Here is a 144,179-nt window from a genome sequence, read left to right as displayed (position 1 = left end):
ATGTCCACTCCCTTCAAATGATTTACCTGGTATCTTGTGTAGTACGGGAATAGAGGAAGTGGATTTACTTGCAGAAAGCAGTGGTGAACCAGTAATTTCCCATCTTTGTACCTGAACTTACTACTCGTATCCAAGCATGCTCGTAAGAACTGGACTTTGGAGTGAAAGTAAAAAATATTAGCTCAAATTTATTCCATTATTCCCTTCTATTCATCGTATATATCCTACATTATCATTAATCTTCTATGTAAATATGATTTTCATTGGTCCTTCTCTTCATGGACACAAAATGGTTCGGTGGAGTTTATTAACCGGATAGAAAAGGCAATTATTACTTTTTATTAGCCTTCTTCATTTGCACTGCTGCTTCCAGTCAAAACATGTGAGATTTATATTTGATTACGTTCCAGAGATGAGACAGTGTGGCAATGGCTTTTGTAACTAAAAAGTAAAAAATAAAAAAGATTCTCCACAGTAGTATCTTAGCTGCATTTGGCCCACTTGAGTCTTTTTTCCCAGTAAAATAATCTAAACGTCCTTAAAACAATGAAGAAACAAAATAGTTTGCGATATTAACCCTCCTATTTTCTTAGGGTCATTTTTGCCCCGGGACAGATAAAGAATACGTTGTAAATACAGCATAGTTATTGGTACTTTGGACTTTGTCAAGACCATCAAAACAAACAAAATAAAAAGGAAGGGTTATTTAATTTTGTAAATAATTGTTTAAGAGAAATATCAATTTAAATGCATTTTTCCTTCCATTGTCTTAACCAAGTGTGCCGCACAAGCCCTCAAAAGTGAAGCCAAAACGTCTCGATCACCCCCCGGTGACTGGTCCTAGTATAGGTCATAAACCCCGCCTCCCCATGTTATTCAACGGGATGTGAGACCAACTAAACAATTAAATTTAGTTAGTTATTTGATGCTATAAAAACGGTGCTGTGACATCATGATTGACAGCTGTGATTGACAGGTTCTCTGAGTGAAGTAGTCACTGAAGCACCAACTGACTTTTTTTCGGGATCTTCGGAGGTCTGAGGAGATTGAAGCTTTAAATGTAATATCTAAATTTCTAGAATTAATTATTTCACACCGTCATAAGTCAAAAGTGCAGAGGAGTGTCCTTGTGATTGATTCAGCGAGAGTGAGGGCGGGGCCTTGATTTCGCGGCTTTACTTCCTGCTCACTACTGCGCAGGTCTGGTCCAGAAATCGCAACTGCGCAGACTCAAGTCCCAAGATGTCAGCGCCACATCGGGACACTGGCGGCTTCAGTTCTCACCAATGGAAAAGAGCGAAGGGGCGTCGTCCATCTTTTTTTTACAGTCTATGGTCTTAACAGGTCAGTTTTGACCCGTATAGGAATAACCAGTTGTGACCTTTCACCTTTTGGACTTTAGGCTTTAAATCGTTTTTTGATGAATCTATGAATCCAATTTGACATAAAATATTTCACATTTTCTCAAATTTAGTCCAAACTGTTCTACATTATACATTTTGGGGGCCACAATAAAACTATTTTCGTTAAAGGGGGTCTTAAGTGCCGTTGTACACCAATCAGGAATTTATGCATTTTGGTTTTCAATACGGGTCAAAAATGACCCGAAGTACAAAAGGGAGGGTTAAGACTTGTTTTCAGTGAATATACTGTACCTTGAAGCCTCACTAAATAGTGTTAGATTTGTGCTTTAAACAAGAAAACAACAATTGTTCTGGTTTTAAAGATGTATGGATAATTATACTGGAAAACAAGACAACAATACTGATGTGTTGCAGTAATAATACTGCACTTCACACCTGCAGCATGTTGTTGGTAAAGTGCCACTGAATATTAATTCAGATTAAAAAAGCCGTTTTACACTGTCTGCATCATGTTCCTGGTTATTGTGCCTGTAACCATGTGATAGCTGTGCTGTGTTGTGCTCGGTCTCATTTAACGCGACAATTCAGCAACTTTTTACGGTTTGCTTTGTCAATCTAGGGATTGTAATGACAGCATATGGATGGCGATTGCAAAAAAACTGGATTACGAGTATATTCACATCGATTTTAGTTTTATTGAAGTGCTTTCTGAAGGTCTGTCTGTTGTTTATGTCTTTATGTATTTATATCTACTGCTATATCTCACCTTCTTTAGCTACATTACATGGCCAACATTGCGTGTCTACATACTTTTGGCCACGAAGTGTATCTTTCCAACGCACCTTTTTTGTGTGAACTATAGCACTTGTTGCAATAATTCAAGAACAACAGACTGATTTCAACCCTGTCACAGGGTGATTGTATGCCTTGGTGGTGATGTCTTTGGTCAGGGTCAACTTTGGGCCAATGCGAAAGCATTGTTGCGGCCCTTGAGTGAACCTACTATACAGTAGATGGTACCAGTGTTGGATCTTTCACATCAGATGGATTGATTTTGATGTAAAATGTTTCAGTATTCTCAGAGGACCCATGGAAGAATGTTACAAAAGATAATACAAAGTGGTGAGAAGTTGCTGAATGGTCCCTTCACTTCATGCAATGCTTGATATTGATTCAAAAGTCCAATACCACTCCATAAAAGGTTATATGATGGTAGATGATGTACGTTACACTGTGCAATGGGTTTCTTAATGTCGTAAACGCACGTCACCTTAGTGTGAAGCAGAATTACGGATGTGTTCTATCTAATTTGGGGTCATATACTGTAAAAGGAATGATTTTACGTTCTTGTTTGTAATTTCCCCCCAAATGATTATTTGTAAAACTTAAGTTCCATTTTGTACAGAACATTATAAATGTATACATTGTAAATAGAGTGGCCCTGCATTTGCAACAACAATCATTAAAGAAAAATAATGTCATTGAGAAATGTGGTTTGAATGGGAGAAAAGGAGGATGCCCATTACACATGTGGACTGTGTGCTTCTGATGTTCATAACATGACCACCAAGACGTTGTCCATCTGTCATAATAAAACCACAAAGTTCGTTAAATGTGTTTGTGTCATATGTTATCCTGAAGGTGTGATTCCTCATGCTCAAGTTAATGTTGTCATTTGGATTTAAATAAGCAGATACTTAAGAGCCTATGATTATAGTCATATCATAGGCAGTGATTGATATCTATCAGCTGGGAAACAACTTTTTTAACCCTAACTAATGCAGTGTGTAACTTCTCATTTCTTAAACAACCATGTCGGAAGACACACTGTATCCCGTGGTCGTGGAAAAGATTTACATTTATGCATTTGGCAGATGCTTTTATCCAAAGCGACTTACAGAGCCCTTATTACAGGGACAATCCCCCCGGAGCAACCTGGAGTTAAGTGCCTTGCTCAAGGACACAATGGTGGTGGCTGTGGGGATCAAACCAGCGACCTTCTGATTATCAGTTATGTGATTTAGCCCACTACACCACCAACAATCACATAGATGTTACTGTGTTTCAGAAGGGGCCAATTATTGTCTTGCATCTAGCAAAGAAAACAACTGGAGATTGCTGAAATCACTGGAACTGGGTTAAGAACTGTTCAACGCATTCTTAAAACCTGGAAGGATAGTGGTGAACCTTCAGCTTCGTGGAAGAAATGTAGTCAGAAAACAAATCTTGAATGATCGTGATGTGAGATCACTAAAATGCTTGAAGTCACATAAAAAAAAAACAACAAGTGCTAAATATTGACAGTAGACCCTGTTTTGTAGATGTAACATCCAATGTTAAGCTTACTGATACCAACGGCCGACTGTTGCAATAGATACCTCCACAGGTGGACGCAGTTATGGAGTGATGTGGACCGCCTATTTAATCATCTGGCACCAACAGTCATGCCACGGTCAAAATCACTGAGATCACATTTTTCACCATTCTGATGGTAGATGTGAACATTAACTAAAGCTCCTGACCCGTATCTGCATGTTTTTATGCATTGCACTGCTGCCACACGATTGATAGATTAGATAATCGCATAAATAAGTAGATGTTCAGGTGTTCCTATTAAAGTGCTCAGTGAGTGTACATAGCTTTAAAAGTAAGAAAAAAACATCAGAATATTTTTGGTTGTGATGTGGGTTGGTTTTGGGTTATGGGTTGACAAACACCACCATAATTAACATCTTGCTTATGTTATCTTCAATGACACGGTGACTGTATATACAGCTGAAGTGGCTATGATGCTGAGAGCTCTGTGTGCTCCCTCACTTGTAACTTGAAACTCTGAAGGGGAGGAGTTCACCAGTGCCACATGTCTGGCTATAAATCTGGGGTGACCCATCTTCAGTGTGAGCCGAAGGACTTGCTAGGTCAGAGGGATCCCTGAAGTGGACAAGCATGCCGGCCAAACCAGCCCCAATAAAGAAGTCGGCCAAGGCCGCCAAGAAGGAGGAACCTGCACCAGCGCCCGAGCCCGCACCTGAGCCAGCCCCTGCCGAAGCTGCACCCGTTGAGCCTGCTCCTGCTGAAGCTGCCCCAGTGGAGGCTGCCCCTGCTGAAGCTGCCCCTGCTGAAGCTGCCCCTTCCTGCTGAAGCCCCACCAGCGGTTGAGGCAGCGCCTCCTGCAGAAGGTACTGTCCGGTGTCATGCGTAATGAAGATATCCAAAACCCCAAACTTACCCACGACTCTTAAACCGATCATATTGCCAAACTGCAATTATAAATAGATACTGTTAATGGGCTAATTCATTTATATTTCACCCCACAACCAAACAGGCAACAGAAAGAAAAATATTTGCATAAATATAATGGGCTTAATTTATATATGTTTAAATATAATTTATCATCCTGTTCATTATAATTTTAATTTTTATTTAAATCAGCATAATTCATGAGGCTGCAACAGTTATTACCATGATGTAACTACCTTACAATTTTAATATATATATATATATGTATATTCACATTACAAGTAGCGAGAATACATTTTTGTTGCATTAACGAAACAAGAATTATGGGGTAAAAAAAAACAAAAAAATGGAAAAAAGTGTCCTAGAATTTGCTCCCTTTTTGTTGTTATAAATATAATTATTTCTTTTTGATTTTGGAGTGAAATATGGTCCGGACATTTTCTATTTTCCATGAGACTCTTATATGTTATTTGCACTAATAAATACATACAAACCTATAATATTAACACAGTTAATAGATGCATGCATGCAACAATAACCTTCTAATGCTTCAGAACTCAATGTGCATTTCTGCTGTAGCCAAGAACGCTCGGTACTTGATAAAAGCTACAGCTGATGTTTAAAAAAACACCAGTGAGCATTTACACCTGTTCACCTCTCCTCGCTTCAAAACTATATTGATTATAGCAGCTGTTCACACAGACCTACCCAATGCTTATTCTGCTACTTTTGCTTTATTTTAAGCATGCATTTGTTTTACTGGAAAACTTCAAAGCAACTATTTCATCATTTAATTTTATATTTAAAATACTTAGTTTTATATTTAAATATATATATATATATTTTTTTTAAAGTATATTAATTTTACATAAAATATCTTTATTTGAATATTTGACTTTAAAACCCTGTCGTAACATTATACTATCTGCTCTATGAGGACTCTAGCATATTTAGGTGCCTGCTGAGCTCTTAAAATGAGTGTTTACACAAGCTCAGTTGCTGCTTTGTTCATAAACCCAATTTCTCACTATAATCTATGCCGGTGTTCATACACGCGATAATCTGTTTATTTTACTCTCTAACAAAAGCAAAGTATCCAAATGCTTTTCAGCGCCAGTGCAATTATTATTTGACACCAGCCATATCCGCTGAGGCATTATAAGCCAGAGGAATTTAGAGCTTGTGGCTTCCTAAGCACTCCATTTACAGCCCCATAGAGCTTTAACACAATTTAACACAACTCCATTCAAAAGTAATAAAGATTTGCCCAGTCTTCCCCCATACGGAGGTACATTTATTTAACTAGGTCACATTATCTGTAACACAGCCATTAACACTATTCATGATACCTTAATGGGTCATACCAAAATTGGGTCTATATTTGGGTCTATAACTACTTGTGCCTTTACTGTTTTGTCTTTTAACTGTATTCTGTGCATGCAAAGCAAGCCTCTAACATTCTGACCTCTAACCTTTATAACATTGAAAAAATATCTTGAAAAAAGGAGCTGCTGTGGCCGATGCTTCGCCTGCTGCTGAAGCCCCCGTTGATGGTAATAACAGCCTCAAAACTAAGTTTTTCTTTCTTTATTTTTTTTACAAATTGTTCACGTCATATCGAAAATACTGTAATTAAATATGTACAATATGTAAAAGAAATAAAATGATATGCAGTTTCAGCGTTATGAGTTTTGCCATAACGCGAACGGCGTGCAGCAAACACAGAACATTCCTCTAATGTTAGCATATGTTTCACATCTTGTACTTTTTTGGGAACCAATTCCTAATGTTCTTGGAATGTTCTTTTTCATGTTTTATTTTTAATAACCATAAACTAACGTTTCCAGAATGTTCTAAAAAGCAAAACATTTCCGTGTTATCATCTAGTAATTACAGTTATTCCGGTATGACTTGAACGTAGCATTTATATTGCTTAGGCCACATCCACATTAAACTGTTTAGCCTTGAAAACTCAATTTTCAGCTTCATAATGTCATTGCAGTAATATAGAGAGTTTTCGAAAGTTGCCGTTTTCGGTGGAGGAAAATGCCATTTCAGTGTGGATGTAGTGAAATTAATGCTTTGTTTTTTTAAAATGCATTAATGTGGATGTGGCCTTAGTTTAATTAAAAGAATAGTTCCCCACAAAACACCTTTAAGCCATCCCAGATATGTATGACCCTTCAGCAGAACCGAAATTAAGATTTTTTTTAAGCATATTTCAGCTCTTTATGTCCATACAATGTAAGTGAATGGGTGCCATCAGGCTGCTAGCTGTTTGATGGGCCAAAAGGCATGGATATTTTGTACACAAACCTATCAATTTGCTTCATATGACTTATGAGATTATAATTAATTGACTGGAGTCATGTTGATAACTTTTATGCTGCCTAAATGACTTTTTGACCATCAAATAGCCAGCAGCCTGATGGCACCCATTCACTTACATTGTATGGACATACAGAACAGAAATGTGCTTATACAAATCTTCATTTCGGTTCTGCTGAAGAAGGAAAGACATGCACATCTGGGAAATCTTAAAGGTGAGTCAATCATGAAAGAATTTACATTTTTGGGTAAACTATTCCTTTAACCCACACTACAGTTAACTAAAACAACAGCAAATGCTTTTCCAGCATCTTGAGCAGTTTGCTCAGAGTTTTGGAAGCTAGGCTATGTTTTTATTATTTGTAACACTCTAACATTTAACATCAGCTGCCGCTGCCGCCTCTGCTGAGGAAGGCACTGCACCCGCTGAAGGACAAGCCCCCGCGGATGGTAAACAGCTACCGTAAATTAATTTGACACGCTGCATTTGCTGTCAAAAGACCTGCTGCTGCACATTAGTGAAAAAGGGACATTAAAGGCAACATGAAACAGCGTCTGTAGCCGATTTTATTTCCGTAGTAGTGCGACATATTCCTGAGTGAAACAGGACATTCAATGAGTACATATTTGGGGTTTTATTCATTAGAAATGTATTGGTAGCTGTTGGTGACATCAGCCAAAAAGGAAAGCCTTTTCAGAGGTGGAGGAAATTTTATGAAGAATTAAAGATTATGAAGACAAATAAATAATTTTGATGTTGGAATAATATTCACAGATGAATCTTGGACAATAAGACCAGGAATGTGCATTAAGAAAGTAAATAGGGTCATCTTTGGTTTCATGTTGACTTTAAAATGTATTTATGCAATATCTTATATAATATGCACTAATTTTGTAACGTTACTTGATTTGGAAATCACTTTGAGTTCATGTGTTTTGAGAATTCATCTTTTGGATTACACCCAAAATCTGACTTTAGCTATTCCATAATAAAGTATTTGAATATAATGCAAGTATAATTAGATGTAGATAGGCCAAACTAATGCCTACAGCTTTTATTAACGTTCGCCTGCCTATTTAACACCAGCTGCTGCTGAAGCTCCACCTGCTGAGGAAATCAAAGCTCCTACACCACCTCCACCTCCAGGTAAACCTCCGAGAAGAATCCGAACAGATTCGCCACAAATTTACCAGTAGATTATACCACTTTAACATTAGATGGAGTGCCTAAATTATACTTTGAAATACTAAATGGCTGTTTCTCCTCCAGAGCCCACTAGCGAGCCATTGGAGCTTGGTGTTGAAGATGTCAATGATACTTCAGTCACCATTGCATGGAGACCACCCGCCACCATTGGAACCTCTGGTCTGGATGGGTACACTGTGGAAATCTGCAAGGAAGGAAGTAAGTCGTATATTCCTCACGTAATAATGTCGTCAAGCAGGATTAATCTTACAGTGGCCTGGCAAGCGCTTAAAAAACCGCCACACAATTCTGTACCTTAAATTAAACACAGCGAATGTTCTTCAGCATTTTATTGGCCTGTTAAACCTATCAGTTGCACCTGTCCCCAACATGTCAAAGGCAATATTTACACCCCCACCTAAGTTGTATCCCAATATGGAGTGAGGCATTTCTAGAAGAGCCATGGAGAAGTCTGCTTGGTAAGAGTAGGGTTGTAGTGTTCAGTGCCAGTGGTAGACCCAATAGTCAAATCTGGTACGTTTATCTTGCTGATACAGCAATTAAATGTCTAAATGTATTATGAAAATGGGGCATATCCACTCTCACAAGTTTTTATATACACTACATTATTTCAGTATACAGTATTTGGCCATTTAAGTCACACAAAATGTCTGAATGCCATTGCTTTACATATCAACATATCAAACCAAGTGTCATTTCTTTTAGATACCTTTTAGCACAAGAACACTTTCCTGGCAAAACGAAAGAAGTTTTGTAAGGTACTCTCCTAGGACACCTGTGTGTGCTTAAGTGGAAATGGTAAATGGTCTGCACTTATATAGCGCCTTTTTAAGCCTTAATGGTATTCAAAGCGCTTCACACTGTGACTCATTCACCCACACATTCATACACCAATGGCAAAGGAGCTGCTATGTAAGGTGCTAGCCTGCCATTGGGAGCAACTTGGGGTTCAGTGTCTTGCCCAAGGACACTTTGGCATGTGGAGTCATGTGGGCCGGGATTCAAACCACCAACCCTGCGATTAGTGGCCGACCCGCTCTACCAACTGAGCCATAGCCACCCCATAAATCACCAAGAAACCAGTTTATTAAAAGTCACTGAGCAATAATGGCTCAAAAAAGCAAAGTAAATTCTGAGAAAAGCTCCAGCAGGATTTGTATGCAAGATGACCCTGCTTTCATCACACTAACGTGGGCATTCGTTTTTCCCCATCATAGCTGGTGACTGGAAAGCCGCTAACGAGGAGCTCACCATTTCCTGCCGTTACATCATTAAGAACCAGACCACCGGTGACCGCCTGAACATTAGGGTGGTGGCCATGAACCCTGGCGGCCGCAGCCCTCCCGCCACACTGCCTGACCCTGTCCTGGTCAGAGAGGTTGTGGGTAAGTTATGATTCTACTACTCAAAAACCACAGTTGGCCTCATAAAAACACATATCTGAGGGTGTTCTGAGTTCACCCCCCCAAACCCCACATAAAATAATCATTCTACTTAAAGAGTTTAATTTTGCTTGGCTGTAGCGCTCTTCGCACTACACTTCAAACGTCAAGCTTCTTCCAAATGGTTGTGTCTACAATGTTCAAGCGGTAAGCGGTAATCCTACAGTGGTTAGCACTTACTGTAATAACCAATGTCTACCTTTAAGCACATTAGGGTAGACTACTGGGGGAATGTCACCAGAGACAGTATAAGAAGTAGAAGACATTCCACTAATAATAATTAATGGGAGAAATCGTAATGCTCAATATGGCTGACGTAGGAATGGAAGTCTGGATTTTAAGCCTTTTTGATAGAGGCCTCATTATTTAATTTTTTAGAAAAATGTGCATCCGGGACGAGCCTGACAAATACAGGTTTTAGCTTAAGAAGCACAATTTATAATGCCTTTATCGTCAAATTTTATTGCTAATTTGACATGTTATTGGAGACGTAGATAGGAGCTGTAGGCTACTTGTAAGCCAGTTGTTTAGATAGATTTGGTTGCCATGGGGCATTGCCAAGTGGCTGTCTTGCCTTAAAGGGACTTCCATCATATTATGTCACTTCAAGTCACATAATTAATATTCATGAGACAAGCTGACAAGGTCCCCGGTTTGAAACATAGTTTTCCTTAGACAGATGGATTACTGTAAAAATTGCAATGTACAGTCACCCAACTTTTTCAAACATGTTGCAGCTCCTGTTGGGCCTCCTCTTGCATCTCAAGTATCCTGGACTTCAGAGCTATCTCGAGAGGTGAAAGTGGTACCACGTCTAGCCCACCTCTCATACTGTTCTACAGGGCCCCCTAATTAGTTCTGAGTGCATGCCAGTTGGGAAAAAATAAATCTACCTGACAAGGGTCAGGCTGAAGCTCGTAGAGGTATTGCCTTACAGACAAGCACAAATCTGGCAATGGTGTCAGACTGTATGCAACAAACACCATGTTCAGTCCAAAATGTAGAGTTATTGTGTAGCGGTATCATCTGTAAGAACCATTGTAATCACCAATATTTGGCTATTTTTGCTACAAAACTTTTGTCGTCCCATAGACTCAACTTGTTATGGCAGAGCGTCCTTGTAGTTACTATATGTTCTTCAAGTGTACCCAAGGTCTAAAGAAAGAAATCATAAACGTAGGATGGAAAGTCAAGTGGAATGGGAATGTAACTTGAATCCAATCTACGCAATAGGGGGGAGGGGGAATTTTGGCAGAAATCCAATTGAAGTTCTGGTCTTCTAGCTGCATTGCCTTTGCTGGTAGCCCAATGCATGTTGATGTGTTATTATTGCTTTTTCCAATATGAACAATCTCTGTTGCAGAACTGTGGAAAATAGTTGGAAAGTGCCTTCAATTAACAAGGATTATGTGGAGAGGGTTTTGCATGGCTTCAAAGCCATTGACAGCTTGCCGTCTGGACCAGTGCCAAACGTCTTCCTTTAAGAGCGATGGCGACAAGTGCAAATGGTTTGAGTGGGAGGATGGGATACATTCCCATGTGTTTTCACACTGCATGAGGGTTCAAGTGGCATCTAAGGTTACCCATAAGGCTTTTTAGCTCACTAGAGATGTTATTTATTTATCTAGATGCATGCTGTATGCTTTAAGATTTAGTGTCGCGTAATACACTTCTAAAAGACTTCAAACGGTTTCCAGAACTGGGTCAAGACTGCTTCTTGTTGACAAAATTGCAGACTCATCAACAGCAATCATCAAAGATATTGGTGCATTGACTGTGGTTCATTAGAAATTTCTCTTAATTTATGATTAATTGAATTTCTGAGATGCTGTCTTAAAAATATCAGATCTCGGAGATTACAAAAATCTATACGACAAGATTTTTTTTTTTTTATTATCATTTTACAATATAGCAAAAAACGTTAGAAAATGTGTTAATGTATATCGTTATATATGTTAATAATAAATAAATAATGTTTTTAATTAGTTATATTTTTGACCATGATTCTATTTTACAAATGAAAATATTAAATGTAAGTATTATTATATTAATTATTATATATATATATATATATATATATTTATATATTTATATATATTATATATATTTGATATTGCTAATATATAATACTCAATACAAAATATAAATATTACTCATGTATTTAAATATGTATTAAACATTTGTAATTTAATTAATTTATATGGTATATTTTATTCAAATAATTTCATAATTTTGGCAACAAGTTTCAAATATATTTTTGCAAGCTGATAATGTATTCTGTGTGATTTCTTATTTTGTGATAGAGGGCATAGTGTCACATATTATTCATACTTCAGCCATCTTAACTGTTGAATGTAACTGAAGCTCTCCATCATGAGTTATAAGGGGTAAGAGTGTAAAGGGACTGATCTATTTAAAGCTGTGATGAGTTCAACAGTGTCCCCATTAGCATTTATGCTAGGTCAAATAATATCATCTCTCTAGTGTGATGTTAATCTAATCATTAGAACAATGCACTGGCACTGGCTAAATGGCTTTAGCCTCCACTCTTCTACTGATTGTGTGAATGTGGAAGCTTTTGATATTATAGGCTTGCAGTAGACTCTTTAACCATCGCTAAGTTAAAACTGGGGCTGACCAATGTAGCTGAGGATGAAATTACAGTTAGCTTGCGCACAGCTGATCTTAAATGGAAAGCTGGGGTCGCATTTAAGTTAGCAAGCTAGTTGGTCTTAGCAATATTTGCAGTAAATGTGCATTTTGACTTTCAAACACTTCTTGAGATGCCAGGTAACATAAAATGTGCTTCATGTGGCAACATCTAAATTTACTGTAAAGTCAAAACATATTGAACATGACTGAATCAAGCTGACTACATTAAAAGGACATTTTCACTTATTACTCTTACAAAAAAAATATTTACTAGTGATTTAATGAATACGATCTTAATGTACACTTCATTTTCAAAGGATATACATCCACATTACTGTATGTTGTTGTTGTTGTTGTTTTTTCAGTCAGGACCACTTCCATCAAATGCATAACTTTTATTGACTTACTGTATAAACAGTATTGACTTACACCAACAAGTTGGTGTTGGCAGTATGCTTCTATTCTGGGAAAACTCCCCACCCATCCATGTTGCCATGCATGGACAGAGCAGGAAGAGCAGCGAATCAATGTCATCCATGCATCCATGCAATAGAGAGAATGAAAGAACCGTTCTAATATGTGTCTGAATTGTATTGGTGGACGTCATGAATCAGCTGCGCATCAACTGATTGGAAGCTTGACTAATGTGATGCTTGATGATTTTAGTTTTGTAAAATTGCCATTGTTTTTCCATTTACAGATCGCCCCAAAATACATCTGCCACGTTCCCTGAGGCAGCGCTATGTGAAAAATGTTGGCGAGAAGATCAACATTGTTGTTCCCTTCAGTGTACGTGATTCATCAGTTTAAAGTTCATTAAAATGCATGATGAAAAAAGATTTAAAGTTGCTAACCGCTTAACTCCTTAAATTACAGTGTGTAACTTCTGTGCCACTGGGGGTACCAAACAGAATTCTGTAGAGACATTTTATTTCATTAGAAACTATCCCGCTAGTTCATGGCAACTAAACATTGCTTTCTAAATTTACACTTTTGAATGGCCGACAGTGGAGAAGTATGTTTTTTTTTTTTTGCACACAGAATGGTGTAGATCTGACATCTACCAGCAGGGGTTAACTGCCCTTGCCAACCAGCCAAACTCTAAATCCCTGGGCCTTAAGCCCAAAGAATGGGCGTAGATTCCAGGGGGTATGGGGGGGTAAATTCTTCCCACTGTAACCACCCCCCAATGTTCAAACCAAAATCTATGCCCTTGGGCCAAAGTATACTTCGGTTTTCCACGTAATGCAAATTATGTCTTTAGCACAGAACCTGTGGACTGTCCACTTGCAGCTCAGTTTTTCTAGACATACGGGCAGTCCGTTTCTTTGTGCATTGCCTGGAACATGAGCCTGCCGTTGACTGTACTAATGAGTATCACAAAGCAGTCAGAGTGTCCATTTGTCAAACCAGTCCATATGGTCTCGCATTCAAAAAGAGTATAGTGCGAGATGTAATGGATGGCAGAAAAACAAAGTATGCCCAAAGTATACCCTTGCCTCAACCAATGCCATGAATTTGGACCCTTTGGACTCTGTCAACCCTTGCAATTCCATTTGGTGCAGAATTTACAGCTTTAACGGTTTGCTAATTAGTTGTAAAGGAAAACAATTATTTGTTTGTGGTTATTCTTTTTACAAGATGTTGTTTTGTTGTACATGTATTCATCCATTTTCAATTTATTTAAAAAAATGAGCTTGGTTCCTTTTTGCGTTATAGATACCAGTCTTATATTCTTACCTCTAGGGCAAACCACAACCGGTTGTCTCATGGACAAAGGACGGTCAGCCTGTTGACACTAAAAAGGTGAATATTCGCAACAGCGACAAGGACAGCATCTTCTTCATCCGTGCTTCTGAGAGAGCTGACTCCGGTGTATATGAGATGTGTGTTAAAGTTGATAGCTTTGAGGATAAAGCCCAGATTATTCTGCAGATTGTTGGTAAGTATTCTAAAAGATGATGTCAATGCAAGTTGTACATGTAATGAATCATGATTTATCTTGGTTTGGGAGGGTTTTCAACATTGGTCTTGTTGAACTGTTTACCAGAGTTGCCTGGACCTCCAGCCAGTGTCAAGATCATGGACACCTGGGGTTTCAATGTTGCTCTGGAATGGACTGAGCCGAAAGATAATGGAAACACAGCAATCACCGGATACACCATCCAGAAGGCTGACAAAAAGACAGGGGTACAAGCTCCTTGGTATTATCATGTTGTTGGACATGGACATGGTATTCTTTGAAGTACCATGGAGCACCATGATATCAAAGTACCGTATTGTTATTATCTGATTCCATCTCTTCCCACCACAGTAAGACCAAAAGAGCAAGATTTCATAATTTTTCGCTAGCCTATGCAATTGGGCTCTTCCTTCAAATTGCAGAGAGCACACAATGTGAAATGCCAGCCAGGCAACATTACAGAAAACGAGGATCTAATTGATATATTCTGTCATGTGTAGAGTTTACTGACCTCTGTTGCTCTCTCCTCAGGACTGGTTCACAGTACTGGAGCACTATCACAGAATGAATGCCACCATTTCAGACCTTATAATGGGCAACACCTACGTCTTCAGGGTCTTCACTGAGAACAAGTGTGGAATTAGTGAAGAGGCCACTGCCACAAAGACCTCAGCCACAATCCTGAAGACAGGTGAGTAGTTTTCTGAACTTTGGCACTAGAATATTTGATTATAAATAGAAGTGAACCATGCGAGACAGTTTGAGACTGATTCCGGAGAATTTTGCGAACATGCTGGTCTTGTGTGTTTGCCGCAGGTTCAGTTGCAATCGTTATGCATAACATATGTATCGCAAAGTCGTATTGTGATGTACTGTACTTCGGGATACTCAGTGCTAATGGTGCATCAAGCTACATCATTACTCGGCAAACAATTTCGACTTTGACTGTTTGCCACTGACTTTTTGAAGCGCAACTACCAGTTACTGGACAATTTGCATGGGCGCAATGACGAGTGAGACTTTGTGTATCCTCTGTAGATATAGTAAGTTGTGTAGTACAACCATAGACTGTAAAAAAAAGATGGACGACGCCCCTTCGCTCTTTTCCATTGGTGAGAACTGAAGCCGCCAGTGTCCCGATGTGGCGCTGACATCTTGAGACTTGAGTCTGCGCAGTTGCGATTTCTGGACCAGACCTGCGCAGTAGTGAACAGGAAGTAAAGCCGCGAAATCAAGGCCCCGCCCTCACTCTCGCTGAATCAATCACAAGGACACGCCTCTGCACTTTTGACTTTTGACTTACGACGGTGTGAAATAATTAATTATTGAAATTTAGATATTACATTTAAAGCTCCAATCTCCTCAGTCCTCCGAAGATCCCAAAAAAAGTCCGTTGGTGCTTCAGTGACTACTTCGCTCAGAGAACCTGTCAATCACAGCTGTCAATCATGATGTCACAGCACCGTTTTTATAGCATCAAATAACTAAAAACAAACTTATTTTGAAAACAAACACTTGAAATTACATCAACGTGATAGAAACGACAGTACATGACAGAAACTATCTTTGGAAAAAAGATATGTGAAGTGTAATTTAATTGTTTAGTTGGTCTCACGTCCCGTTGAATAACATGGGGAGGCGGGGTTTATGACCTATACTAGGACCAGTCACCGGGGGGCGATCGAGACGTTTTGGCTTCACTTTTGAGGGCTTGTGCGGCACACTTGAGTACAACAATGAGAGCTTATTACATACTTCACACTTTTCTTGAAATATCACCCTCCTGCAATGTTTTTGATGTACTGTAGAGGTCTAAACCATGCATGAAGCTTGCGCTGTTAAGCACTGTGCAGGTCATGTGAAAGGGACTATAGTCGAATGAGCCGGCATCCTATCTCGGTCATTTAGTTAAAGTAAGTCATACTGTGTTTTTTAATTAGCCAATGATGTTCCTGCTATTCTCAATGTACTGTGTGTTTGTGTTTAGGTATTGATTACAAGCCTCCAGATTTCAAGGAGCACGACTTCACCGAGGCGCCCAAATTCACCGCCCCCTTGGCAGACCGCAGCACTACTATCGGATATAATGCCAAGCTGCTTTGTGCCGTTAGGGGATTCCCAAAGGTACCGGATTCCTCCACATGCCATAAGCCAGGCTAGCATGGACAAGCAGTTCCATACTAGTCAAACTAAAATAAGCCCTTGGATATAAGAATAGACATGAAAACAGGTCATGTAACGTTAAAATACTCACTGTTTCAAAAGTATAGCCACAAGAGGTAAACATGATTTTAGTGTGATAAAATTGCTTGCTAACCTTTTCTGTATAAAGGTACGTGGAATTTTACAACTTCGTTACCATGATGACACAACACCGTAAACCCAATAATTGCGCAAAATTACTATTTAAAAATGTTATCCTTCTGCTCAATGGCTGCTCAATAGCTCTTTGTGGGGATCGAACCAGCAACCATTCAATTACACGTCCTGAGCTTGATTAAAACAGAATGGTGTAGACGCCATCTTTTTGTAATTAACATTTTTATTAAATCTTACAGCAATAAAGAAAAGAAAAAACATATATATATATATATATATATATTTTTTTTTTTATGCATTTGGCAGACGCTTTTATCCAAAGCGACTTACAGTGCACTTATTACAGGGACAATCCCCCCAGAGCAACCTGGAGTTAAGTGCCTTGCTCAAGGACACAATGGTGGTGGCTGTGGGGATCGAACTAGCGACCTGCTGATTACCAGTTTACCAGTTATGTGGTTTAGACCACTACACCACCACCACTCCATTTAAACCCCACAACCACCCCTTCCAATCTCCAACCCCGCCCCCAAACAAACATCCCCGTGGTCACACATGAGTAGATGGCGTAGACGCCATCCTATTCTCTGTTTTTAATTCCAACTCTCAAAATGAAACTTTTGGCCAAGTTACTTTACACACAATGGTTTCTCTGACTTAAATAACCATCCTTTTGAGCAGACCAGCCCCATTTAATCTGCTAATGTGTGAAATTATTATAAAGAAAGCACTGATAGGTATTTTGCATTGAAGATTATCAACACTTAATTTGTCATAGGGTGTTTGTCGGTTCAGGTGACGAAAGAAATGTAGGAATCTGACACTTACATAATTGCAGAGATAGTGGAACTCCTGGTGGGGTTTAAATAACTAGAGGAGGAACAGCATGAGCTAGATAAGTGAGATTCCTATATCACTATGACAAGATGGGCATTCAAACACTGTTATGTGGAGGCCATGACACTGGAAATGGAAGAGCGAGACTGAATAATGGAGATGAATGGCTCCAGTATCTTCATCCAAGTACACTTAAAAAATGTATTGAACTGTAGAAAGTTTAAACAAGTAATTTAATGCCTTACATTCATATTAAGTTGGTTTTTGGAGTGGTGATGGTGTAGTGGTCTAAACCACATAACTGGTAATCTGGTAATCAGAAGGCCGCTGGTTCGAACCCCACAGTCACCACCATTGTGTCCTTGAGCAAGGCACTTAACTCCAGGTTGCTCCGGGGGGATTGTCCCTGTAATAAGTGCACTGTAAGTCGCTTTGGATAAAAGCGTCTGCCAAATGCATAAATGTAAATGTTTCATTGAGCCAACATAATTTAGTTGGAGTACGTCAAATTAATGTACACAAATTTTACTGATTTGTTTTAAATACCAGTGAAACAACATTAAAGTTGCACTATGTAACTTTGTGCTCTCTAGCGACATCTGTGGTTGAAATGTAAAATTGCAAGCAATTTGCGGAAGAACACTTTACGTGAGTCGTGTTTCGCCACTTCTCTTCTGGCATCTCATCATGAAATCATGAATCTCATTCATTTACTTTGCTTGTGTGTGATCATGACTGGACTCATGTCTATGAAGCAAAAGTTGGCACACAAAGCTATATGTTCAGAAAAGTTGGTATTGGAAGAATTTTTGGAAGAGTTATATTGAATCTTTTGATTGCAGATTTTGGTGTCTGGCAAATCTGAGCCCAGTTTGAGACTCGGTTAAGATTTCTACTGAAACTCTTGAGGAGACACTTGCAAGTGAAAAATATGAGACGCAGGAGACTTAAGACTCCATTTGCTCTCGATTTAATGTCATTGGTGTCTCGTAGAAACAATCGATTTACTAAAGTAATATCATTACTTAAAAAGCTTTCCTATGGGTAGAATATCCTGAAAATGCCCTAAGACGTGTCTAACCTCTTTACAGCCCAAGATTCAGTGGATGAAGAATCAGATGATCATTGGTGATGACCCTAAGTTCAGGCAGATCAACAACCAGGGCATCTGCTCCCTAGAGATCCGTAAGCCAGGTAACTTCGACGGTGGCGTTTACACCTGCAAGGCCAAGAACGAGTACGGAGAGGCCTTGGTTAGCTGCAAACTGGAGGTGAAACGTAAGTCAGCACAACCTTAATATGAGCAGTGTCCCAAATGAAGCCACATACACTTACAATATATATACACTATGCATTCAGCCATGTAGTGTATATACTCACCGGCATAAAATCATGCAGATATGGGTCAGGAGCTTCAGTTAATGTTGACATCAACCATCAGAATGGGGAAAACAATGTGATCTCAGTCATTTACAGACTGTGGAATGATTGTTGGTGTCAGATGGGCTGGTTTGAGTATTTCTGTAACTGCTGATCTCCTGGGATTTTCACACACAACAGTCTCCAGAATGTAGAGAGAATGGTGCGAAAAACAACCAGTGAGCGGCAGTTCTGTCTGAGAAAACGACTTGTTGATGAGAGAGGTCAACGGAGAATGGCCAGATTAGACCAGTCTTGACCTCTGTCATTAACAAGCTGTTTTTGCCCACAGAACTGCCGCTCGCTGGATGTTTTTTGCTTTTCGCACCATTCTCTTGACACTCTAGAGCAGGGGTACTCAACTTTGGAAACCCATGGGGCCGGAAAGCAGGATCCTTTTAGACTTTAGGGCCACACTCCTTTTTAATTTTTTATTTATTAAAACATATTTGAATAACTTTTTTTATATAAGGTGAGCAGACTACGCTATATGCTATTTAATCATCATGGACACATGTAATTAGCACAAATAAAATAAAACATTACATTTAGATATATAGCAAATTATTGTAAAAGTGTGGTTCTTTTTTGAATCCCCTTTTCTCCCAATTTGGATTGCACAATTCCCACTACTTAGTAGGTCCTCGTGGTGGCACGGTTACTCATCTTAATCCGGGTGGCGGAGACTTCAAAGACCGTCAATCCGTGCATCTGATCACGTGACTCATTGTGCGTGACACCGCGGAGACTCACAGCATGTGGAGGCTCATGCTACTCTCCGCGATCCACGCACAACTTACCACGCACCCCATTGAGAGCGAGAGCCACTAATCACCAGCACGAGGAGGTTACCCCATGTGACTCTACCCTCCCTAGCAACTGGGCCAATTTGGTTGCTTAGGAGACCTGACTGGAGTCACTCAGCATACCCTGGATTCTAACTCGCGCCTGCAGGAGTGATAGTCAGCATCAATACTCGCTGAGCTACCCAGGCCCCAAAAGTGTGGTTCTTTAAAAAATTTAAAACTTTAATATACTATTATTATAATGATCATATATAGGCCAATATATATATATATATATATATATATATATATATATATATATATATATATATGTATGTATATGTTCTTTTCAAAGATTCACACTTTTACAAGTAGCCCTCATACTGCAGTTTCATGAGAATCAATCTTGAAATATTATCATACGTTACAAACGTTAAATATGTTTCACTGTAGACTGATCTAATGATTCTCTAATGATAGTCAGATCATCTGAGTGTGTTATAAACAGGCTTGTATGATTTGGATCATACCCATATACAGTTATCAAATTAAAAATCATGAATGTCTTGTCTTGTCAATGTAATCCATCCTGTCATGTTAATACAAATGCTTCAACTGATCTGGGTCATGTTATTATTTATCAAGTTACCGTATCACTCCGCAGGCGTCTTTTAGCACCTTACTGAGCTGGACAGATTTATTATTAGCATAAAAGTGATTAATTGCATTTTGAAAATCATCATATGTCAAACATAACAAGACTACTCTGTTGTCACTTAAAGGTTAACTTTTCTGTAAGGATTAAGGTGAATCTTAAAAACTGTCAAGAACATGTCCAGGGCCTGGGAAGGGTTGGGGTGGTGATTTTCTGGTGCCCTCCTAGGGTAAGACTGTGCCCCTCTAGGGAGTCGGTGCCCTATGCAGACTGTGTAGTATGCTTATAGGGAGAGGCGGTACTGTCCAGGTCATATTGCACTGAAAAATCAAAAAAATACAAAAACTTGTATGACTAAAATGATATTTATGACCAATTGAAGGACCGTTCCTTAAATAGGTTTTTTGTGCATTGTGAGATTATTTTAATGACAATTACTGTAATGCATAAAAACATTTACAGATTATTTAAAGTATTTATATACCATGGCAGTATTTGTTTTACTGCCTTTATGTTGTAAATGTCATTTAAATGTGTGCTTGTATTAAAGTAGTGTATAAAAAGGATGATTTTATTACTGTATTATGGAAAATTGTAAAATCACAAACAAACAAAACATCCAGATGCATTGCGGTAATGAAGGGAATTTGCCAAATTGTCATGAAAATAATGTCACAATGCAAAAAATCTTCGAATAGGCTTTATTTTCATCATGCAGAATATCATTTCTTATTTTTCTCTCAATTTTAGGGTGAAATTTGACCTCTGTAGTTTTTGTTGTCTTGCATCTACTGGACTTAAGTGCATTCTGGTTTTGTTTTCTCTTCACAGAGCCTGTGATTGCTGATGCCGACAAGAAATAAATTCACATTCATACAGGTCAGTTTCTATTTTTAGCCACATTCATGTACGACCTTTTGGTCAAGAATAATGTATTACAAAAATAACCAAAGATGAGGTCACACCAATTTCATAATATTCAAATAATACAGAGTGAGCATTTCTCATAATGCGAGATGGTCCCAAAAGCTATTTAGTTGTTCACCTATATCTGTCATCCCTTAAGCTTGACCTTACATGGGGGAAATTCGAAGAGTGCGGCCCCTGCTGCTGGAAGCGTCCGAGTGGCAATTCCTCATAAATTAATGCTCTGTTATGACTCTATACGTGTACCACTGGAGAAACAAAATGACGTCTCCCTGACTCATCTCCCATTAGACACTGATGAGTCACGTCTCCAGTAAAACTTGGCTATATATACTCTAAACGCATTAATGATCCTGTTGTGAGAGGAACTCAATGCAGACACATGAGTTCAATAGAGGGATTTTCTTTGTTGGATAAAAATCTATAGAATTTTTGTGTGATGCACAAAACCTGTCCAGGCCATATTTCCCTCTAGAAGTAGTATAAATACATTAAAATAACTGTTTATGTTTATTCTAATTATAAAAATATACATTTTGCATTGACAAAATAAAGCCTATTTTTAAGACCGCAAAGATTTTTGGCATTGTCACGTTACTTTCATGACAGTTAAGCACATTTTTTCCCCAAACAAGGCAAAAACGGAGTAATACGGAGATCCCATTATTATAATGCAAAAAAAAATAATTATAATGATGAAATACTTTTTCAATTGGTTTTAAACTCAATTTAATGCATGTCTGAACAAACAGATTGAATTGGGATTATTTCAAGCGTTATCTCATTAATGCAAGACAAAACCTTAACAAAACAAAAATATAAGGGGGTTAAGATGGGCAAGGAGGAGGCAAGAACCGGCTTGTCAATATAAATAATAATTTAATAAAAACTTAAATCAAAACACACAAACATAAACACACATGACGGACATGCCCGTAATTTTCTCTCTCTCGAACCGTCGTCACCGGCCCGCTTTATCCCTCGCGCGCCCCATCAGGCCAATTGGGGACCGGGCGTGTGACATTCTAGCCCGGCCCCGCCCCCCTCCGCTCCACAATCCTCCCAGCGTTACCTCAGGCCGGGATGCCACCGGCATGACCTACACCCCCCCCCCATCTTTCCCCTGGGGAGGGGCGTGCTTTGCGCCCCGTCAGGTCATCCCCACCTTCCTCGACCTGGGAGGAGAGAGGAGGGGAAAACAACAACAAAATTAACTAAATAGGCGAGGGAAAAGGCCAACACGGTGCGAAAGAGAGAGAGAGAGGAGAGAGAGAGAAAAAGCTCACTCACCGGTTCTCTGATGTACCGTCGCGTGGTCCTCGAACACTCCTCCACACTCTCCGGCGGACGACAGCCGCTCCTCTCCGGGCGAACCGGAGTCAAACCTCCGACCCCCAGCAGACAAGTACGCCCCTCCGCTTTTCTGGCGGCATGTGGGGACACTCCTCCGCCCCTGACAGTGCCCCTACCGCTCCAGGCGGTCGGCGAGTTGCTTCCCTCCTCCTCTCATGGACGGCGGTCTTCTCTCGACCCATCCATGTCTCTGGGGATGGCAGGGCACTCCTCCGCCCCCGGCAGCGGCTCCCTCGCTCCAGGCGGTCGAGGAATCCAGTCCCCACTCGCCCTGCGGGTGGCGGCCGTTCCCCGCATCTGGGCGGTCGGGCTACTCCGTCGCCCGGCAGATGGCAGCGGCGCTCCCCTGGGTGGACGGTAGTGTTGAGGACTCTGCGACCGGCATCCCTCCTCCTTCCCGGGTTAAGGCACCAATGTAAGGGAGTTAAGATGGACAAGGGGGAGGCGAGAACTGGCTTGTCAATATAAATAATAATTTAATAAAAACTTAAAACACACAAACATAAACACACATGACGGACATGCCCGTAATTCTCTCTCTCTCGAACCGTCGTCACCGGCCGCCTTTATCCCTCGTGCGCCCCATCAGGCCGATTGGGGACCGGGTGTGCGACATTGTAGCCCGGCCCCGCCCCCCTCCGCTCCACAATGAAAGTAAACCATTTTTATATCTTGTTAATATTTGTTGTTTTGCCGTAATTTTTTATAATGCCTGAGCACCGAAACCCAATTTAACATTTAAACGAACGTTTTGAGTTCAACGTGTTAACAACCGTTAACAAAATCTGTGACATGCTGTCAGTGACCAGGTAAAAAATGCATTTGACTCGTCTCTCAGTTTGTAAAAACAAGTAAAATTCTTGTTTATTGCAATGCACTTACAATAGAAGTATTCGCGAGCAAGAGAAGAAACTACAAGAAAAGTAGTCCCACACTTAAAGGACAATTTACAGCCCAAATAATCACATTATATTAGGGAGAATTCATATAAGCACTGCTGCAATCGATACTGGCAAATAAAAAAGCATTATATTACAATAGTTAAAAAATTACAGTAATAAGAATCAACAATAACAACAACAAAAAACCCAACAGACATAAAACGCCCGCACTCATTACAGTAACGTGCTTAATTGTCATAAAAAATAATACCACATTGCAAAAAACATATTTGTTCTATAAGAGGCTTCATTTTCATTATGCAAAATATTATTTACATTTATGTATTTTGTACTTTTGATGTTGGGGAGAATGTATTCAGAGTAGTAAATTGTGATGTCAGAGCAAAAGGTGATGCAGTAAAATCGGGCTAGTGTTGCTAAAGCTAACCCTGCAGTATATGAGTTTGTGTTGCTTGGATGTTCAAATTATTTCAGGCTGTTCTTACACCTGTTGCTTGTTTCTTCCTCTCTCCATGAACTCTAGTCCCAGATTAGAAACAGCAGAATGTGGAATTCCTCACTAAAGGTGAGAACTTGCACGCTTTGGAAGATTCTACTGTATTGTTTAATCTACATAATAGATTCTGCTTTCAAATCTGATTGGATGAGATACATACAAGTGTCAAGTTGCTACAAACCATTAAAAGATGTAAGAATGTCATGACTTTGCTTTTTCTTTTCCATTTGTAGGATTGTGAAGACGTCTTTTGCTGATGAAAAAAAAATCATGTACTGTACATATGAAATAAAAATATGTAAAAATAGACATTTTGGTTCTTTATCGTATTTAATAGCATATACTTGTTCCTGACTGTGTCCAATGTTGTAACTTAGATCATGTCCCAACCAAACCAACAGGACCATCCAGTGTGTGTTACATTAAACTAGAGCCTTTCACCCACGTTGTCTTTTGTCATTTCTTTATAATGCAAACGAATATTCCCAGTTCAATACGTGATAACCTCTGTTGACAACATCTGTGACATGCTGTCAATTACCAGATAAATAATACATTTGACCCTTGCCTCTGTTTGTAAAAACAAGCAAAACTCCTGTTTACTGTAATGCACTTACAATAGAAGTCAATGGGGCAAGAGTACAAACTGCTAGAAAAGTAGTCCCACACTTAAAAGAACTTACAAATTTGCAGCTCAAGTTACATCATTTTGTAAGGAACTATTAATATAATCACTTGAGATCCTTATTTTTGCTTTAAACCATCAGGAATGTCTTGCCCCATAGAATTAATGTAGATGTAGATGTCATTTTTGTTTTGTAATTGTTTGTAATGGATAGCATGCCACAGATGATGATTAGCTTGCACTGAACCCGGAACATTCCTTTAAGACAATTAAAAGGCCTGAGAGTTGAGTGTTGAGATCTTTTGAATATATGGTTCACCATTTTAGGATTCCCAGATCTCAGTTCTTTAGGTATTTACAGCTGAGCCACCTGCTCGGTACTATTTTTGGGGGTTGCATACACCCCCTTAAAGTGGCAGATACTCTGGGAGTGGTGATTACTGCTTTTGGAGAAGGTCATGAGGCATCAGTGTATTACTCTCTGCTAATTCAGAGTCTGGGTGACAGGGCTTCAACTTCTCTCCAGAGATTATGGGAGAAAGATTTAAATTTGGTATTTGAGGAGGGAGTGTGCACTAGGATTCTAGAAGTCTACATCTAGAGATGCAAGGGTGCATCTGATGCAATTTAAGATTTTGCATCGATGCTATTGGACCCCCTCTAGATTGTATAGGCTTGCTCTTTCAGGACACACCCACCTGCTGGCGATGCCAATCAGAAGATTTTGGTGATGTGTTAAGATCCAGGAATTTTAGTTGAGGGTCCAGAGCTTTGTGTTTGACGTAGTGGACACTCAATTTTCATTTTGCCCCAGACTGCATATTTTGGGTGATGGGGCGGTCCAGAATATAGGAGATAAATATATTATAAAAAGCTGGGTCCTAAATAGCGTGATGAATGGAAGACAGTTAATCGTTAAGGGGATGGAAGTCAACTGATGTGCCCTCATTTCGTGAGTGGTGCACCGAGTTGGTGAGATGACATCCAGATGGCTGGGTAATCTGGCAATGTATGGCAGGAAATGGGGCAGTTATTTGTCTCATTTGAAAGGCTCCTAATGAGGGGCAGTGGAGGAAGACAATTTTTAATTGATGTGTTTATTAGTGTGGTATTGGGGGGGAGGGGGTTATAAAGGGTTATAAGTTTATTCCATATGGATATTTCTGTATTTAAATCAGTTCTTGTCTTTGTTAGAATCAATAAAAGAAAATGTATATCAAAAAAGAATATTAAAGATCAAGTGACCCTGAAAAGTGTATTCATCAAATCCTTGCAGACTGAATAGGGTGACATATGGAAATTATTTCATACTCTGATGCAGACACCTTCTCATTCAGTGGAGAGCAGACGGCTTACTGAAGGTCTCACTCTCTCTCTCTCTCTCTCACGCACACACACACACACACAGCTGAGTGAGTGTGAGAGAGTGTATGTGTGTGTGTGTGTGAGAGAGAGAGAGAGTGTGTGTGTCAGAGTGTGTGTGATGAAGAATGAAGGCTATAAAATGCTTGAACTCAAGATTTCATACAAAGGTGTAACTACAGTCTTCAAAGACAAAGGACAACTGTCTCTAACAAGGACAGAAAGAGATGTGGAAGACCAGATGTACAACTAAACAAGAGGATAAGTACACCAGAGTCTCTATTTTGAGAAATAGATGCCTCACATGTCCTCCGCTGACAGCTTCATTGAATTCTACCCGCTAAACACCAGTTTCATGTACAACAGTAAAGAGAAGACTCAGGAGGACTTATGGGAAGAATTGCCAAGAAAAAGCCACTTTTGAAACAGAAAAACTAAAAGAAAATGTCGAGTGGGCAAAGAAACACAGACATTGGACAGCAGATAATTGGAAAAGAGTGTTACGGATCTTAACCGCATTGAGCTTTTGTGGGGTCAGTTAGACTGTACGGTGCATGAGAAGTGCCCGACAAGACAGTCACACCTATGGCAAGTGCTACAGGAAGTGTGGGGTGAAAGGTCACCTGAGTATCTGGACAAACTGACCACTAGAATAACAAGGATCTGCAAAGCTGTCATTGCTGCACATGGAGGATTTTTTGATGAGAACTCTTTGAAGTAGTTTATTTTTTCCAAATTGTAATAGTAATGCCCTGACTGTACATTGTGATCAGCTGAATGCCACTTTGGTGAATAAAAGTTCCAATTACTTTCCATAAGAGCATGTACATTATTCCAAACTTTTATATCTATATATATTAGTTAAGCCCTGAAACCACTGCTTCTAAAACAAAAATAACATTCAAACCCTCAATTCAGCCTATAATGCTACTCTTTAATATAATTAAATGATACATTTGATTTATAGACATTTTTATTTCCAAAGTTCTATTCTGTTTACATTAAAGGTCACCTTAAATATTCTGACCTTTAACATGCAAAACTTTGCAAATGCTAAAACAAGTTCCCCAAGCAATCCATCTATGGTATACTGTAATCTGATAACATATGCAGCATTCCAAACAAAGATGATTGATAGAGCAGGATGTATTGTATTGCGCTTATGGTGCTTGTCATTCTGGCTGCATCACCATTCCTATGAGATTTGATGACATAGAGAAGTATCCAGCCCTCAATTGAATCTGACAGCACAAAACTCAATGAGAAAATTCAACACAAATGAATGGGACATTTTGGTTTAAACAAAATCTGAAAAATAAGGTTGGGCATAGAAATGCATCAATTATTTGACTACAGACTACAAACAAGTTCTTTTCTCGGTTTTGTGTGCAGCTGTGTTGTGTACTGTTGTCACTATTGATGTGGAGGATCTGTTTTTAGATCCATCCATCCATTTTCAACCGCTTATCCGAAGTCGGGTCACAGGGGCAGCAGCTCCAGCTGGGGGCCCCAAACTTCCCTGTCCCGAGCCACATTAACCAGCTCTGATTTGGGTACCCCGAGGCATTCTCAGGCCAGTGTGGAGATGTAATCTCTCCACCTAGTCCTGGGTCTTCCCTGAGGCCTTCTCCCAGCTGGACGTGCCTGAAACACCTCCCTAGGGAGGCGGACAGGGACCATTCTTACCAGATGCCCAAACCACCTCAACTGGCTCCTTTCAACGCAAAGGAGCAGCGGCTCTACTCCGAGCTCCTCACGGATGACTGAGCTCCACTTGAACTCGCGATCTAGTTCTTTCAGTCATGACCCAGCCTTTATGACCATAGGTGAGGGTAGGAATGAAAACTGACCAGTTGATCGAGAGCTTTGCCTTCTGGCTCAGTTCTCTTTTCGTGACAACGGTGCGATAGAGCGAGTGCAATACCGCCCCCACTGCCCCTATTCTCCAGCCAACCTCCCATTGTTCCCTCACTCGTGAACAAGACCCCGAGGTACTTAAACTCCTTCACTTCGGGCAATACCTCCTTCCCTACCCGGAGTACGCACTCCATTGGTTTCCTGCTGAGAACCATGACCTCCGATTTAGAGGTGCTAATCCTCATCCCAGCCGCTTAATTTACATTTATGCATTTGGCAGACACTTTTATCCAAAGCGACTTACAGTGCACTTATTATAGGGACAATCCCCCCGGAGCAACCTGGAGTTAAGTGCCTTGCTCAAGGACACAATGGTGGTGGCCGTGGTGATAGAACCGGCGACATTCTGATTAACAGTTATGTGCTGTAGCCCACTACGCCACCACAACTCGACTGCCAAATGATCCAGTGAGAGCTGAAGGTCACGGACCGATAATGACATGACTGTTTTTAGATAAACAAAATTATTTTAGCTTGAACGCCCCAATGTTGAGAGGGCGCTGCGTGAAATGTTGCTCTCGTGCCCAATCATGAGCACAGTAGATCAATGCTCAGTGAATATTTCACTAAATAATACATTCGATTTTGGTTTGTTTCGCAACAAACCTTATCGTATACTTCCATAACAATCAAGAGTATCATGGAATAATTCTTAAATGCTCCAATAAGTTACTTTTGACCAAACAAACTTAAAGGGCTTATGGGTATTGCTCACAAACTCAGTTCTGTACTTAACTGGTTAGTATACTTAAAATCTTAATTTTATGGATTTTTAAGCCAAAGAACTTCAAGGAACTCATTATTATCCATTAACTTTATGTATCACTCTAAGTTCACCTTCTTATTAATATTTTGTGTTGAAGCTAAAAAATTTATAAATATGTACATTTTTGAGTAGAAGCTTTTCTACGCTTTGTTATGATTGATTAGCCAATGGATCGTTTTTTCATTTAAGTTTGGTGGATCTAGCTTGAAACCTCTAAGGTGTTTTACTTTTAGAAATGTAAATAGATTATTTGAATTAAGGACGTTGTAAAATCTTGCAACTTTACGCTAACACTCCATTATATTTTAATGTATATAAACTAAGATTTGGATCAATTTCTTAATGCATCTGATGCGCCATTGAGCTTGAGTTGTTCCAGCGAGATGCCAAGGTTAGGTCTGCAGACACAGAAACAGGATGACTTGGACGTCTGCCATATAGCCCGGAAGGCTGCTGCTGCCTCAATAATAATAAATCTAATCATGACTCAATCCTCTCTTTTGTGCCCCTATGACAGTTTGACATTCATAAAACCCCTGTGACATTGTATACGACTGCAGGATTATAAATGGTCAGTTACCAAAAGTCCTACGCTTTCTCTTTGTTTACCTTACATGAATACAAATGATAAAACAAAGTATCAAAACATGTTTAGACCTACTCTAGAGCATAGGGTTGGTTTAAACACTACAAGTTGTTTGAATGCATTGACACGCTATTTTGGCTCCATTGAGCAAATACTAGATATTACATTTGAACTGACACATTACATTTCTGCCAGTGCCTTTGTAACTAAGTATACTGTCTATTTTTCCAATTTCAACCAACTTGAAATCTGCCTGTTGAAAGAACTCAGGCATAGTGGCTTGGAGGCCTGACTTTATTTCATTGATTTTAGGTGCTGACGGATTGGACTCCTTCAAATCCATTTAATTAGTATTGAGGCACCAGGCTGCAAATGGAGATAGACTAAAGGGGGGTGGGGGACTGACATCTTTTAGCTGATTTGTTTCAATATAATACAACTACGATACGATACAGCACATACAGTAGATAGCCGCCTAGCCAGCACCTTCTAAAAGAAGGTTGCTGCATTGCTAGTAGGAACTGCTTGGGTTAATGTCGATTTTTGTGACAAATATACAAAACAGTTAATTATATAGTGTGAGCCTGAGAGTGAAAGATTTGGCTACTGTCAACTACTGGTATTATTAAGAGATTCTAGTTTGTGGACAAGATGCTCCGTTGGTGAGTGAGTTCAACAGTGCATCCCATCATTCTTTAATAATTTACATGGAGCATATTAAGTTACGTGCTGCTGGTGCACAGCGGGAAAGCATCTGAGCAGAACCGAAGCGTTATTGAACATATCTACTGCAATGAATACACTGCCATGTGTGCCTCTATATGATGCTCCAAACCCACCCCACACTCGATGGTGAGATGTAAATATCTCCAATTCGCGGATGAATCGTCTTGTTGAATCGGTTCTCTTTAATGATTTGGTCGAATCGATTTACAAAGCATTTGAAGTCGCTTGTAGTGACTGGGTGAACTTTTATTTGGAACTGCTGCTGTAATGTGAGAAGGAATCGCTCTTTTGAATCAATACTTTTTAACTATTCTGTCAAACCGATACGCAAAACACGTGTTAATCACGCGACTGTACAGTAGAACTTTGAGAGTAAAACTATGAGGTGGGTGATGTGTTCATAATGATAAACAATGCAACATTTGGCATATTTATTACCTTAAAAATAATAAAAAAATATCTGTATTTAACTATGACCAAAACATTTACTTAAGAGGATAAAAAATGAGCAATAAACATGGCTAACATGATAAATCAGTGAATGTGTACTAGTTAGTTGAAAGAAATTGTCCGAATGAATCAGACTTTCCAACGCCAGGCAGGGGAATGTACCACCATTTCTAGCACTGCATTCTTTCTTATCAAAGTAATGTTCGCAGAAAATATTTGCACAAATAAATTGTACCGTAAATTCACACAGGAAGCGTTCTTATGGTTAATGGTGTGTTCACGTCATGTCGGAAATACCATAATTACGAAATCCCGACTCGAAAATCGTTCACATCTTCGTAGAACAGTTGTGACGTCATGTAAAAAGAACCAATATGGCAGCGCATCAACAGTTGAAGGTAGGGAACACCATATATATATATATATATATATATATATATACATACATAGATCCCTCATTGGGTTGGTTCAGATACGTAAATTCTTAAGTTCTCATGGACACGTTCTACGTCATCATCCACTGCCGAAGTTTGATTCCAATAAAAAACGCAAGTGCAGAGAATGCAGGAAATTACCCGGATAAGTCATTGAAATCGAGGATGCATCGGATGGTGACTTGTGGGCAAGAACTCAATACATTATTTGCAGTTTGCTAAGGGGAAAAACATTTTGCCCAATGTTTGAGGAAAATCATACACTCTGAAAGTTGGCTGGAAAAGACAATAGACTGTTGCAGACCGTATCGGTCCATTTACATTCATGTGTTGACAGATGGCTCTTGACCTATCCAATATGGCGGACGTGCCGATGTATCGTGGTCTATAGAAACAGATGCTAATAAGGTATCTATGTATCGGTATCGATGGGAAACACAATCAACACATGTTTCTGTTTGGTATTACATTTTATTGTGCCATTAATGCCTGGAGTACTTTTTATTATTATTATGGTTTTGCAAGAACATATAGAGGTGAATTAAATGAATAAGTGTAATGATAAGCGATTTGCCGTTATAAAGGTTACAATAGAAATTATTAACTTACAAGGTCTGAGAGGACGTGAATAGCTCCGTGTATAATCTACTAGTTGACATCACATAATTACAGTAATTCAGTAATACAGTAAATATGCCGTGAAAACTTAACGCATGGCAACAGGGCTGTGTTTTTGCATTCAAAAGCAGATGGATGGTGCAAGATGGATTGGAGCCATGGTATACGATTCAACAGCCAAAGACGGATGTGACCGTTCACTCCGAAAGCGTTTTTTGCATCCGTCAGTGCTTTTTCAGTTGTTTTTAATGAACGTTTTTGACCATTGCAGCACATCTCACGCAGAAGCGCCATGTTTGTAGGCACAGCGTTAAGTTAAAAAAGGACTTAAAGGACATATAATAACGTGTCACGAGAACCTGCGTTCTGTTCTAATCGTTGGGCTATTTCTAGCTTTTTTTTTGTTTTGTTTGTTTGCACTATAACACATTAAGTCTGACTCTGAATGTCCCCTAGAACCCCCCCACCCCCACATCAAAATCCTCAGCGGCTCTAGCGCTTCTCCCGGCCGTTCATTGAATGGTCCATTACTGCACCTCTCTCGCTCTCTCTCGCCCCCACCCTCCCGCGGTCTTATCACTCCATCTCTTTTCCTCCTATTCATCCTGGGTGATTTTCAAAGCTCAGCATTCTCCTTAGAGAGGTTTTTAAAGCAAAATGGGTGGGATGGGTTTCCAGAGTGTACCATGAAAAAATACCACCCTCATCCAATTGGAAACGAGATGAGTTTTTATTGAGCAGTACATGAACCAATGACAGCCCAGTGCCGGCAAATACAGCAGTAGAGCACCACAGGCTGTGGAGCTGAGCAACGATTGCAGGGTGTGAGGCTGAGAAATGTGTGTGTGCGCATGAGAGCATCACTGCAGCTGTCCCGATCCAAGCTATCGTGTGTGTGCGTATATGTGTGTGAGTGTGGGGGTGCCTAGAAGACATCTGGGGATGTGTGTATGTGTTTGCCCGGGGTCTGATATTTCCAACAAAGCCAGAAGAGGATAAAAGCAAAGTCCTGATTATTGTCACTTAGCTTTTTCTTTTTTCTTAAGCTCTCCAAGTGCCCTGGGAAGTTTCGTTCTTCTGACCTCCCACCTTCTCCCCACCACCACCCTCCTCTTGGTGCAGTACATCTTTAGTGAGGATACGCACCATCCAGAGGTAAGTACAGTATCCCCTCTTTATGGTAAGGCATGTGAATTCTACTATGCATTTGAATATTTTAAAGCTTTTTTAACACAGATAAGAGTCTAAATGTAGTCTTTAAGTCTTTATAACAGAATTTCAGGGAAGAAACAGTGTTTGAATGCAGCATGGAGGAGAGATCTTTGTTCAGTGAGTGCAACTTTTACATGCAGGCGAGTGCTGCAGTATCACATTACATAATAGTGGCCAATGTGCGTAGAATACAACTTGAGTGTGTCATCATTTGTAACCGCACAATATGCATCTCATGAAACCTGAAGGATGCAGTTTAATACATCACTGCTGACTCTGTAGGTACGTGTTAAGATACAATTCAGTTGCATTTGTTTTTGTACTTTTATATTTTGTCATGTCAAGTTTCATGATTTATATTGCATATATCTGAATTGCAATGGCAACAAATTCTCATTAGGCAACAGCTAATGAATTATTGAAGTTCCAGAGTACTATTGCACAGACTATTATGGGTTGCTGTCCAGCAGAGAGCTTGTTATAGCCGTACAGCTGCTGATTCCGAGCATCTTTTTTGCTGATTGAGCTGTTCCGCCTACAACAGGCGCAGATTTACTTGTCCTGTCAGCTACCAAAGGGACTTCATCTTATAAATTTGATTAGCTTGATGTTTTTTTCGGTGAAGAAGCAGAACATATGGAGAAGCGAAGCATAAATACTCTCTTATTTCTTTGCTTTGACATAAAAAGGCACTAGTTAGCAGGAGAAATTAAAGAGATATTTCACCCAAAAATGAAAATTCAGCCATATGCACTATTTAAAAAATAGTGGTTCCAATAGGTTCTATGTACAAATTTGGTTTTATGTACCTTTTTATAGTCTAAATATTCTTTGTGCAATGGGAAGGTTCCATGAATGTCAATGCAAGTTATGCTCAGTGGACAGCATTTGAGGCATAATGTCGATTATCACCAAACTGTATTTCGACTCGTCCCTCCTTTACTTTACTGGTAAAGTGGAAGTCAATGGGGTCAATCCGTAAACGTTAAAATACTCACTGTTTTAAAAGCATAGCCACAAGATGTGAACAATATGCATGTTAACGTGATTTTATTGTGTTAAAATCACTTACTAACCTTTACTGTGTAAAGTTATATCCAGTTTTACAGCGTCATTGCCTTGATGACGTAACGGAGTAACCTCTTCAACCCTGAAACGAATGTAAAACGATGATTTTAACAACGTTACAGCTCAAATAACACAAGTTTTAACAGAAGAATCCATTTAAGTGCTTTTATACAATTATTAAGTCTTTTAAACCCTCTAAAAATTGTAAGTGACTCACTATAACCTCGATTTTGCTTTTTTTAAAGAAAAGGAGGGACGAGTCAAAATAATTTTTTGTGGTTATCAACATTATGCCACAAATGGGGCAGCTGTGGCTCAGGTGATAGAGCGGGTCGGCTGCCAATTGCAGGGTTGGTGGTTCGATTCCTGGCCACACTGACTCCACATGCCGAAGTGTCCATGGGCAAGACACTGAACCCCAAGTTGCTCCCAATGGCAGGCTAGCACCTTACATAGCAGCTCTGCCGCCATTGGTGTATGAATGTGTGTGTGAATGGGTGAATGGGACACAGTGAAGCGCTTTGGTAACCTCTAAGGTTAAAAAGAAGTGCTTTATAAGTGCAGACCATTTACCACAAATGAACACAAACCTCAATTGAACCCTGAATATTCCTTTAATGGCAAAAAAAGGCACAAGTGTTGAAAAGTTTCATTCTTGTGTGAATCATCCCTATGAACTGCACTGAGGTCAGTAATAAAAGTCAAGAACTGTGTGTTTTATTCTTGTTCTTCTTTGCCGCACAATTGCCAATGCAGTCTCGGAGCTCAAACACATCAGGCCTGATAACAGGAAAAGGCTGTTTAAGAGGCAATCGCATTGATTGCGGTGGAGACCAGGTGAATAGCGCGTTGTAAGTCAGATGGAAAATAGAAATGCAGACTGGGATAGATGACGGGGAGGTGTGCAGCAATTCAAGCTAAGTGCTTGGGTCAATCCTTGAGAGCTCCACATTATATATCGTATATATACATTCGATGCAGAGTAGACCTTGCTCTACTGTAAACAGAGGTGAGACAGAGGAGGCATCGCCGCATTGGACACATTCACACACACATACACACGCTTGTGTGAGTGTTATATGTGGAGATTGTGCAGTGGAGTGAAAACGTTCACCCTTCTAGTGATAAATCTTGTTCCTGTAGTGGCGTACAGGGGTTGGTAATGTTTGAAGAAGAACATTGTCCCTTTTTTATGTTTTACAGTAATGGATGGGCTTGGGTAATAATGACGTAGGATTTGGACTCAACGGACACATAATGCGCTGCTATTGTAAAGAACGTCTCTTTTGCAGTGGGGGCTGTGAGACTGGGAATATTTGGTAATCAGTATTGTCTTATTTTCTAGTAAAAATATCGAAATGTGACACATTTATTCGACACAGGTTTCCTCAAAACAAGACACAAGTTAAGCTCAATTGACAGTATTTGTAGCATAATGTTGATTACCACAAAAAATGATTTAGCCTCATCTGTTACATAGTTACTGTAAGGCATTTTCAATGGGAGTGAATGGCGTCAGCCCAAAAACATGTATACTCGCTTTCAAAACATTTCAAATGTATAGCCACAAAACGTAAACGTTATTCACGTTAACGTGATTTTAGTGGCATAAAAACACGTACTAATCTTATCAGTGTAAAGCTATATCCAATATCGCAACTTTGTTCAACTACTTTTGAAACTTTTGGATAGTTTTTGCTTCTTTTTTATATAAACAAAGGAACTGGTTGAAATGATGTTCTGTTGTAATCAACATTATACGTCAAAATCCTGTCAATTGAGCTTAACTTGTATTGAACCGTAAACATTCATTTAAGTTTAAGTTTATCCCAGTGGTAAATTACTAGGGATGCACGGATGTATCGGTTAAAATCATCGGCATATCGGTAATAAGCATGAAGATGGGCATATGAAAAACCGATGGTAAATTGATCATTAATTAGTAACAAACTTTGTAAAAACTCCAGAAGTAATAATAGCCACAATATCTAGAATGGCTGGCACTCCTCAGAACATGTCATAGTTCATTTTGTTTCTGTCTCGTTCTCACGTTAATGTTGAAAAACGTTAAACGGCACTAACCTTTAGGCAACATGATGAGGGAAACCATTCCAAACACTTTTGACTTTGACTTCTGAGATATCCATTAATTCTGCATAATTGATTGCAATATGGCTTTGTGTGATTACTAAACCTTAATAAGCTGCGTTTTAAACAAACTGCATAAGCAGAAGGGCAAAATGTTTTATGTTTTTCATATCAGTCATCATGCTATCATATTTAGCCATTTATTTGATCTTTTTTATTTGATCTTGTATGTATCCTTCACTGTGAACATTTTGGCCTGTCATGTGGTCAACAGGTCCAATGTTCAATGGAAACCTTTTCGTACATTTTAAGCATTAAAACAGTGATCTGATGTCAAAATATGGCAAAGGCGTAATTTTGGTTTGAAAGTTAGTAGCGACATATAGCAGGGATGGGGAGTAACGGAATACATGTAACGGGATTACATATTTAAAATACAAAATATAAGTAACTGTATTCTACTACAGTTACAATTAAAATCATTGGTAATTAGAATACAGTTACATTCTAAAAGTATTTTGATTACTGAAGAGATTACTTTGCATTTTATTGTCATTTGTTTCATTTAATATTTTGTCCTTTCAGATGGAAAACATTTATACATATAAATGATGCGAACCAAAGAGCATTTGAACAGCGTGAAACACTTTCTTATGATGTGTTACATTCATACGAGCACACAGAGAAGTACGTTTGAAGTAAGTTTGGAGTAGAAGAAATCGAGATGAACCTTGTGTAAATTGTTAGCTTTACGCTAAGCTAAAATGCTATTTCTAGCCATTTAACATGCACATGTTACCAGACACGATCATATTTATTTATCAAGAATATTCAAGTTAGATCATAATTTCTTTGTCTAGTAAGACCTTTGATATTAGGGCAAAAATCATATTCTTGGTAATAATTTTTGTATTGTTTTCCTGTAAAAATATCTAAAAATCCTTAAAACAAGATCAGTTTGATTAATCTTGTTTTAGAAACAACACTGCTTGAGATATTTTGGTTTTTCAGAGAATGTATATATAATACATCATGTATTGAAAAAATCTACCAGTGCTGAAGAAGTAATCCAAAGTATTTAGATTACATTACTGACCTTGAGTAATCTAACAGAAGACATTAAAAATTACATTTCACAGCATGTATTCTGTAATCTGTAGTGGAATACATTTCAAAAGTAATCCTCCCAACCCTGCAGATAACAAGGATCTTATTCAAAATGTTGGTATTGAGAAAATACGAGAAAGTCAGTCTATTAATATAGTCAAAATAACAGTATTACCTCATATAATGAGTATCATATCTTACAGTATTTCTCTGCCCCTCCATATTAAATAGCAGCCTTTCGTTTCAATAATTTCTAAAGAATAAGCAAATTAAGAACTGGCCACTGCACGGTTAGGAGGAAAAACGTGATGTGCGATAAAAACTTGCAATAACATGCAGCAATATGCGATACGATAAACCTAAGGTTAATGGGTCAAAATCAAATGTAATCTTTTGCAAGATTTAGCTCGTGAAAATATCAAAGCGGCATAAAGTGACATTCTGTAAAATGTATTAACAAAGTAGGCTTTAGGCTTAGCCCACAATTAACAAATTTTTTTTGTTTTATCACAAATGCCTTATTTTATTGACAAAACATTATTTTTGAATCCTGATGCCCTTCTCGAGTGTGCAAAATAAAAAATTTATTGGGAGTTATACCAGCGTCTTAAAGCTGCACTGTGTAACTTTGTGCTCTCTAGCGACATCTGTGATTGAATCTTAAAATTGCAAGAACACTTTACTTGAGTCGTGTTTCGGCACTGCTCTTCTGGCGAATTAATTTCATATTATGAGGTTTCCTGGACATCGCTTGTGTGTGATCATGACTGGAAGATATTCAGAGCCGCAGTGATAATGTGCTATTTCATGTTGATATAATTAGGTTATATGATTAAACATTTATCTATTAAATATTACTTGCTTTGATGAAGATAAACAACACTCGCATTCACATTTTAAATTTTACACTTAAAACGCTTTTACATAGAGAACATGGGACCCAATCACCTCAATCACTATCAGTATATTTTAATATTATTTTTGGAGTGTTTTATCTACTATTAATGTTTTTATTGTACTACACTTATCAATTTACAAGGTGATAGTTGTGATATGGCTGATACAAGTTCAATGGAAGACTTTATTATTGTTGTATTATATTGTACAGCCTCATTGATAATGCAAGTGAACCGTAATACTACACTAGTATGTCTAAGAAATGTCACAGGAACTTCCCCTGACAACATAGATACATCGCGATTGGTTAACGCGAGTAATGTTTGATTTATACAAGCATGACAAGCAATATAAGCTTCAACAACCCAACCAGAAAACATATCCAAGCATTAAAGCAGGTAAACAACTTTGCCATCCGGATTGTTCCGATACAGTCCTGTACTGTGTGACTGACTGAACTGTAGTTGCTTCCTTCATTTTAACGGCGACTCGCAAACTACAACAGTGCATTACCGCCATCTACTGTTAACATGGGAACGAGACAGCGGTTCTAATTTCCCGTGTTTATGGACATGACGTAATGACGCAAGGATGTACATCATAAACCAGCGATTTTGCGCCGATTCCGACCCGACAGCTAAAAATAAAAATTATTTTTACAGGCTTACCGTAGTGATTACGATACGGTAAGAACACTCTTTTGAACATTGATTGATTATGTACTCAAGACATAATGGCAATTTTTAAGGTGTCTTCCTTAAGAGGGCGCTTGCCGGCCGAAAAAGCAGAATCATTCATTGGAAGAGGTTGGACAATAATTTCCATATTAATAATTATACTAAGGACATTTAAAACACAGTATGAATTTTAAGTATTTTCTGTGCGGTAAAATTGCCCAAATGTCGGGTGGGACATTTCTGATTTTCAGAAAGTTGACCCTATCATCCCTTCCTAAAATTATGCCTCTAAAATAAGGTAAGTAACAAACTATCGGTATCGTTATTGGCCTATATAGCCAAAATATTTATATTGTGCATCCTTATAAATTACATTTATTTATTCTTGTTTTAAGCATACATCTTACAAGCTTTGTGTAAGTAAAGAATTTGTGAAGAAAGGAAATGTATCTTGTTTTTATGCATGGTCAGATACAGTATTTATACTGGAAAACAAGACAAAAATACAGATTATAAAGTGATTTTTTGCAGTGCATGCCGTGTTCAACATTGTACTGTTTGCCAGTTTATTTGTGGTACCAGTAAGATAAGTGAACCCATGTAAACTTTATTCTCTTCTCTATATCTCTCGCTCGCTGGAGTGCCATATGTTTTAAAGGTGGATATTTGGTTGATGGCTCATGAAACTGAATGGTCTTTGCCTGCTGTAATCATGTCTTGCTGAAATTGGCATGCAATAACATAAAGTGAAAGAGTCTCCCGGTGCTTCTTCAAATCAACACGGACAGCCAATAAACATTACATTTTTTTTTTATTTCCTTAAAGGCTATTATCATCACTTCTTCAATTTCATAAAAGGCACAGTAGGATGTACACTAGTTAAATTAAAAAGGCAATTGCAGCATTAGATGGCAGATTGCACAGTCAAGCTCAGCTTATTTAAGTAAAAAATAAATAAATAATAATAATATTAGCTACAAATACAGTATATGCTTTAGAATTATATTATACTAATATTATATTAGATGAATTATATTATACTATATTATATTAAATTATATTATACTAATATTATATTATATTAAATTATATTATGCTAATATTAAATTGTATTATATTATATTACATTATATTATATTAATTATATTATACTATATTAATTATATTATACTAATATTAAATTGTATTATATTATTTTATATTATATTATACTATATTAAATTATATTATGCTAATATTAAATTGTATTATATTATATTATATTAATTATATTATACTATATTAATTATATTATATTAATTGTATTATATTATATTAAATTATATTATGCTAATATTAAATTGTATTATATTATATTACATTATATTATATTAATTATATTATGTTATATTAAATTGTATTATATTATATTATATTAATTTTAATATATTATTTTAAATATATTATATTATATTATAATATATTATATTAAATATATTATATTATATTATATTAATTATATTATATTATATTATATTAAATATATTATATTATATATATTATACTATATTATATTATATTATATTATATTAAATATATTATATATATTATACTATATTATATTATATTATATTAAATATATTATATTATATTATACTATATTATATTATATACAACAGTTAGTTCTTGTCCTCGAATCTGATTGGACGAGAGATGTTCCATGAGCACTGGTGGTCTGACACCATCAGCACTCAGACGCTTCACTGTGTGTGTGTCACTCCGCTTGTGTTCCTGCTGTTGTTTGCCGCAAAGTTCATTTGCATGTGAAAATAATCAGTGGCGAATTTGCCATGAACTCTCAATTTTTGTAAGATTGATTATATTGTATACATAACAGATTTATATGAATACACGTTTAACACACTTCTAAAGCCTGAGAAATATTGCATACAAAAATGCGAAAAACATTTGCGTAACTTTATTTGCAAAAAGTATAAATCTAGCAACATCAGCTGCGGTGTAAGTGAGGTTTATTAGAACAGACGCGATAACAATGACGGTGATCCGTGAAATATCATAAATTATGTTACTTCCTGAGTTTGTCCTGATCCACCAATCCTGATAGAAATTGAATGAAGCCCAAATCTCCAATAATCTTTCAGAAACGGGCATTTTCAGCTCAACAGCAGACGGTGGCATTTTAGAAAAGGTGTTTACATTTTTCAGTAGCATGACAATAGTTCAGCTGTTTTTCAAAAGAACTTTTACAGTAACAAGCAGTAAAGCAAGTAGCTTCAATGTAGTTAGTTACTGTTTGTTAGCAGCGTGTAGAGTAGTTAACTGCTGTATTATGAGCAGCTTGACTTTATGAGCAACGTTTTATCTTAAAAATACCTATTAAAATTAGAAGACCAGTATATATACGTTTCAACTGCTCAAAATGCACGCTTTCAAACAGAAGTTGCATTTGTTTGACAATGTAGCCGTTGAAGCATTATTTGCTTTTTCTTACTATCGGATGAGACTATTTACCACTTTATAAGGTATTGACAATCACCGTAACAATGACAGAAGGTCACATGATGACATGAAGTTCACCAATAGTGGCTCTTCCAGGAGCAACGACCAATAAACGTGTGGAGACGGTGCTCAGTGTCTCTCACATCAGGGTAACACATGGGAAATTTAAATAATGCAGTAAACAGTAACTCAAATACATTAAATGTAAACAATATATGTAACAATAAATATAAAGAATATACATAACTGATATTAAAAATAAGAAGAAACATAACTATTCCCATAAAATATAATGAAATATGATGGGTCATGCAGGGAATTGTGGGAACACCCGATTAATGTTTTTTACTGTAATTTTAACAATATTTTACTGTAAAAAGTACATGCGCTCTCTTGTTAAACAATGTACATTTGTACCGTTAAATCGTACTTTTTACATCGAAAATTTGTTTTTGGTAAAAAATACTGTATTTGTCTTTTCATATTTAAAAAATGTGTTGTATATTTTACAGTTAATACTCGTTAAACAATGAAATTTGTTTCTATAGCATTTTTACAGTCTCTTACCGTTAAAATTACTGGCATTTTTAACAGTGTACATTTTTTAATCTTATTTCTTTAAAAAACACATTTACTGGAGAAGCAAATATAGAAGATATTTTGTTTTGTTTTCAGAGAAATCCAACGCAGTTAAGCAGCATTTATGTTTAGAGCAAGAAAAAACTATTTGTCAATTACCACATTAGCAAATACTGTAGTTTTTTCATGTTTTAAGCATTAATCTTACGATACATTTTATCAGTTAAACGTTTGGCATAAAGCTTTTGTGCATGTGATCATAATTAGTAGTAAATTAAAGGCATGTTTACTACAAGGGTTTGCCAAAACTGTAGATTTGTGTAAGGAAAACAATGACTTTCAGGGTCATTAGAAAGATGGAATATTGAAAATATAAAGATTAAATACTGTAATTAATTTTCTGGGCTATCTCAGGCCATCTTAAAGACTTTTTTAACAAAACACTAAAGATTTGAACATATTTATGATATAACGTACACTGCAAAAAAAATATTTTCTTACAGAGTATTTTTTGTCTTATTTGTCTTGGCTAAACATCCTTCAAACAAGAAAAAAATGACATGAAAAACAGAATGACATGAGATTTTAAGTCTGAGTTTAAGTTTGCCAAATAAGAGTTTTGCAATATTGGCAAGTTGTCTACTTCTGGAAATCATTTTGTGTCAAATTGTTTTGTTTGCTGCAAATGTTTCACATATGAACTACCACTTTGTCGCAAATAAACCATTTTTGCAAGGGATTATTTGCACGCTGCAGAGCCGCACTACAGTTTGTTTTGATGTGTTTTTGACTGAACCAGCACAACGTAATATTTTGCAAGGACCACCAAAGGTGCTGGGTGGGTAGATTTAGTGCCCTCGGGCGAAGAGATATTACAACGTGCTTACAAAATCAGATGTGAAAGGTGTGTGTTTTTGTGTGTGGGAGTTAAAGAGCAAAAAAGCAATTTTACCATTCTTCAAAATTGACCCCATCACTAAGCTCTGCCCCCCTTGGTTGCTGTTTTCTCGCTCAGTTTTACAGAACATCCCATAGGAATAAATCATAGATTTTCACAAATGGTGGTTTGTAGTAAAATGTGCATTTAAAGTGGTATAAATTAAATGGATAATATTTGTATGTGTGCTGGAGTGAATTGTGATATTACAAGCCAATTTGATCTGCTGTTTTACAAGTAAAAAATGTCACCTCTACGATGACCCAAATCACTACGTAAATTAATAAACAATAAGTTATTAACATTAATTGGCCTTGGAGCAAATTTATTTGACCTTAAGGATGTTATTAATGTTTACTGAGGACTTATCCATAGTTTAATCCAAAGTATGAACTTCTTAGGATTTATTTTAAGATTTAGACAAGGCAAAGAAGTACTGTGTGGGTCACAAAGTGCCCGAAAACAATATTTTATCATACTTTTGGATAAAAGTCTGTAAAGTTCAGTTTAAAACGTTCCAAACTGTCATAGACATAAATTAGAAAAGAGCCAAATCTTCTTAGATAATATTGTGGATGGCAACAGTTGCTAAGGTATGATTGGTCAGTAACATTTTTAAGGCGGGGCTTAGCAAAGTTAGCTTGGGCCAGTTAACCTCTGCTGGTTGATGCTGTAACTACACCTTAAGGGCGCAAAAAGCAAAGTGCTTGACCAAGTGTATCTCTCTGCCTCCTGCAAGACTACAAGGAACACCCACTTCACGACACGCCCACTACATGTAACGCCCCCCTTGGATCATCAAGCGATTCTATTGGCTACAAGGACTTTAAAAATACTATGCAATCACTGGATGATTAATGTTGTCTTAATGCTTTAAATATGACAAAGAATAACTTAATTTATATGTCACATATCATATTATTAAACATTATTATTATTATTATTATATTATTATTAAACTGAACTTACCTGAAGGTTAAAAACTTAACTTAAGAACAAGCACAATTTCTGCTTGTTCAATAAAAAAATATATAAATGGTAAAATAAACATGTATCTGTTCTGTTTTCTCTAGTTAGCTTACAAGCTAATCGGTTAGCCTTTTAGCTTAGCATACCGCTAGCTTCTTCTCCTCTTTACATTCATAAAATGTATCTTCGCTGTCGCCACCTAGTGATACGGCATTATGATTGAATTCACAATAACTTTTAATTTGTGGTATATTCATTTTTTAAATCTTTGTGGTTTTAGATACGTTTAGAATTATGGATAGGTGTAGGTGTATGGTTGCTGCGGGACTCCAAATAAACACAACAAACAGTGTATGAATGTGGCATCCAACTGTTCCAAGACTGCAGGATTTTGCTGTTTATTTGAGGGGGCATAACTTGTAGTAGTCTTGCAGGACGCAGACAGACCCCTCTCTCATTGACAGCCATTAGCTGTGTAATACTTATCTGACAAAATACTTGTTGTTTTTTTATTTTTGTTTTTTTGTAAGCAACATAAATCGCAAATACTTCATTATATTATAGTAGATGTTTTGCTAGCGCTTTATTGTTTGGGAGGACTCTTAAAAGCATGGACTGGATACCTCAGGGTAGCTAATCGCAGTTATCTTGACTCTTATTGGCTAAAAGTCATCTCTTCCTGATGATGTCAGTGCAGTTATGCTGGTCAAACTGGTTGAAAGGCACTTTTCTGTCTTCGTTCATGGGTTTTGTAAAGAATCTGATGTGTTAAAAGTAAATTCTGTTGTTATTTAAATCTTTGCAGGCAGTGGTAGCGGTTAGCAAGGAGTTTGCTAATATGAGAGTCCTTGTACTTTTGTATGGTGCAAATGATGTATTTATTCAAATAAAACTCAAATATTTTCATTAGGATAACTTAATTTAGCAGCATTAACCTGTCAAGTGCAGCAGTGGTGTAAATGTTTGCAAATAGCTAGGTGGATGACTTTGGGTCGCAGTGCTTCAGGCTAGCACAGGCAGACTGCTGCACTAGCACTGGTGCAGTGTGTTTCCACCCCCGACACACACACACACACACACACACACACACACACACAAAATACTGCTCAGACAGCTCTTCCATATTACACTGCCTACTCTGACAATGACAAACTGGGCTGAAGTGTGTTGCTGAACAGCATTTGTGTGTGTGTGTGTGTGTGTGTGTGTGTGTGTGAGCGTGTATTTATCACTTTGTGGGTACCAAATGTCCCCATAAGGATAGTAAAAACCCGAAATTTTTGACCTTGTGGGGACATTTTGTCGGTCCCCATGAGGAAAACAGCTTATAAATCATACTAAATTATGTTTTTTGAAAATGTAAAAATGCAGAATGTTTTCTGAGAGGGTTAGGTTTAGGGGTAGGGTTAGGTTTAGGGGATAGAATATAAAGTTTGTACAGTATAAAAACCATTATGTCTATGGAAAGTCCCCATAAAACATGGAAACACAACATGTGTGTGTGTGTGTGTGTGTGTGTGTGTGTGTGTGTGTGTGTGTGTGTGTGTGTGTGTGTGTGTGTATGTGCGTGTGCTTTTGCCTAACAAAAAAACTTCCTCTGGCCATACCATGGTATTTGAAAAGCACCATGGTATTGAACATATTCATGTACCATACAGTAGATTTTATGGGTGAATCTCAAAAAAACCTGTCGAAAACCTTTCATGTTACGGTAATATTTCACACCAAGATCACAAGAAATGGAAATCTGAACTAAAAGTTTGCATAAATGAAATGAAGCCTCTTTTTAGGGTCATTAATTTTTTTATTATTATTATTATTATTTTCATGGCAATTCAACACCTTCCCAAATTTCCCATTAACATAATGCAAAAACATAAAATGAAAATCGAATTCTCATTACTTTAATATGAATATATATGCAGTTGTGGCCGAAACAAAATGGCACCCTTGGTAAATATGAGCAAAGAAGGCTGTGAAATGCTGCATTGTTTATCATTTTGATCTTTCATTCCAAAAATGCACAAAAATCTAACCTTTAATTGAAGTAAAACTATCAATATCTCATTATTATATATATACATACATGTTGGCCACAATTACTGGCACCCTTTTATTCAATACTTTGTGCAACTTCTCTTTACCAACATAACAGAGTCTTCTCTTAATATGCATAATGAGATTAAAGAACACATGGCAAGTGATCTGAGACCATTCCTCCATACAGAATCTCTCCAGATCCTTCAAATTCAGTGGTCCATGTTGGTGGACTCTCCTCTTCAGTTAACCACACAAAGTTTCTATGGGGTTCAGGTTAGGGGACTGGGACTTTGTGACCATTTTTGTGTTGATTTTGATGTTTGTTTTGGATCATTATCCTGCTGGAAGATCCAACCAGGGCCCATTATAAGCTTTGTGGCAGAGACAGTCAGGTTTAGATTGTTTCATCTGTTGGTATATGATAGAGTCCATGATGCCATGTATCCAAACAAGATATCCAGGACCCCTGGAAGAAAAACAGCCACACAACATTAAAGATCCAGCACCATATTTAACTGTGGGCATTAGGGACTACCCACCTCTGGTGTTTGCTGCCAAAAAGCTACTTTTATTGTTTCATCTGCACTAAAAAAAAGTTAATTATGAATGGGAATATACTTCAGATATATTTGACTAATTGCTAGGGGTGACAATAATTGTGGCCAACATGATTTGGAGAAAAATATTTATTTAATAATGAGATATTTCCCCTGTTTTGATAGTTTTACTTCAATTAAAGGTTGTATTTTTGTTATTTTTTGAATGAAAGATCCAAAGGATAAACAATGCAGATGTTTATTTACCAAGGGTGCCAATACCTTAAGCAATATATATTTGTGTGTGTGTGTGTGTGTGTGTGTGTGTGTGTGTGTGTGTGTGTGTGTGTGTGTGTGTGTGTGTGTGTGTGTGTGTACTACTAAAATTGTAAAGAACAAAATATAGTCTAATTACTTCAATGTGAAAAACATTATATTAGTTAAACTGCAAAGAAAAAACAAGATATATTAGTTAAACTGCAAAGAAAAAAAATCTTATTTTTGATACATTATTGCCCAAAAAAAAAGATATATTACTTACATTTTAAAGAAAGAAATCTAACTCTCATTAATTTAATGTGAAAAAATATACAGTTCTTAAATTGTAAGGGGAAAAAAATCAAATTATTATTATTTTAATCCCCAAAAATATATACCTACATTGTAAAAAAAAAAATCCCATTGTCAGAAAAAAATCACATTGTCATTACTTTAATGCGAAAAGGGTATATTACATTATATTATTTAACATTATTACCGTTCCATTCTAAAATCACTAGATTATTCCGATTTAGTTCACTCTATTGACACCCATTGTTCCATCGACAGGCATCCATACTTAGCATATAAAAGTGACATAAGTTGTAAAAATGTTTCTCTTTGGGTTCATACGTCTGACCTAACTTAATAAAAAGTCAACATTTTTCAGATAATATTGCATTAATTTATTTAGGCTTTAATACAATAACAATATAAGAGCCAATTATTTAATTATGCAAACTTGTCTCAAAGCATGGTATATTTTTGGTCAGTTTTTTGGTTGAATGATCTGTAAATGTACCTGTGATTTGTGTAACGCCCCTTTACAGATCCATGTGGTGAATGAGAGTCTGCAAACTAAACAGTCTTGATCCCTGCACAAACTGATCAATACACGAGAGGTTATCAAATGCCGTCTCTAGAGACCCACGAACGCCTTTGATAGATGAACTATATTGTACATTCACATCGCACCAAATGCTTCAACTTTACCATCTTAACTGCTAATGAAAAAACGTCAGTTATGTAGCGTAATTAGCTACACATCAGAAGTGAAACCAGAACTGTTTTCATGATAAGTGAAGGTCTTATTTCTAGATGAACAATATACCATACTTAATTAAAATCACTTTGTTATTCTCATTTCCTTCCGCAGCATTATGCATAATTCAGCACAAGAGATTATGGTTTAAAATAGTACCGTGTAATTGCATAAGCACATGTTTGTTATGATGTGGGTATGTGTGTTAGTATATGCAAGTTGGATTGCAAACCAGTCAAAAGTCTGTTGTGATAGTCACAGACAGCACAGAAATACCTTCAACTCACCTTATAATCGTGCATAATTAGAGTAGCGAAATGAATATGCTTATTAACTATTAAAGGGATAGTTCACCCATAAAGGAAGATTCTCTCATCATTTACTCACCCTCATGGCATCCCAGATGTGTAAGACTTTTACTTCTGCAGAACACAAACAAACAAACAAAGATTTTTAGAAGAATATTTCAGCTGTGTAGGTCCTTTCAATGCAAGTGAATGGCGGCCAGAAATCTGAAGGCCCAAAAAGCAGCATAAAATAATCCATTTGACTCCAGTGGTTAAATCCATATCTTCTGAAGAGGCGTGTGTGTGTGTGTGTGTGTGTGTGTGTGTGTGTGTGTGTGTGTGTGTGTGTGTGTGTGTGTGTGTGTGTGTGTGTGCGCGTGTATTTATCACTTTGTGGGGACCAAATGTCCCCATAAGGATAGTAAAACCTGAAATTTTTGACCTTGTGGGGACATTTTGTCGGTCCCCATGAGGAAAACAGCTTATAAATCATACTAAATCATGTTTTTTGAAAATGTAAAAATGCAGAAAGTTGGAAACTTTCATGTGTGTATGTGTGTGTGTGTGTGTGTGTGTGTGTGTGTGTGTGTGTGTGTGTGTGTGTGTGTGTGTGTGTGTGTGTGTGTGAAAAGATCAATATTGAAGTCTGTTTTTACTATAAATCTCCACTTTCACTTTCAGATGAATCTAAACTGGTGCCACATGTGTCTTTCAGATTTGAAAGTGAAAGTGGAGATTTAAAGTAAAAATTGATTTAAATTTTGATCTGTTTCTAACCCACACTTATCATTTCTCTTCAGAATACATGGATTTAACAACTAGACACTTATGGATTACTTTTATACTACCTTGTGTACTTTTTGGACCATCAAAGTTCTGGTCACCATTCAATTGCATTGTATGGACCTACAGAGCTGATATATTCTTCTAAAAATCTTTGTGCTCAGCAGAAGAAAGAGAGTCATACACATCTGTGAACTTTCATTTTTGGGTGAACCATTCCTTTAAAAGGGAGGAAAAACACTTCCTGTATTGGTCGTAGTTGACGTCAATTGCTGTACAGTCAATTCAACTTTTGTAACAAATTCATCGGCCACTTGCCAAAATTGGTTTGTATTGTTTAATTGTTTATAAAATAGACCAGGTTTCTTTTCAGCCTTCATTTTATGTTAATAATTGTGCATATTATTGGGTTTATGCCATTCATTTCAATGTTAGATATTACTGAGATTTGCGTTTACTTTAGTCTGAAAACCAATTTTGGTACTGTGTTGAAATCCACTACATGTCCAAAGTGAAATCTGTGTTCTTGAAAAGTGGTATCTACTGCAGAGAGGTTTGGCAATGCATTTAGATTTAGCGTTTGCTTTTATGTTGACTCATTAGTGAATGATCGATTATACATACTGCTGCCATGATCAAATTACCAGATAGAACCATAAAGAGAGAGAGAGAGAAAGGTAGTTCATATTCAGATGTGTTGCATTACTTAATTACACTGCTTTGCTGCCCCCTACTGGTGCTCTGTCATTAGGGGCCTACAGAACGAGTTTGTCCTGATAGAAGGACATTTTTATGCCATAATGGCTCAAACATTTCTGGTCAAGTTCTTCCTAGGCCAAATGATCTTCAGAAACAATGTTGATTCTGTATACAAGCTGTGAAAGAGCAACATTTGAGCAATTCAAGTGTCCTCCTGAGTGGCAAAGATGAGTTAAATTAAACAGACATAGAAGGAATTTGAAATCTACAGTCATTCAGAATCAAAGCAGCAACATAAAAGCAGTCCTGTGCGATTTGTAATGAACAAATGGTTTGAATATGATCAACTACAGGTTTATTTGGAGCTGAAGGGGTATGCACAAATGCCAGGAGATTAGTCACTGAGCTTCTTCCTCTCTGGGTCGGACCTTTTCTGGGGTACTCGCTCAAACTGGCCTAGATTTGGAACATTTGGAAGATTGAACATCTCTGGTTTGGGGCGGGGACACCAATAGTTACACCAACGTTCAAACTATTTTAGGTGCTCAAATGTTTGCTGCTCAAATTTCTTAATGAAAATGAACTAAACTTAAATTCTAGAAAATGTTGTCACAACAAGATTTCATTGCGTTCTATGGTGTTAACTGGGCAGTGGATTTCCAAGTACTAGCATACATTGTGTGTGAAAGTGATTGCTCCGCAATTGTTGTGCTAACTATAGCATAGTTACCAAACTACACTCTGTAGTGCTTCCAACCAGCATGGGTTTAGCATGCTAACACTCACTTTCGCTAGTTCATACATAAAGAAATAAAGGAGATTTATTTGAGTTACAATGACATGTCTGATTTTGTTGGGTTTACCCAAATCAACTAGGTTCTTTCTACACAAAGTGTTTATGTGAAGATAACATAGCAATTTTAAGTTTATGGAACCACTGTCCACCATTGAATCAATTTCAGTCAGCGAGTATTGACGCTGACTACCACCCCAGGAGTCGCAAGTTCGAATCCAGGGTGTGTTGAGTGACTCCAGCCAGGTCTCCTAAGCAACCAAATTGGCCCGGTTGCTAGGGAGGGTTGAGTCGCATGGGGTAACCTCCGCTTGGTCATTATAATGTGTGTTACTTGCTTTCGGAGGGGCACGTGGTGAGTTGTGCGTGGATGCCGCAGAGGACAGTGTGAGCCTCCACGTGTGCTACGTCTCTGCGGTAACATGCTCAAAAAGCCATGTGATAAGATGCATGGATTGACGGTCTCAGACGCGGAGGCATCTGAGATTCGTCCTCCGCCACCCGGATTGAGGTGAGTCACTACGCCACCATGAGGACTGAGCGCATTGGGAACTGGGCATTCCAAATTGGGGAGAAAAATAAATAAATAAACCAGATATCCTTCTAGCACATGTTTACATAGAAAACTATTGAAAAAATAGAAACTTGTTCAGTGTTTGCGTGTTTGCTGTCAGCTTTAATATATTTGGAACTCCCCCATCCTTAAATAACACCGTCTTTGTAAAGCTGCATTACGTTTTGATGGAATCGCAAACTATTTAATGTGCAGCACAAAATGTCTACTTGTTTTAACGTTTTAGGGACATGCAGAACAGTAGGTGCCACATCCAGAAACAGCACAAGCTTTGACAGATTTTTACCATATTTTACATAGTGGACAAATCGTTAGTTCTTCTGATGTTCAGGCATAAAATTGTCGGGTTCCAGAAGTAAACAAATCCCATTTGTTTGCCCATTAAATGTGTTCAAAATGCTGACATATGTATTTAAAAGCAGGCCTAGATAAGTTTTGATGGGGCATGTGTGCAGTGAGTTTGCTGCCCTCCCGAACTCCACAGCGCCCCTCAGCTTTTCCAATGGAAATTTGTGGTCAAATATGGTACTGCAACAAACCCTGCTCCATTGGAGCAGAAATTAATCTGCCATTAGGTAGTGCAAAACCAAAGGTAACTTTAGTATTAATGTGCGGTAATGGGCAAAAACAAAACGGTCCTGCTCAACCCGCTCCGAGCGGGATTTGAACCGGGGTTTTGGGCATGGGAGGTGGGCGTGCTAACAAGGAGGCTAAAGGCTACAGCCTCTAGCGTCAGTCACAAGTGCACCTCTTGAGGCCAGGAGAGTGAGGTTTAAACACACTGCACAGCACGTACCAGCTGGCTACCGTTACACTCACCCCCCCTAAACCTCACTCCCATCTGGGTCACGGCACCACTGTTACTGGTCTTGCTCGACCCACTCCGAGTAAATACTTCCTAAAATAGGTCGAAGAACCCAGATTGAGCAAGACTAATAATGTTAATAATTCATGACAAGTACTATTGAAAATGATAAATGTATTTTCATATTATTATATGAAAATTATTTTGCAGAAATATAGCTATTGTCATTCTATGAGCCCCGGTTTATATTTTCAGCCTGTTTCCCCCGAGGAGAAAGACTGTACATTTAAAATAAGGTACTGTATATCTGCTTAAAGTATTTTTTTTTGTATTTTAGTATTATGTTTAGAAGTACACTAGCATATAGATGATCTCAAACCTAACAGATATGGGTAAAAAGCCACAAAAATCTAACACATCTAAATTTTAACCTCATGCTATGACCCCTTTAAAGCACAAGTGTAAGAGGACTGTGAGAGAGTGTGGATTTGGGCCAGAGATTCTGACTGGCCTAATTTGGTTAACCTTCGCAGGGGAGAGAGAGAGGCACTGCAGAGTAGAGAACATCCTCGTTAAAGAGACCCGCTCCCTCACAGTGAGGCCGTGACTCCCCCGCAGGTGCTCGCTCGCTCTCAAAGCGGACTTCTCTGAAAGTAGCTTCCATACAAGCCATTAAAGAGCAAATCGCCAAAATTGAGTGTACATTCTTTGTGGCACTGCAACTATTTTGCACGTACGGCCTTACTAAAGGCCTGCTGACTCACTTGTTCACAGTATGTGGTGAATTCTCAATGAGTCCCTTGTGACTTTGGGGTTTCCTCTTTATAAACAGAAATACTTCCTGCTTTAAGCTATTAAAGTGCTGCGTGTAATTTTTCAGATCTTAAAATACTTTCGTCTATTCCAGTTAATTAGAGAATACTATAAATAAGCCATTTGTAGGTGGCGGTTTTAAAGCATTGCTCTTTCTGAGCGGCCGACATGTTAATTCTGGTTTGGGCAGGATAAGGGGTTTGGGAAATCTGTTTGTACTGCTACACTGCAGCCCTAAAGGATAAAAGATGGAGGGACATTCCCATTCTAGAGAGCATTTTATTGGACAAATATCTGTGCAGTGCAAGACGAGTCATTCATAATTTTGGTCCAAAGAAACCTTGTTGTTCTCATTGTGCTTGTTCACCTTGTTCCTAGCACAATGCTATCTTATGACCAGGGTTGGGAGGGTTACTTTTTAAATGTATTCCACTACAGATTACAAAATACATGCTATTATATGTCATTTGTAACGTAATCCGTTAGATTACTCGAGGTCAGTAACGTATTCTAAATACTTTGGATTACTTCTTCAGCACTGGTAGATTTTTTCACTTGTTTTGACTATAAAAACACCAGTATTGTAAGACAAAATACACACGTTAAAAATACATTCTCTGAAAAACCAGAATATCTTATGCAGTGTTGTTTCTAAAACAAATGACAATAAAATGCAAAGTAATCTCTTCAGTAATCAAAATACTTTTTGAATGTAACTGTATTCTAATTACAATGATTTAAATTGTAACTGTAGTAGAATACAGTTACTTATATTTTGCATTTTAACATAATCCCGTTACATGTATTCCGTTACTCCCCAACCCTGCTTATGACATCTAAATGGAAGCGCAGTGTAGTTCTAGCGGAAAACTAGCAGCTGTACATCATCACATCATTAGCTGGGTAACTCCTAGCCAATCGAATGTAAGCCATTGCTTTATAAGTCTGCTCACAATCTATCACATTGCAGTTTCAGTGTGCTAACACAGGCAACCTCCACCACCCCACCACCACCAGTTGAGCCCTGTCCCGCACAGGGGTAGGCACCTCGCCCCTGCCTCCTATCTCCGGCAGGACATGACGGTTCTGGGTACAACCCCCTCGGACCGCCAGACAGGGCCTACACCAAAGAGAGAGACATTACTTCCTGTTTTACATTTATCAAATAAATGGCATCTTAAACCTCACTCAAGCCTGCGTGTCTTCCCAATAGAAATACATTTACTATAGTGCACGACTTGTAAGGCGATACATTTTAATGTTTGCAATACATAACCAACTAAATTTACAAGCTTGTTTGAGTGTGATCAAATTGCACAGTAGCTCATCTGATAGAGGGTTGCACTTGCGATACAAAGGAGCAGAGTACGAGTCCAGAAGAGCACGCGAGTCGACACGTGAGCTGAAAATAGAAGCACCACAAAATGACGTGGTTGTGTTTTTCATCTAATATTTGCTTTTAATGACACTATCAATTAGGTTTAGGTTTAAGGTTTACAGTAGGGAAGTCAGTTTTGTTGTTTTAAAACTCAATAGAGCATTAACCTTAAAAACCTCATCTGTTTGGGATAAAATTGTACTTGCTTTTAGCGCCACATAGTGGACATTTAACCTCAAAACTGCGATACGTGTAAGAAACCACGTAATATAATTTAGCAAAAATGTCACCACAGTTGTGTCATTTTCATGAGATCATGCTGGAATTTTGTCAGCATTTAGGGGTACAATAGCATATACTGCGGAGTCACTACAGGAAGTCACCTGTAAGAAGGAAAAAAATGAAAACCGCAAATCTGTGCCCACAATTTTGCAATTCGTACCCTCAGTTTATATACCGTGCTCACAGATTTGAAAACCGTTCCCTTGTTTAACAAATCATGTACGTGGTTTTACCAACCGTGCCTTCAATGTACTGATCTATTCTCTCAGATGCGTAAACTGTACCCACGATTTCACAATCCGTACCCATGGTTTCATTTTGTGCCACCTTAAATCAGTATTTTGAACACAACCGGTAATATTAAATTTTTCGCATTTGTGCTTTTCCCCTATGATTAAAATCTCACCAGCTTTATTGAAATGTATCTTATCTAAAAACAAATCTCTGCAGAGACCATTTTCAACTTAGAAAGCAACTCAAACTTTAAATCTGCTCACATCCATCCGTCACAGTGAACCGTGCCATTTTGACATTTCCACCTACATGCCAAAATTCTGACAAGGGCATGTGTGATATCAGATTTATTGTGCCACTGCAGTGTGTTTGGAAATACAGCAGTGAGTTCAGATTGCCTGTGCTGCAGTCAGTTTGAGCTATCTGAGATATCAGAACTGACAAGAGCAATGGTGGTGAAACGCCCTGAAAATGACAAGTCAGATAATAGGAAAACTCACTCGGAATGACCCCATAACTTTCAATGAAAGCATCATTACTTTTTGTCCTCTGACATGATCGGTGTACCTCTACTACATACATGAATGATACCTCAATAATACTTTACCTGGGGCCAACCTGTAAAGGACAACAAATGCTGTCAATTGAGCTTAAATTATATTGAACCCACAATTCTCCTTGAAGTCATATCTAGAGACCAGAATATCATGGGTTAGACTCTTTTTGATAGTCAGCATCCACACCCAGTCCCGTATTAGGCTAATTATGCCTCCGTAAACGATCTCTCTCTCCCGCACGATCCTCTGCAGTCAACCTTTATCCCTCACGGAGGCATAATTAGCCTAATACGGGACCGGGTGTGTAGGATCACGACCCGGCCCCGCCCTCCGCCCTGCCACAGTGAGGAACTGCGCGAAAAGTACGTTTTATGAACTGATAATCTGCCGTACTCATGATTTGTGTCAAAGTGATTAAAAGTAATTGTTGTTGTAGCACCTCTAGTGTTCATTTCACCAGGAAACGGATGGGATACGTACAACAAACCACGTAAAAATAATTGTGTGAAAATGTAGGTATAGGAACGTTATTCTGTGAGACCAGGTTGGAAAAACATCTTTTTGGTCCTAAAATAGGCTTCATTTTCCTTTTTCATCTTTTGATTTTGGAGGTGAAATGTGACCTGGACATATTTGGATGAGATTCACCCAGTTATTTACCAACAACATTATTAAGAGAAACAGGAAAATTGTGTGGCTGAATGTTTGAGTGAAACGGAAGGTCATCGATTCTAATTGATTTAAGAGACAACGCTGTGCATCTGGTGCAGCCCGATAGAGTATTCTCTCGATAACCACAGCACTCCAGCAGCCGAGATGAATGAAGCTCTTCTGCCTTTCATACCAATTCAATTAGTGTTCAGCGTAATACAAATGTCACCCAGTCCTCCTGATGATGACTCACAATGCAAATGTGTACTTGCACAGCATTTGACTTGATTTGTAACAGTTCTCTTTTTGAAGGGCATTTGAAACAAATATTGGTGCATGCACAGCATATTGAACTTAGAGCATATTTAATGAATTACATTGCAGAATATGGCAGTTCTGTGTTTGAGTTTGAAGTAACCGTTCTGCAGTAATGAAAACGTCACTGTGGATGTGTTACGGCATTCCATGAAATTCAGAACATCGGAATTTCCAACCTTCTAATTGGAATACTGCAATAGAACACCACTTCTTCCAAACACTTCCAAATTGGAAACTTGTGCAGAACTACAAACATTAGGTGCGGCACAATTTGCGTACTTCTGCACTATTCTACGTCACTTAGCATGAGGTATTCACACTGAAAATGCACCAAAAAGAAGAGTAGGCTACTACAAATGGCTGGATGATGTACTACTTCAACCAAAATTACGTGTGGAATGTCGGCACTCAACGCTGTCAACTTCGGTATCAGAAGGGGTGGAGTTACCTGCCAGCAATGCTTAGCTGACAAAACAATTGTAATTAATGGTGAATGTGGCAACTAGTGAGGTCTTCTTCTGCATCTTGCAAATGTGAGTTGAATGCTTTACCATCACCCCACGCTGTGTGAATATGTACGTTATTTGAGATATAAGTGTTGAACTTAGTTTGGCTAACGTGCTAAAGCTAGCTACAACATATCTTGTGTGTTTCAAACGTCACTTCCGTCAGCTAAAAAGTAGCGAATGCTTCTGTGTAGTAAAGAAACGTCAGACACCGTCCACCCGGACTGATGAAGAGTCAACTACTTGCCCATTCTAAAGATCAAAATGCCCCCTTAGAGATCGCATCTTAGGACCAGCCCAAGTTGGAAGTCAGATATATTAGGAAGGAATATTCCTCATCCAACATGAACGGATTGCAGCATGACGCCACACCTGACAGACTACTGCTTACCTAACGAGCTGTGTGTTAATGAACTCTGTGTGTGTGTGTGTGTGTGTGTGTGTGTGTGTGTGTGTGTGTGTGTGTGTGTGTGTGTGTGTGTGTGTGTGTGTGTGTGTGTGTGTGTAAGAGAGAGAGTGAATCACTCCGCTCGATGCGCCCTCTAGCTTATTATTTCCAGTTAAACCCCTGCATTGCAGCATTACTTGCACAAGCATTGTGATGCAGGGAGAGAAAGAGGGACAGAGAATTAAACGTGGGCCTAATAGCATCTAAAAGATACCCTGAATTTACCAGTTTTGTGCACCATGCAGAATTGAGTTGAGGAAGCCTTTTAAATTCCAATTCAATTCCTGTATTTTAATAGATTTGATTTTAAAGGAAAATATCACCCAAAAATAAATAAAAAAAAACACTAGAATATTTACCCTCATACTGTTCCAATCTCTCTTTGTATGTACAGCCTGTCCAGCCTGACACAGCATTATTGGCTCGACCAATGGCGTGAGTTTGAGTCGGGACTATCTGTTTGTACAACCAATCACATTTATTTTCTCCATTGACATATTGATTTAACAATAATATATAAACCTTTAACAAACAGAACTAATGTGAGCTCAGAGATTGTTATCGATGGTATATGCTTCTGTTGAAGTCATCAGTTGTTATTATTTTATCTTCATTATTTAAAAATCACGTTTAGTATCATATTTCTCGCAGACTTGGCATTTATTTGATGAAATGATATTGAACCACAGAATATATTTTCTCTTTTGGCATAAGCACTGTCTGGCGGTCCAATGAGTTTGCAACTTGAACCATCAGATCCTGCCAAAGATAGGAGGGAGGGGCGAGGAGCCTACCCTCTATACATATCCAATCAACAAATTTAAATCAATAGTTTTATATTTTTCATTCGATTATTTCCTTTGTAATGCTTCATGAGACTATTATTAATTCCCCAATTAAAGACGGTAAGTACTCTTATCTTTTTGTCCGAGTTTTAAAAACTATTTTGCTTCATATTAAAGTTTGTAATGTTGTGATTCACTTCAGAGCTGGTTGGTTTGGTTCATGGGTTACAACCCTTTTAAGAAGGATTTTATAAAATCACTAAAAAAATGGGAAAATACTTCCAGAACCAAGATGGTGCTCTATTCCATTTTGTGTGACACTAGTGGCTATTTAATTTCCGAACTTTGCCCAACTCTGGACTCTACTGTGATACTCAACCAGCACAACACTTTAACAGTGTGTCAGTTTGTTATAGAAAGTCACTGCGTTACTCCAGCAGTAGTTTAAGGGTCTCGTTTGAGCCGATATTAAATATTTAAACCATTTTCTAGGCTGAGTGAGCTTGTGTGTTTTTATCATACATTTAATATGTATGGGCAACTGCTTTCTTGCTGGTTTTTAGTGTGTTGATTGTCTGTGTGTGTTTGAGTGAATACACATCAAGATGATCAATAATTTAGTGGCATCCCCCACCAAAATGCCCATTCCCATTTACCGTACTTTCACTGTGACCTCCCAATGGAGTGTTACTACAACACATCTGACGTAGGCATCAGTTGACCAATGAGAACGTCAGAGAGGCAGATCCAGTTGTGCTTTCCAAAATCCAATTGGCTGTACTCCATCTTGATTTCAAAGTGACGTGTCTCTTTCCATGCTCTCAAAACGGAGCTATGTCAGAGCTTTTTCCAGTGTTTCACTATTTTTCTCTAGTTTTTTTAAACTGATGACATGGTTTAAAGGTGTGCTAGAACTTTCTAAGCAATTGGAACTACCATTTTCCCCTAAAAGAGGATGATACTGATCCCATATGGTTATATTCCATATATCATAAGTAGTGATCAGCATATCATGCATGATCAGCAACCCCCCCCCCCCCCCCCAGCAGAGTACCACTTCCTGATTAAAAACAGCAATGTAAAGTAATTTGATTATTCCCAGCCTTTTTTTTTGTGTACTCTGTGTTTATGAAAAAGACAGGTAGATTCAAATTGGGTTTTCACACTATGATCACAGTCGGACATGTTGCCTGAACCAGAAAATTCGCCCCTTGAGGGCTTCAGTGCTAAATAAATTATATAAATTAATCCAGCTTAACTCAATGTAGGGGAGAAAAGGACGTCTCACTCTCTATTGGGAATTTGACACATTTTGAGCTACAAAACACCCTTTTATCGAAGATTCGGACTTCAAAACAGCTTTAATATAGTATTTTAGATGTGACACAAAGCAACTCAATGCAGAATAGTGTTGTTAGAAAAATATTATTTGCTGCTGATAAATATACTAAGTTATATTTTTTGTTCCCTAAATAGCCCTGCTATTAGTTTATATCACGGTAACATACAGATTACAAAATAGGATCCCACTTTATATTTGGTGTCTTTAACTACTAAGTACTAACATTAAAACACTTACAGTACAATGTATTTAATGTGTAACTAGATATTGTTCTGCAAAATTCTTGCAAGATTCACATTTGCTGTTACTGAGGTTGAGGTACGGGTTGGGTTAGGGGTTAGGGGTGAGGTTAACAGTGTAACTACAGATGTAATTAAATGCAGGTACTTTAAATGTAAGTACAATGCAACAACAAGTATGTATATAAAAAGTACATTTGTAGCAAATGCTTAAATTAGGTGTTTATATTAGGTTTACAATGGCAGCCGACGGTTTGGAATAATGTACAGATTTTGCTCTTATGCAAAGCAATTGGTACTTTTATTCACCAAAGTGGCATTCAACTGATCACAATGTACAGTCAGGACATTAATAATGTGACATTTTTTTTCAGAACTTCTTAAACTACTTCAAAGAGTTCTCATCAAAAATCCTCCATGTGCAGCAATGACAGCTTTGCAGATGCTTGTTATTCTAGCGGTCAGTTTGTCCAGATACTCCGGTGACCTTTCACCCCACACTTCCTGTAGCACTTGCCATAGATGTGACTGTCTTGTCGGGCACTTCTCACGCACCTTACAGTCTAGCTGATCCCACAAAAGCTCAATGGGGTTAAGATCCGTAACACTCTTTTCCAATTATCTGTTGTTCAATGTCTGTGTTTCTTTGCCCACTCAAACCTTTTCTTTTGTTTTTCTGTTTCAAAAGTGGCTTTTTCATTGCAACTCTTCCCATAAGTCCTCCTGAGTCTTCTCTTTACTGTTGTACATGAAACTGGTGTTTAGCAGGTAGAATTCAATGAAGCCGTCAGCGGAGGACATGTGAGGCGTCTGTTTCTCAAACTAGAGACTCTGATGTACTTATCCTCTTGTTTAGTTGCACATCTGGTCTTCCACATCTCTTTCTGTCCTTGCTAGAGACCATTGTTTCTGTCTTTGAAGACTGTAGTTACACCTTTGTCTGAAATCTTTTATAGCCTTCATTCCTCAAAACAATGATTGACTGATGAGTTTCTAGAGAAAGTTTCTTTTTGTCATTTTTGACCTAATATTGAGCTTAAGACGTGCCAGTCTATTGCATACTCTGGCAACTCAAAAACAAACATAAAGACAACGTTAAGCTTCATTTAATGAACCAAATATCTTTCAACTGTGTTTGATATAATGGCAAGTGATTTTCTAGTATCAAATGATCAATTTAGCATGATTACTCAAGGATAAGGTGTTGGAGTGATGCTGCGGTTTAGATTTGATCAAAAATGACTTTTTTCAAATAGTGATGGTGCTGTTTTTTCTTTAGTAATGTCCTGACTATTTGTGATCAGTTGAATGCCATTTTGGTGAATTAAAGTACCAATTTCCTTTCGAAACAGCAAAATCTGTACATTATTCCAAACTTTTGTCCACCAGTCTTTAACTACTATATAGTAGTTAAAGACATCTAATAAAAAGTGGGTCCCATTATCCCTTACTTATTACAAGCTCTCAACAATACTTTTTATTCAATATCAAATCGATATTTCATGTCCATTTATTTATTTACTTGGTAAATAGGGATAGAAGGATAATGTGCCACAAGCAGGTCACAAAATAAACCCTTTCCAGTTGATACAAGACTCTACTTGAATCTGGTTACTGTTAATTCATAAAGACACTTCTTACTACAAAACCTCACATTTCTGTGAAGCTAAAATTAGAACATTTGACAACATTTTGATTAATTAAATGAAATCGAGCTGCTGGAGTCACGCATTTTAGTCTATAGGTCATTTTTTGGGCTGGATGTAGGTTCGATTATTGTCAGGAAATTAATATTGTCCTCCAGGGACTTCAAAGTCTGACACAATGATCCTTATAATGCCTGCGATGATAATTGGGGGTTATTGTATTTCGTGACATATAAAAGCCTTCACCGAGCATCGCTGTATGTGAAAATATTAGAATTTAATATTGACCTAAAGTAGTGTCCATTTATTTATTTAGTTTTTATTTTTATTCAGGTTTGGCTTATCTCAGTTTGCATAGAAGACTAGAGACAGAGCTGTTATTTTGCATAGGTTAAGACTTTTGATTGGGGGTGACATACCATATGGCCAGGCCATGTTGTCAGTGAATGGCTCAGTGCCATCACAGTACTTAATGCACACACACTCATGCATTCATGAAGGGAGGGTTTCCCTTAAACAAGAGACTGATGTTTTATTATATGTTAGTATTATTTAAAGTATTGAGGCATATATATGTTTTTGTTGTTTAAGGAAATGCCATATATATTGCACTTATGGGAATGCCTATTTTATGGAATAGCAGACTAGAATTTGACATCCCTCATGTTTTGTATTAAAAGAACAATATATCAGGTAGACTTATGAATTGGCCGATATTTGGCCATTTTGAGATGTTTATTCAAAACATCTTTGATGTAGTGTTTTAAAGAGAGGGTGTTAACATGAACGTTCTTACAATGATTATTCTCAATTAGCTTAAAGTGTTTGGTCATGCAAATGTATTAAATGGTGTATTGTTGAACGGTCATAAACGGTGTAAGAATAAACCGATCGTCATGGGTAGAGTTTTGCCCATTAACCCGATTTTGCGTTGAAATCCTATACCTTTACTGGTGTTCTTACTGGCTTATTCTTTACTTTGTGGTTTAACATCAAAAGCAGACAAAACGTAATTATTTCAAATGTCATGTGAATGCACATTTCTTACTTTGTCCCATTTTTTTTTAAATAAGCCGGCTTATAGGTGTAATCAGATTATTAGTGCGCATGTAAACAGGCTTTATGACAGAAAGATGCAGTATTGCTATTTCTCTATTGTGGGCATATCCTTTACATTATGTGTAATTCTGATTCAATTGTTTTTGTTGTGTACAGTATATGCAGTGTATATATAATAGAAATGTCTGTTGAATATGGAATTTTGGACCAGAATTTGTTACCACTAATAGTTAGTGATGAACTATTGATTGGCCAGACCAATTAACCTGTTGATATTTGGCCATTTCGAGAGGTTGATTCAAAACATCTGTGTGTGTGTGTGTGTGTGTGTGTGTGTGTGTGTGTGTGTGTGTGTGTGTGTGTGTGTGTGTGTGTGTGTGTGTGTGTGTGAGCGTGTATTTATCACTTTGTGGGGACCAAATGTCCCCATAAGGATAGTAAAACCCGAAATTTTTGACCTTGTGGGGACATTTTGTCGGTCCCCATGAGGAAAACAGCTTATAAATCATACTAAATTATGTTTTTTGAAAAGGTAAAAATGCAGAAAGTTTTCTGTGAGGGTTAGGTTTAGGGGTTGGGTTAGGTTTAGGGGATAGAATATAAAGTTTGTACAGTATAAAAACCATTATGTCTATGGAAAGTCCCCATAAAACATGGAAACACAACATGTGTGTGTGTGTGTGTGTGTGTGTGTGTGTGTGTGTGTGTGTGTGTGTGTGTGTGTGTGTGTGTGCATGTTTATGTGGTTTACAAGGACAAGTTTAGGGGTTGTATTGGGTTTAGGGGCTGTATTGGGTTTAGGGGTTGTGTTGGGTTTAGGGGTTGTGTTGGGTTTAGGGGCTGTGTTGGATTTAGGGGTTGTGTTGGGTTTAGGGGATGTGTTGGGTTTAGGGGATGTGTTGGGTTTAGGGGCTGTGTTGGATTTAGGGGTTGTGTTGGGTTTAGGGGTTGTGTTGGGTTTAGGGGATGTGTTGGGTTTAGGGGTTGTGTTAGGTTTAGGGGTTGTGTTGGGTTTAGGGGTTGTATTAGGTTTAGGGGTTGTGTTGGGTTTAGGGGTTGTGTTGGGTTTAGGGGTTGTGTTGGGTTTAGGGGTTGTATTAGGTTTAGGGTTGTATTAGGTTTAGGGGTTGTGTTGGGTTTAGGGGATGTGTTGGGTTTAGGGGTTGTATTAGGTCTAGGGGTTGTATTAGGTTTAGGGGTTGTGTTGGGTTTAGGGGATGTGTTGGGTTTAGGGGTTGTGTTGGGTTTAGGGGTTGTGTTGGGTTTAGGGGATGTGTTGGGCTTAGGGGTTGTGTTGGGTTTAGGGGTTGTATTAGGTTTAGGGGATGTGTTGGGTTTAGGGGATGTGTTGGGTTTAGGGGTTGTATTAGGTTTAGGGGTTGTGTTGGGTCTAGGGGATGTGTTGGGTTTAGGGGCTGTGTTGGGTTTAGGGGTTGTATTAGGTTTAGGGGCTGTATTAGGTCTAGGGGTTGTATTAGGCTTAGGGGCTGTGTTGGGTTTAGGGATGTGTTGGGTTTAGGGATGTGCTGGGTTTAGGGGTTGTGTTGGGTTTAGGGGTTGTATTAGGTCTAGGGGTTGTATTAGGTCTAGGGGTTGTATTAGGCTTAGGGGCTGTGTTGGGTTTAGGGGATGTGTTGGGCTTAGGGGATGTGCTGGGCTTAGGGGCTGTGCTGGGCTTAGGGGCTGTATTAGGTCTAGGGGCTGTATTAGGCCTAGGGGCTGTGCTGGGTCTAGGGGCTGTGCTTAGGGCTCTTAGGGGCTGTGCTGGGCCTAGGGGCTGTGCTGGGCCTAGGGGCTGTGCTGGGCCTAGGGGCTGTGCTGGGCCTAGGGGCTGTGCTAGGCTTAGGGGCTGTGCTGGGCCTAGGGGCTGTATTAGGCCTAGGGGCTGTGCTGGGCTTAGGGGCTGTGCTGGGCTTAGGGGCTGTGCTGGGCCTAGGGGCTGTGCTAGGCTTAGGGGCTGTGCTGGGCCTAGGGCTGTATTAGGTCTAGGGGCTGTGCTGGGCTTAGGGGCTGTGTTGGGCTTAGGGGCTGTATTAGGTCTAGGGGTTGTGCTGGGCCTAGGGGATGTGCTGGGCTTAGGGGCTGTGCTGGGCTTAGGGGTTGTATTAGGCCTAGGGGCTGTGCTGGGCTTAGGGATGTGCTGGGCTTAGGGGCTGTATTAGGCTTAGGGGCTGTGCTGGGCTTAGGGGATGTGCTGGGCCTAGGGGCTGTGTTGGGCTTAGGGGCTGTATTAGGTCTAGGGGCTGTATTAGGCTTAGGGGCTGTGCTGGGCTTAGGGATGTGCTGGGCTTAGGGGCTGTGCTGGGTCTAGGGGCTGTGTTGGGCCTAGGGGCTGTGCTAGGTCTAGGGGCTGTATTAGGTCTAGGGGCTGTATTAGGCTTAGGGGCTGTGCTGGGTCTAGGGGATGTGCTGGGTCTAGGGGATGTGCTGGGCTTAGGGGCTGTGTTGGGTTTAGGGGCTGTATTAGGTCTAGGGGCTGTATTAGGTCTAGGGGCTGTGCTGGGCCTAGGGGATGTGCTGGGCTTAGGGGCTGTATTAGGCTTAGGGGCTGTGCTGGGCTTAGGGGCTGTGCTGGGTTTAGGGGCTGTATTAGGCCTAGGGGCTGTGCTGGGCCTAGGGGCTGTATTAGGCCTAGGGGCTGTGCTGGGCTTAGGGGTTGTATTAGGCCTAGGGGCTGTGCTGGGCTTAGGGGCTGTACTAGGCTTAGGGGCTGTGCTGGGTCTAGGGGCTGTATTAGGTCTAGGGGCTGTGCTGGGTTTAGGGGCTGTGTTGGGTTTAGGGGTTGTGTTGGGCTTAGGGGTTGTATTAGGCTTAGGGGTTGTGCTGGGCTTAGGGGATGTGTTGGGTTTAGGGGTTGTATTAGGTTTAGGGGTTGTGTTGGGTTTAGGGGATGTGTTGGGTTTAGGGGATGTGCTGGGCTTAGGGGTTGTATTAGGTTTAGGGGTTGTGTTGGGTTTAGGGGTTGTATTAGGTTTAGGGGCTGTATTAGGTTTAGGGGTTGTGTTGGGTTTAGGGGTTGTATTAGGTCTAGGGGTTGTGTTGGGTTTAGGGGATGTGTTGGGTTTAGGGGATGTATTAGGTTTAGGGGTTGTGTTGGGTTTAGGGGATGTGTTGGGTTTAGGGGATGTGTTGGGTTTAGGGGTTGTATTAGGTTTAGGGGTTGTGTTGGGTTTAGGGGATGTGTTGGGTTTAGGGGTTGTATTAGGTTTAGGGGTTGTGTTGGGTTTAGGGGTTGTGTTGGGTTTAGGGGCTGTGTTGGGTTTAGGGGTTGTGTTAGGTTTAGGGGTTGTGTTGGGTTTAGGGGTTGTGTTGGGTTTAGGGGATAGAATCTATAGTTTGTACAGTATAAAAATAATTATGTCTATGGAAAGTACTCATAATGATAGGTAGACCAACATGTATGTGTGTGTGTGTGTGTGTGTGTGTGTGTGTGTGTGTGTGTGTGTGTGTGTGTGTGTGTGTGTGTGTGTGTGTGTGTGACTTAACTAAAGCCTGCTGAAAGACCTGCTTAGACCAGAATTCATTTCCATGATGCTGGCCTGGCTGGTTAGTACCTGTCTAGATGGTGGACCAGGATAGCCATGTTGTAAACCAGCAAAACTTGATGCTGGCCGACCAGTTTGGTTTTTCTTATGAGGGTAATTGACAGAGGAAGTCTTAGTGGTTAGGCTTGTGAGCTGGTGAACATATACTGGTGACCAGCTTTGCTTTGCAACAGGATATTCTGTTAAATAATAATGAGTTAATTATTGTAATTTGAACAATTATGTGCATGTCTCATTTTCAATAAATCAATTGCTTGTTGTATTTACAGGCATTATTTCACCCGCCCTGCTCTCTAGCTACCGGCTTGGGCCTTTGCAAAAAAATGAATATCGGTTGATCACTTCTAGTGAAAAGAAAATGTGCCGCTTTTGAATTTGTATTCAGCGAACAAGCTGTTCTCCTTCAATGTTGTCAGTGCTCTGTTCCCTCTGCACTCTAGTCAGTGTTTTATTCCATGATTTATTCTCTCTCTCTCTCTCTCTCTCTCTCTCTCTCTCTCTCTCTCTCTCTCGCCCCCGCTGTTGTTAATTTATTTGGATAATCAGTATTGACATGAGCTCTATTGCTGCATGTCAGATCTCTATTGTACAAGATTACAGGACAGTATCCAATGGAACGTCATTCATATCATCTAGATTCATGTTTTATTATTCACCATTTTCCATCTTCTAGACTCAAATGAGTTAAGGAAACAATTGTGCCACAAAAACTGATTATTCCAAAGCAAGTATCACAATTACCTTTGCAATGCACTGCAAAAAACTTTTTTTAATTAGTATTTTTGTCTTGTTTTCCAGTACAGCTATCTAAAAATTTGTCACAGCTGTCCCGTGAGACCTTGCCTCATTCTCTTCTCGACAAGTTTCAGCGCACACACCTGGACAGTTTCCCCCTTCACATTTCAGCTGCTAAACCTGTGCCGTGGTGGGAACGACTTTACATATTGATCAGTGGAGATTGTCCTCCAGTTGCAGTCCAGGGCGTAGCACACTGCAATCAGCCGAGTGTGAGCAGAATCCATAATGAGAAGGGAGAGAGAGACAGTAAGAAAGACAGGAGGGACAAAAGCAAATTGAGAGTTTAAAAATGGCGATGCAGGCGCAGAAGAGAGGAGACTACAAAGTGTGTTAGATATTAATGTTGAGGTAATGTAAAGGAAGTTAAAAGAGGGAGGTATATATCTAATAATAAAAGAAGGGGAGTGAAAGAGCGTGTATGTGACAGAGCGAGAGAGAGTGGGCGCTCTATACTGCAGTGGTTTGCTGCAGTTGCACGGATGTGAGTGAAATTTAGGATGCATTCTCACCTGTGAAGCGTTCTGTTGCTCGCCTCGTTTTGGATGGGTGGTTCCATTAGGGAAGTTAGAACCATTGGCTGGTAAGGGCTTTCTCATTTCTGTAAGACCCCACCCCCAATCGACCCTATCCAAAGCATGTGAACATTTTTCACGCAGTTCAATATCATTGATCAAGAGCAGAATATTAGTTCAGTTTTAAGCTTGATGTGGTTTTGCATTCACTTCCAGGTTAAGAAGTGGGACAAGCCTGTATAATGCCCCAAAGATCAAGTAACTTGATGCAGAATATGGTGTTGCATATGGCTGGTTCACAAAGAAAGCCTACGAAGGGCGGTTTCTACAAAAGCACTAACAAATAGAATCGGTTACAATCTTTACTTGCTTAAATGGATTTCATGTGTTCAAGAGAGAGTCAGAGTTGTTTTGTACCCCTCTGATAAAATTAAATAGCTAAAGACTATTGTGAATTTCTTTGTGTATACTTTGTAGGGCTGTCAAAATTGCTCAAAAATGACATTCGAATATTCCCTCTAAAAAAAACACATATATTCGAACTATTCGAATATCTGGTTGCGCATTTGGTCAATGACGCGCATTACGTCAATAACAGGACAAATTAATACAAAGAGACATAACTATTTGTATAGGTAGTTTATTTAAGTTTAAACATATTTGACAACGTATTACCTACACAAAAACAAGTAAATCAACTAATGGCCAAGACCTCACTCTGGCTCGCATGCCACGAGGCACTCTTTCTCTCTCTCTGCCCTCACGCTCTCTGCGCATAACGGTTTAAAAGAACAACAACAATAAACAAATGTTGAGTGCTGATCAAGAGTTTTGTGCAAGCAATATAAGGTCGCGACTCTTGTCCCAAATATAGCAGGCTTCATTCAGTGATTAAAACAAATTATTAACATTAATTGAAGTTTTACAGTATATAGAACCGACATTGAACGCTCCGAAGCGAGCTGTGCTGTGGTAAACATGGAACTTTTCCTTGACATGAAACGGTAAATAATCAAACCAGTGGAAGCCTGCAGTGCATGAAACTGCTGTATCTAACCTACCTTATTCATGCAACATCTATTCAGTCAGTACAGTAGCCTTACATTTTAGTCATGTTTCTGTTTAACGTTAAATAAAATGAGGCACACAATTCGAGAAATGTGACAACAAAGACCCCTCAGGCAGCACGCCCACTCGCATAAAGCAGACAGCCGCACATCTGCTACCGCGGGCGTTTTTTTCCACATTCGAATATTAATTTTCACCTTCGAATTTCTGTTTTTTAAAACTATTCGAATATATATTCGAATTTAGAATATTCGTTGACAGCCCTAATACTTTGTGTCCAAGCGTTTTTTTGTGTGTTTTTTTTTGCCATTTTGTGCTGGTTTGAAGCTGGTTTAGATAGCAGAGCAGTATATAGCCTTAGCCAAGTCATTACAACAACATGATCACATCACATGCTCCAGCAACCTAACATTGACCCCATTCTGCTGAATTACTTACAAGTGCCATCTCCCAACAGACATTTTTACAATTCAGATGTGTTTACCTTTCCCTGTGGCAATACTGATGAATCAGCAGCCTCAGAGACATGGGTTCTAGTCCCATGGGAACCAGAAAGTAATCATGATCACTTAAACAATGGTGAGTGTGATTCGGAAGATGCATTTTTTCCCTTTAGAATTACATTGTTTGCTCCACTGACATTTTAGGGTTGGGGTTTGGGTTAATAAAGTATGCATTCCTGTCGGCTAGATTACATTATTTACAACAAAAAAACGTCTTGCTTTTGGCAACACTCTGCAGAGATTTAACCTGGAAACTTGAGCTCACATGAGCCCATACATTCAACAGCACTTCAGGCTTTGGCCACTAGGGAGCAGTGATTTGAATTTCGGTAAACATAGACCGATTTCAGCTTTGGAAACTTTTGACTTGTCCCCAAATTCACAGTGAGATAATTCTATTTACAAGATATCAGGTTGTTACACTGGGCCCTTTTTCTTTTTAAAAATAACTAATCACTTGATTTACAAAGGATTCTTAAGTTAGTCACATAAAATCTTTGAAAGATTTTCAGTGCTTTGTTTAAGGCACTTCGTATTAAATCAAATAGATATTACACTTTATGTCTGTGAATTAATCATTACTTATAAATTTTGTATGAAAAGACTTTCTGATTACATCTACACAAATTTCAGGCAATTGATATAGCGAGCTTATTAAAATAGACAAGCCGGTAATTGTGAGACATGGAACTTTACCCCTTAATTAATGTGGCTCAATCCATAAGAAGCAGGTTTCTCCTAAGCAACATAATTTCCCTTTAACGCAAATAGTAAATTAAACAAATTGCATCTGAGGACTACTTTGCTGTTTTTTGTTCTCTGTTGCTTCGCTTTATTTCTAGATGACCCACAGTTGCTGCTATGTTTGTTTCCTTACCTTTCTGTCATAGCTTGCCATGGCATTGCACTGCCAGAGTGAGGTTACCCTCTTACGTTATACTTTGGGATTCCCCCGGCGTACTCTTTAAAAACCCATTCAAAAGCCACTTATGTGTTTACATGGCTACAAATGCCACGTTCTCTGGCAGACACCAATGTGTGTTAAACTGCTTTCTCTAAAGGAAACAGCTTTCATATTTACATGAAGTTTCAGAATGCTGCTTTCTGCAAAAAAAGAAAAGAAAAAAGGAAGAAGCAGTTTTCTTTAGTGCAAATAATGGGGTCAATATTTTCTATAGATTTCTCAATACCCTCTTTTGGAGTACATTTACGCATTTGGCAGACACTTTTATCCAAAGCGACTTACAGTGCACTTATTACAGGGACAATCCCCTGGAGCAACCTGGAGATAAGTGCCTTGCTCAAGGACACAATGGTGGTGGCTTTGGGGATCGAACCAGAGACCTTCTGATTAACAGTTATGTGCTTTAGCCCACTATGCCACCACCACTCCATACTAGAGTCGTACGAGTACGAGTACCAATACATCCTTTTTGGTACTCGCAGATGCCTCTTTGTTTTTTTATTTTGTTTTTCTGAATTCCATTTTCACAGTTCAAAATATTATCAGACCAGTCTTTTTGCTAAATAGTCAAAAGGCTCTGAAACACTAGACACCAACATCCAAATCACAACAGCTGACTACCACTTCCAGTCTGTTCTGCTGGGCAGTGTTGCTTTGCTGTGTTATTGAACTAGCCATTGATCTGTCCATAATCTGGCTCTTTTCAGTATTTGCTTTGCTGTCAGTCAACAATATCCTTTCTGGAGAACACCCTTTACACTCGAGGCATGGATATTCCAGAAATGTTGCAGCCCTACACCACTTGAATGTTGACTTTAAGATCTCTGAGATTGCATGGCTCTCCAGTACAGTTGGCATTGCCCGAGATGTAAACACTACTGTAAATTGATTGTAGGGGGGTTGCGCAAGGACAGGCATTACGTTCATGACTCTAATTGCATTCCAGATGTGGCTATCTGTCTCCATTCTTAAGGCAAAACGTTAATTAAGCTCTCTGGTTGTGTAAAGGAGTTCTTAAAGGGCTCATTCTGAATAGATATATGGCTGCGTATTTGATAAAGATGATATGGAAAAATCTCATATACAACACAGATTTGAATGTGTCTGCATGGTATAAAGACATGCAGACACATTCTGCATCTGACCAGAATGAATTTCCATACTGCTTCAGGCTGTTCGGTGCTGGTCTAACCAGTTGACCATTTAGGTCGATGCTAATTGATATCTACATTTAAATGTATTCATTTAGTTGACACTTATCTAGATTGACTAACAAGAGACAGTGACATCCAGTGACAGTGGAGTGGTGTTGGCGTAGTGGGCTAAATCACTAAAATGTTAATCAGAAGGTTGCTAGTTCAATCCCCACAGCCACCACCATTGTGTCCTTGAGCAAGGCACTTGACTCCAGGTTGCTCTGGGGGTGGGGGGGTTGTCCCTGTAATAAGTGCACTGTAAGTCACTTTGGATAAAAGTGTCTGCCAAATGCATAAATATAAATATACATCCCTGTTGAAAAATCATCTTAAACCAGCCTAGTCTATTTTGTTGGACTTAAGTGCTTTTATATGGCCTTCCAGTCTGCCGAAGCTAGTTTTTAGCTGGTTGGTCTGCTGTTTTCATAGCCCTACTAGCTGAAAAATCTCTCAAAAACAAGCAAAACCAAACTAGTCTGACCAGCTAAGACCAGCAAACCAGCTTTGGGATGGTTTTATACTGTTTTGTCAATGGGAATGAAAAGTGCTGCAATATTATGTTCTATAATTCTCCAGAAAGGTATGAGCAAGGACAGAAATGTAGATGAGACACAGTGAAACAAAATATTGTGGTTGGCTGATCAGGAAATACTTGGTGGTTAAGATGCAAACAAAACACAACATATGGTCTTTTCAGCAGGGACAGCAAAGTCCACTTTGATTTTGTCCACTACTAATTGATCAGTAAGACTTCAAATACAACAGATGATCAATGACAGTGCACATATAATCTGACCTTTACCTGTAATTTGATTCGCCTTATGGCAGATAAAGCCTCTGACGATATTGATTTCATATTGTATTTTTTCTCAGTTTCTCACCCAAACAGACGCACAAGTAAACTCTAATCACCTGTTTCCAGGTCAAACATGATCTAGACAAATGCAGGTCTATATCCAGCATGTGTCTCCACCGGAAATACACATTATCAGTGTGAAACCCTGTGCGCAGATTGACCACATAGCCCATTTCTGTCCGATTGTCTTGGTTGCCCATTTAGACAGAGCTGTAAAATAACTTGTCCTTGCAATTCAGATTGCATTTTTCATGCACAGTCTTTTCAGCAGTGAATGGGATACCAAACTGTACAGATAAATATAAAGACGGGTCTCAATCCAGTCATGGCCGTTTTCTTTAGGATGCCCCTTATGACTAGTAGGATGTGAACGTGTAAAGGGCACTTTCATTATATCCTTTACTCTTGGGAAATGGATCTAGTGACACGATGTTGACTGTCAATAAACCAGACAGAACGCAAATGTCAGTCGTACGCAGCAGTTGAGCCCTGCAACACTGGAGAACAGGGGATAGATCTCAGGCAATCCAAGAAAATCAATAAAACTCCTCAAATGGCGGTGTCACCAATGATTACCACCTGAATAGTGCAGATTGGTTTTGCTTGTATTGAGGGCTAGATGCTCAGAGTCATATATTTACAATAGTTAGTTGAAAGCTAGCTGGCATGGATGGGAATTCTGAAAAGCGAGATGTGGTTTTGAATCAAACCCATTCGATTTATTCCAATGACTGAGTCAAAATGAGAGTCGATAGGTGGTTTTGTTTAGATTGCTATTGATTAGTATTTATGGTTGTTTCTTGGGGGGAGGCAATCGTAGATTGTTTTTTCTCAAGCATAGCACAGACACCAAGAGCTGAATTAGAAACCAATACTGTGACAGAGATCAGGACCATAAAGTATACATACTGTATATTTCGGTTACTATTGTCACTACAGAAAAAACCTTGTTGATCAGTAAACTCACAAAATCCCTGTAAATACTTTCACCTAAAGCAAAATGATCTTGAAGGCTCTTGTATCTTTGGGGGGTGACAGAGCGATATAGTGGCTAGGTGATATTTGGGCACTTTGAGTTTTCAGTATCTGAGATAACAGCCTTCTTGGTCGATTATCTTAAGTGTTAGATACCAAATTTAGTGACCTCCTTGAATATATATTGACTGCAACAGTCTAATTTTTAGGTTTTGTTCTCTTTTGCTGTTTCCATTTTGAGAGGATATGAATCTCTTTGACAGTTAGAGCAGTACAATTCTGCCCACCTGCTTTATTGAGGAAATGTGGCTTGTTTCACCTGGGAATTAAGCAAATAGTCTGGAGATATCACTCTGATTTATTCAGTATGACTATTCTATAAAAATGTAGAAGGTTTGGTTTTGGTTTTAGCCTCATTGCCTCTATTTCTATTGACTTACAGAGCAAAGTTGTACTTATTTTATTGATAAGGATAGGCTTAGAGTTACTAGAATGGTAAATGCAATAGGTTTACTGGCTTCATAGCTGACCAACATCCAGTCATTTCTTGCACTCTCTTCAATGTGAGAAGCATACAAATATTATCCTGTATCATAAGATGATTGTCACTGTAAACTCATTGTCTTAAGTTCATCCTAACCACTCCTCATGAGCAACTGTATATATCTCCATATATATTAGAGCTATTTCCTGAGTGCCCTGTCCAGCTCTTTCATTTATTGGTTATGTGATTATAAATATCATCTAACAGAGGGTTCAACCTGCCAGACCCTCATATATTTCATGCTTAGTATGGATTTTTCATTCACAAGGATGTAAGAAGCTCTCTACTGTGATATCGGATATTATGTGCAAATGTGATGATGGAGGATGCAGGGAAAAGACAGAATATATTCCCTTGTTTATATTAGGAGGACAAGTATTTTTTTGTACCACAAAGATGTTTGGAGAGTTCAAAGATTTTTCACCCCAAAATCAAATGACAAAAATATGAAATTATGTGTTTTTAGGACCAGTAAATATTTTTACAATTATGTGACAATAAGCACATTTCCCCCAAAATTATTTTTTTTGCTAATTATTCATTACTGTAATGTATAAAAAAACATTTTTAAGTCAGCCTTAACTAAATATGTACAAAACTAAATAATCCCCATGATGTGTACAAATGTACTTGACAAACAGAGTAGATTGATGACAGTTAGGGGAGTTGGGTCAAAATGTTCTCCAATTGTCATGAAAATAATGTCACAATGTCAAAATAATCTTTATTTGACTTAAATAGGCTTCATTTTTTTGATATTGGGGTTAAAAGTGACAACTATATTTCTTCCCTTACTTCTTTAAATCTTTTTGGAGATTCACCCAAATGCTGAACTTTGGCAATGTGGATATAGATACTGGTTTAGGTTTAGTTTTAGTCTTTATAAACTAAATAAAGATGGTGCAAAGCTCAGAAAATTATATAAAATGATTTATTACTGGAACCTGAACAAGTCCAAGCACTGAGGCCTCCAGATGCCCTGGGACAGAATGTCTGTTGTTTTTCTGCTCATATTGTTCTGCCCTGTTTATAGTCTATGCTGTTTCCTGCAGTGCACTGTTTATCATTTTGTTTTCTCGCAGGGCTTCCTTTAATGGCCTAAAGCTCTGATGCTGCTGCTCTATGTCTGCCGTTCATTATTTAAATGCAAGGCTATCGATTTCGTTATTAAAAAGAACCGTCCAGCGAACCTGTCAATTCAGAAAGGTCATAGCCTTATTTTCATTTCAGTTGCATATCTTTGTCATCTATTCAAGAAGATAGTATTGTCTGAAGCTTATCATGATAATAAATCTGCTTTGAAAATTTTGTTTGAGGTTTTTTGTTTGTTTGACCTTAACTTCATCAACTCAGTCAGTCACTTTAACCTATGCATCTACAAAATGCAAATTATAATTGTATAGCTATCAGATATTAATAGACAAGGTTGATGTCAACGCTGACTATTTACACATTATTGTGACCCTACATTCCCGTTGAAAATACCAGCACTGCTCACAAGCATGTGGGTTTAGATGCTAGGATGCTGGTGTGCTGGTCTGTGCAAGCATCTAAACCAGCTAGACCACATTAGTTAACCAGCATAGCCAACAAGTATTGTAGCTTCACTATTTTAACCAGTAAGACCACTTGGTTTAACTAGCTTAACTTGCAAGAACTTGTACCCTTACCAGTTAAACCAGTAACACCACCTGGTTTAAATAAACTTAACTAGCAAAAAGGTGTAGCTTCACTAGTTTTACCAGCAATACCACATGGTTCAACAAGCTTAACCAGAGCACTTTCAACAAGGTACTAGGGTTAGGGTTAGCTCCATTAGTTTAACCAGCAAGACCACCTGGTTCAATGAGCTTAATCATCAATGTGTAGCTTCACTACTTTAACCAAAAAGACCACCTTGTTCAACTAGTTTAACCAGCAAGAATGTGTAACATCACTAGGTTACCAAGAAAGACCACCTGGTTCAACCAACTTAACTATCAGAACTTGCGGCTTCGCTAGTTTAATCAGTAAGATCGCCTAGTTCAACATGCTTAACCAGTGAGCAATTCCATCAAGAATTCATCATTAGGGTTAGATTTACTATTTACCCAGCAAGTCCACATGGTTCAACAAGCTTAACCAGAGCACTTTCAACAAGATACTAGGGTTAGGGTTAGCTACATTAGTTTAACCAGCAAGATCACCTGGTTCAACCAACTTAACTATCAAGAACTTGTGGCTTCACTAGTTTAACCAGCAAGATCAACTGGTTCAACATGGTTAACCAGTGAGCAATTCCAGCAAGTACATAGCATTAGGGTTAGCTTCACTAGTTTACCCAACAAGTCCACCTGGTTCAACGAGCTTAATCATCAATGTTTAGCTTCAATATTTTAACCAGAAAGACCAGCTGGTTCAAACAGCGTAATCATCAAGAACTTGTAGCTTCTCCATTTCCACCAAAAAGACCACTTACTGTAGTTCAACCAGCAACTTGTAGCTTCTCTTGTTTAATTAGCAAGACCACCTGCTTTATGCTTAACCAGCGAGCAAGAAGCTAGGGTTAGGGTAAGCTTTACTACCGTATCCAGCAATACCAACTGGTTCAACAAGCATAATCATCAAGAATGTGTGTCTTCTCAAATGTAACCATAAATACCACCTAGTACAACAAGTTTAACCAGCATTAATTTATAACTTAACTTGTTTACCCAGAAACACCACCTGGTTCATCCAGCTCAACCAACCAGAATGTTTAACTTCATTTGTTTAACCAGCAAGACCACCTGGTTCATCCATCTTAATAATCCAGCTTTACCAGCCAAGTTTTGCTGCCAGCTAGACCAGCACCAAACCAGCATATACAAGAATAGTCAAGCATGGAAATCCATGCTAAGCTTTTCTATTCAGCAGTGATAACTTCAGGAATACCTGGAATATCCATTTGCTAACATGCTAGTTTCTTCTAAACAATTTTGAATCCAAAAACCAGAATCATAAATTCATATGTCTAAACCAATCAGAATGGAATCAATGTTTAGCAATTACATTAAGTCAATCCTTCTGTTAGGAAAAGACGTTCTTAATAATCAATGGGACAAGTCACCTATACTTGATACCGTATAGCACATTTAAGACTCAAAATCACAAATCAAATAAATTATCAAACTATTTTGATAATGCTTTCTCGTTCTTCCAGGTTCAGTCCAGAAATCATGAAATTGAACGACATTGAAAATAAGCCTGAAGCCATGGTGGGCCCAGAGCCCACAGGACCGGGCGGCACCCACCCATCACATACCATGACGATGGCGCCTGCTCCCGCTGTCTCCACGATGGCAGATAACGCCACTGAGTCTGAGGGACCAGTTAATAAGAATGATGTCTTCGAGGAGATCAAAAGCAAGTTCCTTAATGAGATCGATAAAATCCCATGTAAGTCCTGCAAAGACTTTTTACACTCTCGCTAGATCAAGAAAATCAATGGAGCACCATTATTTAGCAATGAATATGCTTTATGGATCTGAATGTTGGCCAAATTGTCTAGTCTTTTGTCCTCTGAGAACTGACCGAACTAACCAAACTGACCTTCTTTCCAATCTAGAGGTGTATTGCAAAAAAGGGCAACTCAGCCATATTCTGCTTTACACTTTATTAAATTTAAATTCAAGCGGAAATTAAAATTGATCCTATTAATACACCTTCTTATTCTTATTGTGTATGATTCATCAGGGTAGTTTATCAGTATGAGTATTAAAAAAGATCCTCGCAGGCTATTAGTCAATGTTAACCTTGCTACATTGAAATGTTTTTGAATACTACAATCGTAATGACCACAACAAATCTGGCTATTCTGAAAACACAGTTGTGGGTTGCATTGTTTTTGGGCTACTTTGTAAATGGACCATGGTCACAATATGTTAGAATGAAAATACAGCACCTTATTCATGTATAAAAATTTACTGTAGGTCAAGTTCAGAATAGTGGAATACAAATGAATTCATAGTGGAATACAAAATATGTTCTCACGAGCTTGCGTTTCCCATCTCCTGCATTTGGATCAACAGTCCAAAATATGCATATTTTTGTCTTGTTTTCTGGTAACCAATATCTTAACTAAATGTATCTTGTTTGAGAAGCAAAATGAAAAAAATATTAAGTCTTGTTTTCAGAGAAATCGAATTTTATGTTCATAACAAGAAAAAAACTGTTTGCAAATGGGGTAAGAAAAAAACTTGATTCAAAGGGAAAACAAGTTCATTTTTCTTACCCCATTGGCAAATAGTTATATCTTGTTTAAAGCATAACCACAACCAAATTTGGTTAGATTTATCTGAAAAATAGCCTTAATATCTAATGCCATTCTGCTTCTCAAGTAATTGTTTCTTGTTTTACATTTACATTTACATTTATTCATTTGGCAGACGCTTTTATCCAAAGCGACTTACAAAAGAGGAAAACATCAGCGAATCATCTTAGGGAGACAGTGGTATGAAAAGTGCCATACTACAAAGTTTCACTATCATCAGAATAGTATACAAAACAGATTTAAGTGCAACAAGAAATGTAAATAAATATATATATATATTTTTAGTGTTAAGTGCTTTTGGAAAAGATGTGTTTTTAGCCGTTTTTTGAAAATAGAGAGTGAGTTAGCTTCCCGGATTGAGTTGGGAAGGTCATTCCACCACCGTGGTATGATGAAACTGAAAGTGTTTTGGTGCCTCTTTATTTTGGTACGACAAGGCGACGCTCCTTAGCCGACCGCAGGCTTCTGGTGGGAACGTAGCTCTGCATAAATGATTTTAGGTATGCTGGAGCAGACCCAGTGACTGTTTTGTATGCCAGCATCAGGGACTTGAATTTAATACGTGCATCAACCGGCAGCCAGTGGAGAGAGACAAAGAGTGGTGTAACATGTGCTCTCTTAGGTTCATTAAAGACCAGACGTGCTGCTGCATTCTGGATCATCTGGATCATTTTAAGGGTGTTTAGATATTTTTACTAAAAACAAGACAAAAAACTGTGAAATTTGTATGTATTTTTTGCAGTGAATGGAGACTAGTGGACCACACTCCATCATCCTCTCTGAATAAACCTCTCTGTCTTTTCTCATGATGCTCTGCAGTGCCTCCCTGGGCGCTCATTGCCATCGCCGTGGTCGCCGCACTCCTCGTCCTCACCTGCTGCTTTTGCATCATCAAGAAATGTTGCTGTAAGAAGAAGAAAAACAAGAAAGGCAAAAAGGGAAAGGATGGCTTTAACATGAAGAACATGCAGGGTGGAGATGTATGTAACAGGGCTTTCTGTTGTGACAGTGCACACTTCAATCAATTTCATTTTGTGATTCTAGACTAAGTAAAACTACTTAGATGGCTTCAACTCCAACAACAACAAAATTGTGTTATCCATAAAGGATCACTTTTGAGTGTGTTGCATTGATAGAGGGGAGTCTGTTTGTGATTAGCTTCATGGTTTTCTTTATTGTGATTGTGAGTAATGTAAGTGTTTTGTTTTCTTTGAAAAGAAATGGCACACTGGATGTTGCCAAACTGTGGTGCAATGCACATATGGTGTCACAAAGATGAAGAAAAAATCTCACAAAGAGTAAAAAGATACAGTAGACGCTTTAAGGGTCATTCACAATTGAGTGCCTCTCACTAACATGTGTAAATAATGACTTTTGTGATCAATATCTGACATCAGCTTAAAATATTAAATAATAATGATGTGTTATTGAGTAGCCATTTTTTGAAACACATCAACAAAAATTTAACAAGCAAAAAAAGTAATAAAATAAATAATAATAATTTTAGTAAGAATTATAGAAAAATAGAAATATATACACTGATGAGCCAAAACATTATGACCACTCACACGAGACACATATAACACTGATCATCTCCAAACGAGGCCACATGTCAGGGTCAGGGTAGATTAGATGGTAAGCAAACAATCAGTGGAAGAAGGCCACCTGGTCCGATGAGCCCCGTTTTGTTTTACATCATGTGGACAGCTGTGTACGTGTGCGCTAGTTACCTGGGGAATTAATGGCACCAGGATGCACTGTGGGAAGATGACAAGATGATGGAGGGAGTAAGATGCTCTGGGCAATGTTCTGCTGGGAAACCCTGGGTACGGCCTTTCATATGGATGTCAATTTGGCACGTGCCACCTACCTAAACGTTGTTGCAGACCAGGTACACCCCTACATGGCAATGGTATTCCCTGATGGCTATTGCCTTTTTTAGCAGGATAATGTGCCTGCCACACTGCACACATTGTTTGGGAATGTTTTGAGGAACATGATGAAGAGTTCAAGGTGTTGCCTTGGCCTCCAAATTCCTCAGATCTCTATCCGATTGAGCATCTGTGGGATGTGCTGGACCAACAAGTCCGATCCATGGCGGCTCCACCATGCAACTTACAGGATTTGAAGGAAATAATGTTTTGGTGCCAAATACCACAGTACACCTTCAGAGGTCTTGTAGAGTCTATGCCTCGGTGGGTCGGTGCTGTCTTGGCGGCACACGGAGGACCAACAGCATATTAGGCAGGTGGTCATAATGTTTTGGCTCATCTATTTGTATATACTGTATACACACACAAACACACAAACACCTAATAATGATAAAGTATGGTAAACCATTTTTTTTTTTTTTTAATAGATATCAGTAGACATACGCATTAAATTATCTCTAATACCTTGAAGTGGCATTATAAACAGTAAAATTGTCAATCCTGTTAACATCAACCCTGTTACCGTCCACCTGGTTACATTTCTCAAGCGTAATATCCTGATATATACAGTATCATTATTATTTAATTTAGCTGGAAATTGCACAATCCAATTCATTAACCCTAAAATACATTACATGTCTGTTGAATGTTTAAAATCATACAGAAATGTACAAAATAGAAAAGGCGCCTGTTGCATAGAATGACCCTTGAATCTCTTAATTTATCAAAACAAAAGTGTTTTTTGCGCCAATATCTAAAACAAAAAAATTTGTATGGTACATCCCTGTCACATACAGATTAAACTTCAACAGTGTGTCATTTCTCCAATAGTGCTCTTGGTGTTGTTTACTGTCTTTTACTGTGTTTCGTACTGTTTTTTTGGAGTGTCGTGAGTTCAACTTCTCCCTCTCTCTCTGCTCTCCTTCCTCCCACTGTGTCTAATGCGCGTGCGCCGCATTTGTTGACGCTAACTGGCGTCGGCGCTACGGTAGGTGGACGGATGAACGGCACAGCTGATTGGCCGCTGAGTGCTAGCACCGCGTGGGTGGGATTTGGATGGAATGGCTGTTGTAACTTTCTTGTTTTAAGCGTTTTAGTTCCCGCTGCTTGAAAATAATACAATTATAAACAAAGGAAAGTTACAATGCAGATTAAAACTCCACTGAAGTGGACCAAAAATGAACTTAAAATAATAACAAAGAGACAAAAAAATGTTTTAGCAGGTGTGAATGGAATAACTAATTATTAACTCAATAATACTGACAAGATGTTTGTTAAGTTAATCAAAGACATCCCACGTGATTCACAATGTATGCATGTGTTAAAGGGCATGGCTGTTTATTTATTTATTAATTGGAAAATATACTAATATTCCTGATTTTTATCTCCAAAACATTTGTATGTGTACTAATATATATGTTTGCTTGTCATAATAACTATAATCAGGTCTATCTTAATGAAAACAAAAATATCTTTCCCATGATCTTTTTTATTAATATTAGCGCATAATCTGCTGTGCCCTTTAATTTGTTGCTATATGGCTAGGAACTGACTTGAGTGAGACATTTTTTTTTTGGTGGCACAAATACCCTTCATAGTTGTTAACCAACAAACACGAAAAATTACCTGCAGTTTATCAGCTGCCCTAGGTGCTTTGAATTAGGTTTTTACAGATTTGAAAAATCAAAATTGAGACATATTCAAAGATTCAGTTTAAAATGCAAAATAATAAAAAAAATTCCCCCCTGGCATCTTCCCATACAGCGACTCCTAAACACATTTTCACATTTCAGCCACATTTAATATGTCTGAATGTCATTGATTTAGATAACAAAATATCAAAACAGATAGAGCAATCACAATTAGCAAGAAACCCAAATTATGTCCAATTCTCCCCATAGGGAGATGTGGATGTGTTAACTAAAAACACATCATAACTCTGCAACTGACTTTAAGGAAGTGGTAACGTTTCCTTAAAAAGTTATATATTGGACAAATTAACTAAATATGGCCGCCGTTAGCCAAACAAATTTAGTAGCTAAGTTGTGTTCTGAACAGCCAATCATTATGACATTTGGCATCCACTTACAGGTGGATAAAAATAGGCTGTATACCAAATTTTGTGGGGATCAGCCACAAGGTGGCGCTATAATAAGCTAATTTACATTTTCGTCAATAATTCTGGAACCGTACAGGCTAGAACTAATGTTTAAGTTTTCTCTGAATCCATCAGTGCCCTCAAATCATATAGTTATGTTGATTTTCATTTTCTGACAGAAAACTTTTCCTTTACTATGATTGTTTTTGAAAAACCTACTTTTTCGAACGAATCCTAGTCTGATTTGCACGAAATTTGGTTTGTATCATCTAGAGCCCTTTCTGACAAAATTGTAGAAGATAAAGCCAATATGTGTTTGTGTGTGGTCAATAATGACAAATTGGCCTGTATCTTGTTCAATATTCAAACTTAAAACTTAAACACTAAAACTTAGAAAAATACCTATTGTGCATGTGTAATCAAAGCAGTTGAATTTCGACACCAAAACAACCGTGTCCAGAGTATCCCCAAGTGTGGTTATTTTGGGCCAGACTTCACATGTGCTTGGACCCCGATAACTGCAGCTATATTTAGGTTTGTCATTGAGAAAAAATACCTCAGAAAAGTTAAAAGACCTTAAAAGTAATTGAGCAAGAATACCTCAGAAAAGTTGGTGAAACGTGATATTTTGTTGTCTAATGCATTGCCATTTAGACATTTTTAAGTGTGACTTAAGTATCCAAATACTTTTTGCATTCACTGTATAGTGTTGGAATTGTGACCTATTTGTAGAAACTAAAAATGATGTAATTATGTGCATAGTAAAAAATAATTTCTCCCTCCGGTTTGAACGTTGTTAAGGCATTTGCTGCCATCATTTATTCCCCAGAGAATGAGCAGTTAAATGTATCATACTGATGAGGAAATACTTGCAGCACCAAATTATGCATATCAACAAAAGCCTCACTATTTATGTTTGGTAACACTTTACAATAAATTTGCATTAATTAACATTAGTTCAAACTATCAATGAACATTTCATCATTTTAAATTAATATTGTACTAATACTGTATATTTTTTTCAATAGTTGTATATTTTAACATTAGTTGCATTATGAACTAACATGAACTAACAATTAAAAATTGTATTTTAATAAATTATAAATAAAATAAGATTAATAAAACAAAATGTTAGTTCATGACGTCTAATGCATTTACTAATGTTAACAAATATAATCTTTTTGTAAGTGTTATCCATTTTTTTAAATGAATTTTTTTACAACTCCTAGTTATAATGTGATTAGGATAAAATTCTGTTTTATAAAAGTAGAAATTAAAATGTCGAAATAATGTTTTTCAGTTTTCTACAAAAACCTAATTCTACAGACACTACATGTGAATTCCCTGAAAAGATAAGAAACAGGGTTCCCATGGTCTACTGGGAAAACCTATGTCTACAGGGCCTGGAAAAGTCATGGAAATTGATAAAAGTTGGAAAAAATTAGAATTCATACATTTTTCGATAGTGAATAAAATATGTCTATTTACACTCAGTCAATCAAAAATGGTATATTGGCTAGAAATTTCTCTTTTTTTTTCTCCAATCTCAAAAAATGATTATAACACATCCTTATCCAGTATTTACGAATGACTTGTGAAGTCATGGAAATTCTTTGGTCAAAAAATGTGGGCACCCTGAACATAAACATGCAGAGAAAGTGTCACCAATAAAATTTGTGAACTCAAGTTGTTTCCAACATCCAGCCCTTGAATGACCACATTATTCAGAGTTCGATATGGCAGATAACTATCTGGTCAGGCCAGACAAAAGCATCTCTCCAACCCAACTGCAACTGACCGTGGCTCTGAGCTTGTGGCATGCTTTTAGACAGGAGCCAGAGATGTATTCTCATTACAGATATCTTCTTGCTAATATACTTCATCGTTTGCCCCACAGAAACACCAGGATGATGACGACGAAGAAGGGGAAACTGGTTTGACGGAGGAAGAGAAAGAGGAAGAGGAAAAGGAAGTAGAGAAACTGGGGAAACTTCAATATTCTTTGGATTATGACTTCCAGGACGCCAAGGTTAGCATGTCAACATCGTCCGATTAATAGCCTACTTGATGCATTGTTTATTATTTTTTTAATCTTTAACTTTTTCTGTTAATGAAACTTATTACCAGTTCATCATCTTGTCTGATATAACAACATATTTTGTACATTTTTGGCACAATAACATGGTTATGCAAGACGGTTTTTGTAGTAATTTGAGCTAAAAAGCTTTAAAACATCGAAATCTGCACAAGTTAAGTTTGTCAATTCTGATTTTTACTAACATGGTAATATAAGAATGTGCTGGAGTAATTTGAGCTGAACACAAGCTAATACAGCTTCTAAAAGTGCACTCGAAAAGATGATACTGAAAAAACATACAGTGGCAAGAAAAAGTATGTGAACCCTTTGGAATTAGCTGGCTTTCTTCATTTATTGGTCATAAAATGTGATCACATCTTCATCAAAGTCACAAGTACAGACAAACACAATGTGCTTAAGCTAACAACACACAAACAGTTATAATCTTTCACGACTTTATTGAACACATCCCATTAAACATTCACAGTGCTGTGTAAAAAGTAAGTGAACCCTTAGATGTAATAACTGGTCGATCCTCCTTTGGCAGCAATAACCTCAACCAAGCTTTTCCAGTAGCTGCAGATTAGACCTGCACAACGTTCTTCTTTTCAGAACTTCTTCACCTCAGCCATATCCTTAGGATGTCTGGTGTTAACGTCTCTCTCTTGAGGTCATTCCACAGCATCTCTATTGGGTTAAGGTCTGGGCTCTGACTGGGCCACTCCAAAAGGTGGATTTTCTTTTTAAAAGCCATTCTGTAGTGGATTTACTTTGATGTTTAGGGTCATTGTCCTGCTGCATCACCCAACTTCTGCTGAGCTTCAAATTTAGGAATTGATTTTTCCCTCGATGATGACAAGTCGTCCAGGCACTGAAGCAGCAGAGCTGCCCAAAATCATGATGCTCCCTCCACCATACTTCACCGTTGGGATGATGTTTTCATGTTGGTATGTGTTGCCCTTTTTAAGCCATATGTAGGGCTGCGTGTTCTTCCCAAACAACTCAACCTTAGTTTCAACAGTCCCAGTACATTTTCCCAGTAGTGTTGTGGAGTGTCAGGGTGGTCTTTGGCAAACTTAAGGCGATGAAGTTACCAAGCAATGTTTTTATTGGAAAGCAGCAGCTTCCTTCTTAGTGTCCAGCCATGGAAACCATTCCTGTTTTCCATATAGTAGACTCCTGAACAGAGATGTTTTATTTAAATTTTTTCCCCTTTTTCAATTTGGAACCCCTTTCAATCCCAATTTGGAATACTATATCCCAATGCGCTTTTAAGTACTCGCGGTCGCATAGCGACTCGCCTCAATCTGGGTGGCAGAGGATGAATCACAGCTGCCTCTGCATCTGAGACGTCAGCCCATGCATCTAATGAGCGCGTTGTCCCATCCACCACGGCATCTACGCTCACCACGGGCCCCACTGAGAACGAATAACATTATAGCGACCACGAGGAGGTTACCCCATGTGACTCTACCCTCCCTAGTAACCGGGCCTATTTGGTTGCTTAGTCACTCAGCACACCCTGGGATTCGAACTAGCGAACTCCTGGGGTGGTAGCCAGCGTCTTTTACCACTGAGATACCCAGGCCCCCTGAACAGAGATGTTAACCAGTTCCAATGGTTCCTTCAAGTCTTTAGCTGTCACTCTATGGTTCTTGTTTACCTCATTGAGCATTCTGCGTTGTGCCCTTTGAGTCATCTTGGGACAGCCACTTCTAGGGAGAGTATCTACAGTATTAAATCGTCTCTATTTATAGACAATTTGCCTAACTATCTAAGCTCTTCGAATATCTAAGCTCTTCGAGATAACTTTATAACCCTTTCCAGATTTAAAGCAACAATTCTTGATCATAGGTCTTCTGAAATCTCATTCTGTAAAGCATTGTACACACCAGCTGATACCTCTTGTGTATAGCAAACTCAACATTTTTCAGTGCTTTTTATAAGTCAAAGTAGCTCTAACCCACACCTCCAATCCTGTTTCATTAATTGGATGCCAGGTTTGCCAACTCCTGTCTCTAATTAGCTTTTGTTGACATCATTAGCCTAGGGGTTCACAGACTTTTTGATATATTTAATATGTACAAGAACAATACAACAATTTGTGTGTTATTAGTTAAAGCAGATTGTGTTTGTTAATTATTGTAACTTAGATGAAGAAGATCAAAACAGATTTTAAGACAAATTTATACATAAATGCAGGTAATTCCAAAGAGTTCACATACTTTTTCTTGCCACAGTATAAATCATGTAAGTATAGCAATGTGATTTTGTGAGAACAGCTTGTTTGTATTGGCAAGCTTAACTATTCAAACCTGTTAAAGTTGTTGTAAGAAAAATTAGCATACAAGTGTCACATAATTTTGTAATGTGATTTATATAAGACTATGACTGTCTATGTAAAACCCTGCATAAAGCATGAGAGACATTTCATAAACCTGAAATGTCTTGTATTCTCAGATATTCTTGTCATTAATGTCTTGCTTATATTTTCCCTCCTTCATATTGTCCGCAGTTGACAGTTGGAATCTTACAGTGTGCTGATCTGATCTCCATGGACTCTGGTGGGACTTCAGACCCTTATGTTAGAGTGTTTATTCTACCAGATAAAAAGAAGAAATTTGACACTAAAGTGCACAAAAAGACCCTCAACCCAGTGTTCAACGAATCCTTTGTCTTCAAGGTTAGCCGTTTACAGTTTTGACAAATTTGATGTTTTGGTATTTTCATGCAAGCGTGCACTAAGTTTAGGTGCAAGTGGGTTTGGCAAAATGATGAGCGCAAAGCGCTAATGGGCTGGATCAAGTGTAATTTAATTCTGAAATTCTTCTCCGGTAATTGCACCGTCTGCGTCCTATTATACGGTGCGTTCCCTGTCAAGCACCAGTGATATAAACAAAGACATACATAAGATGTTGGTAGCATTTTGGTGCTAATGCTCTCAGCGGCTCTTGAATGAGCTTTAGTTTGTCAGAGTCGGTAATGAGCTCGAGAGGGGCTGAACAGCCTCTGGTGGACCGTACATCAGCTGTAATAGTCTCACACTATTGATCTGGGACAGGAACAATTACCCATTTTCAAAGCCCCTAACACTGATAAAAGCTCACTGTATTGCTAAAAATGGATCGGCCAAATCTGCACAATGTAAGAGTGAACATGCCAGATTGTTATAGATCTAGAAAGTAAAGTGAGGAGGTGTTGTCATGCAAATCATGCAAAGTATAATTAAGAGAACAGAGTGTTTTAAAAATTGCACCATTGTTTACATATTTTAAACTCAATTTGTCATTTTTCTTTTAAAAATTGTATATTGTCTTACCTGTCTGTCTGTCTGTTTGTGTGTCTATCCGTCTCTCTGAGGGTTCTGCCTATCTATCTATCTATCTATCTATCTATCTATCTATCTATCTATCTATCTATCTATCTATCTATCTATCTATCTATCTATCTATCTATCTACACTGCCTGGCCAAAACAATTGTTGCATGCTCTAATATTTCATTGGACCACCTTTAGCTTTGATTACGGCATGCATTCATTGTGAGATTGTTTCGACAACCTCATGCAACATCAAAAAAATTTATTTCCATTCAGAGTTGTATTTAATTTTTGCATTAATCTGTTTGTCTGCTTCTCTGTCTGTCTATCTATCTGTCTGTCTGCTTCTCCTATCTGTCTGTCTGTCTGTCTGTCTGCCTGCCTGCTTCTCTCTCTCTATCTATCTGTCTGGCTGTCTGCTTCTCTATCGGTCTGTCTGCCTGTCTGTCTGTCTGTCTGCTTCTCTCTCTCTATCTGTCTGTCTGTCTGCCTGTCTGTCTGCCTGCCTGCCTGCCTGCTTCTCTCTCTATCTATCTGTCTGGCTGTCTGCTTCTCTATCGGTCTGTCTGTCTGCCTGTCTGTCTGTCTGCTTCTCTCTCTCTATCTGTCTGTCTGTCTGCCTGTCTGTCTGCCTGCTTCTCTCTCTCTCTATCTGTCTGGCTGTCTGCTTCTCTATCGGTCTGTCTGCCTGTCTGTCTGCTTCTCTCTATCTATCTGTCTGTCTGTCTGCCTGCCTGCTTCTCTCTCTCTATCTATTTATCTGTCTGGCTGTCTGCTTCTCTCTCTCTCTATTTGTCTGTCTGTCTATCTGTCTGTCTGCTTATATGTCTGTCTGTCTGTCTGCTTCTCTCTATCTATCTGTCTGTCTCTATCTGTCTGTCTGTCTGCTTCTGTATCTATCTATCTGTCTGTCTGTCTGCTTCTCTATCTATCTGTCTGTCTCTGTCTGTCTGTCTGTCTATCTATCTGTCTGCTTATATGTCTGTCTGTCTGCCTGCTTCTCTCTCTCTCTATCTGTCTGTCTCCTTCTCTATCTATCTCTCTGTCTGTCTCTCTGTATGTCTGCTTCTCTATCTGTCTGTCTGTCTGTCTGCTTGCCTGTCTGTCTACTTCTCTATCTATCTGTCTGTCTGCCTGCCTGCCTCCTTCTATCTATCTATCTATCTATCTGTCTGTCTGTCTGTCTGTCTGCCTGCTTCTCTATCTATCTATCTGTCTGTCTGTCTGTCTGCTTCTCTCTCCCTCTATCTATCTGTCTGTCTGTCTGCCTGTCTGCTTCTCTATCTATCTGTCTGTCTGTCTGTCTGTCTGCCTGCTTCTCTATCTATCTATCTATCTGTCTGTCTGTCTGTCTGCTTCTCTCTCCCTCTATCTATCTGTCTGTCTGCCTGCTTCTCTATCTATCTATCTATCTGTCTGTCTATCTGTCTGCTTCTCTCTCCCTCTATCTATCTATCTATCTGTCTGTCTTTCTGTGTCTCTGTCTGCCTGCTTCTCTCTCTCTATCTATTTATCTGTCTGTCTGTCTGTCTATCTGCCTGCTTATCTATCTATCTATCTATCTATATGTCTGTCTGTCTGTCTGTCTGTCTGTCATGACAATATGCTTGACACATACAGTAGATCTATTACACATCTCTGCAAAAACAGTTTGGTTCTCCTTTAAATAGCAATTCTCAGAGGACAATATATTCTATCCAATGATTTAAGACAGTGTCATTTATGACAGTTTGAAACTTCTTTATATAACAGTCCCCAGATTATTATGTCAATTATTCTCAATGGTTTCCACATTAGATCGCTTATGAGGAGCTGGGTGGGAAGACGCTGGTTATGTCAGTATTCGACTATGACCGCTTCTCCAAGCACGACATCATCGGTGAGGTAAAACTACCCATGAACACATTGGATCTGGGTCAGCCTATTGAGGAGTGGCGAGACCTCGACAGTGCTGAGAAAGAAGAGGTGATTATCAAATCATCTGATATTGTGAATGATATAAAATGATAGGAAACTTGATCTTTATTACAAATGTCCCTGTGACCAACTGGTCCACTTGAGGAAAACAAGCCAAAGTTACATGAAAGTAACGTCGTCATAGTGTATGGACAATACCTAGAAAAATCACTATTTTCTGTTTATGTGTTCTCAATATAGCCTGAGAAGCTCGGTGATATCTGCATCTCTCTGCGTTATGTTCCTACTGCGGGAAAACTCACCGTCTGCATCCTTGAGGCAAAGAATCTGAAGAAGATGGACGTGGGTGGTCTGTCTGGTGAGAAATGAGTAGAGATAAAAGGCCCTAGAGACCTTGAGACTAGCTTTGGAAAGTCATATAATCTTAATTGTTCATCAGTATATTTTTTGTTTAGATTTGTCTCAAATATATTTTTAAGGCACCCTTATAGTTTTACTCCAAAACTCCTACAATTTTCAAACTTTTGCAAGTAGGTTTGACTGAATCATTAGAGAAAACTTGGTTAGATGAACAATTTATCATCACTATCATCATCATTATTCATATGCAATGCAATGAACTCATAAAGTTTGACCTTTTCGCAGATCCATATGTGAAGATCCAGTTGTTGCAGAATGGAAAGCGTCTAAAGAAGAAGAAGACGACGGTGAAGAAGAACACGCTGAATCCATACTACAATGAGTCCTTCAGCTTTGAGATTCCTCTGGAGCAAATGCAGGTAGAGTACGTGGCCGATTTGAGATTGCACGTATAGAAAATAACAATACGGTTGTTTCTTCAACTTCAGCCACTTTCATGTCCCAGGGGTCCCAACAGATTTGTTGTTACTTTTAAATGCCTTTAACATATAGATTTGATTGTTTTAGCTGGTTTTTTTTACTATCACTGTCCCAAATCTACTCAGATACATTAAAAAATATATAACTAGTCCTTTAAAAATAAGGTGTTACTTAAATTACATAAGTGTGATTTCACCTAGCACCTTAAAGTAACAATTCTGTTCCAAAATGTTCCAGAAAATTCGTAACTCCAATGAAAAAATTGCACCGTCTGCATCCTATTATACAGGGCGTTCCCTGTCAAGCACCAGCGATATAAACAAAGACAGCACATTCATAAGAAGTTGTTAGTGTAAATAGTCTGTATGCAATGAATAAGAATAATAGAAATATGTACTTGCGTTCTTTTGTGCATTAACTGCTTACTTATTGAATGTCAGTGACGTGCTCCTTTTATATGCATGGAAAACATGATTCTTGTCAGGATATGGATGTATGCTCCATTAAATTATAAAGAATAAAAGTATTAATCATTTTCACCTACGGACACACAAATCATGGCTAGTATTAGCAGTGATCGTATCAGAATGCACCACATCTTCCGGTCGATTTTGAAAAATTAAATGATTGAAACGTGAAAAAATTGGCGCAATTACCAATTTCTCAGGAAAATAGCAAATTGCCCTTTGCGTCACTTCATTAGCATACATCTACTGTCTAGATATCAGATTGAGTGTCGCCCATTGAAAACCCATATGTGTTGACTACTACTTCTGTACATACATTATATAGGAAGACAAGATATATTATGATGGGAACTTGGTCATTACAATACAATAGGACTAGCTTGCCTGAAGGATTTTCCTTTGTTCTTTTGTTTACCTTAGAAAATCATTGTGGCGGTGACGGTCTTTGACTACGACAAGATAGGCAAGAACGATGCCATTGGCAAGATCTTCATTGGCGGTAAAGGCTCGGGCACAGCGACCAAGCACTGGTCTGATATGCTTGCAAACCCACGCCGCCCCATCGCCCAGTGGCATCCACTCCAACCCGAGGAAGATATCGATGGTGCTCTGGCTTCCCTTTTTGCCAAGAAGTAACTTCCCACATGCCAACCTGACTAACCAACAAAATAACCAACCCACCACTGCATGAAACCACAGACCCATCTGTACGCGTTGTGGCAGTTTGTTTCACATAATCACCAACAAACACTGAAATATACTACAGAACATACTTGAAAAGATGAACAATATCACATTTTGCCAAATAGTGCAAATTGAGGAGAAACTGAAGAAACGAATATGATGCATTTGGTCCAAAAGAACATTTTCAAATACCATTGTGCAACTATATAGCAAAGTGATTATGGCAATAGAAGTGGCCAGCAAGAATCTGTGTTCTACATAACATGTTCTTAAAGCCTAAATGTCCCAATCTCTGCCAAATCCACTAAACTTTAAAGGGGTAGTTCACCCAAAACATTAAACTTCTACCATTATTTACTTACCCATATGTACTAAAACCCAACAATGGAAGTGTCCAGATTCAAAAGTGCACCAAAACTGGAAATCGGTAAACTAGGAAGCTAGGCATTTATTAAGAATGTCACTTGTGCCATTATTGTACATTATCATGTACAATAGATAGTTTCAACTGCATTGTGAGATCATTTGTTCACTGAATAGGAAAAAAGAATTTCAAGGTGTTGTTGGCTTTTCTTTTCTTTTTGGAGTGTAACTAAAGACAGACAGATTTGTTTACATTAAAAATTGGGCCTTTTGATTAGACTTTAATCAATTTAAACTATAAAACATGATTTTGCATTTATATGATAATAATAAATGGGAAATCTATGGACTAATAATTCATAAATAGATGTCACAATATGCATTCATGTTAAATTCAACATTAGTCAAGCATGTTTTACACATAAAGTCTTTTTTACTGTAATTCTGCAATTAAACTCATATATTCAAGATTAAAAAATAAATAAAATATGCTAGACACACTGTCTCCAAACTTACAGGCATCGTATACACTAATGAAATGAGTGAAATTTGCATTCAGAGTATTGCACACACATTTGAGTATCTGCTTTTTGCCACTGCTTTGTTTGTTTGGAGCCAAATTTACCCAAATCCATTCAGTAAACTCCACTCTCTGAGATGCCAAATATTAACTCAAATTAAATGGTAATTGGCAGTTAAACGGGTTATGTTGAACATCTCCCGGTCTCCATTAAGTTAGACGCTTAAAATAAAGCAATCCATTTAGTGTGCACTTATGTCTACAACTTCACCCCCCAAACTCTGCTTGTGTAAATATGCATTGATCAAATTGGTTTCTACAGCATGACCTATAAATCGATGTACATAGAGGCATGTTTTAAAGATAGAACATAATTATATGTGTATGTGTGGCATTTTGATAATAAAATGTAGAGGGGAAAAAATGCACTGAATGCACATTTTATGAGATTTCCCGGAAAGGGTATAAGACTATATGAATATATTAATAGAGTTTTTGAAAATACTTTAATATTTGCAAAAGAGAATTATGAGCTGTGGGTTAAGAGTGTTAGACTAATACTTGTGATGTCATGTAGAATTGATTTGCATTGATTTATTTTGTATTTGTCCAGTCAACATGTGTTTGTCATGTTTCTGTGTTTACTCTGTCCTAGTGATGTGAAAATATAAGAAATATATGTCCAGATTGTGAATTTACAGGAATGTATGTAAGGGTGAATCTCACAAAACATTTCCAGGCCAAAAAAAAAAAAGAAAAATATTTTGCTGAAATAGAAACTCAAGTCTATGTTTTGGACCATTACGATATATTTTTTTTTTTTTGCATTATTTTTATGACAATTAACGTTACCCTACAAATTTGTATTACCATATTGCACTCAAATAATATTGTATCATATGTAATTTGAATTAAGGTATCTTTGACCCTTTAAGCTCAGATTGATCAACACAAAATAGGTAATAAATGTAAAGCTTAGAAGCTCTACAAAACTGAACCAGTGCAGTGAAATTGTGTTCAGTTTTGATCATTTATGAAAACATTTGCACTGATGTTTTTACTGAATGCAATAATATGTACAAACTCATCAAATAGCCATGTGTCAGACAACCAGCCTATTGTTTTACTCACAGACAAAAATATAGCGAGTAATAGCTAAGTATATGTCTTTAACAATTATGTTGTTGTTGTTTTATGCCGTGTTTTCGCTTACAACATGATAAATAAACAGAAAATAAATCCACAAGAAGCACAATGTTACATATGGCCACCAGGAGATGGCGCCAGATACATGAAAGAGTCTCAATGATGACTCAAATGGCACAGAATGAAACTCATTCTGTAAAATATCATTACTAAAATCATGTCTGCATGCTATGCTTGAGTCATTGTTGTGTTTGCATGTGTCATTTTTTTCTTATGTACAATTCTTATGTTCTATTTAATTGGCTTTTGGACACATGGAGACATTTTTGGGCACTAGGATAAATTATTTTTGTAGAGTTATAACTTTCGATTGCTTTGTTGTATCAACAAGACCTTTTTCTCATATACAGCTGACATGATTGGGAACAAAACTAAAGCCACCTTATTTACACGCAGAGATATATCATGTCAAATAAGAAATAAATAATGTATCATAATCAATATCATTAAAACAATTTTAACGTTTTCTTTACAATGATACCAAACGCTAGACCCTCCTTTTTTTATGCCACAGAAATGGGAAATCTTTAAAAACGCCTTCAGAGCTTAAATGTTTAGGGTTAACAAAATAAAAACTTAAATATAAAATATAAATTGTATTATAAATAAAATTGTATTTATAATTAATAAATAAATACAGTTTTAAATACAATTTATAACAAAGTGTATTTATTTAATTTATAACAATTTAATGGAAATTTTTTATGAAATTGTCAATCTTAAAAATAGGCAAAAAATAATAATTATTATTTAGTTTTTGTTATAATGGAATAAATTCCATTGTTCTGGATGGTAATCCTTATTAGAGTCTCATTTGCTTTCATATATGCTAATTTAGATTTTATTTTTAATTTGTGATTTTTTTAATTTAAACTAGTAGAAATGAAAGGCAGTATAACAAAGTCTACCATGAACTTAAAATTAAATTAATAAAATATTTACAGTAATATACAGTCAAACGTTCCAATAGTTACAAAAATACAGTAATGGGGATAATGTGAAATCATGTCGCATTACAAAAATCTTAATGCTCTTTAATCTTTATGGTCCTCAAAATGTCATTTTCTTAATGTACAATTTTCGTCTAATTTCTTACATTTTTGATTTTGGGGTAAATGTGACCTGGAAATGTTTTTGACAAGTTTCATGAGATTTGCCTGTTAATGTACAGAGTGTAAACCACTTGCTGAAACTAGAAGCCATATGCATGAGCCCTCATTAGAGCTCATCAACTTGGGACAAAACAAACACCTCAACAGAAATCAATAATAATAACCTACACGCATTTGAGCCAAAAGGTGCGAGAGCTTGTACGAGTGTCACTGTCTGTTCAAAGACAGTGTTGTTTTCATATATATATTTACAATTCACAATAACTGAATTGAAAGCAAATGATACTGGCACGAATGAAAGTGATGCCCTTGTGTTTACAGTATGACATATTACAATACATATTGATCATATTGACATAATTGATTGCAAAAACAAAGTATTGTCATAAATATGGTCATCCACATGTACAATAGCATGACTTTATTATGCCACGTGTTACAACTGACACCCAGCTAAATAGATCAAGGCAAACTTGAACTTTTTTTAGGTATTTTCTTTGAAAATTGCATTTCAGTTGTTGGATATTTTACTTATTTATTGAATTGATCTATTTATTTTGGATGGTTTGCATATAATAATAATTAATTTTATCATGATTTAATTTTTTTATCACCTTATTTTTTTCTAATATCCATTTCACAGGATTAAATGTGAATTGATCTAATGGCTAAACATTTTCGGTAACACTTAACAATAAGGTTGTACATTAACATTTGTTAAAACAATTGTTAACGTTAATTAACAATTATTTTACAGCATTTAGTAATGTTAATACATTTGAAACATTATGAACTACAATTATCAATTTTTGTAAATTGTTGGTTCATGACAACTAACGCATTTATGTTGAAATAATTTGAAAAAATATTGTAACCTATTTTTAAGATATTTTTATATATATATATATATATATATATATATATATATATATATATATATATATATATATATATATATATATATATATATATATATTTTTTTTTTTTTTTTTTTTTTGGACATCCCATGTAATTGTGGTCTTTTCTGGACGAATCCGGACTTTTTAAACTTTTCATTCTTCAGTGAATGTTCAGTCTGTTCTATTTAATCATTGATTTCATTTGACTTGTGTTTTTTTCTGTTTCATTGGACACCCTTGGGCTGTCTACTGCTACTTAGGAATATTTGTCCGCTTCTGTGTGTTGTACTTTGCCATAGGACCGATGTAGAATAATGTCTTGATGTTTCTTCTGTGAACATGAATTAAACTGCAGGGGTCTGGTATTCCTCTGCGGAGCAAGCAACAAAATCCCAGTCTTCCCTGGGGCACTGTGGACGCCACTTGACTGGCCCCGCCTTCCCTTTCCGTGTCAAGACAGTTTTCCATTTTCTGCATCCTAATATTGGACCATATAATCCCAAACACCTTCCCAAAGCAATACTGCCAACATCTGCTTCCTAACATGCTATAACACAACATTCATCCCACTGTCTGTGGATATCATGTAAAGACTTGCCCAAAGAACTGAAGCCTTCCTACCTTTTCTGTTTGTCCTTTGTGGAGGTCCAGTGTTGTCGATTCCTTTTGTGGATGCTTTGGCATGCTTTAAATCCCCCCTCTGCAAATTAACACATCAGCCTGTGAAGAAAAAAGGGCATGCCTTTCCAATGGCAACTCTTAGCTTTGTGTCATTCTGTACAACTAACAATGTGAAAACCTTGATAAAAACCAACCAGTAGAAAGTCTACCTGCAGATTTATCCATGAGTTATCAATTAGTTAATCATAGGAAATAAAGATCTTTTAAATATATATATTATTATTCATGTGTGTTTGAAGTGGTGTATCAGTCCTTGCTTATGGGGTAGTTGACATGTCCTGGAGTGCGACAAGATATACACATTTAAAACTATTTTAAACAGAATTTACCTAATTATTTTATTATTATTATTATTATTATTATGCATGCATGCCATTTTTTGACTTCAGGTTATTTCACTTATTTATGTTCGCTGTCCTTTTCTGCATATGGTGCCGCCGTTTTGTGGTCCGTTCTGCGAAACACGCCGGCTCATTTTTGCTTATCGCGGCCCATTCGGTCCGTTTCACGGCCAACCCAACGGCCCGCCGGGTTCTTCCGATGGCCAGTCCGCTCCTGATCGGCCCCCGAAGTGCGTCAGCCCACCGGGAAGATGCCCGGTATGCCAGATTACCAGTCCAGCCCTGGATCCCAGTCAGGATTTTGACCTCATCACAGTACAGAGGTTGCACTTATCAGAGTAACAAATCACTTGCGCTTATCATCTGATCGTGGCTACATTTTAAATCTTAGTGCTGCATTCGACACGATAGATCACGACATTCTCTTGAATAAGCTGGAGAATTATGTTGGCATTAGCATGGTTTAGGTCCTATTTAGCAGACCGCTGCCACTTTGTCTATGTAAATGGTCTGCACTTATATAGCACCTTTTTAAGCCTTAACAGTATTCAAAAGCGCTTTACAATGCGTATCATTCACACACATACACAACATACACACACCAATGGCAAAGGAGCTGCTATGTAAGGCGCTAGCCTGCCATTGGGAGCAACTTGGGGTTCAGTGTCTTGCCCAAGGACACTTTGGCATGTGGAGTCATGTGGGCCAGGATTCGAACCACCAACCCTGCGATTAGTGTCCAACCCACTCTACCAACTGACCCACAGCCGCCATTTGATTTAAACAGAATTGTCAAATCAAACAAAAGTTAAGTATGGAGTGCCACAGGGATCAGTTTTAGGCCCTCCGCTTTTCTCCTTATATACTGTATGCTTCCTTTGGGAGATATTATCAGGAATCATGGAATAATAGGGTTCAAAACAGTGTTACTATGAACGCAACTTTATGAATTCACTGTATTCAATTAAACTTTAATACGGTGAAAAAGACACTATTAGCATAACATAAATATATATAAATAAATAAACATTTACAACATTCTTTTGAATATCCATGTATTAAAATAAAATATTTGATGTCATGAGTGTACCTTCAGTTACTATTACTATTATTTTGAATGGCCATGGACAATGTAGCAATGTGAAAACAATTTTACCTTGTCGCAAAAAGTAGTCTGTTAATTTACCTGAAAAAATGTGCCTATTTGCATACAGTACATGGCCCTACATGTAGCCAAGAAGCCCAATGTCTAGTAGAGCAGACATTCCTCAAGAAATGTATTTGAAAGGTAAGAGATTTTGGTGTTTCCTTTCTTAACAAAACAAACGGTATTGGTTCTATCAAAGCATTATACGATTGTACATGTAAAGGAAGTTAATTTTGCACTAAATATAGCTTATGTTGAAGCCAAGGAGTTTAGATGGTGCTACATTAATGCATTGATTTCACACTGTTCTCTACGTCATACACAGTTTATTCCTCCAGGGGGCGCTCGGCGGCTAAAAAAAGCTCAAATAGTCGCATTCAAATACTAGTTTGTTTTTTTCTCGTTAGGGGTTTTCGTAATTTAGAAAGTGATTTTGTTTCAATATACTTTCAGATCTTCAGATGATTTGAAATGTGTTCTTTGATCGAAGTTTGGAGCTCTGTCGGTTTGCTATTTTCAGTCATGACAGTGCAGCTCCTATGTACTTGAATGGGGAATGACCAAAATCTCAAACAAACCGGTTGGTCAAGGTTACGATCAAAGAACAGATTTCAAATCAGCAGTAAAATCTGACAACACTGATATCCCACAAATTGTGCTTTACATCAGATTACACTAAAAAAAAAACGCGGTTTCCAGGCTTGTATAGTTAATGCGCATGCGCGTTCTCTAGTTGATTGACAGGCCATGTGATTGGCTCTTTACGTGATTGACGATAAAGAAGGTGATTGGCTCTTTACCTGTAAGGCGGGACTTCCATTCTACATCCGCTGACCGTTGGCTGCCATTGAGAGTTCCGATTTCTCCCATTCCTTTTAATAAAAGTGGCCCGTCTCTGCTATATTCTCTGTGGCTGTACTATAATGCCGCTTGTTCACATAGCTGCCCGAGAGTGTTCCAAAGATGTAACTGACTTGCCTTGAAAGGTGCATTGCTCTTTCTTCATCTCCTGTACAGCAGGTGGCAGTGAAGTGAACATCGAATCCCAAGTGGAAGTACGAGACGAAGTGCGACTGTTTGATCACTCCTTAAACCATTTTACGGCATCACAACAAAGACAATTTATTTCATAAGGTATCTAGTTTGTTTCCATTTTATCTGTAAATGTAATGATTAGTGGTACCGTGTCGACACTGTCTGCAAGCGTGCGGCTCGACGCGTCACAAGTTTAAATCAACGAAGCGGTGTCGCGCAGTGTAGACGCGTTTGCATTCTTTGACTTTGCAATATTTGCATGAATGACTTTAAATACTACACTAGCTAAAAGTACTATGGTATAATTTTTTGTATTATTATTTATAACATACCTTGGTAATCCCATGTTTTGGACATGTACCATGGCATTACCATGTTTCTTTATTTATTTAATTAATTTACCATGACAATAACATGTTTTTTTTACCTTGGTCAGTGTTGGGTAAGTTACTTAAAAAAAAAAAGTAATTAATTAATTACTAACTGCTAATTACATATTCTACAGTGTTATTAGATTATTTTACTAATTAATCTTATTTAAAAAAAATACTATATTACTTTCTTAAACACTTTTCATGGACCAGATGAAAAATACAAGGATAGACATGAAAATGATCTTTTAATTCTTCCAAATAAATCATGTAAAATCATCAAATAAATTATTCATGAGCTAAGAATTTAAAGGGGCAGCGTTAAATTAGAAAACATACATTTTAACATTAGACATTAAATTTCTATTTGAAATTCACTATTGTTTTATATAGAATTGTTCTAGAAGTCTATACAATATTTAACACAATTACATCAGAAGTAATTAATTAAATGACTAAAAATTAAGAGCAATTCCTTTACTTTTTTCAATGAAAAGTCATATAATATCAGTAATTAGTTACTTAGTAATGCATTACACCCAACACTGACCATGGTAATATTATGTTTGTTTTATATTATTTTTAATCCACGTACCATGGCATTTTCTGTGTTTTTATTTAATTATTAAATGTACCATTTTAATGGCATGTTTTTTGGATGTGTACGTTGGTAATATGTTATTCTTAAAAGTACTTTGGATTACCCTGGCATTAACATCTGAGACCACTGTACCATGATACAACCATTGTACTCTATTGTAAGGGTATATGCAGGGCCATAGTAGTGGGGTGAAAGGTGGTAGGGGTCCAGGGGGCCACACAACATATTATAAATTGTATTTTTTAATTGGAAAGTGGCCCAGAACAACCAGATTACCTTGCTATGGCCCTGGGTATGTATATATATGTATGTATTAGTTGAATAACATGGGTGTCTTATATCAACAGATAGCAGAGCAGCATGTCTGCAGATCTGGATCTTTCTCCTCCGGAGGTTTCTGAGCCCACGTTCTTTGAGAGTCTCTTGCGTTATGGATTACTTTTAGGAGCCATTTTTCAACTTGTCTGTATACTTGCAATAATAATACCCACATCTAAGAGCCATGAACAGGTGCGGCCAAGTTATAGGATCAACGTAGAACCTCTCACATAATCTTTGAAACGGCAGTCTTTCCGTTTGCCTTGCAATATCTTGATGTCACAAATTTAAAAATGCTTCAAAACAGTGGTAATCAGTCAATACGATGTATATGGTCTCCATTTTATACCATTATTCTACCATGGTACTGTCACAATACTTATTTGTGGGGTTTATAACTGTAACAGTTGATTTATTCTATGCATTTCATCAATTTTTTAGGTGGAGACTTCAGAGCTGGTTGTCAATCGCACCTCCGAGCAGAACAAAAAGCCAAAGGCACCTGTTCAACAAATCCGACAGAAACTGAAAAAGGAGAGCAAGAAAAAGAGATAGAATATTCATAGTCACCGAGTGTAAATGAGATTGTCTGTGAGAGAGAGTAAAACTGAAGGTGCAACACTAACCTTGTTTACTGACCAGCTGTTGAACAGACCAAGAGGCGTTACGTTTGCGAAGTTTGCATTCACTTTAAACATTTGTCATGTTATCTTTTCTAACGCTACATGATTTTGAGTATATTTTTGGTTATATGTCTTATTTGTTATGAAATGGTTTAAGCAATGCAAAATTGGTGTAATGAGCAAAAGTCTACCCGTGTCGATTGGTTTACTCATAAGTCTTTTATGAGCTTACACCGATAAAGTAAAGCCGATTCATGCATTTACATGACCACACCACACGTGTGTTGGCTTATTAAGCATAATCGTTGTGAAAAGGTGCATTCCATTACGAAATGTAAGAATCGATTATTTAGGGAAAAAGGAGCGATTCTGGACTGTTCTGAAATGAACTAACCAGTTAAAAGCTAAATGCCAGTTGATTAAAGTTGCATGGAGCACGTTTACATGCATTTTCTTAGACTGATTATGATTAAAACAGATTTCATGTATTGGTGTACAGTCATTAATGGCGTAAGAATAAATCAATTGACATGGGTAGATTTTCCCCATTACGCAGATTTTGCGTAATCAACTCTTCAACGCAATGCATGGTATAAAGCTTTTTCAACAAGTCATGTTGTCTGGAGTTTTATGTCTACTGAATATTATTGAAAATATATATATATATATATATATATATATATATGTATATGTATTAACGTTTTATCGGCAGAAAGCTCTAAAAACACTTTAAACTGCAGTACAAGCCATTGAAGAGACCGAATTATCTCACAGCCTCAAAAATCAAAGATGGCGCTGCTGATGTGATAAGGTCACATCCGCTACAAGTCACGCCCACAAGAAGTTACGCCCACTTCAGATAAACTTCAGATAAATTCTGACCCAATAAGTTGGACACATATTCATAAACTGTGTTTGTTGTGTTTTTTTGGACTCCCGAAGCAACCCTACACCTATACATGCACCTAAATATAACCCTAATCACAAGGGTTAAAAATGAAGTTCTGTAAAATTATTAAATATTATGAAAATGTTATACTGAATACAATCAAATCGCTGTCACTAGGTGCGACAGAGAGGAGTGGGCGTGTAGTGGATGTAACTTGCAGGTACAACAAACCGTGTCAAATCGTCTTTATGCTGCTAATACCAGATTCTTGATTTAAACGTTTTGCACATGACATTTTATTTGTAAAACAGATGGTTTATACTCCATCTCTTTGTATGTGTTTACATCGAGCTCCTTGGTCTTAAATGTGACTCTAATGGTGCGTTCACATACAATGCGAATCGAGTGTTTTTTGCGCAATTACATACATGGTCAATGCAGAGACGCGAATTCGCGCCGGCGCGAATCGAACGCGCGAAATCGCTTCATTCGCGCAAGTTGATTGTTGCGAAAGCCTATCAGCATTGAGATTGTCCTGATGTTACTGAATTAGTTGTCGCGGTGTGTGGGCACCCGGAATCGTATGACACAACCTCATACATGTACAGAGACCGGACGAAAAAAGACAACACTTGGTGCGTTCACATACAACGCAAAGAAAATGTTCGCCTCGCATTGCTCGCGCGAGTTTGACCACTGGATTATACATTTGTTTAAACTTGCATTCGCGTGAGTTATGCGAACCCGCGAGTAGCCTATTCCCCTTTCTCTTCTGGAAAAGGTTAGGAGGAGGGGCTTCTACGACTTGGTTCATAGTAAAGTACAACCAATATCTGGAATCAAGTGGACGCACATATTTTCAGAACTTACCAGGTAGTCCAACTTCCTCACCCACTTTCCTCCAAGCGATGTATTTTTTCGTCCGGTCTCTGTACATGTATGACGTTGTGTCATACAATTCCGGATGCCCACACACCGCTACAACAATTTTTTCATCCATTTTTCCAGATTTCTTCTGCAACTACGTCAGTATGTCAGTGACATCTGGACAATATCAATGCTGATAGGCTTTCGCGACAACCCGTCATGCGAATTTCGCGCTCAAGTTGAAAAATGCCGACTTGCGCAAATGAAGCGATTTCGCGTGTTCTAGTCGCATCATTCACTTCATTTGCGCCACCCGGAAAATAATTGTGAATAGTTCTAAAATATTCAAATAGAATCGTAACAAATAAATTTATTTCACAATATATCGTAGCTAATCGTTAGGTAAAGAATTGGAATCGAATTGAATCGTCAGTGCAAAAAATTACACCCCCTACTACAAACACTTGCTTTTTACTATTGCTTGAACCTGCAACTTGTGTCATTGGCCCATATTCTTAAAGCAACAAACCACTCACAGTTGAATCAAAACTAATTTATTTTAAACGCACATTGATAAATATGACCCATATAGTATTTTGATAAAACACTGAACTGAGAAATATAGTCTATATATAAACAAGATAAAGTGAAATCCTTACTTTCCTGTGTACAAATCAAAGATATGGAAAAACAAGCATTTGTAATAGATATCAAGACCAAAAAAAAAAAAAGTTCTTCATCATAGACTGATGCTTTATCTTCAGGCAGGATGTAGCTTTTTTCAGCAGTGGGCATCAGCGTCATTTTTAGGAACAAGGTCCTTCCTTATAACGGCATTCACTGTGGGGAGAAATGTACATAAAATGTATTATAAGATAAGCAAATTACTAGCCTATTGCTCATTCTTTAGATATCTGAACAAACCCCAACCCTAAATATTAAACTTTGATTTGTTACTCTTACTAGTAGTACTGTTTGCACTACGGACTTGAACGAAAAATCTAATTGTTGAGGAGAGGTGTGTTATTGTCTTAGACTTTGAAGGAGGGACCCGAGCCACGTAGACACACCAGAATACAGTATGATGAAATACTGAAGGTGGGCTCATTTGACTTGAGCAAGAAACCACAAAGAATACTCTAGTGATGCCTTAGAAACTTTGAGATTTCGACAATTATATAGCACATCTATGAGGCTTCAGATTTGGCTTCAGATGCTAGTCGGTCAGGGACATGCAACAACACAACGTACTATCCACTAGGCGGTAGCAGAGATTCGTAACCTAGTTATTTACTCTGTTGTTCTGCTGACGTGAGTTTGTGGGTTAAAAAATGGAAACTTTTAGTCTAAATTTAGACATAGGGGACACAAGGGGTAGCTTTCAAAGGTACAACCGGCTTAAAATAGAAACTGAAGCGTTGGCGTCAACGCTTTGTAACGCCTACATTACCCACCGCAAATAAAAACGAAAATATCTTTGTGGTATAATATTAAAATGTGACTTACTTTATTAACTACACAAGCAACCAATATAAACAACAACATGTGCGTGTTCACCAGTGCTTTGTGACTGAATGCTTGGCAAAAAGTAATCAATATTCTGTCCTATTTGTCCCTCTGTATGTGTGGTGGGTCTACTAAGGGCTCGATATTTAACAGGCTTTGCCAGAACCTAAGGCATTGACCCATTTAGTGCAGTCTGATGAGTGGCATACATTAAAGAATGGCAAAGCACACAGTGATCAACATTTAGTGGGTTCCTCTACTTGTAAACATACAAAATGAAGTAAACAACTGGTAACATAATGCCCCTCTTGTGTATTATTCAGTTGTGCAGTCTGACATGCTATGCTAATTTTCCATTATTCTGCCGTTTTATGGCCTACATGCATTATTTATGCATTAAAAAAAAAGTTGTCAGACCGCAGGACAATTCAATCGAACTTCAAAAATGTGATTAAAGGAATTATAAGCATAATATTATACATATATTGCATGATCAGGAGATAGTACGTCCACAAACCATCATCAAGATATGCCTGATCCAGGTTCTCCTGTTTGATGGTGACTCTCACAGGACTGCTGGTTCTCTGATGCTGTATGGGCAGGTATGTCTGATAGCTGTGGACTGGTGGAGACCTCCCTGTGGTTGGGGAAGCCCTTGAGCCGTACGCCTTCTGATGGCTCACAGCAGAGCACAGCTCTGAAATATCAACAGTTGGAAACAACGAAGCAGCTGCTTGGATTGCGTCACCAGCGATGGTGTGCTGGTAAGTGCTGGATCCAAACGGAGACTGCGACGTTGCAGTATGTGTTGTCGCCATCCATGACGTATGACCTGGGAGAGTGGTATTATCGTTAATGAAAACAAACTAAATGAGAACGGTTTTGGAACGAAATAAATTATAACACAATTATGTAAGCTAAACTAAAATGAAATCAAAACGACCATTTATACACAGTATAAAAACTTGACAATGCACGAGACAGAACTGAAAATGAAGTATACCCTAGCCTTAACTTTGGAAGGCCCTGAGAAATTTAAAGCCATTATTCATAGTTAAAATACAACGATGAGCCAAATCATTATGACGACCTGCCTAATATGATGTTATTCCTTTGCGTGCCACAAAACAGTGCCGACCCGGTGAGGCATGGACTCTAAAAGACCCCTGAAGTTGTTCTGTGGAAGCAGCAGATCCTTCAAATCCTGTAAGTTGCGAGGTGGAGCCGCGGTGGATCAGACTTGTTGGTCCAGCGTATCCCGCAGATGCTCTGGGAAATTTGGAGGCCAAGGCAACATCTTGAACTCTTCCAACATGTTCCTTAAACCATTCACAAACAATGCCTGCAGTGTGGCATGGCACATTAACCTGCTGAAAGAGTCCACTGCCATCAGGGAATACCATTGCCATTTAGGGGTGTACCTGGTCTGCAACAATGTTTAGGTAGGTGGCACGTGTCAAATTGACGTCCATATGAAAGGCCAGACCCAGGGTTTCCCATCAGAAAATTGCCCAGAGCATCACAATCCCTCCACCGTCTTGTCGCCTTCCAACAGTGTATCCTGGTGCATCACTTCCCAAGGTAAATGGTACACACGTACACAGTCATCCATGTGATGTTAAAGAAAATGGGACTCCCTCCTCGGACCACTGTCTGTAGGTACTCACCAATGCTGTCTGGGAGCACCCCACAAGCCTTGCCGTTTCAGAGATGCTCTGACCCAGTTGTCTGGCCATAACAATTTGCTCTTATCAACGTTGCTCAGGTCTTTACTCCTGCCCATTTCTGCTGCATTCAACACGTTGACAACGAGAACTGATTGTTCGCTTACCATCTAATCTACCCAGACCTTGACATGTGGCCTTGTTAGGAGATGATCAACATTATTCGCTTCACCTGTGGTCATAATGTTTTGACTCATCAGTGTATATTGTCTAACGCAATAACTTTAGCTAAAGTTATTGCATTTTAAAGTACCTAAATGTATTTACTTAACTGAAAGTTAAAAAAACATACAGTGAAAACCAACGAAAACTAAACTAAATTGAAGACAAACTGAAAATAAAATAGAAATGAAAAATAAATACATTTCTCTGACCTGTAGAGCTTGCGTGGCCTCCTGGCAATGCATGATTGAGCTGGTAGTGGATTGGTGGTTGTTGAAGGTGGTACTGTGTGCCAGTAGGGTACATGCCAGGGTGAGATCGCTGGCACAGGGGTCTGCTTGGCATGATGCATCCATCCGTAAGATGCTGAGGTGGTGGAGACACCCTCATGATGGGGCGTGCAGTACACCCTAACTGTGTATACTGATTTTCTTCGACAGGCTCTGCCTTAATCTGTGGCACTGGAGAAGAAATGAGGTCGGACATAGGTCAAATTAGGCACAAATATTGTGATGGTTTTAATACCATTACACTGTGTACTACAAACCAGGTGTGATGCAACAAGTTTCCATTACCACAATTGCAGCCAATGTGGAACATAATATCTGGAACATAATAAGAAAAGGTTTCACCTGAGAGAGGTGTGTAGGTGAAGTGTTGAGGCTGGCTGTGTTTCTTCTTGCCATTCAGCACGTGAAAGTTGACTTTGACCGGATGATAGATGTTGAGGTCCCGATATGGAGGAATCTCCAAAAACAGCAAGTTCTAGAAGGAACACAACTTACATTAACCATTTAAACCTCATGATTAAAAAAAAACGTATTCTGTTCTCCAAATATTTCACACTACTTACAGCCGTGCTTTTGTCTCTGTAAACTTTTGCTTCAGTCTCCCAGATTTGTAAGTCAACTAAGACAAAAAAAATAAAAATTAGAATGTAGAATAAACACGCAGTACATGTGAATGGTAGAAGCATTTAAAACTGGTGGTTTCTATGGTCTTCTGTGTGGTTGCTGGGGCATTTCTAGGTGGTTGCTAGGGTTTCCAGGGTGGTTACTAGAGTGTTCTGGGTGGTTGCTAGGGTATATAAGGTGGTTTCTATGCTGTTCTGGATGATTGCCAGAGCATTGCTTGGTGGTTGCTAGAGTATCCAGGGTGGTTTCTATGGTGTTCTGGGTGGTTGCTAGTCTGTTGCTAAGTGCTTGCTAGGTTATCCAGGGTGGTTGCTAGGGTATTCTGTGTGGTTGCCAGGGTATTGCTGGGTGGTTGATAGGGTGTCCATTTTGTTCTGTTTGGTTGCCAGGGCGTTTCTAGGTGCTTGCTAGGGTGTCCAGGGTTGTTGCTAGGGTGTTCTGGGTGGTTCCCAGGGTATTGCTAAGTGCTTGCTAGGGTGTCCATAGTGGTTTCTAAGGTAATATTTATGGTTGCTGGGGCATTGCTATGCGGTTGCTTGGATGATCTGTGTGGTTGCCAGGGTACTGCTATGTTGTTGTTAGGGTGTACATTGTGGTTTCTAGAGAGTTCTGAGTGGTTGCCATGGTATTGCTAGGTGGTTGCAAGGGTGTCCAGGGTGGTTTCTAGGATGTTCAGAGTGGTTTCCAGGGCATTGCTAGATAGTTGCTTGGATGATCTGCATGGTTACTAGTGCTGGTGTTGCTAGGTGGTTCCTAGGGTGTCCCGTGTGGTGTCTAGGGTGTTCTGTGTGGTTGCCGGCGGTGTTTCTAGGTGGTTGCTTTGGTGTTCTGTGTGGTTGCCAGGGCATTGCTAAGTGGTTTCTAGTGTGTCCACAGTGATTTCTATTTAGTTTTGTTGTTGTCAGGGCATTGCTAGTTGGTTGCTAGTGTGTCCAAGGTGTTATCTATTGTGTTGCTAGATGGTTTCTTACTGGCCCTTGTCTGAAGGCCCACCTAAAAATATTATGAACACTTACTTTTCATGCTGTTCTTGATATCTTATGACATCTAAACACTTACCATAGTGTATGACTCATTTTAATATTTTCAGTACATAACCAACTACATTTACAAGCCCGTTCAATGTGATAAAATTGCATGGTAGCTCAGCTGATAGAGGGTTGCACTTGTAATGTAAAGGACCGGGGTACAAGACCTGAAGAACATGCGAGTCAACACGTGAATCCAAAGTGTCATAGAAGCATTACAAAATGACATGGTTGTGTTTTTGATCTCACATTTGCATTTATAACACTATCAGTTAGGTTTAGGTCTAAGGTTTAGGGTAGGGAGGTAGTTGTTGTTTATTTAAAATATTAAACTCAAAAACCTCACCTGTTAGGGAGAATATTTAACTTGCTTTTCGTGACACTCAGTGGAAATGTCTCCTCGTAAACTGCCACAATATGTGTAAGGAACCACGTAATTTTTGTGAGATCAGGCTCATAAAATCCCACTCTCCTTCTGCGTTACTTGTGTTCTGCAGCCAAAACTCTGAGTACAGGAAAGGAAAGAGTCTGTGTGCTTGCAGATGCTATCTCTGCAGCATACAACCACATCCGCTCGCACCACACTTCATACCTCAATGGAAAGTGGTGCGAAAGAACTCTGCTTGCGTCACAAAGAACAGGTTGACTTTATAGGCTGCCAGAGTTGTTGTTCATTATATCTTTTATAAAGTGATTGTCAGAATTGCCATTCAGTGATACTGAAATTTCCTCTTTGCTGGATGAAATCATTCTAAATGTTCTTGCCATTTTGGACATTTTCCACAGTCAATCTAAAGCAACTGTTCACCCCAAAATGACAAATCATTTACTCATCCAAACAAGTTTGACTTCCTCTCTTGCACCGAACACAATATCCAGCTGAATATCCAAGCTGCTTTTATCCATAAAATCAAAGTGAATTTTGACCAAGTTTGATTCAGAATTAATATCTTAATGTTACGTACAGTGTGTAGATGTTGAGGTTTATGGCGTTCCGTTTAAACATAGACAGACAACATGGCAGCTATCTACCAGCTGGCTCCCGTTACACTCACCCCCCTAAACCTCACTGCCATCCGGGTCACGGCACCAATGTGACGCTCTTGTTCTACCTGCTCCGTACGGGACTCGAACCTAGGTCTCCGGCATGGGAGGCGGGTGCTCTAACAAGGAAGCTAAAGGCTACAGCCCCTAGCGTCAGTCGCTAGTGCACCTCTTGAGGTCAGGAGAGTGAGCTGGCTCCCGTTACATAGATGCACATGCGTGTATGTGTTTGTCCAGGTTGCTTAGTAAGGCTTATCGCTTTTTTCACTCATGCACTGTTGCAAAGGTTGGTCAAACCAGACTGCAGTAGACTGCAAACCGGAGCTTCATGGCTCCCAGCTGGACCATAATTTTTTCAGGATATGCAAAGCACATCAATATGACTTCAAACAAATCGTATGGTAATTTTGCTCCACAGATGACTGATAGTGCATGGAGAAGTCAAATATTAAAAGAGGTATATGTCAATGGTTGGAGAAGTTATCACGTTATAGCACAAAAGTTCTATTTCCAAGTTTTGTTTGCCATTCTAAAATCCCGTTTTCATCCATGCAAAGTGAGATTAGGATCTGCCCGACACTAGTTCAGTCTGGTAAACGTATGTCTACATAGACTTAAAAATCTTTCTCCTATCCAAACTTAATATGCAGAGATAACTAGAAGTAAAATTTGATCAGCAGATGTGGGGAGTATTCAGGAAGCTGTTTAGAAACAATATTTATTTTTGCAATTTTTGGGGGCGCTAGTGACGCAGAAACTACAAACTTCAACATGAAGTCATTATTCACTGATCATTTCCCCCTCCCCTGCAACTTTCAAATCTCATTCACGTACTTGCAAACATGTCTTGTCAATGAGGGTTGCACCAGGTTTGACGTCAGTGAAACAAATGTCATTGGTTCTTGCTTGTGTCATAACCAAATGCAACGTAACAACGCGCAAATGAGATTGTAGTGTGATGATTTGAGAAGATGGTGTTTTTGTCCTTTTAGAAGCTCGGCAGATTGTGGTCAACACCACTTTCGTTGTTTCGAGAGTCATACAGATTTGAAACAACATGAGGTTGAGTAAATGATGATAGGATTTTCATTTCTGGGTGAACTATTACTTTAACACTGATGATTGTTGCTAAATTAGACAGACGCTCTTACTTACGCTAGTTTAACTCACCATGTGTCTTCTCAAAGAAGATAACCCTGGACTCAGGAGTGAAGTTCTGGCCCCTAAGGACCATCTGTTGTCCACCCAGAACCAAGCAGTGGTCCACGTCCTGACGTTCTACGGTGGGCTGCTCGTGGGCCGACCTCTGAGCTGTACCCAATAAAAATTAATGCAATGCACTCAACATTGAAATTAGCATTATAAAAGAAATGCCCATACAAGTTAACCCTGTAAAGCCTGGCATATGAAATAATTGTCAGAAAATGCAAATATTTTGACATTAAACTGTTTTTAATACCATAAGATAAAAATAAATAAATCGTAAAAAATAAAAAAAAAGATTTATTTTTTTTAATGTATCATATTTGATATATTAGGCTTTAAAGGCTATTATCCTCCTGAGGCCCAGCAATTCATTTTTGTGTAGAATTATTATTTCTTTTTTTATCACATGTATTTTATGCACCAAACACTATATTGACTTTTAAAAAAGGTGAAATCGTGAAACTTTTTTCACTGGGTCTCGGGAACTTATGGTAAGATGACATCATAATAGCTTTTAATGTAAAATAATGAGATCTTTAGAATGACAGTGCATATATAAAAATACACCGAAAATTTACTTTACACTTAAAAGGTATCTTATAAAAAGTATGTCTCAAAATTTTCAAATCTACATGATTTTGTTTGTTTGTGGTGTGCATGAATGTAATGTAATGGTGATTTGGAGATATTCCAAAGTAGGGTTTTCAATAAAATAATATAAAACATTTTAACCAAGCACAAGTTGCTTTTATTTATATAGCAAAAGTATTTATACTTTTTTATATACTGATATATATATATATATATATATATATATATATATATACAGTATATAAAAAAGTTACTTTTTGCACAAGTCTATCGCCATTTTAAATAGATCGATATAAACATTGAAACCACTTTTTTCACAAATAACCACTAGATGATGCCATAAACATGCGAAACGTAAATACCATAGGTTATTTGGCTTGTCAGCTTGAACAGAGAGTGAAACAGAAGCCGTCAGACATTGTGTATCATATTTGATACACACGGCGTTACAGGGTTAAGCTAAATCGACAGCATTTGTAGCATGATGTCAATTACCACGTATAATAATTTCGATTCGTCCCTCGTTATTTAAAAAATAGAAACAAAAATCGTGGTTGCAATGAGGCACTTACAATGGAAGTGAATAGGGGCCAATCTGTAAACATTGAAATACCATTTCAAAAGTATAGTGTCAAGATGTAAACATTAAAAATTTTAACAATTTTAGTATGATAAAATTGCTTACAGGGTTTAGCAGCGTAACTATGTTGTAATACAGGATATCACACTAAATTCTAAATTAATTTGTGTTAATCACTATGATGTCACAAATGCTGTCGAATGAGCTTAACTTGTATTGAACCTGGAATACCTTTAAATGCAAAGATAATATAGTAAACTATTAACTGTTCCATTAAAAACGTTTCATACTAACAGCACTCAATAGTCTGCGAGGCCACTTGAAGAGAGAGCCACTGGCCGCCAGGTTGAGGCACATGGACGCGGAAGACCAGTCTGACTCGAGTGTTTTTCCGTCCAACGTCTGTCTCTCCTTTCTTCAATTCGATGTCAGCATTCCTCAGCTTTAGGATACCAGCACAGTCAAGTCTAAAAATGTGAACACACGTTTAACAGGCAAAACTCTCAAAATAATAACAAATTCAATACAAGTCAACCGTTGTGTGCGACAATGGCTTAGAAAAGAGCGACCAGCAACGTCTTCAGAATTTCTTCCTTTGTGTTACACGAAAGAAAGAAAGTCATACGGGTTTGGAGAGACATGAGAATTTTTCAACTTAGTCTCATGATAAATTCGTAATAGTTCATATGAGAAATCGTAAGACATTGTACGACTTGCTTGTACGTAAAGGTACGACTTTTATTTCCAAAGAGAATAATTATTGACCAGCCGATCAACAAATTAAATTTCAAATCGATATTAAGACTTCTAATGGGACCAGTTTGGAATTTTCATTTTTGAGTTTACAGTTACTTTCGAAAAAATAGTAGAAAAAGTAGATTCTTGCCAACTTTTTTTTTATCCACATTTTCTAATTATAAAAAGGATATATTTGAGGATATAAAGTATCTGCTATATCTGAGCCCTCTTACACTGCTCGCATGTTCTCCTTGGGTTCCAGGGGCACCTCTAAAACTTTGGTTCCGTTCAGTATTCGTTCTTGACTGCTTGTGGTGACTGTCTTGCCAGTGATGCGGTGGACTTGGTAGAACGCGTGCTGTCTGAGGTTCCTGTCATCAGACGTACCGATGAAGATCTGCAGAGCTAGCGGCTCTGTCCCAGTGTAACCTTGTAACTGAGATAGTTAATTAACCACGGTTAATATCTGCACATACATCACAATACTGTAAAAATCATCTTTATAGTGAGCAATCTATCATCTAGTTATAAAATCGTATATCTTTTTTTTTATCTTTCTATTAGCTATACATAACCAAAAACATGACACATGTAATATGTTATGTCATAACATATACCACAACACAACACATAACACAACAGAACATAAATCATAACATGACACATAACATAACACATGTTATATGTTGTTATATGCTATGTACACAACATATAACATGTAACATAATATATAACATAACATAACACAACATGACATATAACAACACATACCATAACACACGTTATATGTTGTTAAATGTTATGTTATAACACAACACAACATATAAGATCCAGTAGCATAACACAAAACATAACAGTTACGAGGAGGAGGACGTGGCCAGGACATTATGGAGCGTGGCCGGTGCTGAATCAGCTGATCAGTGGGAGAGCAACATAAGGGGAAGCTGGAGACACCGGTTCAAGAGAGCGAGAGAGAGAGAGAGAGAGAGAGAGAGAGAGACGCACGTGGCCACGTTGCATGTGTGCCTGTTTATGTTTGTTTAAGTTCCTTGTTTAAGTTAATTTATGCATTAAAAATATATGTTGATTGTTCAGCCGGTTCCCACCTCCTTGCCCATCCTTTACCTGTTACAATAACATATAACATGATATAACACATGTTATAGGTTGTTATAAGTTATAACATATAGCACAACAAATACATATACAGTAATAACATAACATAAAATAACATGTTAAGCCTATATTTTGTTATGTGTTATACATGCATCATAACACAGCACAACTACATATACATACAGTAACATAACATAACACAAAACATTACATACTGTATAACAACACATAAACTTATAACATAACAGATAACACAACATAATATATAACATCACATAACATAACACATGTTATACATTGTTATATGTTATGCTATAACACAACAAAACATATAACATACCGTAACATAAAACAAACCTATAACACATAATATAATATAAAATGTTATATGTTATGTTATAACACAACACAACATATAAGATACAGTAACATAACATATAACACATGTTATATGTTATAACATACTAACACAACAAATACATATACACTAACGACATAACACAAAACAATAACAACATAACACATGTTAAGCCAATATATTGTTATATATTATAACATACAACACAGCCTAACATTACATATAACAACACATAAACATATAGCATAACATATAGCATAATACATATCACAACGTGACATACAACAAATAACATAACACATGTTATATGTTATGTTATAAAACAACACAACATATAAGATCAAGTAACAGCACAAAACATAACAGTTACGAGGAGGAGGGCGTGGCCAGGACATTATGGAGCGTGGCCGGTGCTGAATCAGCTGATCAGTGGGAGAGCAACATAAGGGGAAGCCGGAGACACCGGTTCAAGAGAGAGAGAGAGAGAGAGAGAGAGAGAGAGAGAGAGACGCATGTGGCCATGTTGCATGTGTGCCTGTTTATGTTTGTTTAAGTTCCTTGTTTAAGTTAATTTATGCATTAAAAATATATGTTGATTGTTCAGCCGGTTCCCACCTCCTTGCCCATCCTTTACCTGTTACAATAACATATAACATGATATAACACATGTTATAGGTTGTTATAAGTTATAACATATAGCACAACAAATACATATACAGTAATAACATAACATAAAATAACATGTTAAGCCTATATTTTGTTATGTGTTATACATGCATCATAACACAGCACAACTACATATACATACAGTAACATAACATAACACAAAACATTACATATAACAACACATAAACTTATAACATAACAGATAACACAACATAATATATAACATCACATAACATAACACATGTTATACATTGTTATATGTTATGCTATAACACAACAAAACATATAACATACCGTAACATAAAACAAACCTATAACACATAATATAATATAAAATGTTATATGTTATGTTATAACACAACACAACATATAAGATACAGTAACATAACATATAACACATGTTATATGTTATAACATACAACACAACAAATACATATACACTAACGACATAACACAAAACAATAACAACATAACACATGTTAAGCCAATATATTGTTATATATTATAACATACAACACAGCCTAACATTACATATAACAACACATAAACATATAGCATAACATATAGCATAATACATATCACAACGTGACATACAACAAATAACATAACACATGTTATATGTTATGTTATAACACAACACAACATATAAGATCAAGTAACAGCACAAAACATAACAGTTACGAGGAGGAGGGCGTGGCCAGGACATTATGGAGCGTGGCCGGTGCTGAATCAGCTGATCAGTGGGAGAGCAACATAAGGGGAAGCCGGAGACACCGGTTCGAGAGAGAGAGAGAGAGAGAGAGAGAGAGACGCACATGGCCACGTTGCATGTGTGCCTGTTTATGTTTTTTTAAGTTCCTTGTTTAAGTTAATTTATGCATGAAAAATATATGTTGATTGTTCGGCCTGTTCCCACCTCCTCCTTGCCCATCCTTTACCTGTTACAATAACATATAACATGACATAACACATGTTATATGTTGTTATAACATATAACACAACAAATATATATACAGTAACAACATAACATAACATAAAATAACATGTTAAGCCTATATTTTATTATATGTTATACATGCATCACAACACAGCACAACTACATATACATACAGTAACATAACATAACACAAAACATTACATATAACAACACATAAACTTATAACATAACAGATAACACAACACATAACACAACATAATATATAACATAACACATGTTATACATTGTTATATGCTATGATATAACACAACAAAACATATAACATACCGTAACATAACACAAAACATATAACATCACACATAATATAATATAAATGTTATATATTATGTTATAACACAACACAACATTTAAGATACAGTAACATAACACTAAACAATAACATATCACATGTTAGGCCTATATATTGTTATATGTTATAACATACAACACAACACAGCACAACAAATTACACATACAGTAACATTACGTATAACAACACAAACATATAACATAACATATAACAACACATAACACATGTTCAATGTTTTTACATGTTATATATATATGTTATGTTATAACAAATAGCACAATATAACATAAAGAAGACACATAGTATCATATCAACACAAACATTACACAACAAATCATAACAACATCACAACAAGAACATAAAACACAACATAACATATAACAAAACAAGTAATAATGAGGTAATAAATCTTCACTGTGGAATAATGATGTAGATATCCATACCTAATCGACTGAATGGTTTAATCAGTGTAGGTGATATGACATATTGACTCAGCGATAGCAAAGACAAAAACACGAATCCTCATTTCCCTACATTTGGACACAGCACAATGCATTGTAACAGGGAAATATCATCACCACAATCATTGCGTTATCTCTCTCTATCTCCCCCTCTTCTCTCTTATCAAGCTCTTCACTGACAAGCACCTCAGTTTCACCAAAACGGTTTTTGCACAAACTTTTGTGGGCATTTTCACATGCAGTCATTCTCTTGAATCCTCACATTCATTGACCACTCATACTTACAATACAACGAACAGATTTCCTTACTCCTTCTCATTTTATCTTTCTTATACACACACAATGGCTTTGTCCTCAAATTACCTGAACGACCGGGTGGCCTCCAGAAGATGCTTTGACGGCCCCTCGACTGCCCTCTGTCTCATAATGGGCTCGGTGGTGTGGCCTGGGCTGAACCTCAATTCTGAGCTCGTACTGATCAGAACTGCTGGGAAGAGGCCAGTCCAGCGCAGGCAGGGCAGCTACAGGTACACTGAGGATTAAGATAATGGTTAATCTATCACAATAACCATCACAGTTTCATTTTGTCTGTCTCAACTTTGTCAAGGAATCACTTTGGATTATTCAGTCTCTTCCAAATGAATAAATGTAAATGTATGACTATTGCTGTGTCATTAAATGATCTGGTATTTCATACCTACAAACCCCTGCGAGTGTCTGACTGGACCAGCCGGCTGGCATGAAATAGCAAGTTTGCATTGTGAATTCTTTCTTCACTTCCGGCATGGCTGAGAACAGACCTGCTTGGTTATCCGTGTAGATCGTATAATCTAGATTGGGTCGGACAATCTTGGTGGGAATCGGTTTTGTCAGGTTGCTACTGAGGTTGCTCAAAGAATCTTCCAAGTTTGCCAGATGCCCACAAAACTCCAGAGGCTCATCTGGCCCAAAACGTGGACTTTGAGATCTTTGGGTCTGGTACTGATCGTAGGTGCGTTTGCCCTGTGGAGAAGCCGACCTGGAACCTGGACGTGGTGAAGAAGATCGCCGGTCCAAGAAGGTCTCTTCGGTAATGCTGGTGCGAGGGGACGTGTTAGGGGAACCAGATGCTTGGATGGCCTGGAGCCTCGGGCAAAGGTCCGCTTCTGTTACTCCAACCAAACTTCCACCACCGCAAGGAGAGATGCAAGGGGAATATCCATCTGAGTGCCAACTAGTGGAGGAGGTACTACTAGCTGGACTCAGGCATTGGCTCTCTCTGTAGGGCATATCGTACCTGGGCACGGTCAACATGGGGCATTTTATGTCCAGAGGGGTGGTGTGGACATGGTCACGATGATGGTGCAGATCAGAACAAGTGATCTCAATTCTTGGGCTGTTGCTTTGGTGAGCAGCAGGATGGGCAGCAAGCGATGGGGAGTACCCAAATGATTGTCTGAGATCAGTCTGCTCGTAGGTAAGAAGGTCATCAGAGGCAAGATGGTGAGAGAATTCGGTGAGGGACTCTTCGCCGTATAGGTCTTGATTAAAACAGGGGGACGTCCGATTGATATCCTGGTTCGAGGAAACACCATATTCCTCCGCTGAAAAACAAGAATGAAAACACTTTAAAGGAATATTCCGGGTTTATTAGAAATTGAGCTTAACTGACAGCATTTGAGGCACCACAAGTGGTTGATTACCACAAAAATGAATCTCGACTCTCGACTCATCCCTGCTTCTCTTTAAAAAATTTAAAAATACAGTGAATGTGGCCTATTCTGTAAACATTAATACACTCCATGTTTCAAAAGTAAAGCTCCAAGACATAAACAATTAGCATTTTAAAGGAATAGTTTAGGTTCAATACAAGTTAAGCTCAATCGACAGCATTTGTGGCATAATGTTGAATACCACAATAAATTTGTTTTGACTCGTTCCTCCATTTCTTTAAAAAAAGCAATCGAGGTTACAGTGAGACACTTATAATAGTGTCTGGGTAATATAGTGTCATAAAAGTGAATGCGGACAATTTTTTAATGTTAAAATACTTTTTCAAATTTATAACCACAAGACATAATGGATATGTGTATAACATGATTTTAGTTTGATATAATCACTTATAAACATTTTCTTTGTAAAGTTATAGCAAATTTTACAACTTCGTTTCAATGACGAGGTAATGTCAACGAACCCTAAAACAACTGTCCAAATGACAAATTATAAAACATACAGCTAAAATAATAAACAAGTGTTAACAGAAGAATTAATGCAAGAGCTTTCATAAAATTATAAGCATCACATTTCTGTTTTTAAACCCTCTAAAAATTGGCCCCATTCACTTCCATTGTAAACACCTCACTGTAACCTCGATTTTTGCTTTTTTTAAAAGATGAGGAATGATTCCACCCCTAGAGTTGTGAGTTTGAATCAAGGGTATGCTGAGTGACTCCAGCCAGGTCTCCTAAGCAACCAAATTGGCCCGATTGCTAGGGAGGGTAGAGTCACATGGGGTAACCTCCTCGTGGTCATGATTGGTGGTTCTCGCTCTCAATGGGGCACGTGGTAATTTGTGCCTGGATTGCGGAGAGTAGTATGAGCCTCCACATGCTGTGAGCCTCCACGGTGTCACGCACGTGTCAAGCCACATGATTAGATGTGCGGATTGACGGTCTCAGAAGCGGAGGCAACTGAGGCAATCTTTGGAGGCAATCTGGGAGGCAACCGCCACCTGGATTGAGGTGAGTAACCGCGCCACCATAAGGACCTACTAAGTAGTGGGAATTGGGCATTCCAAATTGGGAAAAAAGGGGAATGAGTCAATATGAATTTTTTTGGTAATCATCATTATGCCACAAATGCTGTCAATTTAGCTTAACTTGTATTGAACCCAGAACATTCCATTAACATGAGTTTAGTGTGATAAAATCACTCTCTAAACTTTTATGTGAAGATATATACAATTTTCTACTTTGTTGCCATGATGATGTAACGCCATAAACACTAAAATCGTGATTTTAACAAGTTAACAGCTCAAATCAGGGGCATACTGGCTGTCGGGAGCACTGGGCATTTTCCCGGTGGGCCGCGGGTACAGGCGATATAGGTGGCTGCCCTGGGCTCCAACATGTCCGCACAGACACCATTTGAGACTGAATATTCAAAAAAGTCTGTAAAGAGAAGCCAGTAAAATTTATCCTGAAATTGCTTACACGTCTTATTAAATTTATGTATGTACACATTCGTTCCACAACCTCATTTTTTGACATCCAAATCAGAATAATGGTGACAACCAAAGACAACCTATGAAGTATAAGATGAGCTCTGAATAATCACAAAATGACCAATAACTGCAATTTACAAGCAGTGTATATAAAATCTGCAAACAGTAAGGCTTTGAGCAGTACATAGTCATTTGCATAATTTATTCATCCTGCAGGAAACTGAAGTGCAGCTTGCTGAATAATGCTCACATCTGATAAAAATGGCTATTTGAGTCTTATTTTGTTTAAAGGATAGCAGAAACATTCTTCACTTTTTCTCAAGAATAATCTGTGCGGAAGGAATTAAACTGGGGCGGCTGTGGCTCAGGTGGTACAGCGGGTTGTCCACTAATCGCAGGTTCGATTCCCGGCCCACATGACTCCACATGCCGAAGTGTCCTTGGGCAAGACACTGAACCCCAAGTTGCTCCCAATGGCAGGTTAGCTAGTGCCTTGCATGGCAGCTCTACCGCCATTGGTGTGTGAATGTGTGTGTAAATATGAGAATGGGTGAAAGCGCTTTGAATACCGCTAATGTTAAAAAGGTGCTATATAAGTGCGACCATATACCATTTAAAACTCTGCAGATATAAAGATTCACATAGAGTTAAAATATGAGAAATTAATCTGCAAAATATCTGCAAAGTTCTACACTTTAAGAGGTATGTTTGTTTTGTTATACGTTTGTTAATATTTATATATGTACATATTCTGGCCAACTTTGTTTTCATAGATTAACATTTACACATAGTTATGTGAGTAATTGACGTGAAAATTTAAGCATTGTCATTAGTCTCCTGCTGTGTGACACTTTCTTCATTTTATGATTTTGTATAGCTATATATACATATATATATATATATATATCATATCATATATTACATATAAGACAATGTTTTTTTGCACTTCTAGAAAAAAGCTGAATGTCACTTTGCTTAAATTAGTTCAGATTTACTATATAGTCTAGTCAAAAAAGAATTAATAATGTTGACAAATTATACAGACGTAAAATTTGTCAACATTATGAACCATTTTGAACAGCACACTATATAGTAGTAAATGTGAACTAATTTAAGCAAAGTAAAGTCAAGCCCATGGGTGGGGTCAATGAGCATCAACAGGTTAAAATTTTCAAAGAAATGCTGACTTGTCACAGCATCTAAAATACACATTTTCCCTTGTACTTTCATGTACATTTTAACCTAACATCTGTATGTTGGGAAAAAAGTTTTCGGACATGTTATTTGTCTGATCTATAAAGTCCTTATTTTAGTGCTTTCTCCAAAAAATCCACTCATCACATTTACAGTGGTTTTAAATGTTTATGAAGTTGACAATTTTTGCTCTGTGGGGCCATGGTCATGACTAGCAGTCAACTGAAATTGAGCCGGAAAATGAAATAAATTAGCTTGTGTGTTATGTTATGGTATGGTGTGCTGTGCTGTGGGCCGGATTTGGTGGGCGGCTCTGGGTCAGAAAGTCCAGGGCCACTTTTTTGTCCCAGTCCACCCCTGACTCAAATAATGCACAATTTTAACAGAAGAATGAATGTAAGTGCTTTTACACAATTATAAGCTACACATTTCTACCTTTTAAGTTTAAACCCGCCAAAAATCATCCCAATTCATTTCCACTGTAAGTCCCTCACTGTAACAAAATAAATTTTTCTGCTAATCAACATTATGCCACCAATGCAGTCCATTGAGCTAAATTGGATAAAATATATTCCTTTCAAAAGCCATTTAATTACCATTTTAGTTGTGTTTCACAATATGAGTGTCACATCTGAACATTAAGAGGAAATTGTGGTAATGAAACATATCAGTGACTATATAGGAATTGGCCAATTCCTTTTCAAGTCAATCATTTTTCAGTCCGGTTTCAAAACTTTTTTGGTACATTAATACTGTATGCTTCAATGTCTGATTAATACTTCTTGATTGGAGCTTCATTGTAATCTTTAAACCGACCATCATAATGGTTATTGGCCAGAGTAAATATAATCACCACTGTCGGCCACAAATGTCTAAATTGGTGCATCATTAGAAGAGATTATTCAGAACATTTTACACCAAGTAGGCCATTCCTTGCATGAATAGAAAGCTATTGAGTAAGAAAACAAAACAATTTCGATGCATTGAATGTCTTTGGTTTCTCAAAGTGGGTAAACAACTTTTAAACCCAATGCATGCTGTTGGGTTCCATGCATACAGTAATACCATTTATCTTTTTGGACATGACCATGATAGCAATATAGTAGTGCTCTTTGAATTTTCTTGGAGAATCATGTAAAACCATGGTATATATTAAAGTACCGTTAAATAACCATATGATCCGTCACTGTACCTGAGTTTATTTTTGTTTTGTTTTTGGGGTTTTTGGGCAAAATTACCTACATTCAAATTATTTAGCCAACATTTGAACCCGTTAAAACATCATTGCATTAATTATAAAGAATTCGAGGACAGAAAATGCAGTTGTTTTGGAAGGGATGCACGTCAAATGGTATACAACTCTTATTTCCAACCAGAAATAAACTTTCCCAAAATAAAATTTGAAGTCGACTAACCTGGGTCATCTGGAGGTAAGTCATTGCCGGGTTGGTTGTATGGAAAAAGTAATGAAAAATCCAGCTCCTCTTGTCCATCAATGTTGTCATATATATTACTCATTTGGCAAGTTTTCCAGCCAACGTTTCCCAAATGAAAATGAGCTGAAAACCAAAAAATGAATAGTTGCAGAGTTTAATGCAGACTAAACCCGTTTCGCGATGGTTGGGCGATAATCGTCAGAGATCTACTTTTGGTTTGATTGCGTGAGAGCACAAAAGATGCTCAAACAGACCCGCAACAGCTTCCTGTTTGAAAAGAAACTCCATAGATATCTACGAGAAACTCCCTCACAAACCTCGACACCCGAAACTAACAAGGAATCAAACGTTTATAAGATTTGCTCAGAAAGTTGTGTGAAAAGTGTATGTAAAATCTCCGAATCCTGTAGTCACCCAAAGGTCTATCAGGAGCTGTCGCGATAGGCTACTTATCTGTTTAGTATCTCTAATATTAAAATGTTTTTTTTATTATTATTATTATTATATATATATATATATATTACAATACTATTCTTATATACATGTAGGCTACTATAAAACCATTAACCACCACAAGCATTTGGGTTTGGCGTTAAGATCATTGCACAACCTCAGCAATAATCATACACACAAACTATATATTTTGATATTTGTCCATATCTAAGTCACATGGCCATATATTTTAATTGAGGTTGGGTTGTTAGAATTGGACTGAGTCTGAAATGTATCTGTAAATCATACTTGTGGCACAAATGACATGTAAATGATGCGAACAATGTCATTGTTTTTATAATAATTCCCGCGGTTTACACATGTCGACCCTCACTGATGCACGCGCCTGTGTGTTTCTTAACAACAACAATGGCTCCATCTGCTGGGGTGACCTTTGACAGCGACTTTGCCTTTAAAATGGGTAGTTGACATACTTTACTTCTAAAATTACTTTTAACAATACTTTATAACTCTTGCGTAATTAATACGCTTGCAATGTATAGAGTAATCAGAAGTACATTTTTTTAATTCCAGTTTGCAACCATAAAATCTACAGGTAAAAGGTTTTTATAATCTTGACATTATTTTGTATTCATAAAGCACAACTTGACTGTTGTTCTTTATTTTATTATTTTATTGTGTTTCACGAATGAAGCAAGGGTTGTAACACCAGTGACAAATTCTCTTAAAAGATGAATTATCCAAGATGGTGTCAATGGAATCACAACGCATACACTTTCACATGAACATTTAACAATGTTACACCAATGATGTATTTAAGTGAACCGTGTGAGCAAAATGCAGTTAAAATGTTAAATAATACTTTTTCAGCACGGTTGGATGATCATGCACAGTCTCTGAACTTTAACCTTGGAAGTTCTTATGAAATGACCAATAAAAAGTTGTGGAAAATTGTAATGTTGAAAAACACCAATCATAGGCATCTACAGGATTTAATCGGAGGGTGCGCACCCTATGGTGCGGGGCGCCCAATGGGGGGTGGGGGTCCGGGTGCATGCTCCCCCGTAAGATTTTGTAATTATTTACAAAAAAGCATTCAGCTCTGGTGGCTTTGAGAGGAGCTTTTTTGTCTCGAGTATGAGTAGCGTTCATGTAACTACTGGCTAAAAGCATTTCTTAACTGTTCAGAACAAATGTGGTCTCGCTCAAAAAAAAGCAAAATGCACAACAACGAAAAGAGCAGAACGCTGGTGTCTCGAGACGTGTTTTTGTCCGTTGAAGAGGCTCTTTTTAACTTGATACAGCTTTTTAAAATGCAGCGCTCCCACGAGAGATGCTAAAACATAGTGAAATGTGATGAATACATCTCATTAGCGAATGTTTACATGGAAAAACATTGAAAAACAGAGATGAACGAATTGTACTGAATCACATATCGATTTAGACCGTGTTGCAAGCCCATATGGCCAATTCACTGAAAAGAACCGACTCAAAAAACGATTCTTCGCAAATTGGGCATCGCTAGTTCTTTTGAAAAGCCAACAGAAATACGGGACACACTTCGTGATTGATGAAATGTTCTGAGAGTAAATATTTCTGAGGTCAGTCGGAGCACTCATGGTATGCACAGTGTGTTACGGCCGTACAGCTGTAGGTGCCACTGACACCTATGACATGAAATCAAGGGACAAACTTACTTTTTAACTTATTTAAATGATTAATTACTTATTTTGTTTTGCGCACTTGTTTGGCCTTGCACTAATGCTTCACCAACAATCATCCGTGCGATTTTCTAATCAGCCAATGGTGTGGCATCAGTGCAGTGCATAAAATCATGCAGATACGGGTCAGGAGCTTCAGTTAATGTTCACGTCAACCATCAGAATGGGGGAAAAATGTGATCTCAGTGATTTGGACCGTGGCATGATTGTTGGTGCCAGATGGGCTGGTTTGAGTATTTCTGGGATTTTCATGCACTTAAGTCTCGAGAATTTATTCAGAATGGTGCCCAAAACAAAAATCATCCAGTGAGCGGCAGTTCTGTGGACAGAAACATGTCATTGATGAGAGAGGTCAACAGAGAATGGCCAGACTGGTTTGAATATGACAAAGTCTGCGTTAACTCAGATAACCACTCTGTACAATTGTGGAGAGAAGCATATCATCTCAGAATGCTGTTCTGAGATGTGGGTTGGCGCTGTGTTGGCGGCACAAGGGGGACCTACACAATATTAGGCAGGTGGTTTTAATGTTGTGGCTGATCGGTGTATATATATATATATATATATATATATATATATATATATATATATATATATACACACTGTATATACAATTATTAAGACAGTTACTGCATTAGTACTTTAAAGAAAATTGCCCATTTTATTTGTCAACAACACAAATACTTAATGTTTCCTTGATGTTAGCCAGTAATTTGTAACCAGATCACTCCACTTTTATTATTTTCACTTCTTTTAAAGAACTAAACTGTGCTCTCGTCTCGTACCCTGCCATGCCACTATGATTTATTACAACTGTTGCTAAGAATTACAACCATTTATTGCTGTCATTATCCATTATCACCCATTATTTCTGCTCCATTGTGCGTATACTCTTCTCTTGTGTATTACCACATCAACCAAATGTTTTTGATTTTTTTTTCTGATAGACATTACATTTCCCAAGCACATTTCTTCTCATGCATGGCTTCTCCTCTCTACTTCATAAAGAAAACATGTTTGGTCTCCCCAATCTTAAATATTTTAATAAATTCATGTTAACTTGTGTAGGAACTCAATTGTCCCAATCACACTATAGGCAATAAGGAACCTTGATAATGCTCAAGTCTTGAGCCATAAATGTTTTATTATTATTAAACTGCTTTTTTTGCGCAGCCATCTAATTCAATAGTTACTTGGTGACATTATATGGAATTTTCATGTGTTGGATATTGTGCAATGGTTATGCCAATTTTTTATTTGTATTTTTATATATATACTCATCCATTTACATTTATGCATTTAGCAGACGCTTTTATCCAAAGCAACTTACAGTGCACTTATTACAGGGACAATCCCCCCAGAGCAACCTGGAGTTAAGTGCCTTGCTCAAGGGCCCAACAGTGGCATCTTGGTGGTGCTGAGGCTTGAACCCCCGACCTTCTGGTCAGTAAACCTGAGCCTCTACCACTGAGCCACCACTGCCCCAATGCTTACCATCCAATATGGTAAGCATTCAATACCATGGTATCTATCAAAATACCATAGTATTTATTACTTTGACGCCACTGTGTCATGGTAATGCCACATTACTTTTTTGTGAGGGGCATAACAATAAAAACCAAACTGCCTTTAACATGCATGCCCAATAGCCTTTTATCATAATGCGCAAAAACAAAAACATAATAAACAATCATCCGCGTCATCCAAGCAAAATGCTCACAGTGTGTCCGTGCAGTCAAAGTCAAACGCGTTAGTTTGTTCACCGGACACCGGCCTCACATTCATTCTAACCGCGAAGTCGGAGCTTGCGCTGGCTCCTGTTGCCACAGCAACCACGGAGGAGAAATCTGTGCAGCTTCTGATGCTGTATCATTACCGCAATGAGGGGGATGTAGCAGTTGTGGTCGGACAGATGGGACTTCAAGATTGACTGTGACTCACCACAGCAAGACACACAAAGCGACGGGAAAGGACGTTTTTTGCGGTAATATACGATTGTTGATTCGGACCTTGGGGGAAACGGTTGGCTCGTTTTGGATCCGCAATCAAGACCTGAGGGTGAGTGGCATTGCTTATAACTGCGGATTATGAGGTCATAATATAGCCTAAATCTTTATGATTCTTTTTTTAAATGATAATGTAAAATTTAAAAATAAATTCAATATGATCACCCGTTTTCATGCATCGCTTTCGATTGACTTTTCTTAAGGCAAACGTGTGTGCCAAATTTGTTTTCATAATTTATTAGTTCTGCGAGCCTTCATTCAAATAAAAATGCGACGTATAAGTTAGAAAAAGCGACGGGATTTTTTGCGGCATGCGGCAAAACGCCGATATCAAAAACATTGTACGATTTGAATGGACATATCGTTGTTTTGTATGCGCGATTAGCAACTAGTATATTTAAAACGTAAAAAACAATCGTTTTTTAATTTCAGTACGCCATATTTGTTATTCTGTGGTGAAATGTTGTAAATCTGATAAATATAAAGAAATAGGCCCCTACCTGTTGGATCTAAACCAGCGAAAGACATTTAAAAAATAATTAGCCTATTTAAAAATACCGCTAAATTATGCAAAGTATTGAGGATGTTCATTGTTGAAATGATATTAATTGATGTTTAAATTATATTATTAAATTATATTAATTTGATTAGCGATCAAGCGTTAACGAGGAAATATCTCTGTTTATTGTTTATAAAAGACAACTCCTGTAATTAATGGTAATTAATTGCAAATATTGCCTGTACTAATGCAAAACATTAAACACTTCTTATGTCGTGTACATGCTGTTGTGTCTGCTAGAACCTAAATAAAAAGAGTCTTAACTCAGGCCTCAACTCACATAGCCAAAAGCAGTTAAAACAGAAATGTGTATTGCTTTTATTTTAATTAAAAAATACAAAAAGACAAGAATTGAAATTGTTTGGATGACGTAAAGGCTTATTGTTGTAATGATATCTACATGTATCCATCAATCGCCTGTCTCCACACTAATGAACTGTGAATACAGTCATTGAGAGAACTAGTGTCAGCATGTTATATAATGTCTTATGTGGATGATGATTTGTAATTACCTCACTGAAAAAGCCTCTCCAACACCATCGTGAATAGAAACTGCAACTTTACAGAGTCCGTACTAAGTGTATAAGACTCAAACACATTGTTATTATAATCCCAGATAGAAAACATACATTTCCGAGATGTCTGGAAAGCATCACGTTCAAATTAACATCTGCTAAACAGCTTATAAAGATCATATTTACAAACATTCTAAATCATAAACATCGTTTGCTGAATGTCTTATTGACATCCGAGAGGAAATGTCTTTAAAAAAAAATACGTCTTCCAGATGTAAACACATCAAATTGACGTCTGGGTGATGTTTGTGCTTTCAGGGAATGTTGAAGAGCAATTGAATTGTCTAAAGACTCCTATTCCAGCTTTGATTGCATGAAAGTGTGTTAAAGATGTTACGATTTTAAGAGGTCTTTTGCACTTCAATGTGATGACGTTAACAGCGGCATATTTATGGAGCCTTGGCAGTGTTCCCGTATGCATATCGGTATGTCTTGGCAAAACCCAACGGTTTTCACTTGAGAGCAGTTAATATGCACAGATAGTCCTTTCAAGTGGTGGCCAACTTTACAAAATATCTTTCTTGATGCCCCCATTCTTCTCCCTTAAGTAAGGGTGACTCTAAATTAGGCCACTGGTCACCTGTGTCAGTCTGCCTGTTGAATACCTGCACTTGAGTGGAACAGAATGTCTTACTCGCATGTGAAACGCAACTGAGCTGTCACACCTAATCAGGAACAACAGCTACAAAAACAAGTACTTTTCTGACTGCAGGGGCCGTCCACAGAAGGGACAAAGAAACAAAGCTATGTTCCAAAACAGTGTGAGCTGCATACATAGGCAGCATTTTAAGGTATCATAGGCATGCTCCTTATGGGAAGGCTATTCTAAAAGGTAGACAGCATTGTTATGTTGCCATTTAATGCTGAAGTGTGACTTTTTTGTTGTTGAAATATTTACATTTACATTTATGCATTTGGCAGACCAAAGCGACTTACAGTGCACTTATTACAGGGACAATCTCCCTGGAGCAACCTGGAGTTAAGTGCCTTGCTCAAGGACACAATGGTGGTGGCTGTGGGGCTCGAACCAGCATCCTTCTGATTACCAGTTATGTGCTTAGACCACTACACCACAACCACTCCAAATACTTTCTCATATGCAGAGACAATATAAGTAAGCTATTCGTAAAATTCGTAAACACTGTGTCTCTGTGGTCCTATAGAAATTCCCTGTTTGAGTGTCTCTTCCAACCCAACACAACATCAACAGTGTGAGTTTGTGGCAGGACTATCGGTTTGTTCAATCAATAGCAAACGGGAGGTGTATTCAGAAAGCTGATTGAAAACAATGTTTATTTTTGCAATTTCATTTGTTGGGGCTAGTGGCGCAGAAAATCACACATTTCAGATATTCAATGTTTCCAGATACCTCGTTTAAAAAAAAAAAAACAGCAGAAAAATGTTGATTACAAATATATTTAATTAAAAAACCTGATTCAGTATGAACTATTTTACCCAATATGTTGTGCTCAGTGATGTCATACAATGGCAGTTTATGGTGACCAACTCTTCAAGCTTCAAAAGGACACAAAAGTATCATTCAGAACTCTAATAAATGATTCCACAAGACTCATGATTGCTATGAAAGCATACGATAAGGTTTGGTGAGAAACAAACCGAAATCTATTGTATTATTTAGTGAAAATATTCACTAACCGTTGATCTCCTGTGCGCGTTCATGATAGGGCACAAGAGCAACAGTTCATGCAGCGCCCTCGTGACATTGGGGTGTTCAAGCGAAAACTCATTTTGTTTATCTCAATAATACTACACTACACAGCTCCACACAAAACTGAGAACAGAACTTACTAAACATGTCTGAAGAGTTTGTAGTAGAAGAATTGATGCATTTCTATGTCCAGACTTATTATTTTTGAGTACTCAGACATCGAACAGAAACATAGAGGCTACAGGCAGCCACAGTCACACCGTGTCCTAGCCTGATGACAAACAACATACGATAAAAGGTTATTTGCGATGGTAATCAGAGTTTTTGTCCTAACCAGTCGTGGCGAGCGACAGTACATTTACATTTATGCATTTGGCAGACGCTTTTATCCAAAGCGACTTACAGTGCAATTATTACAGGGACAATCCCCCCAGAACAACCTGGATTTAAGTGCCTTGCTCAAGGGCCCAATGGTGGTGGCTGTGGGGTTCGAACCAACGACCTTCTGATTAACAGCCCTGTGCTTTAGCCACTATGCCACCACCACTCCTGCATTGTATTGATCCCTTGTTTTATTTTTGCCATCGCGTGGGTAACTTAATCCTTTGTGAACTGGTACCGGTCCAAAAACGTAAAAAAAAAAAAAGGCTTGGCATAGAAATGCATAAATTATTCGACTACAAACTCTTCAGACATGTTTAGTAAGTTCTGTTCTCTGTTTTGTGTGCAGCTGTGTTGTGTTCTGTTGTTACTATGCCCTATCATGACACAGGAGATCGACGGTCAGTGAACATTTTCACTAAATAATACATTTGATTTCAGTTTGTTTCTCACCAAAACTTATCGTATGTTTTTTAACAATCATGAGTCTCATGGAATCATTTATTAGAGTTCTGAATGATACTTTTGTATTCTTTTGAATCTTGAAGAGGTGGTCACCATAAACTGCCATTGTATGACATCACTGAGCACAACATTTATTCACAATTTCTCCCGTTGTGTTCAGAAAAAGAAAGTCAGTCAGATAGAGTTATAACAACACAGGAGTGAGTAAAGAATGTCTGAATTAAATTTTTTTGGTGAACTTTACCTTTCATTTAAGTTAGGATGCTGTCTTATGCCACGTCCACACAAAGTTTAATTGACAAACAGATTAATTTTGCTATGTTTACGCCTCTCATCCACACTTGAACAGTGGTTTCTCCTGCCGTGAACGCTCACCATAACGGCATCCTTTGGAAAATGTTGTTTCAGGTTTTAAACTAAAATAGATTAACCGCCGTAGGCCACACTTCGTCTACTACGTAAATATAAAAATGGCGATTCCGTTTTCGAAACACTCTCCGTCCACACTGCCATTTTCGAACATTTTCACAAAAGTAGCATCCCTCACGGTGCATGCAAAAAATCGTCGTTGCATGTACTGTCTGAAACGCAATTGTCCTCATGTTCCGCCGGACAGCAATTCCAAATAAACTTCCTGCCGCATTTGAAGGAATGCAGTGGGAAGGTTATACATAGTAACATTATTCTTTAACAACTCTATCGAAGTGGATAGCAGTCAAAACAGCACCACTACAACACGGGCCGCCATCTTGATTGTTTTGGATTGAATGGGTCAACAAATATGTCATCATTTTCGAATATCTAAATTTTCCCTGTCCACACTACAGCATGATTACTGTGGTTTCAAATTCATACACTTTGTTGAGTGTTTTCACTGGACAAAAATACTGTCTCAGTGTGGACGGAAGGCCAAAATATAGCAAAATGAGTCTAGTCTCTCTAGTGTTAGAGACTAATTTTGCAGAGATGGGTCACTTTTATTAAAATGAATGGGAGAAACTGGAACAGATGTAGAAAGAAGTGCTACCTTACAGGTAAAGAGCCTTTTAAATACAGACATCGCCTGTCAATCAACTCAAGAATGTGCATGCACATTAGCTATAAAAGCTGAGAAAATAGCGTTTTTTAGAGTAATCTGAGATAAAGAAGCACAATTTATGATACCAATGTTGTCAGATTTTACTGCTGATTTGAAATATGTTCTATTATTGTAATCTTGACCAACAGTTTTGGAGATTTTGGGCTTTTCCCATTCAAGTAGATACTGTAGGATCTGCACTTTCATGACTGGGAGCATACCAAAGATGGCCGCCAGTGGACTGACTTGCTAGAGATACTTTGACATGGACTAATCCACATAACACTAATCCATTTTGGTTTTCAGTTTCCTAGCCTAATAATTAAAAAGAAAAATGCTGTAATGTAGAATGCTTTCGATACGCTCTATTTCGGTGGAGGAAAACGTAGTTCCAGTGTGGATCAGAGACGTAAACATACCGGATTCAATGCCAATGTCTATGTAGACAGCAAGGACCATTTTTGGTACAGATCTTACCAGTGCAAAGGAGCTTACAGTAGGCCCACCCAGACAGAAATGGATAAACTGACTTAAAATAATGTATTTATTTAAAACATATATATTTACAAAATATATTTAATTGGAACATGTTAAGAATGAACTGCTTTGAATGAAATGTATTAAGTGAATCACATTGAACAGTTGTCTGTTGATAGACTGATATAACAAGTCTTTGTTTTTGTGTTTCAAATGCTTATCTGCTGGACAGATCTGAAATCTTATCATCATTAATGCTACTACAGCACTTTATCTTCATTACTCACTTTCTTTTGATGGACAGTCTAATGTCTATTATATGTTCAGTTGTCAAGCCAAATATACCTTTAGTCCAGATGGTTCTGTTGGTTGTTGCGAGTTCCTGTCAATCTGAGCAGAAATTAAATTGCAGGTTTTTACGTGTGTTATGCAACCAGTCTGGGCTGCATTTCTCAAAAGCAAAGCAAGGTTAAGTTGAATGTAGACACCATTGGCGCCAATGGGTTTACGATGCTTTTGGGAAACACTGCCCTGACTAGTTTTGCACAGAAATCAATCATATGTGCAAAAGCCTCGTCAAAGGTGGGTGCTGGTGTATCAGGAGGGCAGATGACCTGGCTCCATTCTGGTACCTGTAACCAGTAGCGGTTTTAGCTTGTTTGGTGCCCTGGGCGAAACGCGCTTCAACGCGGCCCCAAAGTTGTTGACCGGGGGGTGTATGTGATTCTAAATGAGAATGCACCCAAAGTTGTTGATGGGGGTGGGGTACCGCCATCACCTCGTGCCCCCCAAACCACAAGATTTTGCCCTGTGCAACTGCCCATGTCGCCCATGCCTAAATCCGCCAATGGGCAACTGCCCATGTCGCCCATGCCTAAATCCGCCAATGGGCAACTGCCCATGTCGCCCATGCCTAAATCCGCCAATGGGCAACTGCCCATGTCGCCCATGCCTAAATCCGCCAATGGGCCCATGTCGCCCATGCCTAAATCCGCCAATGGGCAACTGCCCATGTCGCCCATGCCTAAATCCGCCAATGCCTGTAACACATCTGCCTGTAATTTTCAAATGAACTCAAACTACAAATACAAAATGCATATACATATATAATACATAAAGCATCTAATTTGATGCACTAGCGCTAAAAGGTGTCTTGATCAGGAAATGTAATTCCAAGAGAGAAAGAAATATGAAATTGTCCATTTTATTCCAACAATATTCCAGTCACAGTATAATTTCCAAACACAGCATGGGGTTTTGAAGGTCATGAGGGTGATCAATTATCTAAAGGTCTTGCAACTTATCGTAAATCAAATATTCATGACTTGCCCAACATAAATTTTAATGCATGTGAAGGGCGGAAACAGTAGTCTGTATTTAGATTTTTCAGTGTAGTTATGCTCTGTTTTATTACATTTTATTGGTATGACTAATTAAAAACAGTTTAATGTTTCTTTATCAACTTAATTCAGTCTCTTTTGGTTTGTAAACATCGGTTGTCAGCCTAGTAACACCAGTTTGAATTCACCGAACGATCAGTGATCCTTAACATATGCAAACAGGGAGAACAGGCTCTAAATTCAAAGTTATTGTCATCAATATTTTTACACCCCATTTAAACTGTCAGTCACAAATGAAGAAGATCTACCTTAGAGATCATAATTAAAGGAATATTCCCATTTCAATACAAGTTGAGCTCAATCAACAGCATTTGTGGCATAATGTTGATTACTACAAAAATCATTTTGATACATTCTTAAAAAAAATTATAAAAACAAAAGCAAAAATCGTGGTTAAAGTGAGACACTTACAATGGAAGTGAATGGGGACAATTTTTGGAGAGTTTAAAAAGCAGAAATATAAAGCTTATAATTTTATAAAAGCATTTACATGAATTCTTCTGTTAAAACTGAGTTGCAAAATCTAAACTAAAGATTAAATTCAACGTGAAACATTCTATTAAATTAGGTTAATGTTTGTTCAAACTACTAACATTTAAAATAAGACACATTTGAGAAGAGCTACTTGCTCCTTGAAAGTCTGACATGAACACTGAAGCGTGAAGGTGAGCTGGTATTATTTATGTAACCCTCAGCACCAGGACACAGATGGTGTTTTCCTGTTTACGGCCCTTGCATCTATATTTCCGCCGTTTACAGAGACATACAGCCTACACACACACGCAAGCATCTTCTGTGGTAACTGGGTCACCAAAGCAAGATGATGACAAATAACAACTGATGATACTTTTATATTTTCTACTATTCACAAGTCATTTAAAAACATGATGCTTTAGACATGCTAAAAAGACACTAATTTATAACCTATAAACAGTTTGAAGGATTTTTCATGATAGACAGGTGAATATCACAAAAACATGTCCAGGTCTCACACACACACATCATATATATATATATATATATATATATATATATATATATATATATTTGCACCAATCAGCCACAACATTAAAACCACCTGCCTAATATTATGTAGGTCCCCCTCGTGCCACCAAAACAGCGCCAACCCGCCAATTCTTCTCAACACAATTGTACAGAGTGGTTCACCAACAATCATCCGTGCGATTATCTAATCAGCCAATCATGTGGCAGCAGTGCATTGCATAAAATCATGCAGATACAGGTCAGGTGCTTCAGTTAATGTTCACATCAACTATCAGAATGGTGAAAAAATTTGATCTCAGTGATTTGGAGCATGGCATGATTGTTGGCACCAGATGGGCTGGTTTGAGTATTTCTGAGATTTTCACACTCTAAAGTCTCTAGAATTTACTCCGAATGGTGCCAAAAACAAAAAACATCCAGTGAGCGGCAGTTCTGTGGACAGAAACGCCTGGTTTGAAGTCTAGAGTAACTCAGATCACCGCTCTGTACAATTATGGTGAGAATGGCATGATTACACGTATATATACAGTATATATTATTTTTATGACAGTCAATCACATTTCCCCTAAAATTTCATTACTGTACTGCATCTGGACATTTTACTTGTTTTTATTATTTTCTAAAAGCTGATTCTTATTAGAATCCAATGTGCTGTTTTTGTTTCATTCTGAATAAATTAAAGACAGTACAACAAATTACCATTAATAAGGCATAAACCCGCATATGCACCGGTCACTGTAAAACAGAACCTTTGCAATGTGTCCGCCCGGAGTCATTACACTGACACACACACAACAGCCATATCAGTGATCAAATGAGGACCTATTAATGCTATTTGTAGTACAAAACAAGCCCAAATGGGACTTGTTATAGAGATCAAGTACTTTGCAGTCTCTGTAATGCACAATTGAATTACTACCGAAGCACGTCAAATCTCAACTAACACGAAAATGGAAAACGAGACATTATTTGCAAGCGCTTTTCATGTGGAGTGCAAGGCGGAGTTTGACATTGGCATTGACACCCTGACGCGAATCATAAATCGACCAAAGGCACTAAATTATATTGTCACATATTGTTTTGTTGGGTTTCCTAAAAAGGAATATAAGTGAATTTTTACAGAAGAGAAAATCTGTGATTAATCGCGATTAACTGTGAAAAATTATGGGATTAATCACGCTTTTAAAACATATAATAATAGACTGATAGCACTACATGATATTGTTATATTTTGTTTTGTTTTATTTCCTAAACAGGAATATAAGTGAATTTTTACAGAACAGAAAATCTGCGATTAATCGCGATTAATTGTGAAAAAATTATGCGGTTAATCGCGATTAACTGTGAAAAATTATGGGATTAATCACGCTTTTAAAACATATAATAATAGACTGATAGCACTACATGATATTGTTACATATTGTTTTGTTTTCTTTCCTAAAAAGGAAATAATTGCATTTTGACAGGAAGAGGAGTATGTATAGTTAAATTTAAGCATTTTAAATATCTGCAATTAATCGTGATTACCTATGAAAAAATTATGTGATTAATCGCGATTTTAAAAATGCAATCGAGTGACAGCGCTAAAAATACTTAACCATTTAAATAGTAGATCAGTCCTTTTTTTGTATTGCAATTTTTTTCCATTTTTTTCTTTTGTGTGTGTGTGTGTGTGTGTGGGGGGGGGGGTGTTAACTTACGTGTTTAATTTGATTTATACACCCCAGACATGTTACCCATGACAGATTTTGTGTGATTCACCCCTGCCAATTACTTTGTGTTCTACAAACGAAAGCATAAACTCCTATAATTTAGGGAGAAGCATACGCTTGCAATTTCAGGCTGCGCATACTGGATTTTCTAGCCAATGATGATAAATTTGGTCCCTCACAAACTGCATATAAAAATAGCCCATTCTTAATCTGAATAAGTGCCTTTATTTACAAGGCACTGAAAAGTGCAGCCAGGACCAAAGCAAAACACAGTTAACATACTCGACTGCAAAGCCATTGATTACTCAGCTAAATGTAGATGTGCCCTTAGCATGTATTGACTCGTTGCAGTTTTAATGGGAAATTAATTCTGAATGATGGTTGCGTTCTTTTAACCTTCTCTTCCCTCCCTTCCTCTTAGTTGTCCTGTTTGACCCGCTGGCTTTTATTCAACAGAATGTCTGCTGCCATTTATGTGACCGAGCAGAGGAACCCTAGAGACAAGCTGCCATACAATGTCAAAGTCATAATTTCAGCAGTGGTTGGACATGAGTGTGTATGTGACAGTCCTTATCTCAGTCATCAAGGTTGGAGGTGGTTGGAGGGGCTGTATCCTCTAGCACATGCATGCTATTTATAGACAGGCTTCAAATTCGAAACAACCTTTGCTTTGAGACATGGAAAGAGAGAGAGTGGAAAAAACAATGTTTTGTTGTGGGAAATTAAATTTACATGTTCGCTCTCGTTATGTTAACATGCACTTGCATCAGTTGTTTGCTTTGCAGTGTCAGATCAGAGTGAGTCACGTCCACAGAGAATCAGGAAATCAAGGAACTAATTATATACAGTATATGATCAACTTTATAAGCATTTCTGTCTGTGGCGCTTTAACGGTTTGCCACGCCTACAGATAGCACTTGTGAGAATCTTCTTTAAATCCTCTAATCAGCTTGGATACATTGTTGTATATGTTGGATACATAGCTGCCATTGGTCAACAATAATTAATGAATTGCTGAAACTCTATTGCCATATGTAGTGATGTAAACAACTGTTCAAATTTGGGGGTAAATATAAAGGAATAGATGACCCCAAAATGAAAAATTGCATCATTTACATACTTTCATGTTGACTCAAATGTGTGACCATATGCATTTCTTGAAGCTATTTAAATATTTTTTTGGATACTGTATATAAGAATCAAATGCTATTCTTTAGTATATATTCAATAATGTCACCTGATACTGATGTATTTAATTAGGATGACATACCCTTATGAGCATTATCCATGGTTTTACTACAGTAACCATGGTTACGACAATATTTCTATAGTAAAACCATAGTCAATTTTAGTAAGGGTTAAACAAATAAAGTGACAACATTAAATTGAGCAAATGTATACTTAAAGAGACAGTTCACCCAAAAATGAAAAGTCTTGCATCATGTACTCACCCTCACACCATCCCAGATGAGTGTGACTTACTTCTGCTGAACACCAACAAAGATTTTTCAAAGAATATTTCAGCTCAATAGGTCCATACACTGCAACTGAATGGTAACCAAAAACTTTGAAGCTTCTAAAAGCACATAAAGGCAGCATAAAATTAATCCATACAACTCCAGTAGTTAATTCCATGTTTTCAGAAGAGATCCAGTTGGTTTGGGGTGAGAACAGACCAAAATATAGCCCCTTATTCACTATAAATCTCGACATCAGATGTCTCCTTGGAGGTCATGATTTCAAGCTTGATTACACTTTCTAGCGCCATCTAGCACTGTGTGCATGTGTGCATGTGTTAAGCGCTAGGAAGTGTAATCGAGCTTGAAATTATGATCATGCCTAGAGACTGCAATGGCAAGATGTACAGTGAAAAAGGAGATATATTTGGGTCCGTTCTCATCCAAAACGATTGGATCACTTCAGAAGACATTAAACCACTGGAGACTTATGGAAAAAGTCTTATGGAGATTAAAAATTTGGGTCACCATTCCCTTAAATTCTAAACATGTTTGTTTGTGTTCAGCAGAGGAAAGAATGCCAAACACGTCTGGGATGGCATGAGGGTGAGTAAATGATGAGAAATGTTCATTTTGGGGTGAACCATGGCTATACATATACAGGTGAAACTCGAAAAATTAGAATATCGTGCAAAAGTTCATTAATTTCAGTAATTCAACTTAAAAGGTGAAACTAATATATTATATAGACTCATTACAAGCAAAGTAAGATATTTCAAGCCTTTATTTGATATAATTTTGATGATTATGGCTTACAGCTTATGAAAACCCCAAATTCAGAGTCTCAGAAAATTAGAATATTACATGAAATCAATAAAAAAAAAGGATTTTAAATACAGAAATGTCGGCCCTCTGAAAAGTATAATCATGCATATGTACTCAGTACTTGGTTTGGGCCCCTTTTGCATTAATTACTGCCTCAATGCGGCGTGGCATGGATGCTATCAGCCTGTGGCACTGCTGAGGTGTTATGGAAGACCAAGATGCTTCAATAGCGGCCTTCAGCTCTTCTGCATTGTTTGGTCTCATGTCTCTCATCTTTCTCTTGGCAATGCCCCATAGATTCTCTATGGGGTTCAGGTCAAGCGAGTTTGCTGGCCAATCAAGCACAGTAATACCATGGTCATTGAACCAGGTTTTGGTACTTTTGGCAGTGTGGGCAGGTGCCAAGTCCTGCTGGAAAATGAAGTCAGCATCTCCATAAAGCTTGTCTGCTGAAGGAAGCATGAAGTGCTCTAAAATGTCCCGGTAGGCGGCTGCGTTGACTCTGGACTTAATAAAGCACAGTGGACCAACACCAGCCGATGACATGGCTCCCCAAACCAACACAGACTGTGGAAACTTCACACTGGACTTCAAGCATCTTGGATTGTGTGCCTCTCCATTCTTCCTCCAGACTCTGGGACCTTGGTTTCCAAATGAGATGCAAAATTTGCTCTCATCAGAAAAGAGGACTTTGGACCACTGAGCAACAGACCAGTTCTTTTTTCTTTAGCCCAGGTAAGACGTTTGACATTTGAAGCCCATGTCCAGGACCCGTCTGTGTGTGGTGGCTCTTGATGCAGTAACTCCAGCCTCAGTCCACTCCTTGTGAAGCTCCCCACACATTTGAATGGCCTTTTCCTGACAATCCTCTCCAGGCTACGGTCATCCCTGCTGCTTGTGCACCTTTTTCTTCCACACTTTTCCCTTCCACTTAACTTTCTATTAATGTGCTTTGATACAGCACTTTGAGAACATCCAACTTCTTTTGCAATTACCTTTTGAGGCTTTCCCTCCTTGTGGAGGGTGTCAATGATGGTTTTCTGCACAACTGTCAGGTCAGCAGTTTTCCCCATGATTGTGAATTCAACTGAACCAGACTGAGAGACCATTTAAAGGCTCAGGAACCCTTTGCAGGTGTTTAGCTGATTAGAGTGTGACACTTTGAGCCTACAATACTGAACCTTTTCACAATATTCTAATTTTCTGAGATTCTGAATTTGGGGTTTTCATAAGCTGTAAGCCATAATCATCAAAATTATATCAAATAAAGGCTTGAAATATCTTACTTTGCTTGTAATGAGTCTATATAATATATTAGTTTCACCTTTTAAGTTGAATTACTGAAATTAATGAACTTTTGCACGATATTCTAATTTTTCGAGTTTCACCTGTACACTAATAAACTAGAAAACACCCTTTATATATATATATATATATATATATATATATATATATATATATATATATATCTAAATTGAAAAACAGTCATAAACAGCAGCAATAGCCAAAATATTTAGCTTTAAAAGAAGGCGAAGTCTCCCTCCCTGTGTGGGGCTCAGGCTACATGACTGAATCATTTATGTGAACTAGATATACTCAAAATCGACTCCCTAAAATTATTATATGAGAATGAGTTCGCAATGCTAAATATAAGGGAATTGTTCATTTTAACTGGTTCATTTACATGATTTGGTTTTTCCAGCGCTACAGAGAGAGAGAGCACGGGTTTGGTGAGCATATTTTATGTGATAAATGTAGTGTTTTGTGACGCTACTGTGCTACTCTTCGGAAAAAGTAGATTGTTACTGGAAAAATGTAGTTTAGTTAGTAGCGTCACTACTTTCTGTTAACTACTTCTTAACATTAGTGTGAAGTAATATGGGTTAGGAGCAACATAGGGTGAGTAAATAATGCATCATTTTCATTTTTGGGTGAACTATACCTTTTAGAGTCTGTCATTGAAAAGCCCATATTAATCAAACACTAATTTGAATATTGGGGGATGTGTCGGTTGTTTACGACCAAGGCCATTTGTAAGGACCACTATAAATTGTACTCCTCATTTACTGTTTTGTTGGACGGCAGTGTCCATGGTTTCTATCATGCACACCCACCCCTATGTTGACACTTTTATGCACCTTATAGGAAGGGCCTGATGAATGCAAAGGGTTTTTAGGGCAGAGCGGGACTGGCTCAATGACATTAGAAGGTTTGTACTCTTAAAAGGTAAGTTGATGTCTAGATATGATTGACCTCAGCTGGCTTATTCTGTGGATCTACAGAAAAGTGTTAACATTAAGATTGTATTGTAACAAACAGATTCTTTTCTGTTCTGTTTTCAGGATGGAGTGAAATCACTTTTAAGAACTCCAAGGACAATTCATGCATTGATTGTTGAAGATCATAATCGATTGTTGCCACCCCTCCTAGAAGATATCTCACCGCATTAAGGATGATTCTCCAGACTTTCTTGGAATGTGCCATCTTTCCAATTCCTTCCAGAATCAACTATGGATAACTGCGCAAAAACAAGCCCTTTGTCCAGACTCTGATTTCAAAAGGATTGGCGCGGCTTGACGGCTCTACTATGGAATATTTTGGACCTCTCTGGTGTCAACTGCCTTTATTTCTGTTTAGTCTCTTCAAATGTGTCTCTCTCTAAATAAACCGAGAGAGACCCAAGTGCATCCATAAGTTTCATTCATGCTATGTTTGTGTAAAGATAGGCCTGTTTAGTCTGATGCAAGCTTTTTGAATAATGAATTTAAGCAATTATTTTCGGTGAAAAAGCAAAAAAACGAGGTCCACCAAGGACGTTGCACAGGTGCAGCTTCTATAGCTTACTAAAATTTGCCTGAACATTTGCACCTGCTCCCAGGCTCTTCCATTCCCTCATTACTCTCAGCGCCCTCCAATCTCTCAGGATGAGCCAGAAGTCCGATTTGGAAACGGAGGGCTCCCAGGCACCGGTGATTTACACAGTTGAGGAACTGGAATGCAAGATCTGCTACAACCGCTATGACACACGCACCCGCAAACCCAAGATCCTGAGCTGCATGCACCGTGTCTGTGCCAACTGTCTGAAGAAGATGGTCGATTTAGACTCTTCTCCCAGCATCATCAGCTGCCCCTTTTGTCGCCATGAGACGCACGTCCCAGATGAGGAGATCTGGCTGCTTCAGGATGACAGCAACATCTTGGCCATTCTCACTTACCAGGACCGGGCACGTAAAGGTGGGACCACGCCCAGTGGCGAGGTCCTTTTGACACCCAACAGCCTAAGTGGAGGCAGTAGAGGGGAGCAGGCCCATAGCTCCTCTGATTGCCTCGTCATCACCATCATGGAAGTCCCCGGAGAGTCTCAATCCTCAGATTCAATGAGCATGCTGAACATGGTGCGCTTGTATCGGCCAGCCAGCCTGGACTCATTGCCTTGCCACCTGCCTGTGCAGAAGTGCCGGGCATGGACGTCCCGCTCAGTTCCTCGTTTTCTGATGGGTGTCCTCTGCTTGGTCTACTTCAGCTCGTTGCCACTTGGGATCTACTTGCTGATGATCCAACAGCTCACGATGGGAGTGATCCTTGTCAGCCTGGTGCCCTCCACCCTTGTTCTTTGTGTATTTTATGGCTTCTGCCAATGTCTGTGCCATGAGATTATGGAGGCTATCACCACATAGCACCCTAATGCTTCTTCAGATGATCGCTGGACAATATGGACTAGCCAGACCTGTGAACAAACACCATTGGTCAATTCAGCAAGCAGATACCCCATCTTCAGTTGCACCAGATTATACCAGCACTTACCAGTAAACTCCTTATGAATCACCTCACATTGTTTGCAGGGCCTATTATCCTTAACTTGATTACCAATGCAAGCTGATGTATTGATTTTGGAATGCATCAGATTGTTGTGGTTTTGTATTGTGTCCAGCTCACCCAATGAGTCTTCAACAACTGTGATATAAATAACACATAACAGAGAATTAATACCCAGCACCCATTATAGTGGAAACCACAGGATCTATTCTATAATAGTAGATTCATTTGTTCAATATTTTTTTGTTACCGTATGAATTTCTGTGGAATAATTTCAACCATCGTCTCAATGTTCTTGTTGAAGTTTCTAGTTGCCTTTGTAAGGCATGTCAATGGACAAGCTGTAATGTATATGTAAAAAAAGTGAATTTGTGTTTGTCGTTGCTATGAGAATGGACAAATACTTTAAAACCAACTGTTATATATTCAATAAAGATTCTTCCAGATCTATCAATGCTCTAGATTACATTATGATGTATACTTCAACCTACCCAAGTAATAGAATAGTGGTTCTCATCTGGTTCTTCTCCAGAGTTTATGTGGTGATCCAACAGGGTATCAAAATTGTACAAAGTAAAGAAACATGGCCTTAAAATCAACTGCCATAAACTCCACAGAGCCAACATTATGCAAAATGACTAACATGGCATTTAAGCTAAATAGTACAGTTTTGTAAATAGAAAAACAGCACAAGTGTGATTTACCACCCTAAGATATGGAATAAACACTAGGCTAAATATTGCATTAGCCATATTACCAAGTGACAGGTAAATGTGCAACAAAATTAAGTACATTTTGATTGGTTGCTTGACCTAGCTAAATCAGCAAGAACAAGATTGGAAACAATTTCTCCTCCCTTTAAAAAGTATCAGAATAATGCAAAATGAATACCGTCAGAGACATTTTATTATTTACATTGTGCAATATTTCTTAGGTGCTGTCTGTGACCCACCAATGGAGAACTTGTACTCAAATAGTACTATATTTACATGTATCTATATATAGAAATAACTGGAATCAGAAGGGACAATGGCAAAAAGAAGCAAACCCTCCATTGCTTTTGCAAGTGGCTTTCCATGATGGTTCATATTTATTATATTTTACATACAAGGAAAATGGCAAATCAAGGGATGCCCTCCTACATCACATTTATGAAGGATAAAGAGATTATGAACATAATGAGTGAAGTGTTGTCAGTGCCTATTATAACTCTGCTGTTTTGCTAACTGAATGAGCTAATATTACTGATGTTGCTCAGGAGACTCGACCCGCGGGAGTGTACGTGTTGCATCAAGCGCCACACAGCTTTCAAACAAGCCCAAGAAACCACAAGAGAGTCAATAAAGGATCCCCGTCTGTTCCTCCACAATACCATACCAATCTCTCAGAGGACAATTAACCTGGCATAAACCACTGTGCAAAGCACATACGACGTTATTACACCCACACAAGCACATATATACAGACAACAACTCCTATAAAGTCATTAAAAACGGATCTCTTGATGTAAAGCATTGTGAGTTATGAGTTTGTTCTGAAAACCGCAGGACTCTTGATCTGGTTGAACAACACAAAGGATTCCAGTAACATGGACGGCAAGATTTGGGCCTAATTTGAACAGGTCTCCCTATAGACCGGCTTCTGTCAAAGCTTTGGAATAAAGAGCAAGAGGTGAGCATACAAATATAAGTTGGTTGGCACAAATTGTCTCAAACTGATGTATGAAACAGGACCGTCAAAACAGCTTGCGAGCTTAAGGGTGGGAATAAAATCTTGCGGGTAACTTTGAGGATATAAATGATCAGTAAGTGGCTGTTTTAGTCAAACATTTATGATGCAAATGCATAACTTTCTTTCTTTGGGTGTTATTTTGTGTGTAGTTTTATAGTTAATCTTAAAAGTAGTTTAATAGACTTGTGGCAACAGTTACAAATCAAGGAAAGGTAAACAAACCAATAACAATGGTGGCAATGTTACAAAGCTGAACTTTTAATATATAAGACAGGCAATAGTTGTTTAAGAGTGGTATTAATACAAATGGTAATTGAATGGTACATCATTTTTACATTGAATAAGATAAAGCTTGAACTTAAAACGATTAAGTCTACATGTGTACTCAATTCAAGACTGTGAAAATAAATGCTCTTGTTTCTAAGTATTTTTTTAATGATTCTTAGTTATCTTTACAATGCGCCATGATGTATCAATCCTAAAGTAGAACGCCTTGTCATAATTATTTGCTAATTTGAATACATTTCACCAGTAAATAAAATACGTATATTTATATATAAGTTTTTATGACACGAGGAGTCAAATTTTCCTTGATCTTTTGGCATATAAGAGGTCATTGTACTGTAATACATACTGTAAGTTTCAGAACTCAAAACTTCTCACTGTAAAAAGAGCATTTGTTGAAAGCAAGCTGCCAAAAATACTTGTATGAATTGTTGTCACAATAGGGTAGAAATTTGCATCTGACCTCCACAACAAAACACCTACATTTCCTTTAACCACTTTCGTAGGCCGCACAGTAATGGTGAGAAGAGAGCATGTCAATTAAGAGCAGAGAGCCAATCATTATAGTGGCTGTTTACTGCCAAGTCTTACATGAGAGCACTGAATTGTTTCACAGTTTTTTACGTTTATATAGACCATTTTTGTTGTTGATTTTGTCACATTTGGTAACTTGTTTTATGAAGTCTGAACTTATGTAAAATAACGGTTCACGATCAAAAACATTTCCGTAGATTATTTCCTTCATCGTATTTCGTGAACCAAGTCTTGAGGTCTCGTGCACAGCTCTGTATCTTGTTTCTATTGCCAGTAATGTAAGGTAATGTTGTCTAATAGACTATATGCAATAAACTCCACTGTGGATGGTTTCCATTTGTTATGCAGTACATGATTAAACTATTCCGACATTTGAAAACCAACAATTGTTATATCTTCTATTAGGTTGAGGTCGATCACACACAAGTGCTAATGAATCGCTGGCGTCAATCCGTGGTGGAGATCCAAACCAGAAAAAAACAAGTAAATGAATGTGAGCAGGCACAGGTCGCCCTGAGCAAAGTGACATCCTGCTTCCAACAAATGGCAATATCCTTGGGGACCAACACGGACGGGAGCTGCCTTAGAGAAGAGCTGGAGGAAACCAGGACACTAGCTCATAGAATATGCACAGGTAAGACTGGAACACTAGAAGCAAAAAGACAAGACAGTATCAGGCCTTTGAATATAAATTGGCCAGTAACTGATTGCAGCACAGCCGCACACTAGATCAATCATCCTCAATGGTATAATTTTGGGGAAGGACTATCCGTTTGAAGGACCAAAGGAAAACAGGGGTTCAGAAAACTTTTGAAATTGCATTTGGTGGTGCAGAAATTACCTGCTGCATCTTTAGAATATTTTTCTAGACTACAAACTAGTGACAGGTCATATATATTTCAATCCATTGAAACTGTAAAGAGAGAGTTTACTTGATATACTCATGTTTAAGGGCTTCACCGGAGACTGCTCGCACTGCTGTTAGAAATGGAACAAGGACAAGAGGACAAAGAACAGGTTGAGCGACTTTGGGTACTCTTCCTTTCAAGCTTGGAAAACTTCCAGCAAGACTTAAGGAAGGTCACCACCTTGCAAAATATGTTCCCCCTCACACAGCGCAAAGACAGGCAAGCCCTCATCAACACTGGATGTGCAGGTGGAACATCTGAAGTAGCGGCTCGGGCAGCCATGGTGCAGACCCCATGGTTTTTGGTAGAGACGACGGCAAGCCCAGATCTGAAGACACATGTGGAAGAGATTGATATTCTACTTGAAGAAATGCTACAGCGAGTTAACGTGCCACTGTGGTCAGTGGAACCCACGCAACAAGCATGGGTGGAAGGCTGTTCTACACAAGATGGTGGGCACGACAATGATGAGACACTAGAGGAGATGATGGAAGTAGAGGTGGTGTCTCAAAATACTACAGCAGGCTGTTGCCATCACCAAAACTGCAAAGTAGGCTGTCTACTGTGTCTGCTCAGCTAGGATCTGAAACCAAAGAACATGGAAGCTTAATACCTGAATTTTCCAATAACTACTTTATTGGGGTCCAAAAGTCTGAGAACACTACTGGAAATGCTTCCATTTTTATTCCAATTTAATAAAGGTTTTCAGTACATATTACATTATTAGCATAACATTGAAGTAAAAAGGTTGAATTGGAAAATGCACACTAATTCAGTAATTGGTATATTGTTCTTTTGGTTCAAGTTCTTCAAAATGGTCCATGTCACAAATACATTTATTTGAGTAGAGACCTAGAAATAGCACAAAATCT

At 38.1% G+C, this 144,179-nt stretch overlaps 6 protein-coding genes and 1 pseudogene across 8 annotated transcripts in view; 6 read left to right on the top strand and 1 right to left on the bottom strand.

Moving 5' to 3' along the window:
• LOC127646654 (neuron navigator 1-like) overlaps positions 1-2,962 on the top strand; it is a 93,976-nt gene extending 91,014 nt beyond the window's left edge. For all 3 annotated transcript variants that reach the window (XM_052130447.1, XM_052130446.1, XM_052130445.1), the window contains one exon: positions 1-2,962. This exon is cut by the window's left edge and continues 2,685 nt beyond it. The gene's annotated coding sequence lies outside the window, so the exon portion shown is untranslated.
• A 1,282-nt stretch (positions 2,963-4,244) lies between these two features.
• Positions 4,245-24,333, top strand: LOC127647005 (myosin-binding protein H-like; annotated as a pseudogene).
• Positions 24,334-32,293: 7,960 nt separating this feature from the next.
• LOC127646722 (synaptotagmin-2-like) lies at positions 32,294-92,824 on the top strand. Its single transcript, XM_052130560.1, has 9 exons — positions 32,294-32,528; positions 75,624-75,859; positions 77,553-77,713; positions 82,660-82,791; positions 85,355-85,522; positions 87,955-88,122; positions 88,315-88,432; positions 88,720-88,853; positions 89,802-92,824. Exons 2-9 carry the CDS (start codon positions 75,640-75,642, stop codon positions 90,015-90,017), a joined length of 1,317 nt encoding a protein of 438 aa, XP_051986520.1. The 5' UTR covers positions 32,294-32,528; positions 75,624-75,639; the 3' UTR covers positions 90,018-92,824.
• A 4,392-nt stretch (positions 92,825-97,216) lies between these two features.
• Positions 97,217-99,890, top strand: LOC127646915 (protein MANBAL-like). Its single transcript, XM_052130898.1, has 3 exons — positions 97,217-97,468; positions 98,689-98,851; positions 99,101-99,890. Exons 2-3 carry the CDS (start codon positions 98,702-98,704, stop codon positions 99,212-99,214), a joined length of 264 nt encoding a protein of 87 aa, XP_051986858.1. The 5' UTR covers positions 97,217-97,468; positions 98,689-98,701; the 3' UTR covers positions 99,215-99,890.
• Positions 99,891-101,608: 1,718 nt separating this feature from the next.
• Positions 101,609-120,431, bottom strand: LOC127646662 (nuclear factor of activated T-cells, cytoplasmic 2-like). The gene is made up of 11 exons (XM_052130458.1): positions 120,230-120,431; positions 115,116-116,001; positions 114,782-114,950; positions 110,765-110,967; positions 110,088-110,260; positions 108,587-108,727; positions 105,284-105,339; positions 105,063-105,195; positions 104,643-104,891; positions 103,062-103,376; positions 101,609-101,878 (listed from the first exon to the last, which is right to left on the bottom strand). Exons 1-11 carry the CDS (start codon positions 120,330-120,332, stop codon positions 101,820-101,822), a joined length of 2,487 nt encoding a protein of 828 aa, XP_051986418.1. The 5' UTR covers positions 120,333-120,431; the 3' UTR covers positions 101,609-101,819.
• A 3,799-nt stretch (positions 120,432-124,230) lies between these two features.
• On the top strand, positions 124,231-140,288 carry LOC127646655 (E3 ubiquitin-protein ligase RNF182). Its single transcript, XM_052130448.1, has 2 exons — positions 124,231-124,482; positions 138,376-140,288. The coding sequence occupies exon 2, from the start codon at positions 138,958-138,960 to the stop codon at positions 139,708-139,710; it is 753 nt and encodes a 250-aa protein (XP_051986408.1). The 5' UTR covers positions 124,231-124,482; positions 138,376-138,957; the 3' UTR covers positions 139,711-140,288.
• A 2,834-nt stretch (positions 140,289-143,122) lies between these two features.
• On the top strand, positions 143,123-143,887 carry zgc:109913 (regulator of G-protein signaling 9-binding protein). The gene has a single exon (XM_052130317.1). It carries the CDS (start codon positions 143,387-143,389, stop codon positions 143,885-143,887), a length of 501 nt encoding a protein of 166 aa, XP_051986277.1. The 5' UTR covers positions 143,123-143,386.
• Positions 143,888-144,179: the final 292 nt, after the last annotated feature.

Source organism: Xyrauchen texanus, chromosome 7 (genome assembly GCF_025860055.1).
Source record: "Xyrauchen texanus isolate HMW12.3.18 chromosome 7, RBS_HiC_50CHRs, whole genome shotgun sequence".
Taxonomy (NCBI): domain Eukaryota; kingdom Metazoa; phylum Chordata; class Actinopteri; order Cypriniformes; family Catostomidae; genus Xyrauchen; species Xyrauchen texanus.
This window is presented reverse-complemented; position numbering and strand designations above follow the sequence as displayed.

Coding starts and splice junctions, on each gene's coding strand:
- LOC127646915 (XM_052130898.1), top strand. CDS start 98,702: ATGTCTGCAGATCTGGATCTTTCTCCTCCGGAGGTTTCTGAGCCCACG. Junction 98,852..99,100: donor CATCTAAGAGCCATGAACAG/GTGCGGCCAAGT, acceptor TCAATTTTTTAG/GTGGAGACTTCAGAGCTGGT.
- LOC127646655 (XM_052130448.1), top strand. CDS start 138,958: ATGAGCCAGAAGTCCGATTTGGAAACGGAGGGCTCCCAGGCACCGGTG.
- LOC127646662 (XM_052130458.1), bottom strand. CDS start 120,332: ATGAGTAATATATATGACAACATTGATGGACAAGAGGAGCTGGATTTT. Junction 108,728..110,087: donor CTCGCAGACTATTGAGTGCT/GTTAGTATGAAA, acceptor TATTGGGTACAG/CTCAGAGGTCGGCCCACGAG. Junction 105,196..105,283: donor ACAGAGACAAAAGCACGGCT/GTAAGTAGTGTG, acceptor TGTTCCTTCTAG/AACTTGCTGTTTTTGGAGAT.
- LOC127646722 (XM_052130560.1), top strand. CDS start 75,640: ATGAAATTGAACGACATTGAAAATAAGCCTGAAGCCATGGTGGGCCCA. Junction 88,123..88,314: donor ACAGTGCTGAGAAAGAAGAG/GTGATTATCAAA, acceptor TTCTCAATATAG/CCTGAGAAGCTCGGTGATAT. Junction 88,433..88,719: donor GGACGTGGGTGGTCTGTCTG/GTGAGAAATGAG, acceptor ACCTTTTCGCAG/ATCCATATGTGAAGATCCAG.
- zgc:109913 (XM_052130317.1), top strand. CDS start 143,387: ATGGAACAAGGACAAGAGGACAAAGAACAGGTTGAGCGACTTTGGGTA.